Source organism: Chenopodium quinoa, unplaced genomic scaffold (genome assembly GCF_001683475.1).
Source record: "Chenopodium quinoa cultivar QQ74 unplaced genomic scaffold, ASM168347v1, whole genome shotgun sequence".
Lineage (NCBI taxonomy): Eukaryota > Viridiplantae > Streptophyta > Magnoliopsida > Caryophyllales > Amaranthaceae > Chenopodium > Chenopodium quinoa.
Genome location: NW_018742204.1, coordinates 15214271 through 15356935, shown reverse-complemented (window position 1 = coordinate 15356935; position 142665 = coordinate 15214271). Strand labels below are relative to the sequence as shown.

Below are 142665 nucleotides of genomic sequence, written 5' to 3'. Positions count from 1 at the left end.
TGTGTAAATATAGAAATTAAATGTATTATCCGTTAAATGTATTTATTGTAATATATAATTGATGCAGGAATATGGTGGAGACGGAAATGATTACAGTGGGATATTTGGACATGATGGTCCATTCGAAGAAGCTCAACAGGCGATTGATTGGGCAAAACAGGTTGCAATTGCAGCTGGATTTTGCTTGGTAGTAGTAACTCATAAATCTCAACGGGATGGTAGAATGGATCGCATTTTGAGATGTGACCGTTATCGCAAAAGAGAAGAAAGAGATTTTCGTACAGCCACTCGGTTTGATACAAAGCGGAAAGGTTGTGGGTGTGAGTTCAGAGTAAAGGTTCGACAACTACGGAGTCGTGACGGTTGGGAAGTGATTGGTTACTCTAAATGGGGGTATCACAACCATGAGATGATAGTATATGAAGAGGGTCATCGACAACTGAGCGGCTTAAGTCCTGCTGCGAAACTAGTTGTGAAAGAAATGAGTGATGCTCAAGTGAAGCCTGCTAAAATATTAGCATATGTGTTAGAGAAATTTCCAGAAGACCATCCAAACCGAAGACACATCTACAACGTCAGACAGCAACTCAGGTTTGAACGGTCAGAGGGAAGGAACCCTATACAGCAGCTGCTACACCAGGCACAATCACGTGGTTACCTGTTCTGGTTTGATTCTGATGAAGATACAGCGGAGGTGACTCATCTTTTCCTTGTGCATCCTGATTGTGCTGATATGATCAAGTCTTGGCCATTTGTGATTTTGATCGACTCAACGTACAAGACAAACAAGTACAAGTTCCCACTGGTTGAGATGGTTGGGATGGCTCCAACGAACCAGAACTTTCTGATTGGTCATGCAATCATCAAGGATGAGACGGCTCCAAGTTATTATTGGGTGTTGGAGAAGCTGAGAAACTACATCGGGCCTAATGTTCATCCAGCAGCCATCGTCAGCGACTGTGAGGGAGGTCTCTTTGCCCCCATAGCAGAGCTGTTTCCCGAATCGAACCACTTATTGTGCACATGGCACATCAACAACTGCGTGAAAGTGAAAGCCTACAACCTTTTCAAGAAGAATTTGGAAATGGCAGAGAGATTGGTGAATGGTAAGTGGCGGAAGATCCTATAGGCAACCACAGAGGAAGCGTATGAGCGAGCATTGGCTAACTTCAGGGAGTCGTACCAGTGGTGTCCGGCACTGGTGGACTATGTGATGCATCAATGGGTCCCTCACAGGGAAAAGTTTGTCAAATATTGGACAAACCAGGTACTTCATTTTGGGAACACTACAACATGTAGAGTTGAGAGCGCTCATAGAGCTACCAAGGACTGGATTGATTCATCGACCGCTGCTTTGGATACACTGTTCGCTAGACTGAACAAGTCAATTGAAACTCAGAAGAACGACATCAGGAACTCTCTAGAGGACTCCAGACGACGACATGGTACGATGTATAGCCGTTGCAAACATTTACAAATGCGCAGTCATGCATTTCGGCCTGGGAGTGCATAGTCAAGCTTATTATCCTTGTACCACGGTTCTCCCTTGGCGGTCGCGTGAGACTGTCACCACACCGGTCAGAGAGCTAGCTATTGCGTTTCTTGGGTCGTCATACAGACATTTCATCCGACTAGACATGTCAACCGATTTTCCAGTGCCACCGATTATACCTCGGTGGTACAACATTCGCACAGCGAGCGTAGAGGGTTGGGATGCGCTATATCATGACCGGATACACGAATGGAACACCCTAGCTGCATTTTAGTTTTTCATGTTTACATTCTTCCTATGTAATCTTATTTGTACGTTGCTCTTTTAATGAGAACATTAATATTTTATATTGTATTGCTTACTGCATTCTATATGTTGCATGGGTAAGTGGCGTTTGGGACAGGCAAAACATAAATTTAATAAACATAATTTTTAAAAAAAAAGGCAAAAAAAAAAAATTAAAAACTAAGGGCGGCGTCCAAACCAGACGCCAGTGCACTGGTGGTGGCGCCTGGCCTGGACGCCAGTGCACTGGTTGAGGCGCCTGGGCTAGACGCCAGTGCACTGGTTGTGGCGTCTGGCCTGGACGCCAGTGCACTGGTTGTGGCGCCTTGCCTGGACGTCCTTGCCATGGTTCCGGCGTCCAAACTAGGCGCCACCTCGTTTTCCGTCGAAGACGACGTATCTCCGGCGACCCTCGCCTCTCCGGCCTCCCTGGGCAACCCAGTACGACTCCACATTTGTTAGATCGAGATTTGTTCACTTTGGGTACGATTTTAGAAATGGGCAAAATTGTCAAACCATGTCTAATTTGTGGGCTTTATGTGGAGATTTGCGGGCGATGTTTAACAAATCCCTAGGGTAGGGGCGGCGGTGGTCAGAGCTGGTTTTCCGGTGGTGTTGGTAGGTGTGAAGGTGGTGATGTGGTGGTGTGAAGGTGGGTAGGGAAAGGGAATGGGAAAGTTTAGGGGGGTGGGGAATGGAGTTGGAAGGATTTGGGGTAATGAGGAGGGTAAAGGAAATGATTAAAAGTGTAAAACAAACATCAACAAAGGGAATCGAGCCAGTTGATTCCCATTCTCTTTCCTAATTACCACTAATCAAACGGCCCCTAAATGCTTTCCATAAAAGGAAATAGAGCAAATATTTAAAAATGACTGAAAAATGGAACAAATATTTAAAAACGGAGGGAGTATTTACGTAGTAAATTTTTATAATAGCTCAAACTTGAAATCGACCCAACCCAACCTGACTTAACGACCCAAATTGACATCAATCCCACGGCACGTACCAAGCAGACACCTTGCTAAAGAAAAAAACAGACTGTAAAGGGTAATTGAAGCTGAAGAAGCCTGAAAGTTAAAGCAAAACTTAGTTTGATCTCCAAAGTAATCAAAAAAATGGAGATATTTGGTATGGACTTTGGCTGTGTAATTGGATCGCTCCGCCATGGTCAAATTCCAGAAAAAGATTGCTTGCTTCCTCTTATTTCTAAGCTACTTGGTTATTGTATCGTTGCCGCTTCAACCACTGTCAAGATCCCTCAGGTTTTCTATTTCATCTTAATTATATTTTTTTTGTGGGAAATTATGACATTTAAAGCCCTAATTTGTTGTCAATTGATATAATTTGTTCAATTCTTTTGTAATTGTTATCAAATTATTCACTGAATTCCTTTTTTTAGCGGAATTCCGCATTAATGGTCTTCTTCTCCATGATTATGCGGTTGTTTGTTGGTTGTTTAACCTACAAAAAGTATCAATTCTAGTTGTTGTTTTTTCCTTTCTAAATTTAAACTATTTAACCAGTTAGAAGCATTATTTTGTGATGAATGTTGGTATGATTGGTTTTTTTCACCCTAAGTATACATTTTTCCAATGTCGTAATCTGTTTTTGGAGTGTTGAAATGAAATTATCTCTCTTTGTGATCGCAATTGCCGGTTTTGGTGTTTATTGGTGGATTCAAATTGAAGAATTTTCCGTTTAAGTTGAGTTTTGGTTTGGAATTTAATTATGGGCATTGTACATTGATGATTGATGATAGTTTTTGTTACACTTGATAAAGAAATAGTTTAATTAAGGAAATGGTGAGTAATGATCTTGCATATTGCCAAGTTAAAGTTTTTTTCTTGTCTATTTTCTTTACCATTTACAAGTATTACAACCAGTGGTACTAGTATCATCCAGAGATGTAAATATGAGTGATAGTAAAGTCAACAAAGAAAATTCGTACTTGATGCTTCCTCTATCCGTTAAAGTTTTTCCCTCGTCAATTTTCACTGCATTAAGAATTGTTTGAGTGGCTAGGTAGATTGGTTGTTTAGTACGTGCTGTAGTAAATAAGGTAGAGAGGAATTGTTAAGAGCAAGCTAACTAAAATGGGAATGGGGCTATCTATTAGGGACGACCCAATAAGGGAAATGGAGCAATTTTTAAGGACGGAGAGAGTAGTAAAGACAAACTCCCATACACATTCACAGGTTCACAAGTTCCATGTAAATTGAAGAAAAAGTTATTAATCTTGTTATACTTTACTTAGCTTACTTTCTGCTCATAGTATGTCATTGACTTGCCAATAATTTTTCTTTAAAAATTTTCAAGGCATTTCAAAGTTCTCTGGCAGACATGAACACTCTTATTTTACGATGTAATTCTTTCACACTAATTGTTTCCAAAGCTTTAGATTGCTATAAAATTAATTCTATCGAATATGTGGCAGATATTGAAGATCTTGGAACACAAAAGTGTTAGAGGGCTTAGTGTGGCAGCTTTTGAGCTTGAAGTTATTGGTTACACAATTTCTCTAGCATATTGCCTCCATAAAGGCCTCCCCTTTTCAGCCTTTGGGGAATATGCATTTCTATTGGTGCAAGGTACATAATATAACTTCACATAGAATTTTAGAACTCTCCCTTGATCGACTTATCTCCACTTTCTAACCTAAATATAATCATTATTCAGTGAAAGTTGTTTATCCAACTCATGTTCTTACATGTTAAACCCAACCAAAAGATATAATAGTACTAAGATGGGCAATCAACTAGGCAAAATATGATAGTATCAATATATAAATTGTTGGTCTTGTTTTTGCCTCCTCGTAATTCGGGGCTTTTATATTTTGGCTATTTTGGGGGGGGGGTCGGGGGGGCGGGGCGTGGGTGGGTGGGTGGGAGGTTTTTCATATCAATATATGCATGTTTCATGTTTGTGCCCACTTGTTTTTTCCTTGCATCCATTATAGGAAATTTCAGGAAGAACATTAGTTTTAGAGACTAAAGATGCTTACCCTTTGCTGCTTCGGATGACCTTTTATAAGTTATCATTTGACCCACTCTGTTTATGCTGCATCTATAGAGCTCGAGAGAATGTTGGTGCAATTTTTTATTGTTTTTTAATGGTCGTTAGCCAAGTCTCCTAAGACTGTTTTTTTCAGCTTTCATCTACTCCCTCCGTTTTTAAATACTTGCTCCATTTCTCCATGCGTGGAGTTTTAGGAGAAATTGGAGAAAATAATAAAATATAGAGGTGGTGGGGCAGTTGAGAAAATAAAAAATTGTGAAAAGCAAAATTAGTGAAAGAAGAGGAGGAGAGAGAGTATTATGTTGGATCCACCAAGTGTGAGAAATGAATTAAATATTGTAAAAGCTTTCCAAAAAAGGAAATGGAGCAAGTATTTAAAAACGGCCAGAAAAGGAAAGTGGAGCAAGTATTTAAAAACGGAGGGAGTATTTCATAACTAGCATGTTACTAGTCTTACTGCATACAGCTCAAATTCCCCCCCCCCCTTTTTCCCCCCGTTTAAATGTTTAGTATCCATTAAACTTCTGATTAATATATAGATATCTTCTTGCAGCTATAATTCTCGTTGGGGTAATATATTACTTTTCACAGCCTGTGGGGACTTCAAGATGGATGAGGGCACTATTGTATCCTTTGCTTTGTTGTCTGTAGAACATCTTTATCATCTAAAAAAAATCCCTCTTTCTTAACATTATTAATATAGATATTGTGGCTTGGCACCAACAATTCTGGCTGGTAAAATTGATCCCATGCTTTTTGAAGCTTTATATGTGAGTGAAATATTCTTTAATGATTCCACAGTTTGTTTAAGAACTGCTGAATTGGATGTATATTGACAACTATATGGTATTGTTTTGAGCAATATGCCACCTTTTTGTTTGTTACATACATACTCATTCTGGATCCATGTATCACAGGCATCTCAACATGCAATATTTCTCTGTGCAAGGATTCCTCAAATATGGAAAAATTTCAGTGTAAGTTGAACTCTTGAATGTTGATGACTGTTGGATAATGAGGATGACAACTGACAATTGTGTGTGTGTGTGTAGTATTTTCAAACTTGTCAATTTAAAACATTTTAAGGCATATTGAGGCAATTGGCTCTTGAAGCCTAAAAATTTGTGTACAGAATATTGTAGAAGACTTATATTTACCGAAATTAGCTGCACTAAACATTTGATTTATAGAAGTGGACTAAAAAAATTGACTCTTAGCTTCATAAAATACTTACAAGTGCAGTAATTTAGTTGGTGTTGGAAGACTCCCGTTTGCATCTCAAGTGCTTCTAATATATAGGGTGCCTTTATGTGAATTTCATTTGGATTTATGAATATTATGCTACATTTTGCCCCTTGTGGATGTGATTCTCCTGTCTCCACTCTATGATCTTCTGAGCCTAATCAAAGGGATCATAACTGGCTACCAGAGCACATCTACTGTGCCTTAATATACACGGTGTTGAACCAAGAATTTGCTACTTCTTTGGTGAAATAATTAGACCGGAATCGAGCAGGAACTGGAATGCATGGTCAAATATCAACCAAATTGTTGAATTAATTGTGAAGTCAGAATATTCCGGAGAAATTAATTAATATACCCCGATAATCTACCTGCTCATGCATATCTTTTCTTTGATTTCATTGTTTCCGAAACTTTTGAATCCTTTTGGTGACGAGCCGCTGTAGTACCTTTATTTTCCGAATATTAATTCTTGAATTAATATCTAGGTAAATGTTGTTCTTGACTATTCTAGAGACAGGTCTTAATGTAACATTGACTTATGAGCTTATGTTACAAAGCAACCTTTTATGCTGTTTGCTCTTGTTAGTAAGAGTCCATATAATGCTTATATATGGGCTTGACATTTTTGACAACTGTCTTCATAACTTGCAGAATAAATCTACAGGGGAACTCAGCTTTCTAACATGTTTTATGAACTTTGGAGGTTCCATGGGCGAGTAAATACATGATCTCATGCATCTTTTTTTATTTCACATTATTTGAGGTTCATTGTTCCATATCCTGATTACTGTTTGCTGTTTTGTAGTGAGGGTTTTTACCAGTAACCAGGAGAAAGCACCTACAAGTGGTATCCTTGCTCATATTATATTGTTGCATTGTTCTACACTTCTACGTATTTTGATAGTTATCAATTATACATACTTTTCGTCATCATCACCATCACCATCATCAACCCATCATTATTATTATTATTATTTTTATTTACTTTGTTAATGTGTTTGATGAAAATGGCACTTCTTTATGAGTATTTCTTATTCTATCTTTCTCAACTTTGATTTGCATTCTTTTTTAAAAATAATTTTTATACTAATTCCGTTTTTTAAAATTACAACGTGGAGGGATGCACAATATATAAGGAGAGGAAAGAGATAGAGATTAGAGAGAGATAAAAAGGGGGCCCATGTGATGAGGAGAGAAGTAGAGAGAATCGGGCCAAATAAAGTATTGTTGAAATCAATTTGGAACTTTCCAAAAAGGAATAGATTGCAGTTAAAAAGAACAGAGGTAGTATATCACAAGGGTCCTTTGGTTATAACTGTCTTTAGTCTTTTGCAAGTGATTAGGGACAACGCTATAGATGGCTAGACCTAATCAATCACCGTACCTTAGCTAAGCTTGGTGGATATTGGGCAGTTTGTAATGAGTTACAGAGGACTTCAGTCAAAATTACTGTCAAAACTCAAGACCTTTCACATTGTTTTCCCTGTAAATGTGGACTGCTGGGGAACTTTGGCCTAGGTTTTGACCTTTGACCTTTCAATGATTGATTCTTCATTTTGGATACGAAACATGCAAACTTTCCTTTAATTGCAGAGTTTGACACTATCTGGTGTCTAGCTCTCCATATGGTGGAGAACATTTTCATCCACTCGGAATTTCATGATGCTAGCCATAGCTGTTCGTGCAAGGAACACATCACTGTTTATCATAATACTTGGAAACTTTTGAAGGGCTTTATATTCCCATTAAAATGCCATGTACAGAAATCTGGATGTCTCCTTGAAGAACTGCTCTGTTACATTTTAGAGGGTTCTTTCATATTGTTATGGATTTCTTTGGAAGAATTAATTGAACTTTAGTAGAGTTGCTCGGGATTTGGCTGAGTTTGATTAATTCATGTGGAAATGCTATCAAGGATGGCACATATTGGTTTGTGATGCTCATTTGAAATATCAGCAGGGCAGCGGATTATGTGAAGTCATGGTGTGATGGTTCACATTGAATTTTAAGTACTTGTAGCTATCCTACAAATTACTCTAGTGACTATTATTGGTGACTAATGACTATGCCCTTGAACCCTCACATTTTCTTGGATTTCTATCCTTCTCTATATTTTGTGGTTTGACAAGGTGTTACTTTGTGACTAGTTTGTGTTACCCCTGATCAATTGACCAGCCTGGGTTGACTTTCATCTAGTTGTAGATATGGGAGTGGCATAATGTGGGCATGAAGTCACCAAGAAATATGGTGGCATTAGATCAAAGTTAAGGGAATAATGTTTGACTTCAAAGAAGGGGAAGAAGGATAATAGACTTATTTGGTCCATTAATTTTTATTGAGGATCTCCTTTAGAAGAAAAGAAATTTGGTGCGGATGTTTGGAAACCTAAACAACAAAGAGAATGAAGCAAGTGTTTGGGTCCTAGGTTGTTGGTGACCATGTTTCAAGGAAATCCAAGGTTTGGTTGACATTTTGGTTTCCAAGCACTTTTGGGGATAAAATTGGGAGGTTTATTTTATGTTAGGACTTTTTGTTTTTTTCCTATCTGGATGCCATGCTAAGAGAAGGCAAAACCAACTCAAAATTGCCAAACTTCTATCAGGTGCTTAAAGTGAAGGCTTTTGAAATGTGTAATGGAAAGATGGTTCACCAATTATTTTGAGGATGGCACATCAAATTTTGTAAGCTTTGAGAGAGGAGAAAGGTTATGAGGAAGGGGGGAAGAGGAAAAGCAAAAGAGAGATGGTAGCAGTGTGGTGAGGAAGGGGGGGATGGGTGCTTCCCCTGCTTGTTTGTTGTTGCAGGAGAAATGTAGGAAAGCCTTGTGATGCATCAAATATATATAGATGTGAATTCGATTTTACAGATGTAGAATATATCAAGGAAAAATCCAGGGATAGTGTTACGATTGTATAGTTTGTTTTTCCACGGTCTTTGTAAATTTGCAACATACTAGTATAACTGTAACTATGCTGCCTTTTTCATCTGGAAATTTGTTTAATTAATTCCTTGACTCTGTTTTAGTTGTGATGGGCTCTGTCCTTGGTGCTGTAACGAATGGTACCTTGTTAAGCCAGATAATTATATACAAGAAATCTGACAAGAAGAAAGATAAGAAGGTTGAGTAAAGAAAGTCTCTGTTTCTGAGACTGCGTTGCTGTGGCTGTAAATCTCCATGTCACGTTTTATATCCTTTTTTTGTATAATTTTTTCCATGTAGTGTCCAGCAACTAAACGAAAATTATGTTTTGTAAGCAATTCTGGCAGTCTGGAAGTTTCAATCTGTAGATTTTATTGCATTTATACAAACAGCATGGAAGGCAATCTGATACTAGTGACAAAAATGTTACTGATTTAAAAGATGAGCAAGATATACTTTTATTCTGCGATTAACACTGTGTTGATTGTTATTACTGATGAATGCATGCTTTTTCATTGTCTCTATATCACTGAGAACGATCTTACAAATCCTATACCGTAAAAACTAAATGAATAATGAATAAGTTATTGATCATTAATTCATGATAACTGTTTTTCCAGCATTACATATCCGATCATTCAATGATCTTCATACTTCTGTTTCTACTAGACCTTGTTGGTATGCCAGTTTGTCCCACGTGGCACACGCGAGAGGAAAAGGTTAGGGCATAGCAACTTCACAAAGTATATGTAGGAATGCACCAAGAAGTCTTCCATCAATCTCTCAATACTGTTTTACAGTCAGTGTGAGGCTACAGAGGAATCAGAGGGAGGTTACCAAAAAAAAAATAAAAAAAAAATAAAAATTGAAACGTTTTATCAGCGATTCTCAAGGATCATGACTATCATTGATAAATTATTACATCGGAGTTCACTAAAAAATGTATAGAGGAAACCTCAAGGATCTAAACTCTCATCTCAAGTTAATCTCCTAAGCAATCATTCAAGCAGCTCTTCAACTACCTCTTCTTTCAGACAAAGAAGATAAGCGAGCAAGCCAACTACTGGTATGTATGTACCTAGCGTATTTTACAAACGTAAGTCTGTCTTCCGAAACGTTTAGTAGGTTTTCACCGATCAACCAAGGCTGAAAAATCGTATAAAGAACAATATCCCAGCTAAAAGCATAAGCGAGCCTATCGGATCCCAGATAGCTCAACAAGAAATTCAACCTGTCATTTACACTTCCAAAATCACCATCCATTCTTCCAAATAGAGCCCATGGAATGGATATTGCACACACAGCCCCACCAATCAAACCAACTACTGGTGCACCTTTGATCATCACAGTACCCAATTGAGAGGGCTTTCTTGGGTAGTCACTTGCATCAGCTTCATTTAGTCTGATAGCCATGTAGGGTATCATGAATGCTATGAACCAAAAGTAACAATGGTATTCAACAACTCTTGCGTAATATATATACTCCGTATATCTATATATAAAAGCATAGCCACAGAAAAGTAGGAATCCTATAATATATCACAATTAAAAGATGTTTAAACCAGCAAATGAAGATGACTGAATTATACAAGTATAACTTAATGTAAGAAAACTGGAGAAGCAACTTTACAGTAACTTCATCAGGGTGCCTACAGCTATCAGGATATTAAATGTAAGGACAAATTATAGGGTAAATAACCAAGACACATTCTCCAATTGTTGGAAAGGAAGCAAACTACATGGAACAAAGATGAATTGTGAGGATATAGCTAAGAGGAATTATGAGGAACTAAGCCGTCATTATTTATCAACATGAAACATTTTTTAAATTGTGGGTTGATATTTACATATCATACTATGATTACAATTCCAAGGTGAGCGATTTTGTTATATAGCTCCAGATTTTCTAATGTACTTTTTTAATGAACTCTCTCAAGGTTTAACTTCTGACTACCATTAAACAAGAACTTTATTCAACTTCATCAGAACAGCAGAGCAGAATCAGGCAAGATTTTTCAGACTAAGCAAAAGAGTTATCAGTAGAACTTACTGTTTGTCAGGAACATCTGAAGGCCCCATAACGCATCCAGGGATCCCTTGTATCTACCATTCTTAAAATCAGTGTATAGTAGAGGAGCAAACATGAAGGTCCATGCCACAACGAAGTTGCTGAGCCCTTCAGACACCTAAATTGAAATCAGAATTTTCAATCAGAGTAGGCAATAAAGATATTGAATGCATTGGTCTTGAACTTCAGTCACACTACTTACTGGGTGAAGAACTGGGGCTTCTATAGCATGAATACCAACTACTCTGTCAGAAACACACACAATACTGATTAGTACTAGAGCTCTGGTACCTCACAAGGTTAACAGAAGACGAAGCAGAGTATAGGTCAATTACCTGTCTATGCAAAAAAAGGATAAAGGTGGGCATATATTTAAAAATGCAAAAAAATTATATGATGACATCACAAATTAACATATATTATGCTTTAATCATAGTGACAGTCATTTTATGCTTCTGTCATAGACAGCAGAACAATGATTCATGCTATGAAAGTATACAACTTCTAGTATATCATAACTTCAAAATGCCACAGGTGTAAACAACCATATGAAATCAGTAATTGTGTACATATGGAATGTTAGTGAGAGCTCGATTTTGTTGATGTATACAGTCACAGCCCTAATGATAGCAAATTGGCCTATGAACCTCATTCTGTCGTATGTCATAATGTGTAAGAAGACGATTACATCCTCATTTTCATAATGACTAGCCCTACCTGGCTACTTGCAACCATGCACTTCATATTCGCTAGAGTTCACTCTCATATAGCTATCCCCTCCTCATGTCAATCCCATGAGTTTATTCTTCATTCTCTCAACAGAAAAGGAGCAAAAATTGACATCAGTTGTAAAACTCCCAGAACAAAAATTACCTAGCCATTTTGCCAATAATATTTGAAATACTGAGTGCAGGTCTGCTTAGTATTCCTGTGCTCCAAAGAAAGATCATAAGGCGAGAACCTCCTCAACTTGATAATTTCTCCATTATAGGGTTGCACGTAGATGACGTGATAACTTAGGAAATGGTGCTGAATTTAGGTGTCAAATTAAACATGGGCTCACTTATAATAAACCAAACTAGTTGTGTAGGCACACCACAACAAAATGGAATTTTTGAGTGGAAATAAAGAGGATGTCTTAGAATCTATGATTAGTGTTGTGTAACAAACACAACACCGATATAGTAATATAGTACAATCGTATAATCTTAAGTTAAAAACAACCTATGTTACTTGTTGATGTTATGGTAAGTAGTGAATTTGAGTATAATAAAATGATAACCCAATGAAGATGAAGGATTCCCGACACCTTAAAGACTTCGGGAAGCTAAGTTGGTGATATAATTATATAAACAAATAATAATCTCTTGCAGCTCTTCACTAGCAATGCGACAACATAATTCTGAAGTAGCAATGTAGCTAAACCAAACACATTTTTAGGACTTTTATGCACTTATTGGTAGGCTTATTATGGTTCCAAACCAACTTATATGACCTCGGGAAACACCCAACACATTCACTTCAATTTTGAAAAAAATTTCCAAAATTGGCCGAAAGGAAACATGCCAGGGTGCTCATATTGGACAATTTTTGTCTAACCCAAAAAGGAAACATGCCAGGGTGCTCATATTGGCCCACAACACCCTGGGAGCCCATTTGGGTGGTTGGAACCTTTTGTTTACAACTTACGATTCCCTTCATTAATTCAAGGCCACCACTAGACTTTATACGAGATTGCGTAGTAATCATATACGGTTCCAACAAACATCATATGACCCTGGGATGCATATCCCCTACATTATATGACCCAACACATTATTGTTATCGTATTTTTCCTCTCTCACCCTGTAACCAACCAGCTCTCCTTCTCTTTGAATCTAAGAGCCAATTAGTCATGCATAAGCTACACATCCTGCTTGGCTTGAAGTTAGTCATAACTAATATCTTGTTCTTATATAAGGTACAAAAAAAAATTGATCGGTCTTGTCTTAGAAGACTGGTAAAATAGCTTAAGATGCAGCCAATCATATTATTATGGTAGTATATTTACACTTACCAAGAATATAAGACCATCAAAGTGATACTTACCAGCATTTGTTATCGACAAGATAAAGAAGAAATTCAAAAAAAGGCCCACAAGATCATTGATAGTGTCAGAACTGATAGCCCATACAGGATCACCCTGTCATATATGCAAGTTAAACTTCAAAGTTAAAAGGAAAGGTCAAACTTACATAGCACAATGCTAGTAATTGCAGATAATCATATTCTATTTGAGACAATAGAAACAATAAAGTTCAACGTATATGATCACAAGGCAATAGAACGTATAAGAACATGAAAACATCAAACATAGAGCAGGAAATTCTCCATCTCCTTTCTTCACAGGATGGTTTGAGGGGTGGGGTAAGGAGGAGGTGTCACAGTGAGAGAGTTTGTGGCATGATCAACTTTCTATGGACATTTAATTGAATGCATCCCCTCCCCCCACCCCAATCCTCTAATTCAGTCCATTCATATGTTAAAGAAGATGAAGATAACATGAATGACTTTTCCTTATCAGGAGACTACTTTGCTACAGACCTACAGTTCCGAAGCAGATGAAAGCAACTGTGTAGGCTGTCAGTTTGCAGAGATCATATTTTTGTGAGAATCTATAGACTTTGAAGACAGGAAGATGTCATCTCTTGCAGGTATATTGTGTTTTATCTTATGAGATAAAAAAGAGTAAAATACCAGATTGACTGTACATTATAATACAATGATTTTTCATTGGAAAAAAGCCTTTTAGTATGGTTGCGATAGCTAGAAGCCTTATTTACTTCTTTGGTCATCTATAGATAACAATATATGAGGTATACGAGAAGCAAGAGGCACAAATTGTAGCAAGCTGTGATTTTTGCTGTTTTGTGGATGCTTTGGTTGAAGAGGAATGATAAAATTGAATTTACATGATCCTGTCTTCTTCGGCAATGATGTCCTTATGGGATCTCGTGGTATTCAGCTTCTTTTTCAGCTTATGCTCGAGGTGCCTGTCCCTTTCAGATGTACTACGTGATTGGTGTTTGGTGCTCATTTATACTTTTGCTGGAGTTTTGTAGACTTTCAGTCCCCCTCTTTTCGAAACTTCTTTAACTGTTTCAATGAATTTTCTTTTCTTATCTTAAGGCCCTGTTCACTTCTTCAGTAAAAATAATTTCAATTTAGCAAATATAAGATGAAGTGAACTGAATATCAAGGACTCAAGGAGAAAGTTAGATGAAAGACTTCTCTTGATTATTAACCTCTTTGAAACTAATTCAGTCCTATGACGTCTTGCCACAAAAGTAACTCAAGAAACTCTTAAATAAGTAATAGAGTTCAAAATATGTCATACACTCATGTCTCAACTTCAAAGTCAAATGATAAATATCTCCAAAAATGACGTCCATTCCGCCGCAATAACCACAATATCAGCCAATCAGGGGTGTAAAAGATGAGCATCTTACTCTAAACTATCCACTAATACTCCACCTTCAACATCACAAAGATATCATAATTCATTGAAATTTGGAGAATGGACTAATATCTGTGTAATGCACTTGATATTGATGATAACTTTACTCAATAACTTTAAAATGAAAATATTGATGCAAGATTTCCAATTGATCAGTTCTTTTTTAGTTTCTGATAAAGCAAAACACATAAACGACTCAGTAGTTCTCCATAAAATAAATTCTATTGAAATTTCTATTTATTCGAAAATTATTAGGTTTGAAAAACTCACATAAATTCCAAATACTATGAAACAACAGCATCACAATTCACGACAACATAATTCCAATGAATTCAGTCAATTCACACCTTATGCTACATTTCATAAAAAAAAAATAGAATAATAAAAAAAAAAAAAAAAAAAAAAAAAAAAAAAAAAAAAAAACAACAACAACAACAAATATGAGAGAAAATTAGGGGAAAATAGAAGAGCATAAAAAGGAAGAGAGCATACTAACAGGAGCAAAAGGAAGCAAAAAGAGCCAAACAATGTAGACCCCTTCCATAACCCACAACACTGCTTGAGTTAATTTTCTACGAAAAGATTCAGATTCATCTTCAACACCAACTAACCCAGAATTCTTTCTATTCGACGAATTTCGAGTTGCAGAACAAGGAATTGTTAGTTGACAATGGCGATTTGGCGGGAAATTAGGGGTAGTTTTTTGGGGGAATTTGAGTGGAAGATGATGATGATGAGAGAGAGAAAAGCGTCGAGAAATGGAAGGTTTAGGAGGTGGTTGGGAAGTGTGGAAGAGTAGAGCTCGAAATGGAGTGACTGTTGACGACGCCATTGTTGTCATCTTCAAGGTACTGCTGAAAGTTGTGATGAAGAAGAGAGAGAATGGTTATTGGCTTGGTTCTGTGTTTCATGGCAACGTGGCGCCAAATTCATCGTTTCACGGAGTAATTCATAGGACGGGCCGACGGGGTATCCAATTATCCGTGAAAACGGTAAACTCCGTACTTAGGCAATCTGTAATAGTTATGGGTTGGTAAACTAAGGGTCTGTTTAATTTACGTCTAATGATATTGCTAATGATATAAAGCCAAATTTCATTCTTTTAAACTCTTATTATAACGACAACGACGACGACGACAACAACAACAACAACAACAATAATAATAATAATAATAATCAATAAGTAATAAATAATAATAATAATAATCAATAAATAATAATAATAATAACAATAATAATAATTGAAATAATAATAATAATCAATAAATAATAATAATAATCATCAATAAATAATAATAATAATAACAATAATAATAATAATACTAATAATAATAATCAATAAATAATAATAATAATAATAATAATAATAATAATCATCATCAATAATTAATAATAATAATAATAATAATAATAATAATAATAATGAGAGTGGGGTATAGCTCAAGTGGTTAGAGCTTCCCTCCCGATTCCAGGAGATCCTGGAATCGATTCTCACCCTCGCCCTTGTACATATGTATAGTAATAAATAATCAAAGATCTTCAGCTCAGCTCAATTCAGTAAACAGGCCCTAAGATTAGAGAATTAGCCAAAATAATACTCCCTCCGTCCCTAAATTACATGCGGAGGGAGTACCCTTAAGGTATTTACTTTTTTCAAGTTGTGTCCATCCATTTTCAAAATTCCCTTAAGATATTCACTTTTCCAAGCCGTAACCACCCATTTTCAAAATTCCGCGCTGTAACCCCAAGGTACCTTTAGTTTCCCTTCGTGAACTTAATTTAACTTTCTGTTAACTTCAAAATAAAGAACCCCAAAACACCCAACACACCTCTCTCGATCTCCTCCCTACAAGCCACACCATCGCCGAACCTCCGGCCGCACCACTGCCAAACCTCCCGCCGCACCAGCGCACCTCGCTCCTCTCTCCTCGACCCACCACCGCGTGACCCTCCTCTCTCCTTCTCTCTCAACTCTTAATGCCCAGATTTTCGACCATTTTTCGAAAATTTTTGGGCAAACGTCGAACAATTTCAACCAATTGAACCATAATTCCTGCAGATTTTAGTTGGAAAAATCAATTAAAACAAGTTTTGTGTATTTAATCTCAATGTAATTGAACCAAAATTGATGATTTAACAATTAAAAATCAAATTGAGGGAAAAATTAGGGTTTTCTATTGTTTTAAACCAAATTCTTTGATTTCAAAACGAAAACAGCAATTAACAACTTAATTTTGCAATTTGAATCCAATAAAACAAAAGCTCTAAACCAATTTTTCGAAATTTCAATTCGAATTAAACTCCTACATTGCATTCTAACACTTTCTTTGGTGGTGCACTAGGCGGTGGTGGGCCTCCGATGGGTGGTAGTGGGGCTGTGATGGGTGATGGTAGAGGTCGCTGGCAGGGTTCTCGGTCTGCTTGCAGGTGGGGGTTCGGCGGGTGGCCTGGGGTGTGTTGGTGGGTGGTGGGTCGTGAGGGCTGGGTTTTGGTGGCGAGGAAATATAAAACTTACGGCAATAGCAAATGGCAATTTAACAGCAGGGTTACATCTTACACGCTGAAGGTACTTTGGGGTTACAGCGTGGAATTTTGAGACACAGCTTGGAAATTGAATACCTCAGGTATTGTGTAGAAAAACCCAAAATTTATTTATAATTTCGGTAAAATATCAAGTCATGTTTGATTATCAAATTTGTTTTTGGTGTTTAGCGATCCATATGAACGAATGATGAGAATCGATCCTGTGATCCCCTAAAATCAGGGAAAAAGCTATAACCATTTGAGCTATTCTTCACCTTTTGTGTTTAGTTAATTACTGTATCATGTCTATGAAAGTCGTAATAGAGCACAACATCTAAATAAAAGAACAAAAGTGAAGAATACCACCAAAGCGTAAGGTGAGGGATGTCAATGGGGTGGGGCGGGGCGGGGCGGGGCAGATGAATTTGAACCAATTGAACCATAATTCGTGCAGATTTTCGTTGGAAAAATCAAATAAAACAAGTTTTGTGTATTTAATCTCAATCTGTTAACCATAAAAGTTTGTAATATAAAAGGCAAAGAGAAAAATGAAGAAGCAAATTATGTTAATGAAGAAAATGCTCCTTGTCCCAGCTTTGATGTGTCTGATTATTTCATGGATAATGCTGAAATTGGAAATGATTTCATCTTTAAAGAAAATAACAATGCTTAGATTTTCAGATTTCCCATCTACTAATGTAATATATATTATGTTTTTATGTATTTTCTGTTGTGTAATGTATTTTAAATTTCTAGTTATGTACTTTTAATTTCTATCACCAATAAAAGTTTGTATGATGTTATTCTAAACTAATCTCATATTTATTTTAGGTTTTTTAAAAAATGGATTATAACACCGCAAAATCTCAAATTTTTATTATAACACCACATAAAGATACAAAAATTTGATTTCACCACCATTTAACGGATTCTTGGATGGAATCCGTTAGTACGTGGGGCTCACTTTGGACACGTGTCAATGCTTTATTGGTTAAAAAAAATTATATATTTTTTTTAAAAAAAAAAACCAAAACCTAACCCATCCATACTCCTCCACCGTCGGCAGCCCTATCTGCCACCGCCGGCAGCCGAACTCTCTCCACCGCTGCCGAAACCCGCTACTTCACGGGTAGAACCACTCAGCCATGCCCTTCCCTTTCTCCAAATCAACAAACCCTTTCCTAACTCTTTTCCCCCTTCCCGAAAACCATCATAGCAGCCACCTCTACCCCTAAAACAATCGAAATCAACATACCCTAAACCATAATTGTCGATAATTGAACCCAAATTGCTCTCTTGAGTGCACGAGGTTGATGTGGAGGTGTAGTGCACCTGGTGGTTATGTGGGTTGGTGCGGTGCGCAAGGTAGTAGCGTGGGTCAGTGCGGTGCGTGAAGTGTTGCGTGCTTTGCTTTGGTGGGTTGATGTGGTGCGTGAAGTGGTTAGGGGGCTGGGTTGGTTTTCGGGGATGGAGAAGGGGTTGAATTGAGTCGCTGGTTTTGGTGGGGGCAAGGGGTGTGCTGGCGGCTGGGTTTGGGCTGTCGGTGGCGAGGGCAGGTGGTGGGGCTTGGTTGGGTTAAGGTTTTTTCTTTTTTTTTATTATTTTAAACCATTAGATTATTGACACATGTAATTTGAGGGCCCTACTAACGGTTTTCATCCAAAGAACCGTTAAGTGGTGGTGAAATCCATTTTTTGTGTTTTTTTGGTGTTATAATTAAAGTTCTTTTTTTGTTAGTGTTATAATCCATTTTTTGCAAAATTTATGGTGATATTTTCTAAAAAAAACCTTTATTTTATGAAGATACGGATCTGCTTGACGTTAGTTCCGAATATCAATGACTTTTGGACAGTGGAACAACACATACTATCTCGAAGGATAGAAAATATTTTTCACAACTAAAGTTGTTTCAAGTAAATATAAATACTACCTCCGTTACATATTAGTTGCAACTTTTGCCATTTAGGGGTGCTACCTATTAGTTGCAACTTTATATTTCTTTCTTTTTTTTGGTAAATTTTTTCATATAAAATTACTACTTTGCCCTTACTTAAAAAAATCATAATCTCAATTACCTATTATAATCTGATCACCTTAACCATTAACCCAAAGTCATTAAATTAATGATTCTCCAACAACTATTTCTAGGTCAGCAAAATTAATTAAAGGATCTGGAAAGGCTTGTATAATGCTTCCAAATGGGACAAAATTGATAATCAATAATACTTTATATTCGAGTAAATCTCGAAGAAATCTCATAAGCTCAAAAGATGTACGCCAAAATGGCTTTCATTTAAAAACAATGACAACAGATCAAAAGGAGTATATATACTCACGGCAAAAAAACATGGCAAGAAACATATTTATGAGAAATTGTCGGCATATTCTTCGGGGTTATATCGTATAAACATACGACCTGTGAAAATCAATATGATATCTAACAAGAAGTTAGATGACAACATTTGATTATTTTATGGTATGATCGTTTGGGACATTTAGTAACTGGGATGCTGCAAAGAATAATAGCAAATACAGTTGGACATTCAATAAGAAATGTCAAAATTCCTCGATCAGAAGAATTAACATGCCTTGCATGTTCACTTGGCAAATTAATAATAAGGCCATCTAGGAACAAAATTGTTACTGATTCCTAGAAAGAATTCAGGGAGATATATGTGGGCCAATGAATCAGACATGTGGACCATTTCGATATTTCATGGTTTTAATTGATGCTTCTATACGATGGTCACATGTCAGTCTGCTTTCAAGTAGAAATGTTGCCTTTGCAAAATTACTTGCCCAAATTCAAATGAAGAGCACAATTCTCAGATCATACAATAAAGAAAATAAGACTTGACAATGTTGGGGAATTTACATCCCAAACATTTAATAATTATTGCTATGTTACTTGGACTCGGGAACAGGTGTCGAACACAGACACGTGTCCAAGTATCAGATTCGGAAATTTTCAAAATTTTAGGTCACGGGAACACTGTCCGACATTTGGACACATGTGTAGGGACACGTCATTTTTTTTAACAAATAAATCATACAGTATGTAAAATTATGTTAATAAGTGTACTAACAAATTATGTTAACAAGTGTACTAACAAGTCCTTAAAGAGAATGAGGTGTGAGTGGGCCCAAAGAAGTAGATATGAATAAAGGAGAAAATTTCTCCTATCCCTCACGTGATATGATAACTTTTTTTTAAAAACAAATCCGACTTAGAGTTACAGCTGTGACCCACCTACCCCCTATTCCTCCTTTTAGGGGTGAAAGTAATTTGGATAAAAACCGAAAACCGATCCAAACCGAACCGAAATAGCAATTCGGATCGGTTTTTTTCGGTTTTCGGTTTGGATCGGTTTCAAAAAATCAAAACCGAAATATTTCGGTTTGGATTCGGTTTTGGGCTTCCAAAAACCGAAAACCGAAAATCCAAACCGAAATTTATGAAGCCCAAATATCCCAGCCCATTTCTCCTACCCTACATATATATACTAAAGCCCTAAAATACTCCTCTCTTATCCCAGTCTTTTTTTCCCCTCTTCTGCGGCACATTCCTCACCAAACCCTAATCCTCCAAAATTTCCCCATTTTCTCCCTCACCACCCCAGTAGCTCCGACCACCACCTTCCTCAGTCCGCTCACCACATATCCAGTCAACGTCTATCACCATCAGTTCGCTTGTGTTCGTGGCTTCGTGCTCCCGCAGATCTCGTTTCTCACCGCCGCTTGTGTTCGTGGTTTTGTGCTCCCTAAAATTACCACCAGTTCACCGCCGCGGCGCCGCTCGTGTTCGCGTTCCCTCACTATCTCCTCTCACTCAGTCACTCAAGGGTAAGAATTCTCATTTTTTGCTTCTCTTCTTCTTATTAATTTCACTTTCGTTCTGTTAATTTCACTTATCTTTTCCTGCTTCTCTTCTTCTTAGATGTGTACTCATTTCCCACTTCTCTTTGCAAGTTTTCATTCAATAGTTCTGTTCTGTTTGAATTCGTTAATTTGTTGTTCGATCTGTTCGACATTGGCTAATATGATGACATTGATGTGCTATAATGTTTAAATTGGCGACATTGATGTTTTGTTTGTTCGAATTTGATTATATTGATTTCCTTTTCTTTATTTATATATATTATGTAACATGTTTATTTTTTTTATTGTTAGATATCGTTGAGCTTGATTGTTTGAAGCTGCCATGTTGAAGAAATGAAGAAGCTGCTGCCTGCCATGTTGATTCTAGCTGCTGTCAATCTACCATATTGATTTTAGTTGATGTTATTATGGTTTTAGCTGCATGTAGACTCATTGTAGACTGTTATTCCATTTTAAGACTTTTATCGTGTTTGTAATTTTATTCTAATGGCTGGACAATTTTTTTTATTATGATTTTCCCTTAATTTGGCAAATTTTTGGCTTAAAGACCAACTATTGTAATTCACCAATTTAGGCCTACAAAAGGGCCAAAACAAACTTCCGATTAAAAGCCCAATTTTAAGGCCCAAATCAACAGCCCAGAAAAATTCGGTTTGGATTGGATCCATTTTTCAAAACCGAATTATTTCGGTTTGGATTGGATTGGATTGGATTGAATCCAAATTCGGTTTGGATTCGGTTCCAAGAATCAGAAACCGAAATAATTCGGTTTGGATTCGGTTTGGGGTATAATCCAAACCGAATACCGAACTTTCACCCCTACCTCCTTTCTCCTTCCTTTTTTCTTTCACTTTCTTCGTAAAAACATAGCTATATCCTCCATTTATAATTCTACTCATAATTCTCTAAAATCATGGCATAGAACTTCAAATTTCGAGAGGGTTTTCCACGGTTTTGTATCTGAATGGCAAGGTAGGATTTAGTATGGTCTTTTCTTGTATTAAAAAATAAATAAATAAAAAATCAGATATGTATTTTCTCTTCCACTCTCTTCTATGAGATGAAGTGTCCGAGTGCAAAGTGGAGAATCCGACACGAATTTAGTGTCAATATTGGCCGAGTGTGATTAACATATGATTATTGTATGTCAATTGGAATTGTTGTTGAACACCCAGTAGCTCATGTTCATACACAAAATGATTTAGCTGAATCACTAATTAAGATATTACAATTGATTGTAAGACTATTATTAATGAGGTTTAAATTGCCATTATTTGTTTGAGGACATGCTATAATACATGAAGCAACACTAATTAGATTGAGCCCCGGAGCTTATCATAAATTCTCACCACTACAACTTGTTTGTGGTCGTGAATTAAGTATCTCACATCTAAAAATCTTTGGTTGTGCTATATATGTTCCATTGCTCCACCCAAACGAACAAAAATGGGTCCACAAAGAAGGTTGAGAATTTATGTCGGATTTGAATCCCCCTCTATAATTAAATATCTTGAACCATTGACTGATGACTTATTTATGGCTAGATTTGCCGACTGTCACTTTAATGAGGAAAACTCAAGAATTGAAACTCTCACCCTGAGTTGTTCTCCTAATCAATCATTCAAGCAGCTCTTCAACCACCTCTCTTTTTAGACAAAGAAGGTAAGCAAGCAAGCCAATTACTGGTATGAATCTAGCGTATTTTACAAACATAAGTCTGTCTTCCGCAACATTTGGTAGGTTTTCTCCAATCAACCAAGGCTGAAAGATTGTATAAAGAACAATATCCCAGATAAAAGCATAAGCGAGCCTCTCAGATCCCAGATAGCTCAACAAGAAATTCCACCTTTCATTTAAACTTCCAAAATCACCATCCATTCTTCCATATAGAGCCCACAGAATGGATATTGCACACACAGCCCCACCAATCAAACCAACTACTGGAGCACCTTTGATCATCACAATACCCAGTTGAGAGGGCTTTCTTGGGTAGTCACTAGCATCAGCTCCATTTTGTCTGATAGCCATGTAGGGTATCAAGAATGCTATGAACAAAAAATAACAATGGTACTCAACAACTCTTGCGTAAAATATATACTCTGTATATCTATATATAAAAGCATAGTCACAGAAAAATACGAATCCTATAATGTATCCCAATTAAAAGATGTTTAAACCAGGAAATCAAAATAACTGATTTTTACCAGTATAACTTAATGTAAGAAAACTATAAAAGCAACTTTACAGTAACTTCATCAGAGTGCCTGTAGCTATCAGGAATTCAGGATATTAAATGTAAGGACAAATTCTAGGGAAAATAACCAAGACACATTCTCCAATTGTTGGAAAGGAAGCAAACTACATGGAACAAAGATGAATTACGAGGATAAAACTAAGAGGAATTACGAGGAACTAAGTCTTCTTTAGTTATCAACATGAAGAAACATTTTTAAAATGTGGGTTGATGTTTACATGTCGCACAATGTTTACATTTCCAAGGTGAGCGATTTTGTTATATTGCTCTAGATTTTCTAATGTACTATTTATGAATACTCTTTCAAAATTTTACTTATGACTACCATTACATAAAATGAATTTTATTCAACTTCATCAGAACAGCAGAGCAGAATCAGGCAAGATTTTCCATAAGTAAAAGAGTCATCAGTAGAACACTAGAACTTACTGTTTGTCAGGAACATCTGAAGGCCCCATAACGCATCCAGGGATCCCTTGTATCTACTGTTCTTAAAATCAGTGTATAGTAGAGGAGCAAACATGAAGGTCCATGCCACAACAAAGTTGAAGAGCCCTTCAGACATCTAAATTGAAATCAAAATTCTCAATCAGAGTAGGCAATTAAGATATTGATTGCATTGGTCTTGAACTTCAGTCACACTACTTACTGGGTGAAGAACTGGGGCTTCTATAGCATGAATACCAACTACTCTGTCAGAAACATACACAATACGAATGATTAGTACTAGAGCTCTGGTACCTCACAAGGTTAACCGAAGACAAAGCAGAGTATAATTACCTGTCTATGCAAAAGAGGATAAAGGTGGGCATATATTAAAAAATGCAGAAACGTTATATCATAATTTATGCTTTAATCATAGGGACAGAGATTTTATGCTTTTATCATAGACAAAAGAACAAAGCTTCATGCTATGGAAGTATACAGCTTCTAGTATATCATAAATTCAAAATGCCAGAGGTGTAAACTGATAGAGTATAAAACATATTCTTAGGCCTCAACCATCATAGCTTTTGGTTGAGATGGTCCACTATCATGGTATCAGAGCTTAGGTTAAATCTTGGGATTGTTTATATCTTAAATTTTCTCTTCCCCTGCCGGTGGGTTAGAAAATTAAACCCACCGGCGGGATTCACAAACAATTACACAAAACGCACTTTTTTTTTTTCTTTTTGCTTCCGCGTTTTAATTATGGAGTACGATGGTTGACTATCATCGGCAACCCCTCTTGTGATCCAACTAACTCCCACCACACATAGGAGCTTTTGGTTGAGTTGGTTCACTAACACGGTATCGGAGCCAGCATGACACAAAGGTCACGGGTTCGAATCTCATCCACCCCCCCCACTTTCAAGTGGAATATTAAGCACGGGGTATGAGGAGGGCCCATGCTGCATCCACACTTTTGGCCCAACGGGCTCTCGTGTGAGGGGGCGTGATAGAGTATAAAACATATTCTTGGGCCTTAAGCTGATGGTTGAGATGGTCCGCTAATATAAACAACCATATGAAATCAGTAATTGTGTACATATGGAATGTTAGTGAGAGCTCTATTTTGTTGATGTATACAGTCACAGCCCTAATGAAAGCAATTGACCTATGAACCTCATTCCGTCGTAAGTCATAATGTGTAAGATGATAATTACATGATTTACATCTTCCTTCTCATAAAGTCATAATGACTAGCCCTACCTGGCTACTTGCATCTATGTGCTTCAAATTCGCCGGAGTTCACTCTAATATAGCTATCCCCCCTCCCACGTGTCAATCCCATGAGTTTATTCTTCATTCCCTCAACAACAGAAAAGGAGCATAAATTGCCATAAGTTGTTAACTCCCTGAACAAAAATTACCTAGCCATTTTGCCGATAATATTTGAAATACTGAGTGCTGGTCTTCTTATAAAGAAGATGGAGGTATTCATGAGCTCTAAAGAAGGCTCAAGTGTGCTTTTGCCTTGAATTTGCTTTTGCCTTGATAAGAGTGATTCTCAATCCTAAAACATTATAAAGGCGGGAACCTCCTCAACTTGATATTTTCTCCATTGTTATGGTTTCATGTGAATGACGTGATAATTTAGGAAATGGTGCTGAATTTAGGTGTCAAATTAAACATGGACTTCCTTATAATAAACCAAACTAGTTGTGTAGGCACACCACAACAAAATGGGATTGTTGAGTGGAAATAAAGAGGATATCTTGGAATCTATGATTGGTGTTGAGTAACAAACAACATCGATATAGTAAATATAATATTGAAGTTAAAAACAACCTATGTTATTTATTGACGTTATGGTAAGTAGTGAATTTGAGTATAATTAATTGATAACCCAAGGAAGATGAATGAAGGATTCCTGACACCTTAAAGACTTCAGAATGTCAAGTTGGTGATATAAACAGACAATCATCTCTTGCAGCTCTTCACTAGCAGTGCGACACAATTCTGAAGTAGCCACATAGCTAAATCAAGCTCATTTTCAAGACTTTTATACACTTATTGGTAGGCTTGTTATGGTTCCAATCCAACTCATGTGACCCCGGGGAACACCCAACACATTCACTTCAATTTTGGGAAAAATTCCTGCCTGAAAACGTGGATTATAGCCTTTAACTTTGGACAATTTTTGACTTGTCTGGACTCTTAAAGGAAACATGCCAGGTGCTCTCATTTACCCCACAACACCCTGGGAGCCCATTTGGGGGTGGTTGGAACCGTTTGTTTACAACTTATGATTCCCTTCATTAACTCAAGGCCATCATGGGACTTTATATTGGACCGACTAGTGATCATATATGGTTCCAAACGACATCATATGATCCTGGGATGCATTCCCTACATCATTTTACCTCAACCAACACATTATTGCTATTGTTATTTTTTTTCTCTCTTTCACCCAGCAACTATGTTACATGGACTCGGGCACCCATGTCCGACACGGGTATGTGTCCAAGTGTCCGACTCAGCTATTTTGCAAAAAAAAAAAATCCATGGTTTTGAACAAAAAGTGAAGTTCCAAGTGTCGAGGGTCCGACATGGGTGCTTAAGGTGAAATGAAGAGTCAATGTAACATAGGCCAGCAATCAACCTGCTACACATCCTGCTTGGCTTGAAGTTGGTCATAAGTCATAAGCCATAACTAGGATCTAGTTCTAATATAAACATAGAAAGTAAACAATTTGTTTTGATCAGTCTTGTCTAAAAGACTGGTAAAATAGCTTATGATGCAGGCAATCATATTATTTACACTTACCAAGAATATAAGACCATCAAAGTGATACTTACCAGCATTTGTTATCGGCAAGATAAAGAAGAAATTCAAAGAAAGCCCCACAAGATCATTGATAGTGTCCGAACTGATAGCCCATACAGGATCACCCTGTCATATTTGCAAGTTCATGTTTTTATACTTTAAAAGAGAGGTCAAACTTGCAAAGCACAATACTAGTAATTGGCAATAATTCTATATGAATTGTCAATTTCTATTGAATTTTTTTATTTTATTTATTTATTTTTTTTTGAAAATTGTTAGGTTTGACAAATCATTCACATAAACAATGAAAATCCAAATACAATACAAACAACAGCATCACAATCCAAGACAACATTCTTCCAATTAATCTATACCTTATTCTACATTCTATTAAACCAAAAAAAGCAAATATGGCAGAAAATTAGAGGAAAATAGAAGAGCATAAAAAGGAAGAGAGCATACTAACAGGAGCAAAAGGAAGCAAAAATAGCCAAACAATGTAGACCCCTTCCATAACCCACAACACTGCTTGTGTTAATTTTCTTCGAAAAGATTCAGATTCATCTTCAACTTCAACACCAACTAACCCAGAATTCTTTCTATTCGACGAACTTCGAGTTGCAGAACAAGGAATTGTGAGTTGACAATGGCGATATTGCGGGAAATTAGGGTTACTTTTTCGGGGGAATTTGAGTGGAAGATGATGACGATGAGGGAGAGAAAAGCGTCGAGAAATGGAAGGTTTAGGGGGTGGTTGGGAAGTGTGGAAGAGAAAAGCTCGAAGTGGAGTGACTGTTGACGACGCCATTGTTGTCATCTTCAAGGAACTGCTGGAAGTTGTGATGAAGAAGAGAGAGAATGGTTATTGGTTTGGTTCCTGTGTTTCATGGCAACGTGGCGCCAAATTCATCAGAGATTAGTTTCACGGAGTAATTCATAGGACGGGGTATCCAATTATCCGTGAAAACGGTAATACTCCGTACTCTGTAATATTTGCGGGACAATGGGGGTGTTTAGAAACCAGCTTTTCAGCTGGCTTTTGGCTTTTTCAGGTTGGTCAAACAGCCAAAAATATGTTTGGTTAGTGGCTTTTATAACTGGCTGAAAAGTTAACTTTTAAGCCAAAAGCTAGTTGGATTAGCTTATGACTTTTGGCTTATTGACATAATTAACTTTTGATTAATAATAATTAATAATTAATAATTAATAATTAATAATTAATAATTAATAATTAATAATTAATAATTAATAATTAATAATTAATAATTAATAATTAATAATTAATAATTAATAATTAATAATTAATAATTAATAATTAATAATTAATAATTAATAATTAATAATTAATAATTAATAATTAATAATTAATAATTAATAATTAATAATTAATAATTAATAATTAATAATTAATAATTAATAATTAATAATTAATAATTAATAATTAGTAATTAATAATAATATTTAATAATTAATATTTTTTAATTAATAATTAATATTTTTTAATTAATAATTAATATTTTTTTGAAACATAAATTATTATTATTTAATAATTAGTATTTAATAGTTAATAATTAATTATTATTATTCAATAATTAGTTTTAAAATGGATTAATATTATTAATTTATAGTATATTATTATTTATAATTATCAATTTATAACTTATATACAATTATTGTTAATTAATAACCAATAATTAATTAATTTGAATTATAACTAATTATTATAAAATTATTGTAAACTTATTGTAAATAATTAATAATTAATTTACAATTATTATTACCAATAATTTATTATTTTAATTAATATTAAAGTACTATATTAGTTCATTAGTGTTGATATAGTTTAACAACAGCTAGCACCCAACAGCCAATTTACCAAACACTACAACTTTAGTCAAACAACCAACTCAAAAGCCAATCTAAACAGCCAGTCAAACCAGCTAGCTAAAACAGCCGACAGCCAACAACCAACAGCCAATTGCCAAACAGGGCCAATAACTAAGAGCGTGTTCTAATTTACTAAATGAGCTGAAATGAATTGTTTATGAGATAAAGAAATTAGGAACTGAAACATGTCTTAAGATTAGTACATAATTAGCCACAAAAAAAATTATTTATTATTTTAGTAAGATATCAAGTCGTGTTTAATTATCATTTTTTTTTTGTTGTTGTTTATAGAGCCATATGGGCGATATGGGCGAGTGATGAGAATTGGTGAGGTTGTTATATACACCTGGGTGTACCGTACACCCATGAGTATTTGTGCTCATTTTGATGATTGTTTTTTCATTTTATTATCAAATGAAGAGGAAAAACTAACCTTAGGTTAGTTGAGTGTACGGTACACCCGGGTGTAAATAACAAATTCTATGAGAATTGGTCCTAGGATCCTTATAATCGAAAAGAAAGCTTTAATCACTTTAGGTATCCTTTACTCTTTGTGTTTGGTTTATCATCATATGTATGAAAATCGAAATAAAGCATAGCATCTAAATAAAAGAACAAAAGTGAAGAATACCACCAAAGCGTAGGGTATTATGATCTATATACTCAACAAGTACAACTTCAAATGAGGATCCTATTGTTTATGTGGAGACCATACGTGTCCACGTTGACATAGTTTCAGCACAATTCTACGGTGAAAATTCCACCAATATATGTGCATCATGCATATTAATTTCATTAGGTTAATTAGGCGAAAGATAGCCAGTAATTAGATGGTTAAATAAGATATGACCATCAATTAAAAGAAATTAGTGATAAATTAAGTGAATTAGAAATATTAGGTTGTTTTCAAAAAAAAAAAATGCAAAATCGAATTTGTTTGTTTTGCAAATGTTACGAACCGGGTTTTCGTTTGTCAAAAAGCCTTTTAAAAGATTTGTTTTTTCACAAAATAATGCATTTAAAATGGTTTTTTTTTTTTGTTTTTTTTTTAAACAAATTGTCCTAATTTTGGTTTTTAAAAAACTCCATTTCCACTCTTGAGGCTTCACCCCAAATCGTAGGCGGCAAGCTACAATCTAACAAAAGCGCACCATTTTGAACACTTAACACTTAAAAACGGCGACGTATTAGAGAAACGCAACACTGCTGAAACACCATCTCTACTCTCTAGTCTCTACTGCTCCTCCCATAGTTGTCAATTTTCCCGCGCAACATCTGCAACTCAACTTCACTCCGCCTAACTTTCATATTTTCTCTCTCCTCTTCTCTTCTCTTCTCCACCATGGCTCCCAAACCCGACAGCGCTGAAGGTATTTTCTATCTCCTTTACTCATTTTCACCTTCAATCACTCCAATTTGCTGTTTTTTTTAAGGTTTAATCTTCTGAATTTCTGATTATACCTCTCATTTCACTGAATTCGTATAATTTCCTCTTAATTTCACCTTTTTTTTTTTGAATTTTTTCATTGTTAATTTCTCTAACATTGTTGAATTTTTTTGTTGGATGTAATTTGTTCAGGTATAGTACTCAACTTCGTCAACGAGGTAATCCATTTACCTTAAACCCTTGTTTTTATTTTACCGATTTTGTGGCAAAATATTTGATAGTTATGTTCGTCAATTTGTTTATTTTTAGATTCTTGAGATTGAAATTGTGTTCAACATATATGAACTTGTAATTTTAGAGCTCAAGTTGCTTGGAAATTGATTGATTTTTCTGTAAAATAAGTAGAACAAACACAAAGTAGCTTATTTTAGGTTAGGATGTTTAGCTGAAATTTTAAATCAGGACTATTTCCTGCATTTTGATTTTTTTTTTTTTAAAATGAATTCTATAGTCGAAAGTTGCGGTATGAAATGATATTTTTATGAAACTGATTTTCGAGTGTATGATTCATGAGCATCATTTCGAAGTTATTGTGCTAATTTACCTCTGATTCTAGAATTTACAAAAGAATTAAAGTTTATGGACTTGTGAATTATTCTTTCATATGATATCCCTACTAGTTTTGTATGTTTGTAAATCTAAGGGTAAGTACTGGCTTTATTTGCGGATTCAAGTATCATTAGGTCTATTATGAAGTACTTGGATATCATGTTGTGTCTGGTATTTTAAGAGTTTGGAGAAATGTAAGGTTGGGAGTGAAGAACAATAAGTTGAAAAGATTTCAATGAGATAGGTTAACAACCTGATAAAAGACCTGAAATTGCACTTTCATGTTTGTTATTAGACGCGTAATCTGATGATTAAGCGGAAAATAAATAAATGAAATAGAAGTCATTAAATAAATTGCACTTTCATGTTTGCTGTTCTTGTCCAGCAAGATAGGCCTTTAAATGCACAGAATGCTGCTGATGCATTGCAAAAGTTCAATCTCAAAAAGACTGCAGTTCAAAAAGCTCTTGATTCACTCGCTGATAGTGGAAAGATTGCGTTTAAAGAGTATGGCAAGCAGAAGATCTACATTGCACGTCAAGACCAGTTTGAGATTCCAAACAGTGAAGAGCTTAATCAGATGAAGGAACAGAATGCTAAATTACAGGAACAAGTTAGCGAACAGAAGAAAGCAGTTAGCGAGGTTGAGGGAGGTATGCTAAACTTCTAACCTTACAATTTGATAAAGGAAAATTGAATTGGAATTTGGGATGCAATGCCAGTGATCTGTGCTGGCTTTAATTTGATCTCCTTGATAATTTTGTTTTCAGAAATCAAATCCTTACAGTCAAATTTGACACTAGAAGATATGCAAGCCAAGCTGGGAAGGCTTAACACAGAGGTATATTGCATGATTTGCAGGAAGATATTTTTATTATGATATTAACTTGCGTTTTTTTGAAACAAATAGCTGACTTGGGAGAATTTTGAAATTGATGATTTCTCTGTTGACATCTCAACTAGGTTGAGGAAATGGAGGATAAGTTGACTAAATTGCGTGGAGGAGTCACCCTTGTGAAACCAGAGGACAGGAAGGCTATTGAAGATCTTTATGTGAATGCAATTAGTCATTGGAGAAAGCGCAAAAGGATGTTCAAAGACATATGGGATACAATAACTGAAAATTTACCGAGGGATTTAAAAGAGCTTAAGGTCTTTTTCTTCCTCACTTCTATAGTTTTATAGGCCTCCAAAAATATTCCCCTTCACTGATTCAACTCCTTCCATTTATTTCAGGAGGAACTCGGCATTGAATATGATGAAGATGCTGGTCAGAATTTGCAGTCTTTTTGTAATTTGATGCCACAAAGCAAAAAGCGGGGAAGAGGTCAGTAAAGTTCATGCTGCAGTCAATGCTGAAGTTTTACTAGTGGCTTGCGACAAAGTTCGTGGTATATATTTATGCATTTGGGAAGTATTGTACCAGAATAGATCGTTCAGGTACGCTGGATGTTGTTGGTTTTCATCAGGAAGTTTTACTAGAACTATAATTCATAGTTGTAAAAGCAGTTTCACTTATTAGTGTTTATAAGCTTATATATGCTTGATATCTATAGAGTCCTCTATTATGTACAGTGTAATCAACATAACTTAAGTATACTGGATTACTGGTTACTTATTACCTACCTACCCAAGAAACTTTATCTGAACTGCTTGCATTATTTAGTGAAAACAAGATTATCTCAATGATGAGCATTTCTGTACTAATGCATAATGTCTGGAAAGTAGAAATGTTGACTGGCTATCCATGCACAAGAGGAATTACTTCTCAGTTATTGTTTCTGCACTTAATGCAATAGATTTTGAATAGTGGCTAGTTCTGGGACATTGACCGGATAGTAATGAACTGCTTTGAAGCTTACTCGAGCTCAGTAAACAAAATTCTTTTCCAGATTTGCAAAATTTAAGGCTACATTTAGGTTTTTATAATGATAAATACATTTACTATTGCCTCTATATACGTTCTGCAGAGTAGCAATGAAAAAAAAAAGAGGCCAAAAAAAAAAAAAAAAAAAAAAACTCAGACACTCCTCTGGCTCATCTATAGATAACTTCAATAGCATTTTAGGTATCAATGCTATCTTCTGGTCCTCACAGAAACAGGCCTTTTCACTGTATTCAATCTCTGTGAACTCTTCACAGCCATTCCTGCAGAAATGTGTTCCTCGCTTTCTTTCCTGGAGTTAGCTTGAATATTAGTAGCTGTTTGTTTAGGAGAATAGTAAAGCAGCTTGGTTTCTCTTTTTTCCTGTTCATCTTTGTTTCCAACTGAATAGGTCTCACTCTTAACTACATCTTCGTTCATAGTCTCATTGAACTTCAGGTTCTGCTCTGCTCTACCTGAAGAAATGCTTATTGGATCTACTTGCTTGACGTTTATCATCTCGTCGCTTTGACAGATTTCCTCTTCATCAGAACTAAGGCTATAACTGTCGAATGGATGAACTTCTTCATGCCGCAAAACAGAGTCTTTAAGTTCCTGTGAATAACTTTTCTGACTATCAACAGTTCTTGATTTTACTTCACTATTCGAATCCATGACTTGATTTCTCTGTTTATTACTTGGATGATTGAGATCATCTGGTGGTCCCCCAGAAGTCGACCTAGAGAGATCCACAGCAGCTCTTGCTGCAGAAGCTGCATACGCTGCAGACATGAAGGCTTCTTGGGCAGCTTCTGCTACATCTTTATATTGCTTTCCCCTATTCAATGAAAGACTTAAATCCCCAACTCTGCACATTTCTTCAGGGTAGTCCTTCCTATCATCTCCAAAATTAACTCCTGAAGTAGCTGATTGATTTTTAGCACTACGATTGTCCTCTTCTTTATTTACCTGCACAAAGTTAGTGCATACATACACTGATTACTCGCTGTTAAAAGTTATCTGTAGTGTACTCGCTGTTAAAATATACTCCCCTGTCCATCAATCACAAGCTACATACTTTGTATGATCAGAATTCTTATTTAAAATATTTAGTCTGGTAAAGTTTGGACTTTATAACTAGGTGTCTTAACTAGGTGTCTTGGTGTGTTTTTCTTGGATGACTCTAAACAGAAATGTGACATACGAAGTATTATTTAGGAACAGGGGAAGTAACATTTCTGAGAATTTAAGCTGAATAAGGTACCTCTGCTGCTGTTGAAGGAGCCTCCTCTAGCTGCAATTTGATGCCATTTTCATCAGCTATTTCTTTCAGCAACTTCATTCTGCTTTCCAAACTTGGCTGCCTAGTCGATAGTTTCTGGATGATCTGCCCAGAAAAACACCCGTTAAACACACAATTAACATGTATTCTTGATTTCTTGACATGTAAGTGGAAAGCATTTACCTTGAGGTTGACACCACATCTGTTACGTAATTCAGTAGCTCGAAGGGTGAACTCTTTGCCATAACGGGATGAAAAAATATAGCGTATCTCCTGTAGTTCAGGTAATTCTCCGCACCTTGATGCTGCAAAAATCAGGCTTGATATAGCCTCTTGAAGCTCTTCAGGGCAGGTTCTGAAATCAGATGATATTTATTTATTCATGTGTCAAACATGTAGAAGACTGAAACACCACGATAATAGATTAGAACAAAAAGAGAAAAAAAGGAGGCTAACTTTTCATCTTCAATAAGTTTGACCCTCTCGCTCAAAAGAATGCAGTAACTCTCAATCATGGAAAACACATCCAACATATTTTGCTCCTTGATCACTTGTTCAACCTATCAAAAACATGCAAATAAAAGCACAAAACCATGCATCAAAATCTATTTTGTGTCAGATATCATATATTGTGAAGGAAGCAATGGTGGTTACCCTGATGAGAGCACGCTCGTGTTCGGAAATTTGGAGGAGTTGAATGACATCAGAGCGAGCAATGGAACATCGCGCTCGCTTCTGGTTCTTAAGGACAGAAAGCCGAGATATGGCAAGGTTTACAAGGGTTTTGAATTTGGAAGCCTTAAAGCTTCTTCCTAGCAATGCATCCAGCGTTTTTCCCATGCTTAAACTTCTTACTTCCAACGCTAAGAGTGTGTAAGCCCTACAAAGAGATATTCCTAGCGGCAGGTGAATGCAGCAGCCAGCAGCAACAGTCCCAAGACTCCCCAAGCGGCAGGTGCTGCTGCTGCTGCGACTTTGGCTGCAGGGATGAGAACAAGGGATACGGCTGCTTGGCAACTTTGTGTGATGACACAATATGTGTGAAAATATGGACTTTTTTATTTTTTTTTTTCTTTTCTTTTCTTTTTTTTTTTTTTTTTTAAGAATTTTAAACGAACGTGTTTGACGAGGTTTTGATTACTTAGGGTTGAAGAGAACGATATATAGTGGAGCAGCAAAGACCTTGTGGAAGAGCATGAACAGCTGGCTTTTATATTTTGGTAAAAAAATATTTTATTTGGGTTTTTGAGAAAATCGTGGCTAAGAAAATTATAATACTAACGCGGTTGGATTTACTTTAATAAATCTTAATTACCTAACAAGTAACAAATAAAGGAAAAAATTATTTTAATATATGTAGGTTTGTTTTTACATTTTCTAGAAGTTTTGGCCTAGTTTTCATATGTTTATGTACGTATACAAAACATACACTAAAATAGCATCCTAAGGCTTGTGTGGTGAAATTAGCCATTAACTAGTCTTTTGGCCCGTTCGATGCACAGATTTTTACCTAGGTTATTTCATATGTAGGTATGTATTTCAATAGTTGAAACTTTTGATATGAAATACGAAGTAATTGTTTCATTGCTAAAACATAAAAGGAAAAAAAAGAATGAGGGTAGAACTATGGAAAAAGATGATGGAATTTAGTTACGTATATATACATGAAGATTGTAGGATATGAAATGGCATATTAATTTTAAGTTGTTTTAAGTCTAAGAATTGAAAAGACAATTTTTATATACGTAGTAATTCAATTCATATGTCTATGTGATATATATTAGTTGGTTGAACTTTATTTTATTACGATGGAAATGAAACACTACATTTTCTTAATTGAATTTGCAAGTTATAGAATGCATAAAGACTTAAAGAAAAAGATTAAAAGGGGTGACATGTGTCATATGTGGTATTGAGTGATTTGTGATGACATGTGTCATATGAAAAATTATGATTTGTATTTTTAAATACTTAAGTATAGAGTATAGATAGATATAGATGTAAGGATCAAACTTCAAAGTATTTAGTAAATAAGTTCGGGAAACATACTAAAAAAAATACTCATGGCAATTTATATTAACATTATAAGGTTAATCATCAAAATTGGTTATCAAGTTGTTACGGAGTTGTCGGAGTATAGTATTTTGTAAATATATAATAACTATAACAATTGAAAAATAGATTAAAGTCCAATTCTCATGCTTATCTTTCATCTTTAATATCCTACCATGGCCATTATCCTCGTTCCAACCTAAACTGAATATATTTAATCTACAACGATCTTGTGTCAATTTGTGAGTAGTTGTATATTATATTTTATAATGGAAATTTTCATTTTAGAGCAACTCCAATGGTTGTAGTTAGAGACTTGCTTGCAATTTTAAATAGTCCCTAGCTACTAGCTTGACCATTGGAGCAAAAATATGTAATTAGCTTAGTCAAGCAAATTAGCTTTGCCAAAAAAACTTGCCAAAAAATCAACTCCAATGGCAAGCTAATTTGCTTGAAAACTTATGTGGCACGACAAGCTAATTTGACAATTAATAAATTAATAAGCTAATAGCTAGTCATTGGGGATCAAACTAGCTACAAACATAATTTGCTTGAAAACTTATGTGGCAAGACAAGCTAATTTGACAATTAGCTTGCCATTGGAGTTGCTCTTATAAATCCCAACTTTGGGCGTTTTACTTTAAAAAATCCCAATTACGCGTTATCCCTGATAAATCCCAACTTTTAGGGATATTTTCTTTCATAGGACCCAAATGACCGGTTACCTGAAGAAAAAGGTTAACTTTTTTTTTATATAAAAATTGCCACGTGTCATACAGTTAGTGGATCAAAAAATAAAAATAATTGTTTTTAAAAAATCTGATTTATTTAAAATAAAAAAATTAAAAAAAAAAAAAAAAAACAAGTACCCAACCACCCCCCCCCCCACCCCTACCCCCAAACCAGTAGCCCCCCATCCCAGAAAATACCCCACTCCCGCCAGTAATTGCCCTCACCCCTGTAAACACCTCCCACCGCGCCAGGATACGGTGCCCAGCCCTCCCCCGCCCTCGAAACCCACCCTTTCCCTCCCCACCCTCAAAACCCTCTCCCTCTCTCCCCGTATAACCACCCCTCTCCAAACCCCGACCCCACCCTCGAAAACGCCCCTCTCCCTTCCCCCACCCCTGAAATCGACCCGTAAAACCACCCCTCCCCAAATCGACCCAGATTGGGTCATCAATTTTAGGGGTGGTGGAAGAGAGGGGGGCATTTTCGAGAGTGGGGGATTAGAGGAGGGAGGTTTATGGGAAAGATCTAGGGAAGGGGAGGGTTTCGCGACATTGGGGGGTTGTTGTCCGGCAATTAAAGGAGGCGGGGGGGTCGGGGAATGTAGTTCCGAGAGGGGGATTCCGGCCGGGGAGACGTTTTTCCGGGGGAAGGGGGCAAGGGTGGGGGTTGTTGCTTTTTTTATTTTTTTTTTTATTTTTGTGATTTTTTTAATTTTACTTTTTTAGAAATTTTTTTCTGTTTTTTTTTTAATTTTCTGAATTTTTTTTATTTTCTGACTTTCTAAAAAAAAAATCTGATTTTTTTTAATTTTCTGATTTTTTTTTTACCATTAAAGTGTGACACGTGGCCTAGAAACCTGGAGTAACAGGTTTGGTGACCCGCTGGGTCCTCTGAAAGAAAATGGGTATGAAAGTTGGGATTTTTCCAGGCTAACATATAGTTGGGATTTTTTAAAAGTAAACCGCCCAAAGTTGAGATTTATAATATGAATTTTTCCTTTATTAATAGCTATAGAATAGTTAGGTTTAATTTTATGATCGTTATAAAAAAAATATTTTTACTACTCCCTCCGTCTCTTTATTAGAGTTCCTTATTCTTTTTTTGGCAAATCAAAACTAAAGTCCCATTATAATAATCTTTTATAATATTATATAGGAAAAATTAGAAAAAATAATCCCAACTTTTATGGATTTTGCTACAATAATCCCAACTTTGAATTATTCTAGAATAATCCGAACTTTGGTGGTTATTCTTTTTCTTCAATCCCAAATACCGGTTACCGATTGAATGGTTTTTTTTTTGTTAAAGTGACACATGTCACAAATTGAGTGGTTAAAAAAAATTATTAAAAAAAAAGCAAAAGTAAAAAAATAAAAAATTAACCCAGCCAACCCCTCCCAATTCCGACCACCAGCATAATCCAAACAATCACCCCCTTTGCCGCTGATTTCCCCTCCCCCGTCGCCGCTGATTCCCCCTCCCCTCTACGCCGCTGATTCGCCCTCCCCTTTCGCCGCTGATTCCCCCTCCCTTTTTTTTTCGTTTTCTCGTTTTTCGGCGACACTCGAAAACCCTTGAAACCTCTACCTCCACTCGAAACACCCTTAAAACCACCCCCCCCCCCCACACACTCTCTAAAACCACCAAAAACGCCTCCACCACCATTTAAAACCCTAGCTGCAAGGGTTTTGAGGTGGTTGGAGGAACGATCTGGGATTTTTGAAAGTGGGGGAGGGGTTTAATTGGTCGTTTCGTGGGGAATGGGGGTGGAGGTGGGTCGCACGACAGCACCAGGGATTTGGGGGGATAGTGGCGCATTGTTGGGGCAAGGCAAGGGCTGGGTACGCGCGGCAGGCGGTGGTGTTTGGGGTTACGGTGTTCAGGTAGGGGATATAAGGGTTTTCTGTTTTTTTTTTAAAAAATTATTTTTTTTTATTTATCTTTTTTTTGGACCAATTGAAGCTCGACACGTGGCACATAACCTGCTATATATAACAAGTCATTGACTTTCGTTGACCGGTTTGGAATTTAAGAAAAAGAACACCCCCAAAGTTCGGATTATTCCAGAATAAATTAAAGTTGGGATTATTCCACCAAAATTGTTGAAAGTTGGGATTATTTTTTCTAATTTTTCCTATTATATATTATAATAGCTATGATCATTATAGAAAATATTTTTACTACTCTCTCCGTCTCTTTTTTATAGTCCTTTTATCCTTTTTTTTTTATTTGGCAAATTAAAATTAAAGTCTCATTATAATAATATTTCTTCTTTTAGTAAGTGATTTTTTTTTACAATTTTAACCTTATTCTCTTAATTTAATTCCCAAATTATCCTCAAAATTTTCTGATTTTTTGTGCCAAATGTTCCCATCATTTATGACACACTATTTATTCTCTCTCTATTTTTATTCTCTCCCACTAGTTATTTAATGCAAGTAATGTACTTTGGTAATTGTTTAAGAAATCTACCAAAAACTTAAATTCTCGTGAAAAATAAGAAAGGGGACTCCAATAAGAGACAGAGGGAATATATTATAGTTAGTACTCTCTCCGTCCCTAATTACATTCCTATTTCTCTCTATTATGTAGGAAAAATAATAAGTTAATACATATCATTAATAAGAAACATGAACAACTTTATAAAAAAGTGTCAATTAATATAATTGTTTCTTCAGAGTGAGGGATAGATCAAGTGATTAGAACTCCCCCTCCTATTTTAAGAGATCTTGAAATAGATTCAAATCACCCGCCCTTGTAGCTCTCTAAACACCAAAAATATATAATTGTTTTTTTTATACAAGTCTACTTCGACCGCAAAAACATATATTTGACCACTAATGTATCAAATTATATAATGGAGTGGTAGAAATTATAATACAAAAATAATTTAAAAATTAATGCAGTCATTAAGACAAAACAAACAACCATAAGAATATGTTCGCGCAATACCCGGGTTGTTACTTTGAAATCAATTGGGGTATTTTTATTAACAAATTTAAAAGCTAAATTGACAATATTTAATGGTTTTTTTTTTTAAATACTACATCTATTTCTTATTATGTACAACAATTGAATTTCTTATATCTTACATAAAATACTCAATTGTTGCACACAATGTGTAACAAAGGCAGAAATTACATCATGTCGTATATACTTCTGTAAATTTCATTTTCTTACTTATAAGATGTTTGACCATTTCCAATGTCAAAAAAAAAAAAAAGAAGTTTGATCATAGACTAAGATAGTTAAATAGCCAACTTTTTTACAAGTGATTAGGTGTTCAAATCCCATTAACCTTGTAATAAGTAATTCACCCAGCTACATCTTAGCTTCCATCAACAAGATCTTATTGGGGCCTCCAACTAATTTTTTTGCGGTCTAAATTTCAAATTTGATGATTTATAATTTAAATTTAATTATTCTTTCCTCCTACTTAAAGGAACTAGCTCCATCATTAGGATAACTTAATCCTAACTTAATCTCCTATATGTATATCTCGCTGAATTCCCCTGACGACAAAATTCGAGGGAATGATGGAGCTAGTTCCTTTAAGTAGATCAGATTGCAAATAGAAGTCAAGTCCTGTGCTTAATTGAGTTAATGTCTAATTTTATAAAATAGATCAGATTGCAAATAGAAGTCAAGTCCAAAGTTATGCATAGAGCCCTCGAGTCAAATCTTGTAGAACATAAACTTGAAACCATAATTGGGACTTAAAACTCTTAACAAAGTCAGAGTTCAGGATTAAGAACTCAAAAGAATGTAACTTTCATTATTTTCTATAACAATCACTCCAGGAATCCATATGTTTGTATGTTACAATCAGTACTTCTAAAATATACCAAAACCTTCAAGTTATAATAAAAAATGAACAAATGGCCCGAACAAATGGCACAATCAGAAGACACAAAGATATTACCACTTGCTAAAACTCTCACAAGCATCTAGTGTTCAGCCAAGCATGATTGCAGGCCATTGAAGATTGGCAAAGGTAGAAATTTTCAATATAAGTAGAAAATTTAAATATATACGACCATTACTCTAAAACACTACTCTAAAGAAGAGTTTTCTTATCTCTGAAATGACCTGTGCTTAATTGAGTGACAATTTAATAATAAGAAATATTTACAAAAAAAACAATGAAAAAAAAAATCATAAAATCAAATCAATTAATCAAAGCCTTTTATCCCACAAATGGGGTCGGCTACATGATAAAAATTAATTAAATAAAAATAAATATACGAAGAATAAATAAATAGAATATGATATTGTTTCTAAAAAAGAAAAAGAAAAAAAAAGAAAGAAAAAAGATTATGATGGATAATTCCACGAATATAAAATGTGAAACTACTACCTTTTATCAATAAACTTATACTAAAGATGAAACCAGGAATGACACTTGTCATTTCCTGGTCAAAAATTTTCCCGCCTTTTTTTTTCTTTCCTTTTTAATTTTTTTGCCATATTTTAATGACATCTATATATTTTATAACCTATAATAATTGTCATTTCTATTTTGACAACATATTTAATCCAGTATTACTCAATTAATATTTATTTACAAATATTCTCTACATACTAGGAAACTTTTAATTACAAAATACTAACATAGATTTAAAAAAATAAGGTATTGGAATATATATCGTTTTCCAAGATTATTATAATATTATCAATATCAATTTTACAGAAAAATCATTTTGGTAGCATATTTTGTACGGAGTATTAATCTTAAAACTATACATAACGTTTATAAGAACAAAATAATTTTGTTATAGTATACTTTGTACATAATATATATTGGAAAATTAAATCTAATTGTTCTAAACATTTATGTGATTATTTTTTTTATTTAAAAAAAATAACCTACTACTCACTAAAAATATATTTAAAAAGTTGATTACAGAATTCTAATTATCCTAAAGTAAAATGAACTCAAATAAATTTTCATATTATGCCGATCAAAGTGTGTCAAATTTAAGGACAAATGCATATGATTAATACTACTTCCCTTAGGACTAAATATAGCTAATAATTTAATTTTCTTATATAAAACCTTTTATCTTCTAAGTTTCTATTACTATATTTTTTTTATACAATCCAATCTAATAATCTTTACATTTAATTTAAGTTATTTTGTTACAAATAATTTTTTTGGATAAATTATTGTTGAATTAACACCATATTTATTATTTATTTATTGTAAAATTTAATTATGACCGTGCATGGCACGGGACTTAACCTAGTATTCCTCTATAAAGAAATACAGTTTCTCCTTTTACACCACAAGTAACTAATACATCCTTCATTGATAGTTCAAGTTGCTAAAATTGCTGATTATAACTTTTCACTTAATTAAACTAATTATTTACTAATAACAGCTGTATTTCATTGACTGAAATTACTTATATACTTAAATGGATTAATAGAAAATTACTTATCTAATAAATAAATAAATAAAGGCCCAAAGCCCTTAGCAATATTCCTCTAACAGTATGAAAATTAGAACTGAACACAGGACCCCCACCAACTCAGTCAACATGCATCACTGAAAACATTTTTACTACAACCAATTCTAAACATATAGTTCCAGAGCTTCAGTTATTTTCCTTGTTCTACTCTATTTCGTATGGTGGTGCCTTCACAACACCATATGCACAAGTCAATATTCCATATTAGAGCTTGTACACTAAAAACAAAAGATTTCATAGTAGCAGCTGTTCTATGCCAACCACTTCTACAGCACAATACATATTCAAAAGAAGAATCTACAAGCTTAGGTCAGATAAAGATATGTTATACCTTGACTAACATGCTGCCAACTTGGTTTTCTTTTTACCAATAGTCTACTAGAATTCCAGTCTACTAGAATGCTGTAACATTCTGAACACTTGGTTCTATTTTTACAGATCAAAATAATCAAGTTATCCAATTTCATGGAATGCACACATAGACAACAGACAAACACACACACCCAAGATTTTGAAATTAAAAATCTCTTTTGCCTTCAATGGTTAAAAAATATCAACAGTCCAAAACTAATGAACTATGGTATCTAAGTTCAGAATGAAAACTAGCAGGAAGATAGTGGGTCACCAGCTCAAACATAACACACGTCTGACTAAATTATATCATTATCCTCCTTGGCAAAACTCAAAGCATACCAAAACATGGGGCAAAAATATATCTTAACCAAAATTTCAATCCACAATCTAAACCAAGCAAAGAACCCACAAAGTTACTAACAAAAAAAACAACAATCACAAGATATTCAGGGTATTTGCCACAGCAGTGCTTCTCGGCTTCTCCTAGACCCTGCAGAAGTATCATACACGTAGTACAACAAAAAAAAGAAGAAATCCAAAGCCTAGAACGCCCCGGCCTACAGAAGATAAAGATGCACACTATAACCATGCTTTAGCTGAAATATGACAAAGAATTTATCTAAACAGAACCAAATTTCTCCTAAGAGATGGAGAACAATGAACTTTGGCCCAGACAAACATAACCGACAGTAAAACTCAGCGCAAACTTTTAAGATTGAAGCAGGATCCAATTCTTCTGATTGAAAAGTTGTCTCATTTACAAGCATCTAAAATGAATTTAATGTACACGACTTGAGGAATAAAGTTACACAAACTTGTACAAAAATAGAGTGATATTGTACGTCAGTTGTAAAGTTGCCCTAAAAAATCTAAAATGATCAAAAGTTACCCCAAAATATATAAAAGTACCCCCGATAAAGAAGTTATTTACGCTTTATGATTGACTTACTCTTTTCAAAATGAGTAAAAATCAAATCTCAATGGGTAAAACATAGCTACATTATCCTTTTAAAGCTTATTCCATTGCCTTTTTACATTAAAATCACATCAGGTTTGAAATTACACCAAAGAATATTAAAGTTACACCAAATTGGCTAAATGTTACTTACCAGGTGTACACAAAAGTTTTGGATGAAATTAAAAGGTTATTTTAGATTTTAATACCTGTTAAAAACCCGAAAATGGTTTTTAACACCTCCTAAAAAAAATTGATTTTAACACCACCCAAATTTCAAAAAATTGGGTATTACCACCACGTAACTGATTCTGTTTACAAATCTGTTAAGTAAGGCCACATAACGTGTCACTTTATTATTGGCCAAAAAATAAAAAAATAATAAAAAATTAAAAAACAAAAAATAAAAATTTAAAAAACCTAAAACTACCCCCAGCCCCACCACCGCGCCACCAGCATCGTCCCCCAACCCACCCACTGCCAGCGTCCGGCGTCCCAGAGAATCGCCCGGCACCGGCGACCCCACCCCACCCCCACCCCTTTCCTCCACCTATGCACCCCACCCCTTCCCTTTCCCTATTTTCGTTTCCCGACCCACCACCCCAAAACCACCCTAAACGCCCCCTCCCCCGGAAAACGCCCCTCCTCCCCCGGAAACGCCCTCCCTCTCCTTTCCCCCTCCCTTAGTCGATTCCCTACCACCCCAAACGAAACCCTAAAACCCGTTTAGGGTGGTTTCGGGGTTGTGGGTCGGGAAACAAAAATGGGGAAGGGAAGGGGTGGGGTGCGTAGGTGGTGAAAAGGGTGGTGGGGGTGGGGTCGCCGTCGCCGGGCGATTCTCAAGGACGCCAGACGCCGGCGGGGGGTGGGTTTGGGGACGACGGTGTTGGCGCGGTTGGTGGGGCTGGGGTAGTTTTAGGTTTTTTCCTGCTAATTTTTGTTGTTAAGTTATGTTGTATTGTTATATGGGTTTTGCCTTGTTTTTGCTGATTTTTGTTGTTAGTTTTTGTTGTAAATTTTTGTTGTAAATGTGTTTGTATGAATTTTTTAAGTTAATTTCTAGTATCATATGAATTTATAATGCTTATTTCTGTTAATTTTTGTTAATGCATGGTTTTATTCGCTGATAATGTTCTTTTTGTGAGAAGTCGTTTACTTGTTTGATAAATTCTACCTGTTAATTTATCTGCATGTTTGTGAGCAAATTACTTGTGTTTTGGTTTTAATTAATTGTTGTGTTATTATGTAATTGCAGCAAATAGCGGCCACTCAAATCCATTTCATTCAAAAAGGAATAGATTAATTCCACTATGAAAGGATGGGCAAAACAAAGAGTATTAAAGATTGTATTTAAAAATCAGCGTAGCTTTTGAATCCAATTTGTAATTCGTTAATTAGACTTGATTGTAATCCATAAAGTAAATTTATTAGACTATTTTGTTTGAGATTGACTTGTAGTTTGCCTAAAAATTTAAAATGCAATTGAATGAACAAAATCAGGTTGGCCGGGTTGACCTAACCCGAATTTAGCAACCTGGTTTATCCTCAAAACAAAGTTTTGGGTCAAATCAGGTCATTTTCGGGTTAACCCGAACCCGAAAATATTAGGTTCGGGTTCAGCTTTTCAACTCGAAAACTTAAATGAATCGGGTTAGGGTTGGGGTCAGCTGACCCGAACACGAGCCCGACCCGATCTGTTTGACACCTCTAAATACCATACACAAAGTGATTATACGGTTATACCTAAGGATGCCAATGGGTCCAAAACCTGGTCAGATCCATGGACCCCAACCCATTTTTTAGGATAAGCAGATTGCTTTTTTTTTTATTTTTTTTTTAACCCTCCTCACTCATAAAACTTTCAGGCTATTGTAAATAGGGCTATATATAAACTTCATTGCCTCTTTGCGATTGGTTAACTAATTAGCTATACTCTAGTGTTTCACTCTACAAAAAACCATACGACATACATTAATAAAAAAAAAATTAGGATCTAAACTTCAGCTACCTATCTACTCCAAATCGAGACCTTTAATCACCATGATCAAGAGCTCCTGCTATATGTAAACTCCATTGCCTCTTTGACATTGGTTAACTAATTAGCTATACTCTAATATTTCACTCCAAAAAAAACCATACGATATACATTAATAAAAAAAAATTATGATATAAACTTCAGCTACCTATCTACTCCAAACCATGACCTTTAACCACCATGATCAAGAGCTCCAGCTATATCCGGCGAGTAAGCTTCCTTTCTTCATTCTATTATCTTTCTCGGTAATCGAGTTCATTCTCACTTCCAAAATTCTAATTTCTCTAACCTATCATGAAGCGCAAATAAAAAAGTTCGGTGCCGAGGTAAAGTTTAGCATTCCCTTCTTTACCAATTGGCACGACAAATTGATTGCTTCTACACCTAGCCCTTAGGTGCATAGACATACTTCAAAATTATTTCTCCCTGAGAAGTAGAGCTAAGCGATCTATTGAATGAAGGGCAGGCTTGAATAACTTTGTTTTTTTGAAGGCTATGTCATTTACAACCGCGGCGGCTTAAGCTTGGTTTATTTTGTTAGAAAAGAAAAAAAAGTAGGTTTCGAAAGTTCATCGATTAGTACACATTCGGTGCTGTCCCTGTGGATAGGTAAATTTCTATTAAGAGAATTACCTCATGTTAGGATTCAACTCGTTTTTGCTACTTCTTATTCCTGTCTTAATATAACAACAAGATGTTTCTTTTGCCCCTTCCATCTGAGAAGGTAAGGTATACTACCTAATGTAGCAGGACGCGAGGCAAGGCTTATCTGCTCGGGATAGACAGCTTTTTACCCTTGCGCCCTGTCACGAAAGCAACATTGGTCTATTGTGATAATGTGAGTGCGATACATTTCGTAATAATCGCAATAGTAGGGTATGCACAAAGTTTTAGGAAAATTATAGGGTAGGGACCAAAAGAGAATTTTTTATAATACGAAGTATAGTTAATAAGAGAGAGAGAAAATATATATATATATATATATATATATATAAGTGGGTTTAACAAAGGAGAGAAATAATAATATATTGGAGAAAGTGTAGTTAGTAAGAGAGAAAAATAATAAAATAATGGTGGGTCCTTACCAAATAAGATAAGTGTTGCAAATGTTATGAAACGGACATAAAAGGAAAGTGTTGCGATTATTACGAAACAGAGGGAGTAGAACTTACAGCTACAAACCATCAAAATAAAGAAAATCAAGTTTATGCTCATGTAATTCATCCATATGAAAAACATTCATACCAAAGCTTGAAATTAATTTCACCTCTAACAAAAGATTAAAAATTTATTGTTTCAATTGCTACATTACTAGTCTACTAATGATTATTTGATATAATATGACTAAATGCTGTCAGAAAATCATACTTTCTTTTTAGTTGACATGTATTCCTTTTTAGGAAGTTTTTTTTTAGTTGACATGTTTCCTTTTGGGGTAAATTTTTTACCTTGCATTTACAAGTTACCCCACTTGCTTTTTCATTCTCTCTCACCCTCTCTCCTCTCCTTAATATATGTGCCCAAATCAAACGTGTCAACTAAATAGAAACGGAGGAAGTATAAAATTATAAAGCAATGACAAGCTAAGAGCAATTAATCTTTATAGGGTTTTTTTATTCAAAAATAAAAAATAAAAAAAAAAAATTCAAGACATGTATTTTTATGATAATGTTTCCTCTCTTCCTTTAAATCCCTTACCTAGGCAGAGATGAGCCACCACCAAGGAAGGAGTTGTTTGTACACTGCACTAAATTCGAATGACTAAAAAGAACTTATTATTACACAACTACATCGACTATGAATAATTATACCACAATCTCTGTTTATGGCCAATCTTGGTAAAACAATAAAAACCTAGCTTCAAAAGTGACAGCCCAAACAATATAATTTTTAACCAAAGTGCTCACTACAATTTTTCCCGTCGCTCAAAATGCAAAAATATAAGCAATCTCATCTTCCAGAATATGAAAGTCGCAACATTCTCTACATAAGCAGAAATATTTAACACCAGAAGTTGCAACATTCTCTACCTAAGCAGAAAATTATTAACAGGAAGAACTGTGAATATCAGTGGTTACAAAGACTACTTGCATCAACTATTAGGTTTATCACTACATTTGAACCCATTAGACTATTGTAACATGTGATAAGATCAGCAAAGAATATAGGGAAAGGAAGGAACATTTTGCAATTAACCAAGAGACTCACAGCACACAGCCTAATAAGAACCAATAAAACAAGAAGATAGAGAAAGGATACCAACAATAATGAGGAAACTTACAAAGAGTGTTGCAGGAGCAAGGATCATTTCCCTATCACAAAAAAAAAAAAAAACAAAAAAAAAAAAAAAAAAGAAAGAAAAAAGGAGGTCATTTAATGCCTAGAAGATTCAGCATGATCCTGAAAAAAAGCTTATAAACTATGACAAGAACTCACTGCAAAAATTTCCAAGCAGCAGCACCAGACATCTTCAAAGCCAAAGCCTCCATAATGACCAGCCATAAAGCAGATGTAGTACATTCATTAGAACAATACAGACATGAAGAGGGAAAAAAGAATGAAAAAGGAATCATAATCTCGACGAAAATAACAAAGCCAAGAAAATAAAATGCACAATGAAACTTAACAATAGAGAAATCAGATGAGCTATTTTGGGGTGTTAGGCCACTTAAGCAAAACACAAAACTGTCACGAAATAATTTTCATGTAACAAATAAATTCAATCTTCAGGTTTATTAACAAGGGCAATCCATGACTAGCTCATGAGTCAAACTAACAAGGGTATCAAAGTAACGATCCCAGTAAACAACAAAGGTACCTTCTCCATGGTTCCTTCTAGGCATATAAAGATTGGAGGGTTCCCCCAAGAACTGGAAAATCCCTGAATCAAAAGCAAGATTAGACTCTCCAGGCAGAAAGAAAATAGAAATATTCAACTACAAAAACTAGATAAGAGATAAATATAATCAGAAATATTCAGAAAGATAAGTAGTAAAGATTGTAAGAAGAGCAACACCGATGTAAGCATCGTATACTTTCATTCAAGAAACCAAAGTTAAACGCAGAGAGTACATCGGCTTCCAATGGATAACTATCGTGAGCATTTAAGCTCCATGTTTGAGCAACATTCATCCAGTGTGCTTATAAGCAACAGACCAAAATAAAGTACGAGAAGATATACTAAACTCACAAGGCAAATGTTTAGAGAGAAATGTGATAAATGTAATGTACTATTGCACAATAAATTATCAAAAATGATTACAATAAAAGAAAAAACGCCTTTGGCGAGTTGTCTTACAATAGAAACAGAACACATTCCATTGAGAACTGCCAGTACCTCCCAACAGATATCAGCCTTCTGAGTCCAACTTGAATGACGCCAGAATCAATCTCCCCCAATCAGGCCCACAGTAGTGCATAAAAGATAGACAGTAAATTCCCAATGATTAGAGTGTGATATAAACTAAGACCGTAATATACAAAAATCTAGAGCTACAGCATTTGTGGAGTCAGAAAATCAGCATCTGAATTCACTTGCCGTAATAAATGGGTGATTCAAAGCTTGTGAAACAGTTAGCCTTTTATCTGGATCTAGGACAAATATTTTTTCCAGCAGATCCTTGAAGTTGGCTAACATTTTTGGATCTTCACCAGAAAAACCCCTAATGATGTTACCAACATCTTTTGGCTTAATATTAACGATCACCTTCCTAAGAGTCTGCACAAAAACAAACATATAGCTCTAAGTTAAAAAAACAATGCCTGCAGCTTTGTTCATTTGAGATACACTATAATCATTAATCTTACTGCCTTACCTTCTTAGTGACAGGATCTTCTTCTAACGCAAGAAAATTTAAATCCTGGTCAAAATGTTGCTCAATGAAAGCTCCCTGAAAAAGCAGAATACATAAAGACAAGACATATAAGAATAGTTAGATAAATACATAACTATTCTCAAAAGTCAGTGTCCTACATATATCTTAACAAGAATTAGTTTCCCACCTCTTGTAAGAGGGAAACTGCATCTTAGAATCTAATCATAAAAATAAATAAATAAATAATACTACTTAGTTATGCTAAAATGGCATCCATGGTGAGTACCTTGCGAAGCATCTTCTTTGGGAAAGGACCCTTCAATTCCATGTGAAGACGAAGCATATCATTGTTTGAGGGGCCTGGAAAGAGAACCTTTCCAGTATACAACTCATATAAACAGCAACCAACTGACCAAATGTCCATGGGGTGGTCATAGGTCAAGCCGAGAACTGCACCAAGAAAAATTACAAGCATTAAACAATGAGCCAAAACATTGATATGTAAGTGATGATATGTAGTAAATACATTATAACAGTTTTCATCAACAATGTCTTGCAACACAAATTAAAATTAAAGAACTTACTAATCTCAGGTGCACGATAAAAACGGCTCACAAGGTACGGCGTGATTTCATTTTTACCAGCGAACATTGCATTTCCAAAGTCACAAAGCTTCAGCACATTTTTAGATTCATTGACCTAATTGACAGAAGATTTAGATAAATAAGAAACAATTGGACTTGTTTATAAATAATGTGAATCAATAAATTTCAAAAACTTACCAGCATATTATCTGGTTTAATGTCACAATGTAGAACTCCGCAATTTCTAAGATGCTTCAACGCAATAAACAATTGCTTCGCATAGGTCCTCACAGCAGTAAGCTTAAGGCCAATATTACGACCAAACTTCTTTAGAACCTCACGCAGATTCATATGAAGAGATTCAAAAACTATACAGAGATGATTACGGTACTTGAAATTTGAAAGATAACGAACACAATGTCGGCGATCATCGGGATCTGCACCAACTAGCTTCTTCAAAATCACTAGCTCTTCTGTCCCTGCTTTTAACCTTCATAAGAATTGAACAGCAGTAATTAGATTAGGACTTTAGCCAAAATCACAATAACACAAATTCTCAATAATAAAAAGGGTGCAACAAGGGGAGGTACTAACATAGTTTCATTATTTCGAATTATTTTGATAGCCACTTCCTCTGGATCCCCACTTCCAGCTTTAAGATCCTTTGCACGAACAACAGTGGAAAATACACCTTTACCATGTGCTGCCGTGATTTCATAGCGACTATCAAGTACTTCACCAAATCGAAAACCTTTAAGAAGCAAATAGAGAACCAATTAAAAAGAGCAGAAACCTAACAGGAAGAAAAGTGAAGCATTGACATGCCCTAGCCAGGGTAGAAGCATAAAAGGCACTAACTGTAATAAGACTTGATTATTAAGAAGCTAGCAGCCTACATCTCCCAAAAAGTCAATAGATGACAAGTGACAACTACAAGACAGCAATCCCCTGTTCAGTCAGCAGAAATTCTTTTAAAAAATATATATCAGAATCCTCGACTTAAACCTCAGAAACGTCACCCACCAAAAAATGTCAGAATATGACAAACTTGATGGAGTTTTCTTAATATTGCAACACAACAAGAGATTTTTATCACACACAGCTTGTCAACAAAACCTAAATTTTTAGACCATCAACCAAGTTAAACTCCATGTTAAGGGCTCAAGGCAAAATAGATGCTTTTACAAACCCACGCCACCACTTAAGATCTCTGATACATAGACTACAGATCTTAACATCTACAAATGAATTCCAGATACCAAAAGATGCACATAACAAGATTATCTAGCCGCATAAAGCAGTAATTAGGTACAATAACCCCAAATAATAGTGATTAGCTACCACAGCATCCCATTCAAGATGATTATAGATATAAAGCATGGGAGAATCTTGATTTCAATATGCAACAGAAGTCTTCCTATGCACATCCTTTTTAGGTGGTTAATAAGTGAACAATGGAGCATAAAGAAATTAAAGAATAAAATACAATATAAGGAAAAGGGAAAGTAAAAGAATTTCACCTACAGAATTTTATTAAAAGAAAACAAGTAAATGCATATCCTTTATTAATAGACATCCCTCCTACAACCCCAATGTAAATTACGAGAATAATCATACATAAAAGTCAATGCAAAGCAGTTAAACAAGTAAATGCCAAAATCAGAAACAGACTTACTGTAATATCCCTCTGGATCATCCCAATTATCATTAAGACCACTCCTTTCAAGAGGCAGACCATCTCCCTTACCCTGTCAAGTCAATGAAAAATCATGAGACATTGTATATGAAGTACATAAATATTTCAGTAAGTTACAACATGTTAACCAACTCAACATATAAATTTTATACGGTCTAAATTCCCAGTGGACCAAATCTACCCCAATACAAAAAGAATCAGAATATAACACCCCTGGTATATCTACAATCATTCTAGAAAAACTTTAAAAAGGCAGGAAGAAAAATACATTGAGGTAAAAAAATATAAGAACGTTCTTGGTGTATGATATGAATATAACTCTCTCATCTTCCACAGATAACAAAGCTGCCAACCAAATCTAATTTGTTTTACAATAACACCTTCAAGGTTGATGATATTAAACTATTTGTTGGCATGTTGCCAACATCACAATATATAGAATTTATCCCCCGAAGCAAAACTTGCCAAACTTTAAAGTGACAACTAAAATGAAATACAGAGTTGAAAATAATTTTAAATAAGCACACGTACCATTTTACGAACTCCAGCAGGAGAATCTCCAAATATATCATCACAGAACATATCATTTGACCTTTCACTCTGCAAAAAATATCATCCATAAGCTTAAAAAACAACAGAAGAAATGGCACAATAATACATTAAAATGAGTAGATACCATCAACACTGTGCCAGATATTTTAATCACAAAACCGTTAAAGCTATGATAATGCAAACAATTCTAGCCTTGACAAATAGAATATTACAAACACATCAATACAGTGTAATGGCATTGCTAATCTCGAAACCCAAAGACCTTTTCATATGCTATCACACCAAACCAGATTAAAATCAGCTATCATAATAAAGACTAAGCTTGCAGGTTCACATAATTGTACCCTATAAAACATATAAATTACTACTTCAAAGGTTAAATATATCAATCTATCCAAGTATGAACTGGTGGTCTTGTATCAGACGATTAAATAATTTTAAAAGTTACTGCTTCAAAGGTTAAATATATCCAAGTACGAGCTGGTGGTCTTCTATCAGACGATTAAATAACTTTAACCCTTCTTTTCCAATTTTGAAATTATTTTAACATCAAAGGAATGTTACATCATTTTACATAAATCTACAAACATTTACCTATTTTTGGTAACTTATTTAGCTTTTTGTCTAACTGATACATGGTCTGACAATATAGAAGTATAGGACCCGTCAAACCATCTTGTACAAAAATTAGCAAAAACACAACCATAAGCCCCCACAATAGTTCTTTGTTAAATAACTGTCACAGCAGGCGGTATTCAACTGCAATTGGAAGGCAGTAGGTGAGAGAAGACAACATGCCACACGTGCATAGGCATTATACATGGTAAATTCTTCAGGAAACTAAATTGAATTATAAAACAGGAAAAATCCATACCTTAGGAGAACCCTCCCCCAGCATAACAGTATTCCTTTCAGCAGCAGCTGAGTCATTTCCAGGAGCAGATTTCCCCAAGTATAAGGAAGTATCATCTACAGAATTCTTGTTAGCATCACCCTTAGCACCATTATTTTCTTTTTGACCAGTGCTTGCAGAAGACAACTTAAGGGAAGGCTGCTTCGTCAGTTCCTCATCTGATATTGCACATTATAGAAGATAAATATTAAGGCCTTTCAGACAGATAACATTACCAGACGATTAATAGCAGAAAACGAATAACAACAAGAATATAAAGACTAGTTGAAATGGTTAAGTAACAAATAGATGCCTACAGAACAGGGATAAGCTTTAAAAAGTAGTAGGCATTGTGCAAACAACCACTTGTAATTTCAATATCAATTTCAAACAATCTATCACCAAATTTTACCTGATTGCAGGTATAACAAAGAAAATATGCTACAGCTTAATAGACAAGGCAACAACACTGCCTTCTAGAGACACAATGGTGGTGCAACAAAGACATACTTCCATCGACTTTTATCCTTCCAAAAAGGAATTCTCTCTTCAATAAACTTGAGTCCCTAATAGGATGCAATTAAAAAAAAAAAAAAAAGACTGCATTTCATTCCTCTTTATTCCTCTTGATTTGCAGGAGCCATGAATTACTTTAACCAAGAAGCTCTCCCATAAAAGATGATACTACAAGGCTAAATGTGCAAGAAGGAGCTGCACACATATTCTTTCAGAGGGAAAAAATTGTACCAATTACCAAGCACGTGGCAACTGCAACACTACTTCAAATTCCATAAGTCACAATCTTATATACCTAAAGAACATTTGAACACACTATGCAAACCCGCACACAAAAAGAAACACAACTAAATACTAAAATCCCCGAATAAATAAAAAGACAGAGAACACACCTTTAGAGACTTGAGGCACAGCCTGCTGCTGCTGCGATTGTTTAGCTTTATATTTTTGAAGAATGGCTTCTCTTCGCCTTCTACTCTCCTCCTTGATTCTGTCGATATCATCCTCTTCAGGCTCTGCAGGCTTCAACTCTAGCGTATCCTTGTCATCATCATCCCTGACAGGAAAACTAATGAATCAGCATTCAATACAATGCAAATGAGAAACATGGAAACTCAAACAGTAAAGAGAGGCTCTTGAATGAACAAAAATTACCCATTCATTGCATCTTCATTTTCCTTCAGAGAATCATCTTTAGTGGCCTTATCTTCATATGGATCATGCTTCATCTTTCGGTCCTTGAAATATTCTGCTTCATCATAACCACGGCGCCTATCACGATTACTGTATACATCATCACGGTCATCAAATTTATGGTATCTACTGCTCCTATCATCCTCATCATCTCTAGCCTTGTCTCTATGTCTATCGCTGCCACTATATCTGTCTCTTCCCCTATCCATCTCCGACTTTCGAGACCTGTCCCTTTCCTTATCACGTTCTCTCTCAGCATCTCTATCTTTATACATGGATGTGCTATCATCTCTCCTCCTTTCCCTGCCAAGGTCCCTGTCCCGACTCCTTCCACGATCTTTCTCCCTTCTCCTTTCTCTTTCTCTATCCCTTTCTTGGTCCCTGTCCCTGCTCCCACCACGATCTCTATTCCGATCAATATCATTCTTTACCTCTCTATGAATCTCTCTGTCCCTCACAAAATCCCTCTCCCGTTCATAATCTCTGCTCCGGATCCTATCACGATCCCTTTCGCTCCTCTCTTTTATTGGCTCTGGCTCCACTCGTTTCTTATCCCGGTACATCTTCTCCTCTGTCTCATTGTCCTTAGAATCACCATCTTCATGCTTTCCTTCATGCAAACTAGACCTGTGATAGCTGGAACTTCTCTCTCCTCCTTTATCCTTAACCTTTTCTCCACCATTAGATCTGTAATCTTTACCTGCACGACTATCCTTTTCACCATCCATCTCATAACCAACCTTGCCATTATCATATAGCTTTTCATCTCTTTCATTGTGATGCCTTGTTTTTGAATACCTCTCGTGCGCAATGCTCTGCGAACGTTCCCTTTCCTTCTTGCGATCAGGAGATTTAGACCTGCTCCTATCACTAGTCTCTAGATGGTACCTTCCATGAGAAGGGGAGCGATACCTTGCTTCATGGCGGTCATCCCTAACCTTAAGAGAATATGAATCTCTTCTACCTCTAAGATCATCTTCATCCACCTCCATTAATTCCAAGGCATGTTTGCTTTTGGTCCTTACATGGTCCTTCTCCTTGCTTCTTTCTTTTAAAGGAGACTCATGTCCTGTATGTGACCTAGATTCTCCCTTTCTAGACCTGCGAGTAAGATCACCATTAGCCACCCTATCTGACACAGGAAATTCGTCATGATGAGAGTGACTCCCGTCTTCCTTGCCCTCACTACCACTGCGATCACTTCTAGGAGACTTCAAATACTTCTTAGACTTCCCACTTTTATCATTCCGCGTCACATTATGATTGCTTTCAGGATTTTCTAAATCAGTATCAACACTCTGTGGCACAAGGAACAGTAAAAAAGCTTAGCAAACATTACTCAAAAATTCAAATCGAACACAAAAAAAATAATGCAACATCCTACAAAAACTATGCAATAATAACATGTAACTAAGTCTTACAACTTAAATCCGCATTGAAAACCATTGTCTTCTGGATTCATGATTCACCCTAAAAGAAGTCATGCTGTCTTTTACGTAACCGTCTTTAGGATGCCCATTGCCCCATTAATCATATCCAATGTACATACTATATGGTAAAATCTATATCACAAATTCTAAATTTTGTCAGCTCATAAAATAATCCAACAATAAAAGAGTTCAATTTCTTTTCGTATTAATCATATGATTAATCTAATTATCACAATCAAATTAAAAAATCAATCAATTTCGCAAAAAATTAAAAGAGGGGAAATCAGAAACACACCATGTAAGAATCATCACCGGCCTTAAATTCACCTGATTCGACATCGGACCCAACCTTCTTATCGAAAGAATCGACTTCAGCACCAGGAACACCTTCATCATCAACAATCTCACCTTCCTCCATATCATCATAATCAACAAGAGGAGCTGGTTTCGTCACCTCTTCAACTACTTCCTCTCTATTCACAACCTCAATTTCATCTTTCTTCGCATCTCCATGCTTCGAGCTGCTATGGCGGTGGTGGTGGCGATGGCGGCGGTGGTGGCGGTGATGGCGGTGCTTGTGGCGCTTCGATTTCTCCGGCGAATCGTCATTGGAGGAAGAACGGCTGTGCTTTCGATGAGAATCATGGGAATCGCTCGCCATTAATGGAGGAATTTCTAGGGTTTCGATTTGGGTTTGGGAGAATTAGGGTTCGGGACAGATTTCGCAAGTTGAAGGAATGGGGGAAAAGGAATTGTTTGGATTGATTGCGAGATGAATAACAATAGTTAGATACGACTCATACGAGTATATAAATGCCGTGTTTGGGAATATTGATAATTAGAGTTTTTTTTTTTTTTTTTTTTTATTCTTTTTAATTTGGAAAAATAGAAATTAAAAATCCAATCTTTGCACTTTTTTCTCTAAAAAAATTCAACCTTAAGTTTATTCCACAAAAATTCAACCTTTATATACCATCTTAATTTAAAGATCCATTACCTGGTGATCAGTTTTTATAAGTTATATGTCACGTGTTAGCTTTTTATAGGTATATTGCTTTTTATATAATTTTAAAAATCAAAATATAATTAAGGGGGTGTTTGGTAAGTGGGATTAAGAAGATGGGAATGGGAATATATGTACCAACATGACTAATTCCCTTGTTTGTTTTAAGGGAATGGGAAATAAAATCCCAGTGAATTCCCACATTCTTATTACCTAGGGGGGCTGGTAATAGGGGAAGGGAATCGAAAAAGGTATGAAAAGACCAAATTTCCATTAATGAGAAGGGTGAAAAGGAAGGGGAAAAATACGAGTAAGGGCTTTGTTATAATTTCTTAGTAAATATCAACATATCCCTAGCAGCTACCAGACTATGGACTTTTATTCCCTTTCATGAATTCCCAACAACAAATTCCCACCCATAATTCCCCAAATTCCCATTCCCGCGTGCCAAACGCCCCGTAAAAGAAAAAAAACAAAGCCCTAGCCCCCTTTTACGGCCTAAATGACCAACACTTCACCGTCCTCCCAATCGGAACAGCCCACCGCCTTCCCCTCCCCGTCCCCACCTCTCCTTCCCCGAAATCACAACAATAATCGGCTCCAAAATAATCAGATATTTCCTCTGTTTCTCTTGGCTGTTTTTGCTCAAAGTGGAGAATCGAACCTGAGACCTCTCTCTCACCAAGTCACCATGAAAAATTCCAACAAACCAACTAGGCTATCTCTAATATCATGATATGTAGGACAAACATTAGCTATTTATTAGTTATTCTAGGGGGGCATACTAAAAATTACATATATCACCAATTGGGCCACGGGGGGTCGGGCCTCCACCAGCCCCCCCCCCCCCCCCCGTGGCTCCGCCCTTGATCGTGGTTGTGGTTGTTCGTGTTAGGGAAACTTGTGTTTGAACAAGGGTCACAAAAATAGCAAACAAATTAGAACGGAAAATCTTCGAGGCGTGAACGGAATCACTTTTCCAAAAGTATAATTCCGACCCTATACTACAACCGGGTATCACGGAAATTTACTAAGGAGATTCAACGAAGAACAATTGCAATCACAAGTAGGATGATTACAATTCAATGTATAAAAGCTTTTGGATTTATGATGATGATAAATAAAATTGCAAAGGTTTTTAAGAAAATATTCTCCAATTATTTTCTCAAGTATCTCCAACATATGTTTATAGAACATATATATATTAAAGCAAAGACTTTAGCCAAGAGTCCCGAAAATAACTGACAAAATTCAAGCAAAACCGACAAAACCGTCAGTCTCAACTTCCTCTCTGACACGCGCACGATCGGCCTGCTGCCGCCCGATCGGGCTGACTGGAACGTCAGAAACAGTAACCTCTCGCGCCCGATCGGGCGGTGGTGGCCCAATCGGGTGGCAACCCCAAATTCCAGAAATCTAATTTCCGTCAATTATGTTCCCTTCTCGCGCCCGATAGGGCGGCGGCTGCCCGATCAGGCGGCAAAGAAGACGATTTCCAAACCACCCTCGCGCCCGATCGGGCGAGCACCACCACGATCGGGCAGCTGACCGGGCGAAGATCAGGGGCATCGACATTGTCTTCTTGAAGCAGTAGATGATTTTCTCATTTCGTGAACCTTGTTCCTCTTTCAATATATATTATTGCTTAAATATTCTTTATTAATTAATTACAACACTTTTGCCTAAGTAATATAATTAATTAACATGAATTATGTCTCCAATTCTCAAAATTATTCAACAATCCTCCCCCATTTTAAGAATTTAAACTAGACACGTTGCAAAATACATCATCATCACAAAACAATCCTATGCATAAATGAAAGTGTACTGACAAGGTAAAGTCGTATCCCCTAATCAAAAGTAATTCCTAAATCCTCTAACTAATGTAGATAGGGAAGTAGGGTCGAATCCACAGAGAAACGAGTCTTTCTATTCCTAATTAATTAATATAATCTAGATTATAAAGTAACCAAAATATAATAATCGAAGGAAACTAAACTATTAAGAGTAAAAGTGGGAAAGAATAAAAGTAGGAGGAGAAACAATGAATAAAAGGCCTAGGGCATAAGTTCACCAATAAATAATATTCCAAGGTAAAACATAATAATCAATCATCAATGCATACATTAATCAGATCATAAAGGGCTTTCGCTACGTATTACAATCACACAATTAATTTACCGGTATTAAATCTCATCTCTCGAATCTCGACTTAACCATTTATAAATTAACCTGCCTATTGAAACTAGACCTAAACATTAATTCTCATCTGTCGAATCTCGAATCAATATTGTCAAACTCATGCATAAAAGATCTTCGCAAATCTAAGCATTAAATCAATCAATAGGAAATTAATCTAGCATTGACAATTAACAACAATAAATTACCCCTTCATATTATTTTATGGATCGCCATAACCCTAGAATAAAACTACTTGTGCATAATTATAATTAAACTAATCAAAGCGATTAAAGAAAACATATTTAAAACAATAATTAACCAAGCTAAAATAAAACAGAGAATTAACGAAAGTCTAAAGAAATACGAAGAAACAATGAAAACAAACTGATACATGATAAATATCAAAGTTAATGAAAAGCAGTAAACTTAATTAAAGAAAACAAAAACGTAAGGAAAAACTAGGAACCAAAAAGTCAACTTAAACTAATTCTCCAAAAACTAATCTTATGGAAATTAATCAAAACTAAGACTAAAATCAAAAACGAAAATAAGCTGCTCCTAAAAACTAATAATAAAAGCTTGCCTAACTTTCTAACAACCCACTGATTGGGCTTTTATAATTCCCCATTAACCGACCTAAACTGACTTGCGGCATACTCGCCCGATCGGGCATTGGGCCGCCAGATCGGGCCCGCTTCCTTCACACCCAGCAAATCTGATAGTGGGCTGCTTGTATCTTCGTTTGGGCCAACAAACTGGGCCAATAATTTAAGTGTCATTATGGTTCGTGGCCTCGTACTTGGTCCGATATTTCCTTCTTCGTCATATATCTTAGACTCGTAATAATACAAAGTATTGTACTTATGAACCGAACCCTTAATCAACGAACTTGTAAACACCTAAAAATGTCTCCCCAAAACCAAACCCGTTGATGAACACCTTTCACCACCATTATTGGTCGAGTTGATTATTTAATCTTTGGAGTGCTTAAATCCATGTTCTATCCAACATATTTCATGAACCAATCCAATTTCTAGCTCATATCCCTAAACCATAACCTATTTTCTACTTTTCGTGTCCACATCGCAAAACTGAGAGAAACTGATTTTATGGATATACAATTTTGATCCAGTTATTATTTTGTTGGATAGGCCTTTAAATAAGTTTTCCAACCATATATCATAAGCCCAATTCCGAGCTATAACGAAAAAGATATGAGCAAAACACCAAACTCGGCCTAAAACCGACACCCTTACACTAAAACGACCATATCTTAAAATATACATATTATTTTGACTTGATTCTAATTATTTTGGAAAGTAGACTTGATAAAATTTCCAATGATATATTATATGCCTTATTCCGAGTTACGGATCAAAAGTTATGATGGTTTTAAAAACGGGTAAAAACTTGGAATCACCGCGCACAGTGCAATTCCACCGTGTCACGGGAAATTGCACCGTCTGACGGTGGGAATCCCCATGACACGGTGCCCTTGATGTGACGTGGGGCTATTCCGTGTCTTATTTGCGTTCTTCGTACCTAAACAACTCCCGCGTCACGACATTTTCCACCGTGTCACGGGAATTTACACCGTCTGACGGTGGGATTTCCCGTGACACGGAGCTGTTTCCGTGTATTTTCCGCGTCTCTCATACCGTGACACGGTGTACTGTACCGTGTCACAGTGGATACTGCCGTGTCACGGGACATTCCGTGTCTTTTCCGCGTAAACCCTTAACGCGTTTTCCTTCCCGTAACCTAAATATTTCCCGTGTCACGCAATTTTGTACCGTGTCACGGAAAAGTTTCCCATCTGACGGTGGGATTTCCCGTGTCACGGTACACTTTTCCGTGTCGCGGGATACTTTTTTAGGGTTTTTATCATTTTAGGGTTTCGTGTGCTCCTTCAGCACATTTTCTCTATAAATACCCCCCCTTTTCTGCAGTTCGGGGCACCAATAATCATTCTCTCTCACCTTACACCAAAAATCATTCTCTTCTCCCTCTTTAACCTAATTTCTAGCCTCCTTATTCTTTCATAACAATTCCCCTAAGCACTCCAAGGAGTCTATACTTAACCCGAGGTTCCGTCCTTAAACCAAGGCGTGAAAGGTACAAATAACTGAGGGTTTGGGCCAAATCAAATCTAATATTTATTTAATTTAATTTCCATTTACTTTATATTTTTTATTGAAGTTACTAACAGTTTATTCATGATGTAGCAATTTAAAGGAACGCGCGGAATGTGAGTAATTAATTAATTTAATTACTCTTATTTTATTTTCTTATTGCTAGTATCATGATTAGGTTATTTCATATTTAATTTGACTAACGCTATTATTGTTGAATTGCTTCCAATATTAATGTTTATTCTATTAGTTATTATTATGATCACCATATTGCATGTTAAAGGGAATATGTAATTGAAAATCACGCCTAATAAGATAATTTGGACAACCGGTTTAGGTTCCTTTTTAATCTTGTTATTAATTGAAGTGATCACAATATTTTAGAATAATGTGTGCATTAATATTAAACCAATTTAGCATAATAATAGTTTGGAGCAAATTGAATATTTTGTTTGTATGCCTTTGAGATCGCAGGAATCATTTTTCACTATAAGAATCGAGTAGAGGCCAATACGGGCAAATGTGACTCCATGACTCACTTTTATACCATCATCCCCGATCCTCCTTTCGTGGTTCCGAACCATATGGAGTTAGTAATCTCATGGATTATGAATGGGGTGTAACCTTCACGGGTCAATCGTTGTTGCCTTCGTTGTCCCTTTATCGTGGTTGCCTTTATGATCCGTGAACGGTTTACAAGTTCCTTAAAAACTTGTTGGCGGCTCCCTACTTTCCTTGTCCCTAATCGTATTATGTCAATTCCCACTTCCTATGAATGCCAAGCATATTCACCACATGCTTAACGTAGGCGCACTTCAAACGACGCCTATAGAACTAAATTCCTTTAACTCGATCTTGGGCTTTAAATATCCTGTCATAAAATACGATTCGACTCTAATGTCTTCGTAGTGGATCAATAAGCTCAGGAATTATCATAAATCTGCAAATTCCTACAAAATAATACCAACTCTACAAAAACACTAGAAAACGTATATTAGTAATAAAAATAGCTCCAAAGAGCTCAAATAAGCACAAATATGACCATGTGATAGGGAATTCGGAATAAAATATATATAAAATAGACTTATCATGTACAAAGACTTGAACTCCCACTTAGTGCAACATACAATTCAAGAATCTGTATCCATTTGGTATCGTAAAACGTTTGAACCAAAGCAACATATTTTGGAAACTTGAAGATATTACACACAAGATTTATAACTTAAATACATATTAGCTTGACACTATAAGCCATGTGTCCATATCTATTCATAAGTACATTAAAGCTACGCTCCTAATAGCTTCTTGAAGCGGCTAACTTCGTACTTATATAGGTAGACTTCCAACATGCTCCTGTGACCAAAGCACTTTTATCAGGAATTCTATTAAGTTTAAAAACAACCTCTTTACATCACAGTAAACCGGAACTTTACCTTGGATGAATAAACAAGTTCCCAATCATCAATTAAGAGAATTAATCTCATTGAACTTAAGACCCAATGTCATATTGGGCGTTAAGTTGAGATTCTCCTAATTGTGATTATTTAGGTCTCCAATCCTAAACCGATTGCCATCCTATTGTTAACATCTTTAGCCAATGCCTTTGTAAAACAGTCGGCGAGATTAAGATCCGTTCGAACATAATCAATAGTGATCACACTATCCTTGATAAGCCCTTGGATGTAGCTATGCCGCACTCCAATATGCCTTGACTTACCATTATAAACTTGGCTATAAGCCCTTGCCAAGGTAGTATTGTTATCACAATGTATCATTATTGGTGATATCGGTTTTGGCAACAAAGGAATCTCAAACATGAGATCCTTCAACCATTCGGCTTCTTTACCAGCCGAATGCAAAGCAATGAACTCCGATATCATATCATTGTGGAGTCCGCAATGCAAGTTTGTTTCTTTGAAGCCCATGAAATGACACCTCCCCCATATCGGAAAACCCATCCACTTATGGAGGAATGATCTTTGTTAGAGATCAAACTTGCATCCGAATACCCTTCTACAACCGAAGGATATCCGTTATAAGACAAACCAAACTCCTTGGTTTTCTTCAAGTACTTCAACAAGCGTCAAACCGCTTGCCAATGTTGCACACTAGGCTTGCTGGTGTACCTGCTTAGTTGACCAACTGCATATGCAATATCCAGTCTAGTACTTGTCATGGCATACATCAAACAACCTATTACTTTAGCATATTCAAGTTGTGAAACCGCATTACCTTCGTTAGGTATCAACTTTATGCTAGGATCCATAGGTGTTGAATAAAGAGAAGTAATGTCTTCACTCACATTAAATATCTTGAGTACTTTTTCTATGTAATGAGATTGTGACAAGATCAACTTTTCTTTTGCCCTCTTTATCCTTATGCCCAAGATGACATCTGCTTCCCCCATGTCTTTCATGGAAAACTTTGAACTAAGGAATGACTTTGTCTTTTCAACTTGTGACAAATCAGTTCCAAAGATTAACATGCCATCTACATATAGACAAATTATGACACCTTGACCGTTGTCATCAAATTTGCTATAAATACACTTGTCTAAATTGTTCAACTTAAAACCATTAGACAACACAACCTCATCAAATTTTTGATGCCATTTCTTAGGTGCTTGCTTTAGCCCATACAAAGATTTAATCAACTTGCAAACCTTTTCTTCCTGACCTTCCACAATAAACCCTTCCGGTTGTCGCATGTAAACTTCTTCCTCTAGATCTCCATTCAAGAATGCTGTCTTGACATCCATTTGATGGATAACAAGATTGTGGATATTCGCAAGTGCTATCAACAATATTATAGTTAAGATTCTAGCAACAGGTGCATATGTATCGAAATAATCGATACCAGGTTTTTGTGTAAAACCTTGTGCCACTAACCGGTCTTTGAACTTTTCAACCGTTCCATCAATCCTCAATTTCTTTTTGAAGATCCATTTGCACCCAATTGGTTTACATTTTGGTGGTAAAGTAGCTAAAACCCAAGTATTGTTTCCCATGATGGATTCCATCTCATCATTAATAGCTTCCTTCCAAAATGGAGCATCACGAGACCTCATAGCCTCATCATAGGTCAAAGGATCATCTTCCACATTAAAAATGTATGGAAATTGTGTTGAAACAGATTCCCTTGATCCTTCAACTAACTACACATGAAAGTCCGGGCCAAATGATTTTTCTTTCCTTGCCCTCTTACTTCTCCTAGGTTGTGATGATGATGTGGATTCCTCCTCTAAATGAGTTTGATCATCCACCTCTTGATCAATGACAATTTGATCAAGACTTTGAGCATTGGCATTTGGATTTATGTCCTTTGGTCTAGGAATTGAAGAAAATCGATTTTCATCAAACAATGCATCCCTTGACTCAATGGTGATGTGAACCGACCAAAAGTCATTTTGTTCTATTAAATAGAACCTATAGGATTTGCTATGATCCGCATATCCTATAAAAATGCATTCAACTCCTCTTTCTCCTAACTTTTTACGTTTAGGTTCCGACACTTTTACAATTGCCCTACAACCCCAAACTTTGAGATTACTCAAGTTTGGTTTTCTTTTATACCAAAGCTCATATGGGGTTACATCTTTCCCTTTCATGGGAACACAATTTAACACGTAACAAGCCGTTAAAACGGCTTCACCCCAAAATCCATCACTTAAACCTGAATATGACAACATAGAATTTACCATTTCTTCTAGTGTCCTATTCTTCCTTTCCACTACACCATTTTGTTGTGGTGTATATGCCACGGTAGTTTCATGTACTAAACCTAAAGATTGGAAATAACTTGGGTCATAGTGTTCACCTCCTTTATCAGTTCTTAGCTTTTTAATCTTTTTATTGGTTTGCAACTGTAGGGAATAATTTCAAGCGTTAATCCCCTAGCTTGAACCCCACTTTGATCATACACTAAAGTACGGTGACGTCCAAAAGGGAAGAAGATAGAGCAAAAGAATCGCCAACAAGTTTTAGAAACTTGTAAACCGTTCACAGGGTGAAGGTTACACCCCTTAACGATCCATGAGATCGTCAACTCCATAAGGTCTAGAGCCAAATAAGGGTTCGGGGATGAAGGTACAAATCCAACCTAAAAGAGATTGAACCTGCCCTAATATTAGGCCTCTACTTTATTCTGATCGTATTCATGTGCGCTTTCTAATTAACATGCAATCAATAGGATTAACCCTAAACCTGTTTATCTATGTTGGTTGAATATAAATGCACAAATAAAACTATTATTGGCGATCACTTGAATTATAATCAAATTAACCCTAAACAAGATTATTAATTATCTTATTAAGCGTGATTACAAGTACCAAAATTCTCTTTAAACATGCATAAAAGGCGTGATCAAGCAATAACAATAAAATCATCAAGCAACAAAATAATAATCATAATAATAACTGTAATAATAATCATCATAAAATAATCATATTTATCATAATCATGTTCATGTTAATATTAAAGCATAATAAAAATAGCAAGATCCTAGGCAATACTAACAAGATTAATAACAAATCCTAGCATGTTACTAAGCAATAAAAATCAAATCTTTTGCCCTAACATGATACTAGCAATCATAAATATTAGGAAGAACATAGGAAGCATCGTAACAATCATATTTGATATTAAAATTACCCTAGACATGATACTAGGAATATCATAATAACAATTTAAACATGATTTCTACATCATAACATCAATAAAACCATTAAAGTACTTACTTTGATGCCTCGTACCTCTTTCTAATAACAAAATACAGACGTTAGTAACTTCAAGGAAAATAATAAACAAACAATCAAATTAAATAATTGAAAGAGAGATTTGGGACCAAACCCTCAGAAATTAAACCTTTCATGTCTAGGGCGAAGGCAACTTCGAATATGGCTAGGTGTTTCTAGATTTTGTGAAAGCGGAATTTTATATGTAAAAAGCAAGTTTAGAAAAGAGAGAGAGATGGAAAGATGGTGAATGATTAAGGAAAACTTGATGAGGATTAGCGAATGAAAGAATAAGAATTAAAGAGAATGAGAGAGAATTGAAAACTGATTGTAGGTTAATGAAAACGGAGTTTTTACGACGTTATTTATAGAGAAAATCAGCCAAAAAGATAAATTAACAGAACAGAATCCTGGCGCAACTGAAACAGAGCTGGCGCCAACGCTGGCTAACTGGCGCCAGGCGCCAACATTAGCGCCAGGCGCCAGGCCTAGCTCCAGGCGCCAATGCCTGGAGTCAGGCGCCAGGCCTGTTTTTGACGCGTTTTCAAAAATCAGATAAGTTTTGCCGTACAGGAGGATAAAATCGTATCTTTTCCTCGAAAATGCTTTTTCATTTTAATTAAAACTCTGAAAAGTCAACAAAGGTCAATTTATCAATGCTAATTGAATTAGGAATGAAAAGAACCTTCTAGAAGAATCTAGAAGACTAAAACCATTCCTAATTGCATTAGGAATGATAAATCATATTAGGCCCTCCCCTAGATCATTGGGCCGCATATAAAGCTCAAACCGGGCCCAGTTTAGTAAATTGGCCATAACTTCCTCAATATTCATCGGAGTTGGGCTTATAATATATCGTTGGAAAGCTCTTGTCAAGCCCCATCCAACTACACTACTATTGGACCCATATCATGGACCAACCAAACTGGATTGACTGTTTTTCTTAAAATAAGTTTTCAAAAACAGAGAGAAGAGAAAAGAAATTAAAAACTATCCGCAACACTAGAATTTCCACACTTTCGCTTCATTCGATTATGATTCGGCGTGAAAGGTACTCATCACTGGGTTTGGTTTTGGGGAGACACAAATGGGCGTCTATAGAAGCCCCCACTTTGACTGAGTTTGGAGAAACGCGAGTTTCGAAAACAAAAGTCAAAGTATCGATAGGGACGGAGAATGATTCAAAACGTTCTGCGATCCTAAATCACTCTTGTAACGTCGATACCTGCAAACTAGCGTTAGTCAAACAGATAAAAGAGTTAAGAAACGCGTATCTTGCACCGTCGAGCACACGTCTCTGAAAGTAACCGATTGTTGTTGTATCCCTGTTGTTTTGATGACCTCCTGCAAGCTAGAGAATGCCATCCTGCTTGAAAACCGCTACGCCTGTAACTGTTTCCAATTTGGAAGATTGCTTTGCCTGAAACAATCCTCCTCCGCTTTGATAATATTCCACGTCCAAGGGAATACCATCGAAGATTGCTTATCTTGAAACAATCCTCATACGCATTGATAATATTCCACGTCCAAGGGAATACTATTGAAGATTATTTCTCTTGAAATCACCTTCAGTTGCTTTTTGACAACTTTCCACAGTCTATGGAATGTCATCTTGCTGCTTCTTTTGACGATCTCCCGCAATCTAGGGAACACCGTTGATCAATGTTGCTACATCTCGAGCCTTTTCTTGAATCATAGTGACAACCTTTCCAATCATAGAAAAAGTCGTCGAAGACCGCCTCATCATGAAGCGCTCTTCTCATATCTTGGTGACAACATCCACAATCTTAGCGAACGCCGTCGAAGACCGCCCATCTCGGGCTATCTTCTCAAATCTTGGGTGACAACCTCCACAATCTTAGCGAATGCCGTCGAAAACCGCCCATCTCGTGCTATCTCCTCAAATCTTGGATGACAACTTCCACAATCTTAGCGAACGCTGTCGAAGACCGCCCATCTCGTGCTATCTCCTCAAATCTTTAGTGACAACCTCCACAATCTTAGCGAATGCTGTCGAAAATAACTTTACTTGAAGTCATCCTCAGTTGTTGCGATAATATTCCGAAGAAAATTACCGAAGACCCACACTTGTCAATTTTTAAATCTCGCTTGAACTTTGCAATTGCTTCCGCTAAAACCAGTTTGTCGGTGTCTCCGTGATGAGCCAATTCTTAGGAGCTTTAAGCTAAGTGAGACGATCTTTCGTCAGGTCGATCACTTATTTGCGGTTGTAATCAAATCGACTACTCAATCATTTCAAATTGCTTATAGGGGCTAACTGGCGTACCAAGGAACCCGAAATTGCTGTTCTGTCGCTGCTGAGATATCTCTGGCGCCAGAAATTGGAGTAGGGTCTTCCCTATTCTGCTGCACCTGTATTTATTTTGACTATAGAAATTTTCCAATTTCTTCAATTATCTTAGGGTTGACCTAAGGTTTAACGTTGCTAGACTCATCGACTTGACACGACTCAAGGTATAAACTTGACTCGCTGTGATTGACTCGAGGTTGACTCGACTCAAAGTGAAATGACACGTGTGACTCGTGACCCGTGTGTGCATTGTATTATGATTGTGCGACTCGAAAATGCAAAAAAGCAAAAAAAAATTCCGTCATTTTTGTGGAGGGTACCGACTTTCTCCCGAAAAAGAAAGACGCGAAAAAGAATCGAAAGTTTGAAGATGCATGTTGAATGAGCTTAGTCAAATGTCGTTTGATACTATCTCTCAAGGTTCAAGGATTAATCCATCCTAGGCTATCTCAACTGTTGACTCCATGATGAAAGTATTTGGGTAACTTAGGCACGGAGGCTAAGTACTTCATACTTCGTGATGCAATGATGATTATGATTGATGAACGATTTTGATATGACAAGGCATGCTTCAGCGTTGTGTTAAGATTTCATGACAAAGGGTTCCTAAGGGAAGGTATATTTGGTCATGTATCCGTGATGATGTGTGTAATAGTGACACTAAAGTTAGGCTGCAAGAGCTAAGTGTGTGGAAAAATATTATTGAAAAGAGTCAAATGGTGGTGACTCTTAGGCTAGGTAAGCTAATGATGTAGGGATCAAGCCCCCAAGTCTAGCTCTACATGGATAGGTATGAGCATAGGAGATCCCTTGATATGATCATGGTGTAAGTGTGTGAATGTGAATATGAATGCATGTTTATTATGGTCGCACCTCGATGGGAGGTTGCCTACGTATCCGTTAGGAATTAGGCCGAACGTAGCTCTAGCCGAACCTCGCACAAGTGTATGTATACCTCAAAAAGGTCTTTTTAAGGGTTGTAACGTGGTTAGGCTAAAGGATTGAAGAAGAAGGGGATAAAGGCTCAAGACCCTAGATAATCCCCCAAGGTGTGCAACCTTGCTTTTGAATCTTTATATTTTTATACTTGAGTTTTAGCTCTTTTTTAGCTCTTTTTAATCTTTTGCTTTAGCATTTTTTATTTTTGCGAGTGTGGGCAATCCCGATCATGCGGTCTATCACTCACTTGGCATTCATGTTTCTCAGGCACGGTACCGAGCACTCGATAAGAGACGCAATCTGAGACGTGTTCTTATCAAAGATATTTTCATATCAAAGACATTGGAACACTTGCCCTTTTATACACTTTATTTATTTTTTGCTTTTGCTTATTTTTGCTATTTTAATTTTTTGAATCACTCAAGCCCCCCCCCCTTTTTTTTAAGAATTGCATAAGTTACACACCATCCCATCCCAAGGTTAGGTAGATGTGGGTTGAAAAAAGAAAGGTCTATCGTTAGACGAGGCTCAAAGTGGTTTATGAAGAAAGGGTTGTAAATTAGAAAGGTGAAAGGAGATATGATGTGGCTACAAGGGGTGCCTTAAATCATTGGTATAACTTGTGCTTAATTCGACATGGATTTTTTATTTTTTTTATTTTTATTTTTATTATTATTTTTTATTTTTAATGTAATGAAATGATCATATGCAAGGAAATAAATGCTCATTTTTATTAAAGGAAAAGAAATAATGATCCTACAGAATAAATCTAAGGAGAATAAAAAGGTGTCTATGCTAGACTTATTGGGGAAAGGGTAAAAAAGAAATAGAAAAGAGAGGTCACGAAATCTTGTCGTTGAAGCTCGCCTCTTGTCTTGTGTTGTTTCCTTTATCATCACTCGCTCTTCTTGTTAACTGGAGGCATGAGAATCTTGTTATTATCAATCAAATGTTGGATAGCCTCCTTTAACTTCCAACAGCTCTCATTAGCATGACCCCTACCTTGATGGTACTTGCAGTGTTCGTCTGGATTCCAACTAGGCAATCTTTTCTTAAGTGGGGGATCTTGAATAGGTCCAATGGGAGTAATGATTCCCTTTGCATGGAGTCGATCGAAAGCATCATTGTAGCTAATTCCAATAGGAGTAAATTCCCTTTTCGGTTGCTTTCGATTACCCATGGCTAGGATCTCACTAAGGTCGAAAGTACAACCACTATTACTAGAGTAGGTGTTTCCGGAAGAAGAAGGATAGTCGTTATTCTTCCCTTTACAACCACTGTTACTATCGCTACTAATCTTGGCCTTCTTGTCGCGCGGAGGAACATGATGGAGATTTGAATCAATGAGGTCTTGAACACGATCCTTGAGGGCGAGACACTTTTTGATAGTGTGACCGCGACCTCTATGGTATCGACAATAGGAATTTGGATCCCCATTGGGAAAACGTTTTTCAGATGGAGGGTCTTGACTGGGACCAATGGAGTGAATATGACCTTGATCATGTAGACAGTCAAAAGCTTCATTGTAAGTTGTTCCTATTGGTGTGTATTCTTCAATGGTCCGTTTTGCCCGTGGCTTATGAGCATTGAGTTCTTCATTAAACCCTTGACGAGGATTTTGTTCGATGGCCATCACCCGATTTGCTAATCCTTCTACCACATTCAAAAGCATGGCAATGACATCTTGCAGTTTTCGAACATCCTCTTTTAGACTTGACGAGTCTTCCCTGGTATTATCTAAGAAAAGAATTTCATCCTCCTCAATTATGGCCACTTCATCGAGAGAGGTCATATAAGTTGTCTCGATCATGGGCTCTCCTACAGGTGTGATAAGAAGTGATGGATCGAAGGATGCTTGATCTTCTTCAATGGCTAGAATCTTGGAAGTTTCATTGTTATCGATTAGATCTTGAATAGCTTCTTTGAGTTTCCAACACTCCTCAGTGTCATGACCTTTTCCTTGGTGATATTTGCAGTGCTTATTAGGGTCCCACTTAGGTGGCCTGGCTTCTGGAACTGGATCTTTGATGGGCCCTATGGGCATGACTAGTCCTTTGTGGTGTAACTTCTCGAAAGCTGTTTCATAACTCATACCAAGCGGAGTGAACACCCTCTTTGATCTTTGGATTCGTGGTTTAGAGGCGTTCGTGGCATGTACCTCATTAATGGGAGAGGAATAAGAAGGATGGTCGCTCTTCTTTCCTCTCGCACTATTATCTTTCAGAAGGTCATCTTCTATGTCAATGCCTATATTATAGACAGCCTTGAAAGTATTTAAATTGTGTTGGTACTTTAGGTGCCTTGAATACTTCTCTTAGAGATTCTTGATAAACATCCTCACAGATTCTTTTTCGGTAGGAGCCTTGACCATATTAGCAGAAGTTTCCCTCCATTTGTTGAAGAAAGACGTGAACCCTTCGTTTTCTTTTTGTTTTAACATCTCAAGTTGTCTGTGGTCTGTTTCGTCTTGGATGTTGCACTTATATTTATCTATGAAAGCGTTTGTTATCGATTCCCAAGAAGAGGTCTTTTCTTTCTCGAGAGAAAAGAACCATTGTTGACAAACGATTTCGAGAGATAGTGGGAACAGAGAGGGGAAAACCTTCTTATCGATACCCTTAATGCTCATTATAGTTTCAAATGCTCTTAAATGAAAATAAGGGTTATCTGTTGCCTTGAATTTAGGGATGTCAGTGGCGTTGAACTTATGTGGAAGAAGTTCCTTGTCCAGCGAGACCCCTTGTGAACTCATGCCCTGAAATTTATAGTCACTAGATAGCTTTCTCAAACTTTCTTGCATGAGGTCCATATTTTGTTGCTTCACGGGATCATTGATCTTGAGTGTGAGGAGCTTCAGTGTTTCAGTCACGGTAACCAGGAGGTTCCTAAGCTCTTTGACTTCTTCTTGAGTTTCCATTATCTTCTTAGCCTTCCTCTTTTGACGAATCGGTTTATCAAAAAGTAAGACTTGAACAAAGAGATTATCCTTGATTAATCGCCCTTCTCTCCTCGACCAAGTATTGTGGAAAAGGAATTTGGGGATATTCATTGTTAATTATTTGACTCAAACTCTATTCAACATGCAATGGATGGAGGAAGTGAAGAAAGATGGGAATAGAATGTGAAAGAAGATGATGTAGATGGAAGTATATGAAGAATTAGGAGTAGAATGTACCCCCAACTCAAATGACGGAAAAGACCGACTCATGCATGAACCTAAGACATGGTCATAGTGACGTATACTCAAAGTGTGTGCCAAGACTAGTGAGTGTAGGTGATATGTTAAGACCCGTGTCATAACCATGTGGCTAGACTATGGGACTAGACTCAATTAATGACTCGACAAGGTGTTATTGAAGTGAAAATTAACCGAATTAATTAGCAAACTGGTTAATTAGGCACTAGGTGATGACTCGACCAATAATCCGAACTGTCGGCCAAACGACAGGACTGGCGCCGCACTGTGTAGCTTGGCGCCAGACGACAGAGCTGTCTCCAGGCGCCACACTCCACAGGGTGGCGCTACAGCTCAGATTTTGGCGCCAATAGCGGAGCTTCAATCTGAGACTGTTTTCGGTGTTATTAATCAACTGGGGTATGCCTAAAGTCGTAATAGGTCAATTTAGATTAAAATATTAGACTCTATTGACTCAAATTAATTAATTAATTAGGCAAATTTCTTTAAGTCATTAATTTATTTAATCTCAACACAAGTCAAACAAACGGTTAAAAGAAACATAGAATATATGCACAACAAATAATGCACAATTAGTCAAGTAGGCACAATATGATACAATGAGTTCGCAACCTAACCATGGCTCTAGTTCTCTAAAGTTCGGGATATGTTTTAGTCAATAGAGGGTCCATGGTTAATTGTCCGGATGCACTGCGCGGAAGCCTAACCGTGAAGGGTTGGCGCGAGTGGATGGGACACCGCGAGTTTTAGAAAAAACTCGCTTCCATGGTTTGGTGAATTCAACATCTCGGATGTACCCTTTGTTGCACAGAGCGTTCAATCAGGTAGATGGAGCATGAATTCCCAGAGGGTTATGTCCATATGTAGAACACATATGGGTTTCAAAAAAGTGAGAAAAAATTCAATCAGGAAGTAGGATCGAGCAAACAATGCAAAAAAACCGGTCGAAATTAGAACGCATATTTCTGGCTCGGTATTGGGGGAAATTGGCACCAGCAAACAGAGACTAGCGCCAGTTTTTAACTGTAGCGCCTGGCGCCAATGCTGGCGTCTGGCGCTACGGCTAAAAGTCTGGCGCCAAGCTCTGGCCCCTGGCGCTACTTCCCACATGCCTCAGCAGCTTTCAGTGCTCGATAAAATTTTCCAGTTTCGCGCGGTGTTATTTCAGTCCTAGTTGTGAAAAATATTTCTCAAATTTCCTACGTGTAAAATCCTATGTTTTAACTCATTACGGATGGTCTTTCCAATGAGAAATTTTTTATGCATATGACAATAATGTTAATCAAAATTACGCACATGAAATACTTAGAACGTTTCGAGTCTCATCCACTCATTCTAAATCATTGCCGAAACAAATTCAGGAATTAAAATAGAAATCCTCCCCAGTGGAGTCGCCAAAAACTGTAGGGAATAATTTCAAGTGTTAATCCCCTAGCTTTAACCCCATTGTAATCATACACTAAAGTACGGTGGCGTCCAAAAGGGAAGAAGATAAAGCAAAAGAGTCGCCAACAAGTTTTAGGAACTTGTAAACCGTTCACAGGGTGAAGGTTACACCCCTTAACGATCCATGAGATCGTCAACTCCATAAGGTCTAGAACCAAATAAGGGTTCGGGGATGAAGGTACAAATCCAACCTAAAAGAGATTGAACCTGCCCTAATATTAGGCCTCCACTTTATTCTGATCGTATTCATGTGCGCTTTCTAATTAACATGCAATAAATAGGATTAACCCTAAACTTGTTTATCTATGTTGGTTGAATATCAATGCACAAATAAAACTATTGTTGGCGATCACTTGAATTATAATCAAATTAACCCTAAACAAGATTATTAATTATCTTATTAAGCGTGATTACAAGTACCAAAATTCCCTTTAAACATGCATAAAAGGCGTGATCAAGCAATAACAATAAAATCATCAAGCAACAAAATAATAATCATAATAATAACTGTAATAATAATCATCATAAAATAATCATATTAATCATAATCATGTTCATGTTAATATTAAAGCATAATAAAAATAGCAAGATCCTAGGCAATACTAACAAGATTAATAACAAATAATTAAACCTTCACCCTGTGAAAGAGAGATTTGGGACCAAACCCTCAGAAATTAAACCTTTCACGTCTAGGGCGAAGGCAACTTCGAATATGGCTAGGTGTTTCTAGATCTTGTGAATGCGGAATTTTGAATGTAAAAAGCATGTTTAGAAAAGAGAGAGAGATGGAAAGATGGTGAATGATTAAGGAAAACTTGATGAGGATTAGCAAAGAAAGAATAAGAATTAAAGAGAATGAGAGAGAATTGAAAACTGATTGTAGGTGAATGAAAATGGAGTTTTTACGACGTTATTTATAGAGAAAATCAGCCAAAAAGATAAATTAACAGAACAGAATCCTGGCGCAACTGAAACAGAGCTGGCGCCAACATTAGCGCCAGGCGCCAATAGCTGGTGCCAGGCTTAACTCCAGGCGCCAATGCCTAGAGTCAGGCGCTAGGCCTGTTTTTGACGCGTTTTCGAAAATCAGATAAGTTTTGCCGTACGGGAGGATAAAATCGTATCTTTTCCTCGAAAATGCTTTTTCATTTTAATTAAAACTCTGAAAAGTCAACAAAGGTCAATTTATCAATGCTAATTGAATTAGGAATGAAAAGAACCTTCTAGAAAAATCTAGAAGACTAAAACCATTCCTTATGCATTAGGCCCTCCCCTAGATCATTGGGCCGCATATAAAGCTCAAACCGGGCCTAGTTTAGTAAATTGGTCATAACTTCCTCAATATTCATCGGAATTGGGCTTATAATATATCGTTGGAAAGCTCTTGTCAAGCCCCATCCAACTACACTACTATTGGACCCATATCATGGACCAACCAAACTGGATTGGCTATTTTTCTTAAAATAAGTATTCAAAAACAGAGAGAAGAGAAAAGAAATTAAAAACTATCCGCAACACTAGACTTTCCACACTTTCGCTTCATTTGATTATGATTCGGCGTGAAAGGTACTCATCACTGGGTTTGGTTTTGAGGAGACACAAATGGGTGTCTACAGCAACTCTACTTCATTTTTGTAGATTTTAAATTTGTCAAGGGCTTTATCTTTAGAGAACAACAAATAAATGTAACAAAAACTTGAATAGTCATCAATAAAAGTTACCAAATATTTTTTATTCATTAAAGAAGGTGTGTTGTGAAAACCACACAAGTCACTATGCACTAAATCAAGCAATGAAGTATTTTTCTCAACAACTTTAGGAAATGGTTTCCTTGTGATTTTGGTTAACATGCATGTCTTACACTTCTCTATTCTTTGATCAAACATGGGTATCAAATCATGCTTAGACATAAAATATAACTTTTAATAATTAACATGACCAAGTCGCAAATGCCATAGAGAAGAATTATCATTAATAACATACACAACATCATTCAAAGTATTTGAAATACTTAACTTAAACATACCATTACACAAATAACCAAGTCCTACAAATTGACCTCCTTTAGACAGAATAAATTTATCTGACTCAAACACCATCTTAAAACCTAATCGATTCAAGATCGCACCGGATACAAGATTCCTCCTAAGTTCGGGAGAATACAACACATCTCTTAAAATAAGAGACTTTCCCAAACTAAATACTAGCTCCACTTGTCCTTTGCCAAGCACCTTAGTTGTAGAGTCATTGCCCATATAGAGAATTTCTCCATCATCAACCTCCAAAAAGGTCTTGAACAATGATCTATCCTTGCACACGTGCCTCAATGCTCCCGAATCGATATACCACGAACAATCAGCCTGTACACAATTGATTTCAGAAATCATACACATATAATTCATAAACGAATTAAATGAAATTTGTGCACAAGATTTACCTTGTTTGTCTTGGGATTGGCTAGCATTGCCATTCCCATCTTGAGCCTTCTTCTTGCTCATCTTTTTCTTCCAGATTGTGCAATCTTTCTTGAAGTGACCGGGTTTTCCACAAACCCAACAAGCACGTGACTTTGAACCATCACCGCTTAACTTAGGCTTCTTGCCTTTATTTTTGTTTGAGTCATTAATTACCCCTTTTCCTCACATTTTGTTTGGCATCCTCCACTACATTTACCGTAGTAGAACTAGGATTTGCATCCTTATTTCCCTCTTGCACCCGGATTTCTTCCTCAATCCGGATGTGAGAAGCCAAACTCTCAAGGTTAACATCATCCTTCCTATGCTTTAAACCACTTTTAAAGTCTTTCTAAGAAAAAAGTAATTTGTCTATTATAGATGACACTACAAAGGTCTCGTCAAGAATTATGTTATGTTGTCTAAGACTTCCTAATACTCTTTGTATCTCATGAAATTGTTCCATAATTGGCCTACTATCAATAATCTTATAATTATTAAATTTACTAACAAGAAACTTCTTGCTAGAAGCATCTTCAGCCATATATTTAGCCTCTAAATCATCCCATAGAGACTTAGCAAAATCATTAAACTGATAGATATCAAAGAGTTCATCAGACATACCATTGAGAATATGGCCACAACAAATATAATTGTCATTCTCCCACTTGTTGTGTTTCCTTGCTTCATCCAAAGTTTCCTCCTCCTTCTCCTCGGGTTTCGGAGTAGCAAGAACATAAGCCACCCTAACTGTAGTCAAGAAGAAATGCATCTTCCTCTGCCACCTTCGGAAATCAACACCCTCGAATTTGTCCAACTTTTGAATGTTGGTCATCAATTCCTTAACATTTGCCATCTTTGTTGATTATACTTTTGGATTGTTAGGGAAATTTGTGTTTGAACAAGGGTCACAAAAATAGTAAACAAATTAGAACGGAAAATCTTCGAGGCATGAACGGAATCACTTTCCCAAAAGTATAATTCTGACCCTATACTACAACCGGGTATCACGGAAATTTACTAAGGAGATACAACGAAGAACAATTGCAATCACAAGTAGGATGATTACAATTCAATGTATAAAAGCTTTTGGATTTATGATGATGATAAATAAAATTGCAAAGGTTTTTAAGAAAATATTCTCCAATTATTTTCTCAAGTATCTCCAACATATGTTCATAGAACATATATATATTAAAGCAAAGACTTCAGCCAAGAGTCACGAAAATAACTGACAAAATTCAAGCAAAACTGACAAAACCGCCAGTCTCAACTTCCTCTCTGACACACGCCCGATCGGGCTTAATGGAAAGTCAGAAATAGTAACCTCTCGCGCCCGATCGGGAGGTGGTGGCCCGATCGGGCGGCAGCCCCAAATTCCAGAAATCTGATTTCCGTCAATTATGTTCCCTTCTCGCGCCTGATAGGGCGGCGGCTGCCCAATCAGGCGGCGAAGAAGACGATTTCCAAACCACCCTCGCGCCCGATCGGGCGAGCACCACCACGATCGGGCGGCTGACCGGGCGAAGATCAGGGGGAGCGACATTGTCTTCTTGAAGCAGTTGATGATTTTCTCATTTCGTGAACCTTGTTCCTCTTTCAATATATATTATTGCTTAAATATTCTTTATTAATAAATTACAACACCTTTGCCTAAGTAATCTAATTAATTAACATGAATTATGTCTCCAATTCTCAAAATTATTCAACAGTTCGCGGGGCTGGGATTGGTGGTGGGTGGTGAGGTTACTGTTTTGTGGGCGATGAACAGTGTTGGTGTTGACGGTGAGGTGGTGGAGGTGCGAGGTTATTGCTACAGTTTTGATTTGTTAATGTGGGTTGAAGTGGGCTGAATTGATGATAGTTAGTTGGGTATGGGCAGCAAGGAAGGGAAGGAGGGGTTGGTGATGCTAGGGCTTTATGTGGAGCAGGGACGAGCGGTATTAAGGTGGGTGTAGGGAATTATAGGTACTACGCAGCGGAAATAAACATGAATCATATTCATACAGTACCTAATCCCAAGATCTAATGCATAACACATAAAGAACATATAATCGTACCTTTGAAGCGTGATTCCACGTGCGATCGAGCAAGAACAATGGGAGATAAAGAACCTCAAGCGTGATTCCTCTACTTGGTCCACGGGCACAGATTAAGACCTCCACTAATGCTAGTTAGTTGCAATTGAACCCTTCAATTGACCTTCTATGGAGAAGTGCGAGCAACGAACCACCATGAACCACCACGAACCACCACACGCGCCACCAAGGTGGCCGGCCGTACGAACGAGGGGAGGAGAGAGATAGCCGTGAGATAGAGAGAGGAATTAGAGTCTTTGGGATTGGTTGCCTTGATGTCAAAATTCACTGTGTGTGAATTATGACTGCTTGCTTGCAACCCTAGGCATGGATCTTATTTATAGATCTCATCTCTAAATAAGAGCCCATGTCAAAATCCCAAAACCTAATTCTAATCTAACTATGCTAGCCCAATCCATTTCATGATCAGTTAATTGCTCATGAGGCCCATTAATGGGCCTTTAACTTGCTTAACCCAATACCCTTGTGTGTGACCTCATAGGATCCATTCTAGCGGGCTTTGAACTATTTGACTAGCCCAAAGATCATCTCTCATAGTCTAGCAACAGATGATGACGCCCCAAGAGAACGAACTTATTATCTCCATAATAGTGATCCTTGATATATCTAGTAATTGCACTTATCGAAGACACAACTCCTTCAGTGGGTTGGAGGTTTCTTGCTGCTATGTGTTTTGAGGAGGTAGGGGAGTGGGTTGGGGGTTTCGGGGCAACGGGGGGTTGTAGTTAGGGGTTTTAAGGGGGTGGGAGGGTGGCAGCAAAGGGGGGAGGGCAGTTCAGGTGGCAAGGTGTTTTGGGGTGGTGGTTATGGTGGGCATGGAAGGAGGATGGGGAGGTAGGGGATAGGGATGGCAATGGGTCCTAGACCCGACCCAGACCCGGTTGGACCCGACCCATATTTTAGGGTTTGGGTCTTAAATTTTAGACCCGATGGATCTAGGTCGGGTCTAGGTCTGGGTCTACACTTTTTGGACCCAGATTCGACCCATGGACCCGTTTTAATTTTTTTTTAAATAAAAAAATGTATATTAGACATACTATTATTAAAATAAACCACTTAATTAGGGTTCGTTTGGCATTGCTATGGTTTTCTGTTTTTTTGTTGTATAATAATATATGATATATGTCACATAATGAATAAAAAATTATTTAAACTTATTAAAATCATAATAATTTTGAAAACTGACAACAAAAAAGTGGAAACACCTCTTTCTTGTTTCTTGTTTTTGGTTTTTAGTTTTCAAAAAAACAAGAAACTAAAAACCAAAATTGATGCCAAACAAGCCCTTAGATATATTAGATTAGTAATATACTACGTAATTAGAGGTTGAGAAAATAGATTTTAGAGAAAGTACGTCACCAAAACAACAAGCAACCAAGAATCTTATGGAGTAGTTTTTAAGTGTGTGTGTGTGTGTTTTTTTTTTTTTTGTCATGCATTGTCTTTACTTTTTAATGAACAAATCATTTGTGTATAAAAAATATGAACAATTTTTTAATATGCATCTTTTATTATATCAAGTAGTAGTATAGTTATAAATTTATAATATATATAAAAGATTATGAAAAATTATAAAGAATTATAGTTGGACCCATTTTAGACCCGAGACCCACTAGACCCGATGGGTCTGGGTCTCATTTTTTTTTACCCGGTGGGTCAGGGTCGGATCTGGATCCACCTCTAAAATTCCGGGTCCGAGTCTCAGTGGACCCGACCCATTTCCATCCCTAGTAGGGGAGAGTAAAAAAAAAAATAAAAAATAAATAAATAAATAAATTCCATTTTAACATGCTTAACAGGTTTCAGGTCAAATGGATCTGTTAGTGAAGATGGGGTATAAAGGTCGGATTTTTGTGAAATTAACTTAAAGTTGGATTTTTTCCATACCTTATAAAAAGTAGGAGATTGTTCATATGAATAGTGCACGGACCATTATACCCCTCAAAATGTTTGTTTACCTTATTACCCCCATATGAAGTAGAGCTTGGTGACTTTAGATGGATGAATTTGAAAGATCCACAATTAATTATGAATTAAATGGAGAATGGAATAATAATCTTTAAAATTCTTTATATTGAATGGGATTTATGGTATAATTACATAACAACTTTAGTCATTGAACACAAAATGTATTGCATTATGTAGACGTTTTTTTCTTTATTTTGTGAAGGCAAAAAATAACGAGTAACCCATAATTGTGTTTAAAGGAAATTGAGACTAATGAAAATAACCTATGATTGTGTCGAAATAGATATACTAGGAAGTTAGGAAACCAAACTGACTACAATAAAAAGGGGAAGAAAGCAAGAAAGGATTTAAGAAAATTATCAAGGATGGACAAAGAGGTTACAAGTAGAGCTGCATAGAGCTAATGTTACTGCAAAACTAAATTCTTAGAAGCATTTTGTCCATCCAAGTTTATTTTCCAATTATTTGTGAACTTCTGAGTATTGTTAAATCATGTGTATCTGAGTACTAAGTATTATATATTAATGCCACTATTATCTATTATATTGTGATGTACCTTAGACTACTATATGTTGTACCTTGTTGTTTCTAATTAGGTCAATGAGCGCAAAAGATATATAAGCACCGTAAATTCCTATATAAAGTGTTAGCATGTTGCTTTCTAAAATCGTATGTTATATTTATGAAAAGCTACTGGATCGTTTGGATGCTTTCTCTTCCTCACTACTATAGTATTTGGTATTTCTGAGTCAAATATCTTGTCCTTTTCATGTGAAATGCAAACACAAGCCAAGAAAAATTAAACCTAAACAATACATAGATAAATCTGGTCTTACCATCCTTTAGCCATATAAAGTGCAAACACAAGCCAAGAAAAATTAAGCCGAAAGGGCTTATCATCCCGCGCGCAACGCGCACGTTAGCTGCCATAGTAAAGAAAAAAGTGCAAAGGTTGGATTTTTAATTTCAAACTAGTCGTTGGAGCACGCGCTACGCGCGTGCCCTCCCCGACGGTTCGATAAGTAATTTATGCGAATCTGTATGGTCCATGTAGTATTCGTTATTATGTTACGGTTTTGTAATAAAATAGTGGAGACTATTATTGAATATATTTTACAAACTTTTTATTAGAAGTAATTTTATATGTGATTTATTTGCGTTGTAAAAATAGCACGTTGTATATACAATTGACTATAAATGCATTTTTGCTTGAGCTTATTCAGTTGTTTCTAGAGTTACAAACAAAAAGCTAAAAGAGCGGATTTCTACTCATTAACCGACATATTAGGTTTAATCCTTTTGATTTTGATCTTTCATATTATATTTAAGACAATGCAAATAAAGTAAGGTATGCTTTTACAGATAGCATCATCACTACAGATTAGATTTAGAGTTAGAGTTTGATTTGAATAGTATCTTGAACAGATTTGTAATCTATTTCCATTTTTTTGGAAACTTTATACTAAATCATATAATTTTATTAAGTCAGCATACATGATAGAAGAAATTATCAATATTCCCCATATCTCAAATTTATTTAATCACCTATACAACTTTAAAAGTAACTCACAGAATTAGATCAACTCAAAAAAATTTATTTATTAATGATTTTAAATAACTAAATCAAGATTCATTATTAAGTTGCAGATAAACATCAAATATATTAACCTTCCCCTTCCTAAGCTTCAGCACAGCGCCTTCATTAATTTGCACTTCATAATAATCAATCAATTTATCAACACCTTTCTTGATAAAACACTTCACAATTTTATTTTCAATAGTCTGAACCTTCAGCTCAGCCTCAAAATTTGTATCATAAAGACGCAAAAGAACCTTAGTCGTTTCTGTAAGGTTTTGAAAATGCTTTCGGGCAAAATCTACCGGGACTTTCTATATAAAAAAACAAGAGATCAAGAACAATATTAAAATAAGCCCAAAAAATATAATAGACAAATAAAGATATTCTTCATCTAAATAAATCAATATGAATACACTTACTATGATTCCCTGTGAATGATACGATTCAGAGAATACAAATTGAAAATTACGCCTTCCCAATTTTGTTGAAATAGTATTTGCCCAAGAATTTGCTTCGATCATCATTGTTGAACAGCCTTCAATCAAAGGCTTTCGACCACGTTTTTTCCTAACATTACTATCTATATTTGCCATATGTATGAAACTAACTGATACAATGAAAAGATCTCATTCCAAACACTAATTTATAGGCAATAATTCACCTACAATTACTAATTCTACACTTAAGTCAAACATACACTTAATTACAATTACAAGTTTCACAATAATATTTGACTTAGTTAATTACTTAGACCATGAAAAACGCACTAATTTTTTTGGCTGTTCAACAATAATATTTGACTTGATTAATAACTTAGACCATGAGAAAGAATTCGGTTTGTGTACTAATTTTATTTACAGTAATTTAATTTACATATTGTAACGGTTAGTAAAATTATGATATCAGTTAGCAAAGAGAGACTTCCTATTTTCAGACTTTTCAGGTGATGTATTTGTGAAGTTGTACTTTATTGGAAATGTACGTTATAATGATGATAAATGGTTTGATTAGTCAAATCGGGTGTGGGAATTTTAGGTGTTTTTTTACTATTTTCCTTGTTTTGGTTGCCTATTGCTCTGCTATGCTCTTGTTTCTCTGTTTTGTTTTTTTAAAAAAAGTTTAAATAAACATTTTAAAAAGGGGAAGAAATAGTGTGATAGCAATGGCGAGCACTGATAGTACAGCTACCTCTGGGAAAGTTTTCTCGCCACCTGTGTGGATGCCTAAGGGTAACAAATCGCAGGAGGAGAATATTTCGAGTTTCCTGTTGTATTTTGCCGATGTTACAAAGAAGATGAATAGTCATCTGGAGATATTGCGACAGGAGACTGCGAAAACGGAGCAAAAATCAGAAAAAGGAGAACATATTAAGAAAAGAAAGTCAGAGTTTGAAAGTGATGCACATAAGCAAAAAAATCATTTATGTTGAATCTAATAGTAAACAGGAGAAAGGTGAAATTCAGGATGAAGATCAGTCTGAGGAGAGTGTGTCTATGTCTACATCTGTAATTATCGCTTCCTTACTCTTCACATTGCTTCGTGGCCAAGAAAGTTTGGCCCAAGTAGGTAGTTCAGCAGCTGGTGTTGGCGCTTCTGAAATGACAATACCCTTGTTTGTTGGTTGATTTGCAATATCAAAACAATCTGTGTCGAATGTCTGTGAAGCTAATTTGATCTCTTGAAATTGCATTGCTTCAGCAAAAGCTTCATAAAATGCTGCTGCACTGTCTGTGTTGAAAGGAGCATCGTTATCAGGGTCAGCAATAACAGGTGCTTTCCCACGAGCTTTAGCTGTTGACATTAAAGGTGAAGTATGGAATTGTTCTCTATTCACAGTGCAGGTCTCATGCTAGATCCTGAGCCTCTAGTTCATTATCCCCTACATCAATGCCTTTGAGAGTTCACAGCAGCACGCTGTTCATGGCTTCCAAATTCCCCTGCAATATTCAAATATTTAAGGAAAGATAATATGAACGATATTCAAAATAAATCTAGGAAACAACAACAAAGCTGAAATAGTTGAGCAACACTTATAGAAGAATAACAAAGGAGTAAAAGCTGAAGCAGCAGAGAATAAAATACATAATAAGTGCTTGTTACAGCATAAGCATACTTGTGTACTTGTATGGGCAGTGTGCATAGTATATCTTACTACTGTGGTTTATAAAAATAGAATACATTTGATTTGAGCAGAGTTATGAATAACAACAGATTAAAATATTAGGGATTATTCTTACAGTGCTTTTGATATTCCAAATTTCACTTGCTGGTTTTCGGAAAAGCTTTTCCGTGTCATCATTAAATGTCGTAAATGACATTGTTCCACTTTCATCAGCAGCATCAAACTTGAAAGTCACTCTTTACAAATATATGGTAAAGGAGTTAGAATTAGTAGATAAGCTTATTATGGCAAAGTAACATATAAATAAGGTCATTTAAAGTACCTGTAAGCAGCTGTTGTTTCTGCTTTTTTGCAAGAAATGCAAGGGAAGCGGGTTCCAATAGGGAGATGTGTTCGCTTTCCACACCCTAGACAGCCAATGTAAGCATTAACTCTTTGTAGGTCAGGGTCTGGTATAGTGACTCTAATCCATGCTACTTCATCCGGAATAGCATTCGATGCCTGCATTCGTTTAGCCAAACATGTATGTAAAACATGTATATGACAGCATATGCAAAAGTAAGTAAATTGTAAGCAGCTAATTGTGTTTAAATTGAAGCAATAACATGAATTTTAAACCTTTTTGCTGCGAAGTTCTGCTATGGTCACTACTTTTTTCTCAGCACTTGGGTATCTAACATTCAGGATTTTTTCTTGTCTATCAAGAAAAACATGCTGATATAATTTGACCCTGCAATGCACAACAGAATAAGGTAAGTACATTATGTTTCTTCTATATATGATGCATGTACTAATTACCATTCTCGTAGCATATCTGCTCTTTCTCCTTTAGGGTTCATAATGATCCTAGTAGACATAGTAGTGTTCAAAGTGAATCCTGCAATGTAGTTCAAGAATGCTTCAGATTAGATTATATATGTACAGTACAGGCATTCAAGTACAGGAGCTGCTTTTACCTCTTGTATGGCGAGTCTTAAGTGCAGTAAAGCCGACAACATTGAATCTTTCAGCCCAATTACTTATTGCATCACAGGGCTTACCAGTGAGATCATTCCATGCTGAAATTGTCATAGCATGGTCTTGGCTGATTCAATATTTTTAATAGGTTGTTAGGTATTTCAATCAAGTAGCGCATTAAAGGTTAAATATGCCCTAAAAAGCTATAAGGTATATAGTATTGATTACCTTGTGTCAGTTACAGATATTTCACGAACTGGACTGTCGCGCCCACGTATATTAGATATAATTCGAGGTGCATCCTCAACAAACAGAACCACACCAACAATATCTATTTAGGCAAGAAAAAAAAGAAATGTAGCTTCAGATGATATTAATAGTAATATACACTAATCATAGAGAGGAATTTATCTGTAAATAAAATTAAAATATAGCATAAGTATACCAAATCTGCCATTAGGATCAGGCGATCGTGGGAGAGTTGACAGTGGCTGATATTTAGGCTCAATTGGACCAGCTTCTGGATTTAAACGCTGAACGATTGTCTGGTGGCCAATAGTCATCTGATATGGAAGCTCTTCAAGGTTAATCTTGTACTGCTCATCCATATATGTTATAGGAGCTTTTGATATTTCATATTGGCCAGTTGGTTTTAAGACATCTTCATATGCATGGATTTGATCTCCAAAAAGAGCACATCTCATTCTGTTTTTCTGTTAAGACACGTAATATACAGGTCAACAACATGCTTATCTAGAAATACTAAGATTATGTCTTTATAAAAAAGACACCACACTTTAATGAATATGTTAGCTGAACATAAGCAAAAGTACATGCATAAATCTACATAGGCAAACAAAATAAAGAAATCCTATTACTTTTACATCACACAAAGTTCCTTGGTAAGTAAAGGTACATGTTGATAATTATAAAAGTAGCAGTAATAAGATAAGCTTTCAGTTCAAAACAATTGCTAATCACAGTATTGATGAAAAAAAGACATGGGTTTTTGCAAAAAATAAAAAATGAAACATAATTACCTTCTCATCTTCTAAGATAATTGTCTGGAATATGACACCTGGTTTTTTTTGGTGATGGTTGAGCCCTTCCTTTTTCAGCTACAGTCTATTTAACCTTGTAGTCTTTGCTCTAAGTGTTAAGTTCATCTAAGTACACAGGTTCAAGCTTCATCTTTGAAGGTGTATTCATTTTCTGTTAAGAATTATTGAAACAAAGTAAAAATAAGCAATATTAATTTAGGTAGTTAATCTAGACAGAAGATAATTGATGTAAAGTAATAAGCACTTGCAGCCATGTCAGGTATACTATAATGAAAGATAAACTATTGTAAGGAATTTAAATTATAGCATCTACAAATGAATTTATATAAGAATAAATTTATTGTGCGACATTTATAAAAAAATTTCAACCCAAGAATTTAAATGCAATCGCAGCTACAAGTGCAAGGAAAATAAGTAGATATAGTTAAGCAAACATATAAACATTCATTTTCATTATAAAGGTATACGAAACTGATTTTCTGCTAAGGTTTTTTCCCTACAAATAGCAAACACAATATGAAAGATACATTGTGCAAAACATATATACAAAAATTTTAAACCCCCCCCCCCCCAAAAAAAAAGGGTTTCAAAAATACCTACAACAACTATAATAAAATAATATACTAAATATCTAGCAATGTCAAGAAAAATAGAGCTACTTGTATAAATTGCACTCGATATATTTGATCTCGTTTTTTGTTTTGTTTTTATGAAATGTACAATCAAATATAATAAATTTCTAATAAAACTATTAATTTTAATTGCACCACAAGTAGATAATATTTAAAGGAGGTTGAATAATGTATTTATAGGATTTAATTCTTTCAAATTGTAATCTGTTTAGTAAGCTAATAGCTTACTCTTGTGATGGTTAGCTCATAATGCATGAACACAAGCCATGAATTTGTGTGCCAGGAAAATAGAATAAATGAGCTGAAAAGAAGAAGAATATACCTCAAAACAAAATGGAATAGCAGAGAATAAGTAATGAAGAATAAAGAGGGAGGAGGAGGGTATTTATAGCCGATCCTAGGTACTAAAGTTAACCTAATTTTTTTCACCTGAGTACTGTTGAAGGCAGTAAAGCTACAATTGTTTACTCTACTATTCGTACATCTAGAAAGTAGTATGGACTAAGATAGTGGGAAAATACTATTATTTTATGCACTAATCTTAAAAGGATAGTGATTACTTTTTACTTATATAATAAGGAAGTCATATTTTTTTTTTTGTGGCTGAAGTTGTAGTAAAGTACAGCAGCTTAGCTGTCTCATTGGATTTGAAAAAGCTAAAAGTTGAATAGTAAAGTTGACTTGTACTTGCATCTCTTACCCATAAAGCAAAATATACTAACTTAACATATGTGATTAGCTTTTCAAATTTGAATGATGCCATTTTAAATGTGGGCCACATTTTACAAAGCCCATTATATATTTATATATCCAAAAAAAACACACAGCCCAAATCTATATTTAGACAAAAAATTGACAATAACCTCTATTTAAAATCAGTCTTTCTATTTACAAAAATAGCATGCATTTCGTTGTGGATAACTAATCTAGAAAAATATTCGTTTGAAGAATATTCACACTCTAAATCCGAAGCGTTATCTAAATTTGTATACACATTTATTATATATATTGCTATTCATATAATTACTAATAAGGTGCTATACATTTTTTCTAAACAGCTTAACAACAAGGAAATACAGCATAGATTTTGTCACATTTATTGTAAATTATAAGAATGTGTGTAGAAGAATTTCAGAGCACATATAATTCAATGAAACAACAACCTAAGAACAGTAAAGCATAATGCAAATACTCTGGTCAGTTAACCTTAGCTTTTGCTTAGAACATAAACACCGGAAAACACTAATCCAGCACAACACAAGCATAATCTGTATATATTACAGGATAAATTATGTAAGGAACATTAAGAACTTGGAAAAAAGCTCTTACCAAGCTGGATGTGATTTTCCTTTGCATAGACGATGCCTGAATGCTGAAACATGTGTAATGATACTGTAAATGGCATGAGTGTATTCTAAGACGATTTCAATCCTAGAAGAAGGAAACAATACCTCCTTTATAAGCTCATGCATATTCCTGCAAATAGTTTCAAGTATAGGAAAAAAACCCCAGAAATCTTGAGCTATAACCAATTTAGCCATTCATTACAAGATTCTCTATAGATTACAGCAATTAGAATGATTGGCAAATGATCATCAATTATGACCTTTTCAAAAATACATCAGCCTTAATGAGTATGCATGACTTCTTGTGACCACAATTTGAAAATTTCGTTGAAGGCAATGTGCAAGTACCTAGAAAAACTATGACTTCCAACTACATTTCTTATGTCAATCATACAATTTGAAGCATAAATTTTTGAACAAGAAAATAGCTCATATTCAGGTATATTGTTGCATGAATTTGCGTGCCAGGAAAGTAGAATAAATGAACTGTAAAGGGAAAAAATAATGCTCATTTGAATTGTAAATTAACTGAGAAAACTATCTTTGAGAGCCAAGGCACTCTTATTATTTATAGACCTTATTGTACTTAATCAAGTAAGTAATGACTGATAGTTTACAATAGTGCAGCAATGACAGTTTAAAATGCTTGCCATGTGATGTTTATGTTTACCTGGTGCACTAAAGGGTCTTCATATTTAACAATGTATGAATTGTTCAAGCTGTAAATTAGTTCCTATAAATTAAGCAACAAGAGTTAGGGAACTGAAAATTGTTTTTCAAGAGGGAAAGGAAACAATATCAGCAAAATAGCACCATTGCAAAAAGAATGAATGGAACAAAAGCTTAAGCTACCTGTGCAGATGGAATAACAACAGTTGCTATACATTTGTTTCACCCTTCAGCATACACACATACTGAAAACTACTATGCATCATTTTCTAGAATACCGGATAAACGTAAAAGTTCAAAAGACACTACATTAGTAACAGCAACTGTAGAACCCTTCTCTGTAAGTTTTTTGGTAAAGACACAGACATCCTGTGCTTTCTTAGATCGAGATAATGCGACATAAAGCTATCCATGTGAAAAGCATGGACGCGGAAGATAAATCGATACTTGATTTAGAGTTTGTCCTTGGGATTTATTAATTGTCATTGCGAAGCTTAGCTTGATAGGAAATTGTTTTCTTTCAAACTGAAATGGATAGTTAGCACCAGTAGGAGGTCTTAAATTGACTTTGTGTATGAAAACTGTTTCTCCTTTGTAGTGGCCAACAGCTATAGTACATTGGATTACATTTGGAAAAAATCTCTTGCAAATAAGTCTTGTGCCATTGCATAAGCCCGAAGAAGGGAGTAAATTTCTCAACAGTATAACAGGGCAATTTTCCTTAATATCAACTCATGAGGACTCATACCACCAGGGCATAGCTTGTTGATGAATTCTGTTGGATAGATATTACATGTATCATTCAAAATGGCATCAAAGCTCCTGTATCTTACAGTCTGACCAGGGAATTGCTCAATCATGGATGCATTAATTGAATCAACATCATCATTCATAGGCGTTAGAATTGCTTTCTTAGTGAAAACTTGACTATCAACCTGTCCCTGAGCAACTTCTGGAAATGTTTGGACTGTAACAGTTGAGACTAAGTCTGTTAGGTTAGTAGAATGGACAATATCTTGTGGCAACTCGATGGATGCAATTTCTGTCTGCTGTAATTTCCCATCTCCCAAATCAAGCAAAAAAGCAGAGTAAGTAGGATCATCTCTTGCTCTAATATTTTCTGTCAGCCGGAACTTGATAAACTTAGGCCACAAATAAGAAGTAACAATACTTTCTTGAACAACTTCCTTCATAGTTTTCTGAGGGACCACTGGTAACACTTGCCTAAAATCACCCCCGAAAACAACTACCTTGCCTCCAAATGTAAACTTATTATCACATATATCTTGGAGCAAGAGATCCAAAGACTCAATGTTTTGTTTCTTAGCCATTGAAGCCTCGTCCCATATTATAAGGGATGTTTCCTTTAACAGTGCTGCTAAACTACCTTGCTTAGGAACATCACACGCCAAAGAAGATTCACTATCAATTGGTATTTTGAACCTTGAATGAGCAGTTCTACCTGAGGGAATGTTTGCTGCAGCAATTCCGGAAGTAGCTGTAGGTAAAACAATCTTGTTCATGAGCCGCACTTCTGCATATAAAGCATTGTACAAAAAAGTTTTTCCCGTGCCCCCAGGACCATCAATAAAAAAAGCACCACCCTTTTGATGTAGAACATGATCCATAATACACACAAAAGCAGCATTCTGTGCGCAGTTCAACTTAGAGCGACAACCTAAGCATTCTTCTGGGATAGGAGCATCAAGGGCATCTAGAATGTCCTTTGTCCGTCTGAACTCATCATTAACCAGGGAATTTAAATAATCTAGACCAAAAAAAGCAAGTGATTTTCCCATGGCTTCAAGGTTCTGTTCAATAGCTCTTACAGTGAGCTGCTGCACTTTTTGAAGTTGCTGTGGAAATTTGTGAGAGAAGTCTTCACCAAGAAAAGGATAATACTTTTCCCATAAAGCAGCAGTATTACTCGGCTGACAAAATATAAGGACTGTTGCAAATAAGCGTCGCAAGGCAGCAGGCATATGAGTCTCACAAGCTTCAAACAGAGTTAGTTCAGCTGCATCATCATCTTCTATAATTCCAAGTTTTACAGCAGCTTCTTGGAAAGTTGGATAAAGATGGCCATTGACAGTTCTTAAATCCTCAAATGACTTAGGACTTCTTACATGCAGCAATAAAAGTCTTAGGAAAAACCGTTCACCCTCTGCAGGATATACAAATGATAATCTCCCAATTGATAGCTTATTTTGGACCCTTTGTTTCCATGTCTTAGTACTTTGCTCCCATGTGTAGTGCTCACAAAATTCACCATATAAGTATCCCAACCCATCTTCAGAAGCAGAATTCATAGCAAAAAATTCAGTCAACTGAGTTCTAGAGCGTTTAGAATTTGAAACAACAGCTTGTAACCTTTCATGAGGATGAACACAAACGGTCTGCATATTTGGTAAATGAACCTGCAAAGGTAAAACCGGAGGGTGCATCTCGAACAAATCAAAACCGAAGATTCTCCATGCAGCTTCACAAGGAGATACCCATCGGCCTGATTGATACTACTTAATCTCATCCACAACTTCATTATTGCACGACACTACATTATAAGAAATTCTATCATGACCCTTATATACATACTTATATAGGTACTTTACTGCTTTAATTGTAGAACACACCTCAACATTTATATGACAATCAAATAGTAAAGAAAGATAAGGGTTATATGGAATGACCCACTGATTATCAAGCTCTGCATTTCTTATAACTACTTTTTCTCCAGTTTCTCTCCTACGATAAATTGGATAGCCATCTTTACTATTAGTAATTTCATTACAAAACTGTTTTGGATACCTATTCTTGCAACTTAATTTAAGACCACGTGTCCGCATACATGGACATTCTGGGTTCAGTTCGCCACAAGGGCCATGCATCATATGTGCCAAGACAACTCGCCTAAGATCGGCATTAGTCTCAGAAGGTATTTCAGCACAAACAAACCTATCATAATCTGCAGGACATTTCATCTTATATTCAGGTTTTAGAATAATTAAAAAATGAGCATGTGGCAAACCTCTTTTCTGAAATTCAACCACATACACCATTGCAACAACCTCACCAAACACCTTCCTTTCCATGATCTCTTTTTTTAGTGCAATCAATTTTGCTCTAAAAATTCTAGAAACCAAATCAGGTCTGTTCTGTGCCTTTTCACCAGCAGCTAGCTCATCCTTTATTTCAGGCCAGTTAGCATTACATGTAACCGTAACAAACAAATCTGGCTTGCCAAATCTCTGCACTAATGCCATGACATTTAAATACCTCTTCTTCATATCCCGAGGACCCCCAATATAAGTCGGCGGTAATATCACCCTTCGACCAACATTAGAAGCAATAGTTTCTCCGTTATCCAATGAATCCAAAATACCTTTATATAGGTCAGCTCTAATTGTTTCCTGATTGTTTCGAAAATAGTCTAGTCTCGTATTCTCAATCTTCACATACATTTCTACTATATACTGTTGGAAACATCTCCCTGCTCGCAATAGCATGTTCTTAGGTCGAATTTGCAGCTTGTAGGAATAATATTCCCTAGGAGAAATAAACTTATCTGCTCTAGTATTCTTTCTCTTTGCACCTGCATAGAAAGAATCCATAAACTATATCACTGAAAAAGGAAAAATCACAGTGTATGTCTAGCATAGAATGTAAAACACTTAGAGTCTAAATTGTATACGTCTTTCTTCTTGATTCAGCAAATCTTCAGCATCATGAACAACACAAGACATAACAGGATCTGGAAGTAAATCCACTCCTCGTCTACTTGGATGAGATTTTTTTTTAAGACCCTGAGTCCAGCCACATTCTCCTTGAGGAAACAATAATGGATATTGAAGCGGATCATAGCAGCCATAGTTATGATAGATTCGATGAGTTTGATTGGATTTCCCAGTTACCATAATATGAGGACTTGAACTTTGGCTTGATGAAGCATCTTCTGGCCAGATAACAGCTACATCATCAACAGAAGGAGCATTGTAGACACGTTGATCAAGTACAGGACTCTGATTCAAAATAATTTTTGTGTCCTCAGTAACAACTCGTTCTCTTAGAGACCGGAAAAACACAGCATATGGATTTTGCTGGGACACATGCATTAGAATCCGGATCACATCTTCTCTTACTTCTGGAAAAGAACCCAACCTATTTTCAACCTCATGTTGTCCATCATAAAAGTATAGCTGCAGGTATTTAGGATGCTTCTTTTCGGGCAATAAATCTGGGACAAAATGGTATATCTGACCATGCATTTTGAATACATAAATTCCTTTTTTGCTCTTTGAATCAAAATGGCCACCAAGAGAACTGTACGCAAACAAGTTATTATACAATCTAGCATACTTCCGAAAATGAACATCAATTTCATCCTTTGAAGTAAACAAGTAGATGAGCTCGGGAGGATACTCATTTGCTGCTATTTCAATGTCTCCATTGCCACAGCAAAAGTGGAGGGACTCGAACATAAATTTCTTTGCACCACATTCAGGACAGTAAGTAGGTGCAGAAAGTCTCAATGCATCTATCGGCAACACTCGATGTGTAGCAGCGCCAAGAAGATCTGCCAAAACCCAACAAAAAAACCACAATTATTACCATTTATAATATCCACTTCTAAAATGTAAAGCATTACTGAAATTTATTACTTTCTTTGAGTCGATTAGTAGAAGTAGTTGTTGAACAGGTAGCCACGCTTTCTTGCGATACACTGCACAAAAAGCTAGTTTAGTAATATCAGAGATCATATTCCAGTTTTGCAAGTTAATTTTAAGCACCTAAAGCTAATCCAGAACAAAAAACACAGTGACATAAACCAAGTAAATAATCTACCAATATCAAGATATAACAAAACAGTAAACAAGAATACAAGCAAACCCCAAGTCCTTCACTCAGTACCTATCTCCACGTGGATTAGCTAGTGTCTGTATACATTTACGTTTCTATGTTGTACGAATCTGACACAAAATTGCATCCTGATACTGATTATCTGACATAGACGGGCTACAATGTAAACCACTTTCAGTTATATACTTCCAAAGAAGCAATTTATTTAATTAATACAGATAAGAAGCCAAACATTTTTTACCACGCAAATGCTGATTGAGTTTTTCTTTGTGCGGCCTGGTTTAAGCGTTTACAACTCTTGCGTGATAGCTTTGGTAAACCATAACGACAATCTAGCATGCAACACCTTCAATTTATTCTCAAACACAAAAGCTGCATATGATAAATATGTAAAACACAATATGGTAAACGCAACTACAGTTCCTAAAGTACCCATGGTTACAGACGACGGAGTTTGAATTTCTTGTTGTAGCTGCACTGGAACAAATAGTCTGAAGCGTAATAAGCTTTGCTGAAACTGAAAATGCAACCCAAAATAGGAATTATGTGGGAAGACTTTCTCCAAAATAAACCAAACACTTCTATTCTTGTTTGTTTGTAAAAGATTAAATATTCAATTTTTAAACCTTAAATAAAATGAAAACACAGTAAACAATACAACAAGAAACACATATATATAACAGAATTATGTAAATAGCAAAGCATCATATTCAAGAGACTGAAAATATAAGATTCATTACATCAAAAGAAGTACATAGACAATAGAAACAGAAACTACAGCCTAGTCATAAGACAATAGTTACTAATAAGCATAAGGAGCATACTAATACTACTATTACAGATAGTAGCCCTAACAACTTAGTACAAGTCCTTAAATCCAATATCCAAAATAAGCATGCTCTATGACATATAGCTAATCAACCCTAGCACGCTTAAGTACAGATTCTAAATCTAGCAGACCAGTAACAAGGCGCTCTGAAGTCTCTACTTCCATAGCATTCTTAGAACTTCCTTCCACAACGACCCTACATTTAAGCGGACGACTCGGTGGAAGAGCAAGGACTGGTATCTGTGATTCTTCACCAGTCGGTGTCACACAACAATCAATCCCTGAACAATTAGCAAGATCAGATTGTTCAGAGCTCTTTTCCAAACATTCAAGATGACCTTTCAGGATCAGATACTTTTCCCGTATCAAAGAACATTCAGCACTTAGCTTTGCCGCAGAACCATAGTTCGCATCAACAATTTCTAGATGAAACTGAGAAGCTATGAAAAAGGATGCTTTCTTTGCAACTCGTTGCTCAGCTGTAGCTGCTTCAGCACAAGGCTCACTAAAAATACACTCCATGATAATATTACTATGAGGACAGGATACCATAAGCCATGAAATATAACCATGTCCCTGTACCATAGTAGTCTCAATGGCAGTTGCAGTGACACCAGTTTTCCTCACCAAGACACCCAGAAATTGTGCAAAATCAACTGAAATATGGATATCATGAAATACTGCATTCTCCCCTGAAATGCAATTTGATCGTATGCGGTTCAGGTCCTCTCTCTCCTGGACTAATTCAGCGCAACTATTTTTATATAGCTTCACACACAGACGATGCATCTTAAGGCGTTCATGTGTAAAGTCATCTACTCGAACATTAAACCGACCAATCAATGCTTCACAGCCTTGTGAGCTGCTCTTTCGCGAGACTCTTCTGCCGAACTGGCATCTCCACCACAAAAAAGAAACCTTGCACGTGTATTTGGACGGCCAACTCGAACAAAGGCATTGTTCTTAGCAACATCTATAAATCCATAGAATGGAGGTGGAAACTGGAGCCAAGCAACAATCTTTTCCAAAAGAGGCTGGAAAGGGACACAAACTTTGTTCGTTCGTCTAGCCATAACCTGTAATGGCAAAATCCAGGACACAATTCAGACCAGGGAAACCGTGTTTCTTCCAAAAAAACACCGTCATATATAGCGTATCTACAGAGCTAACTAACCTACGTACAAAACTCTAATCAAAGGGCAACCTAATAAACAAAGAAAATATCTCTAAAGGCTATGGACTTTTCTGTAAACAGACCATGCACAACCAAAACAACAACCTTGTAAATAACAAGGCAAAATAAAGCAAAAAATAGAACAAGGCTATAAAAAAAAAATCTAACAAAAGCAACAAAGAATTTTTAAGCACATCATAAGAAATCACTACTACTATTCATAAATATAGCTCTATAATAAATCTATAACCCATAATAAAACAAGTGTAAGGAATTACCTTAGAAATTCTTGCACACTAAATAAAACACACTGACTCTTAAATGCACCAAACCACAAAATAGATTCACCAAACCTGTAATCCAAAAAAAGACACAACTTTAAACATGTAAAATAGACTATTAATTAATAACCATTTCACACGGACCACACCCTTAAAAGATCATCTCAAACTAATCTATCTGATTTAATAAAGAAGATATAGTAGTTGATTTTCAGTGTTTTCGCGAGTATTCGAATAATGATATCCAAGGATTACAAACTTAATCAACGGTAGTAACCCAAAAAAACATTACACCGCAACAAAAAACTATAAACATTATAATGTTAAGATTCGATTTGCCAAGAAGGTCCAATTTGTCAAAAAAATATCATAGCACTATTCAAATCGTTAGAGATTCTTCATTTTTCTCAAAAATACCATTTTCTCAAAAATACCATTTGCAACCAAATAACCACAACCTAGTAAATACCTTTACAAACCAATCTCAAAGCACCATATCCAGAAATACAGAAATGAATACATGAAAAACCCCAGCAGCCTGTACCTCTATTTATAGGCCGCTTAACCGACTATACCCACAAGGGTAACCCTAAATTAACCAATGCAAGTCCTTTTCCGCCCCTCAGAAGTACAATTGAGTAGTCCCCAAGGCATTATTCTGCCTTAAGTTTCTTCAGAAGGCAAATGCACAAATTACTAATGCTACAGAACATCTCAAGAATTAATTGGATCTATTTCCTACCACTTAACAACCCTAAGTATATTCCTAACCTACAAATCAAAAACCAATCAACAAACCAAACATGCAATGCAGTAAATCAGCCCAAACCAACAAATCCAAAATCAAACAAGCTAAAAATACCAGCATACAATCTCATAATCCAACAAAAAGCAATCCAAGTCAACAAATCAAAGGAAATAATGCAAAGAAAAGCGGAAACCATACCAGGCAATCTCAGCCATAGCAGCAATCAAACCGAATTCCCTTCCAAGCCTCATCAGCCACGGAAACACAAAACCCAAACCAAACCAAAAGCAAACCTCGATGACATCCCCTACCCCTATACTAAAAGACAAGACATCAATACCTTAGCTGGCAGCCAAAACACTAACACCTGTAGTCTCCTTTATAGCTGGCAAAAAGAATGCAATGCAAAGACACAAAGGGTAATTCCGGCAATCCATTTAATTCGGGGTTGTTAATGTAATAACTCAAAGAGCTACTGTTGTTAACTAAGACACAAAGGGTAATTCCGGAAATCCATTAAATTCGGGGGTGTAAGTGTAATAACTCAAAGAGTTACTGTTGCTAACTTCCTATTTTTATTATGGGTTAATGATTTTCCTTTTAATTATTTGTACTCCATTTTATTTTTTATTACTTGACTCGCTTTGACTTTTACACTATTCAGCAGCTTTTCTTTTACCGTCTTTTGTGAATAATATGTAAAGGAAAAACATACGTGGAATTTTTTTTAAATTTGTCTTATTAAGTATTATTTTAATATACTTCCTTCGTTTCTTTTTAATTGACACGTGTCTTTAGTCACGTTTGCCAATGCATAAATTCAATTGCCGATATCTTTAATTACCAATAACCAAAAATTATAAAAAGTTGATGTTTTGAAAATATACATTGTGACGAATATAACAAAATCTCACTTGACTACATTTCTTCACATATAAATCACAAAACATGGTCAAAGGGAGATGTGTGAATAGTGCTAAAGTCAAAACGTGACAACTAATAAAAAAACGGAGGTAGTATAGCATAACTTTATAATTTTTACTCATGAAGAAAAATGATGTGTCAAAGCTTTACAATGTTAAGTGTGATAAAATAAACAGATCAAGTAAAAAAAGAACAGGTAAAGTATTATATTTTAGGTAGTCTCAATTTATTTTGAAGTCCTGTAAAAGAATCAAGTCTAAATCTCATATTTTTGGAAAAATTGCGATTATTAAATATTTGTTATACAAGGTGAGTGACTGATATAATGCTTTTGGTACATTCTAATTAAATTAAATAAAATGAGTAATTGTGATTCGATAAGTTTTACATGGTGAGTGGATTATGTATTTTCCATGTGGATACATTGAGGTGATGGTGAGTAACATGGGACGAGGAGTAAGCACATAGGGCACATAATTAAGACTAAGGATGTAGGGTCTGTTTTGATTGACTGAATTGAGCTGAACTGAACTGAATTTATTAGAGTTGAAGTGAACTAAACTTATTACAGTTGAACTGAACTGAACTGAACTAAATATTTTATAAGAGAGGGAAATTAGGAGTTGAACGGAACTGAAATGAATATTTTATAATAGAAAGAAATTAGGAGCTGAACTGAACTAAACTGAACTTATTAGAGTTGAACTCAACATATTAGAGGTGAATTAAACTAACTTGACCTGAATTGAACTAAAAATAATTATATCAGAACAAGCCCTTAGTGTGTATGGGGTTATACAAAATTCGTGCATGTCAAAAACCATCAAAGTTGCAAAGTTTGAATACATTGGTGTTGTTTGGATGTAAAGAAAAAAGATTAAGTTTATAAGATATGAGTGGGCAGCCTGTTTCTTAATTATAACTAATGTGCGGCCCGAGCGTTGTACCGGGTTACTGCTTTGATTAATTTTTTTTTTTTATAAAGAATTTCTTTTATCATCATTTTTTTTCATTTTGTCAAATATGTATTATAGTTGTAGTATTCTAATTGATGAATTAATAAAGCATAGGTTGTTGTATGTTGTGCACAAATGTCAAACATATATAATGTTACTACTTCACGTTGTTAAAAAAATATGTTAATTAATAAAAAGTATAGGAAGACAACTTTTAATTCTCCATTATTTGGGAAATGTTTAATTTTTCTCCAGTTGCATATTTAGTTTTCCTTTTTATTCTGTGTTGCCCTTTATATTTGTATTTATTTATAAAGATGACATGATTTATAATTGGCCAAGATAGTTAGGAGTTTGATCTTGTTTCCCTAAGGTATAGCGTTGGAAACATATGATGTAAACAAGATATGAGGTGTAAGAGAAAAAAGTGAGACGTAATATGTCATTTGAGCTTATGTATGAGACCAAGAGTTTAGTTTAAACTTCTCACCACCATCATTAAAGAATAGTGAGGGCTTTAAAACGAAGATAGGAATTAAAACATCAATTTATGTTCAAGGGGCAAGAATCTTCCAGAATAATAGTAAATCCGATATAACCTTGGATCCAAACTAAAAGAAAATGTTTTCCATTGAATTCAAGGCCTCCACCCCTCCAAGTTATTCGATGTATATATGAAGCAATTCCTCCTCTGTTATGAAGGTTACAAAACACATCTTGAACTTGAACACATGTGTGCTGAATTCACTTTTAAATGCAAGTGCATTATGAAGCAGCATCCATAAGAAAAGTTTCAAATTTGGTTGTGTATGTTAAGAGACCAAAGAATCTTCCAAAAGGTAATAGCGGAGTTAGGTTAAGTAGTAGAAGATAAATTCTCTTCCCGAGCCTAGAGTTTATTAGCTTGAGAGCAATGAACTTTTGTTTTATTTCACAACCTTTAATAAAATACTTGTATGAATTTTTGTGTTCTTTTGTGCCACGATATTATGATGACAAGTTTTTAATTTATTTATTTTGGGGGGTCATCTAATTAATAATCACCGAGTGTCTTATCATATTAAAGACATATGGGATCAATAGCAAATAACAAAAGTCTTCTTTATTAATCGCTAGAGATTCCATAGCAAGAATTATAGTAGTGACATCATGTTGAAAGCAGTTCAATGCCTTGTTAGAATTCTAACAATGTGCCTGATGATGTATGAAGTAACTGATGGTCCAATTCTTATCAATGCTAAGTTAATTTTCTTTTAAACTTAAGTTTGGTAATATGGACCCAATTTGAACTTCGTGCTATTATGGAACATCCATTACCCACTTTCCAAACATAGCCTTTTAATAGAGGTTTGTTCGATCCCCTTAAATCAACCCTCGAAATTTGTAAGAATCATGTCTCGTAGATAGACATTTGAAAGGAATTTTTGTACAAGCATTGAATTTTTTTGAAACAAGCATGTAGTGTGGGATACGTTCTACAAACTTGCTTCATGAGGAGAGCTTTGTTCAAAGTAGATGGACATCTTTTTCCCTATTCGCGAAGAAGATGCATAGTATCCATATTAACACAATGCAATTCTTTGTTATCTTTAGTCGCCCAGAATAAGCGTAAATGTTAGGAATGACAAGCTCAAAGCAAGAAAGTACAAGAGAAGTCATCATTATATGGACAGAGTTAATATGAAAATTAACGTTTGTGTTTTGAGAAAGCTTAGGAGAATTCCAGAATTTAGTTGATGTTAAACTAGAAGTTATCTTTTTATCTTTCCTAAAAAGTCAATGAGAGTACCCAAATGGGTGGTCAAAGACCTTTACATGCTTCATACGAAAGATTAGTTGATTTTAATTCGTTTGGAGCAAATTGATATTGATACTTACAATGAATAGTTAATATTGCTTTAAGCCTTTTTTCTGAAAGAATTGTTTAAATAATCCAGCTACATTCAATTAGTAGCTAGAATGTTTGGTATGTATATATTCACACTTACATAAAACCGACTTTACAACTTATCTGTATTTCTAACATTCCAGGGACTATTAATTTGAATTTTGTTATCCAACATCGAACCGATAACCTTTCAACCAACACTATTTCAGCCAGTATAAACATCTTTGTACTTAGTGTAGGTCAAATGCTGGTTTCATAAAAAAAATTAATATACATTATGCAACATGAGCATGAGAATGACCATTTCCCATAGGTTGATTATCAAGGGGTTGTTCTTGAGGAATTCCTTCATCAAACTCTTGAATTTCCAAAATCTCCACCCTTCGATTCATCCTTTTCCTAATCTTTATGGCCACATCAGATGGCCTGAATCTCCCGCATACGCTTACTCTGTTGTATTGTCTTTCTATCACATGTGTTTCCAACTCTTCCAATACCAAAAAAAAAAAAAAAAAAAAAAAAACGATGAGGTAATTATAATTTAATAAGAAGCTAAAAAAATAAAATAATAGGAAAAAATTAACATTAAGGGTAATGCTATACCTAGCCCTTAGGGCTATATATAAGCATTGAATTTACTCTTGAAAAATGTATAAAGTTAGGAATTCATGATAAAAACACGCGCAGATCGGTGTAATTAGTGTGTTTTTGTCATGATTTTCACGTGATTTTGTCATGAATTCTCAACTTAATTCCATTTTAGGAAGTATATTTAATGATATATGTAGCCCTATTTAGCTTATTTAGCTTATTTAGAATGACTAGTAACCTATTATCCGTGATTTTAAACTCTTTATTTATCAAAAAAGTTTACAAAGTTGCATCCCAAAAGCCAACAACAAACCAATAATCATGTAACTAAAACAATCCGTTATGAACTCAATTCGACCTCACCTTTCATATTGAGAAGAGTTCGTCTTAGTTTTTTGTAACACCCTTTGCAGTCAATTGAGATTCTCATTAACATGCAACAATACTGCAACAACATAATCTCACATAAAAATTTTAAGATAATGGAGTAAAAAAAAATAAAAAAAATAAAATCCAAGAACAAAAAATAAAAATAAAAAAAAATGGTTTGAGGTTCAACTTGCCTTTGTTGACATAGACATTTCATGAGGGTTGGACCAAATAACTGGAGCAACTTGCCCTGTAACTTTTGTTTTATTATTAGGATTTGAGCAGGAGAAATTTAAGAATTTACTGAAGAAATTCTGTTTTACTTTTTGGGGTTTCATTTTGGAATCTGATTCTTCTTCTATTTGATAGAGATTATTAACATGAAATTATGTGCTGCATATATATATGGTCTAGGTATTTTGTGTCATATCATAGTGTATTGGTAAGTAATTAGAATATCCTCCTAGATGGGCTAAGGTTTTCTTAAGTATTCCTTTATGTTTCTTGGTCCATAAACTTGGCCTCCTGTACAAAACCTATAACAAAATTTTGAGTTTGGTTATTCCTAAGAATCTGGCTTGCCTAGCCTAATCATTCTCGAGACTGCATGTCTGCATGTAGCGCGTTACATTGGCATCTACCTTGAGGCTAGCGCCTGTATTTTTCCGTGTTACAATAGCACAAAAGATGTAAAGATTGTACAAATTTGGTTTCGGAAGTAAGTTTCAGACACCCCCTTAGCTAAGAGGTCCGAAAATACCAAAGAGACGTGATATCCAGCATAAGAATAACAATTGAAACAAAGAATTGACATCTGAAATTGATCAATTTTTTAACACTGAAGTAACAAACCTTCACACAGTACACCCAAAAAGAAGAAAATGAGAGATGCTTATACAAATAAGTTTTGAAAGATAAGAAAAGGAAGAGTTTTCACTATACAGGTACCCTGCTCTACTCCAATCTGTCTACTTACATTACTACTGTATGACGGCGCTTCATGGATGATTCAGACAAGAAAATTTAAGTCCTTGAAGATCCAAATATTCGCTTAATCAAAGCAACCTTGCCAAAGGTAATCTTTTGACGGGCAATAATTTGTTTCTTTGAGCCTTTGATGTACTTACAAGTGATAGCCACTTTCTTTTCTGACAAATTCACCACCACAGATTCTGTTTCTGTATTAAGAAAAACAACGAACATGCATATATTCACCCTGTACTGTCAAGAGCTACTACGACAACTACAAGTCTACAACAACATCGAATTCAGACTAAAAGAAAGAACTCACCATCAAAACGAGAGATCATGTCGAGAATCCTCTTCTGACAGTCTGAGCATCTCACGTCTGCTGATATAACAACCTCCTGAACCTGTTAGCAAAATGAAAGCTGATATAACTGTCATTTAGAAAACTGAATGCATTTACAGAAAAAAATCAGTACAGGTTTCGCCGACTAACATCAGGCATGGTTAGGGACTCCATAAACCCAAGGCTAGTTTGAGGAAAAAGAACAGCAGACTGATCACTTCTGATAACCTCTGTCGCCTCCGTTGCAGATTCATAATCAACATCAAATGCCTTCATTCTTTCTATTACAATATAACGAAAGTTACCTAACAAACACTATGCCTGCTGGCCCTCCACAGTTTTTATAATACGCGTAATTAAGACCGAAAATTCATACTTACGTTAACAAATCTCAATCCCACAAGCTGATAAAAAAAACTGAAAAGGAACTAATAGCAGATTATCCTACATTGAAAGAGGAGTACCATCTTTTTTTTTCCTACCTAAAATTCAGAAATAATACATAATTTGATGAAGCAGAAAAGTCAGTATCTAATATGATTAGACAGACGAAAGTAATAGGAGCGTAGGAAAGTGTACTTTATATATAATACGGAGTATACATTATTTTACAATATGCTTAAGTGCATAGTTGATATATAGATGCTTTGAAAAAGAGTGGTAAAATGACCCCACAAAACTATGTATAATTGGTTGTTTGGTAAATTTCATAAGGCCAACGTCTTGATTTTAGTCTTCGTCATTATTTGTTTTACACAACAGAAATAAATGCCCTACAGCTGCAAATTTGGGGTATTAAGCTGATTCTAGACGATTTTACAGATTTAAGATAGTACTGAGAATAATTTTAAGTTTAAACATTGGTTCCGAAATCAATTGTCATGCTCGAAATGAAGAATGAAGAATTTTAAGTTAAGACAATCTTTTTAGAAACGGAAAATAGTTATTAAGATTATAATACCGCCACTAAAATGGAATGATGAATAGAAGAATGAAGAATTTTTTTATATTATACTCATAATTATTTTTATATAAACAAGGATACAATCTTTGATCATGAAGGATGGGGTTGGGACCCAAAAGTCAAAATAGAAAATGCACCCTTCCACTATTATAAAGAATTAAAGAGTAAAGCAAAAGCTGGAGCATCTTAGCCTATGCTTTAATTGAGGTAATCAAAGCAATTATCTTGCATGAGCACTTTCTTTTCAGCACTGTTCTGTACCTCAGCCATATAAATCACCACCTGATTATACTGGTCATCTTTGGTTCTATCAGACCCCAGTATTCTTCGCCCCAGAGCTACCAGTCCATGGACCACAACTGTTAAAATCATTAAAATTGTAGAATCCCTGCTCGAAACCCACTTAGATGAGACAGGAAAGACTGAGATTTCAAGTGAAGGTGTGAAATCTGCAGTATCCAGAGACTTATCTCGTTGGATTGCTAGCCATTGCAGCTCGAGTTTCTTAATGGTCCTCAAATCCTCAATGACCAGCTTGCTCAAATTCAGAAAAATGAGATCGTTCTCATAGGAGATAACCATCCCGTTTAAGGCAAGTCCTACAGCATGGTACAAATCTATCAAGAAGGCAACTGTTTAACCACCTGCTCTTCGAAGAGCTGTTTGTTCAATTGAGGGGTCTCTCTTGGAAGCAAGCAAGCGAATCCCACTAATCGGTCTCAACATAGTAGGATGATATGAAAGCCATTTATGCTTACGCCCAACGTAATCTTCCAAAATAAGAGATGTCAAGTTAGACAAATCTTACCAATATTGCTCAATAACTGGCCCACAGAAATAGTGTCAGATCTGCATCCTCCCTTTGCTGCACAGGCATAAAAGACCTAGGAGCACGAGGATAGGGACAATTAGAACTGTAATTACTCCAAAATATTCAATAGCATGAGCATGATTAGTCAATTACTCAATAGCTATAACAAACAGCGCATTTTTAATAATATAAAGAATTCATGTCCATGATTAACACACAAATACACCATCAGTCAGATCACTAAAATGCCATATATCTTCATTTCAGTGAGGACAATACAAACGATACAAGCTGTGAGATCTTTATTACTTAACGGTAATATACAAAACTAACAGAATCCTAGGCAAAGTAAAAAGTTACGCCTTCAGAGGTTAAAGACTGCATAATTAAGCAAAAAAGAGATAAGAAAACCTAGCATCCTAACCTAAATAAATACTCCTACTTGTTATTCTAAATCTTACTCAAAACTACTTCCCAACAGTTTCAAAATCAATTCGCACCTGTGGGTCCTTGTTAAATATGAGTTGATACACATCTTTGCTCTATCACCACGCCCTTGTCTAGGATGACAATCCTATTTCCCCACCAGTTTTGTAGCAAGGAGAACGGAGATGGTTATCTTCACATGGATGAGCACAAAAGAAAATACTGCCATGACCTAAATGCCTTGTTAAAGATAGATTCACAAGCATAGAAAATAAACTATCTGGACATAACAAGACTGGTTAAAGACGGCACTACAGATGGGCTGAAAATAGCATCAGTTATGTACTTGCAGTTGTCACGGTCAACTTTAACAGACTTGCGATGCTCTTTTTCAGCTTTTAAGGTGGAAGGTACACGGAACACCTCACGATTGTCACGTCTTCTTTCAGGGGTAAACCCATAGCTCCTACGAGGATGCAGCTTCTGAACAAGTCCACTGCGCTTTCTCTTACATGATGACTCCCACTTCAAGTGTGAAAGGTAATCATCTTTCAAAAGATCAGTCACAGCTGTACTGTTTTCCTTCTTGTACATTGTACTTATACGGAAAGTATTAGAAAAATCTTGAGACCCACGCTCATCTTTACCGATATCACACTCAGGATGTTTGGAAACACAAGCTTGCAAATGCTTTTCGGGGCCATGCTTCAGACCTTTTCCCACTTTCAGGTCAGACACTATGGACATTGCAATATCTGCCCTTGCGCTAAATTCTTTCCAAGCACCCTTTACCCACTCTTGGGAATGTCTCAAATCACTTCGAGAGAAGACAGCTTCTCGCTTTTCACCTAATATGAGAGTTATCCTTCGTTAGTTTATAATTTAGATATAGTTATAATAATTTAAATAAATATACAGAGAAACCGAATACCAAGATATCACAAGAATGCTTCTTACCTGGAAAATAAACTAAGAGTTTCTCATTAGCTTCTTTCCTGATAACAATACCCTCCCACCAGCCATCATGCCACCAAGCATCAACAATGGTGCCGACGTTGATGGCCCACATGACTTTGCCATCACTTATCGGAGAAGGCCTGATAGTTGTCCTACCTTCAAGTCGAAGGCCCATTGCATCACTAACAGCAATTCTAGATGCTAATACCCATTCCTGAAAATATAATCAATTCCTTAGTTAATTGAAAACACATAATATATACTTGTATGTGACAAAGAAAACAAAAACTAAGACACAAATCGGTTGTCATATAAGAGGGGAACAATTACAATTACAAAAGCTGACAGGAATAATTTTACCTTTTCCCTCCCACCAAAATTCTACATTATTTATTTTAATACAAGTACAAATGTACAATATCAATATGATAAAGGCTACCAAATGTGGTTTCACAACCAAAATTAAGCACAAATAATTCACCTAAGAAATTTTGTGAAAAGGACAGACTGATAAACAAAAAATTCTAAAATTTCATAGATAACAGTACTCCACAAAAATGAGATTTATTCAAACATAAAAAATGCAAGCAAATATCTCAATATAAAAGAGTTGCAGTCTATTCCCAATTTATTTATCAGTTTTCCCAGACAAATATTGGTCTAGATGCTGAAAATTACCTCAAGGCATTTAGCTTCATCCTCTGCATCCTTGATGTCATGATAACGTAGCTTTACTTTGTTCTTGTGCTTCTTAATGATGGTTGCTCTAAACCAACAACCAAACATCCCACTATCCTGCGACAAATTCTCAACCACTGAACCCACAGCTGTGTGTTGCGCTACAACTTCAACATTCTCTTTTCTATATACAGTGAAGCCAGAACCCTGCGCTACACCGGCACTGGTATGACCTGTTGCGGGAACAGTGTCCAAAGAACCTCTTACAGTAGCACATTGCATGTCCTCTTTGAACTCTCTTGATAAACGCAGTCTCTTCCTTGGTTTACTACCATTGAAAGCACTGATATCTTCCTTTTTCCAGGAATCCTCAGGCAGACAAGTATTCTCAATAACCCTTGCTGAAGGAAGAGAAGCTATGTATCTGACAGCATCCTGCTCCCAGTAACCTTTCACTTGAGTTATGTCCAAAGGCTTGAGATCATCACTGTCATATTGCTGACAGCACATATATGGTCGAAGCATAGCATGCTGGGCTTCAGACACAAACTTGGAATAGTGCCGGGGACTTAGAACCATGGCAAATCCGTCAATGCATTCAACACTGAGATCTTGAAGGCAAAGAGAAAACAAAATCTCTCTGTCATTAAAATTGGGAGGCAAATCAATACCAACCTCGTCAATTTTATGAAACCACCGTACCACAACCATCCTGTTTCCTTTCACATCTTCATACATATCATCCAAGTAGGCTACAAGTCTTTTGTTCTCCTCAGCCAATACACGAACAAACTGATTAACCTATTAATAAAGATTATAGAATAATGTTAAACTTGCAGAATCGCACAATATTTCAGATGAATACAAACAAGAATGTGAAATATCCAAGCAGATAACATAACTAAATCTCACCATGACTTTAACTCCATTACGATGGAAAGCTTTATAGTGCTTTCTCTTCTTTTTGCATGTCCATTGGGAGCCTAACCATTGAAACTCTTTGGTATGATGACCTAGCTTCTTTAGTTGGATGGCCTTGACAATTAAAAAATATATATATATATAAGAAATCATAAACCCTAGTAAAAAACATCCAAACATTAAATCACTTTCGACATCACAAGTAAATAAAAAGTCTCAAGATAGGTACCTTAATTGTTTCTATATCTAATACATCAGGTTCACTTCCTTCAGAAGATCCACCACTTAACTGGGGAGTGACAGGAGTTTGTGATTCTGTAATCAATCATCAGATAAATTACAATTAGCATTGATTTCAATAAGACATCATTCACAATAGTTAAAAGAGAAGAGAAAACATCACACCACGCCAATTAAAGCTACACTATCCTAACAAGTGATTACTGAAACACAGCATTCATCTGAGAACTACATACCAAAAACAAGAGGCTATAGTTAACAGCAAAATACACAAATGCGGTTTTGATGTAGGAGGAGAGGCAGCAGAAAAAGAACATTTAGATCATAACCTATAAATGATGAGGGCATGAGGATGCCAATGCTCTCAACCAGCTCTTAATCCTGCAGCCCAGATCATAATAAGCTATTATTAAGCGCAAGGCAAGGGCTTACATAATAAGGAAGCAATTTTTAAAGAACAACTTAAAACGGCAACACAAAAGGAAATGGAAACATCCGGGGAGAGAATTACTGAACAAATTTAAAATAACACATAAAACCATCCTTAAACCTGTAATAACTTAACTGCAATACCAGATCACAAGCAAAAAGAACCTGAACCTCCTAAAAACTAGCTCTAAACTTCAAAGCAAATATTAACAGGATTTCCAATTCAATCAACTCAATAAGCAATCATACAACTCAAAGGAATAGAAACAACAGGATTTTTAATCAATTAACTCAATATGTGACAAGCCAATTAAAAGAATAGAACCAACAGGAATCCACGTCAATCAAGCCGAGATAAAGTATCCCAATTTAAAAGAATAGAATAAATAAGTTTCCAATGCAAATAACTTGAGAGTGCAACCATTCAAAAGAATAAACCACCAGGAATCATAAAAACTGAACTCAATAAGCAATCAACAAAATCATAAAAATAAAAAATTAAGATAAAAAAAACCCAAAGATTACAATCTAAAAAAAAACCCAAAAACACCCTAATCACATATACCCACCAACAAACATACAACCATTTAAACAATGAAAATAATACTCTGTATAGTATCACAAAAATAATAACAGATCAATTGGAGTAATTATCGCATATAATTCAATTCAATTCTAATAAATGCTCCTGACAAACGTTATAACTATAAGATCTGATACCTCATCCCCAAAATATATCTATTCCTTAAAAAAAAAAAAATCACTCCTAATTCTTAATTCTTAAATCAGATGTTTATTCTCTGAGGAAAATGTAATACTTCTTTTTTTTTTTTTTTTTTTGAGGCAATAATAAGGGAAATCTTAGAGATAAGATAGGGGCCAAAAAAATAAAGGATTCAATACCTCGGCATAAAACATTCAACACGGAAATCCCTTTATTCAGCTCACCTCTCTAGTCCAAAATCAAGGCAAAAGATTCAATCTTTTCCATTAAGAACACTATTCACGCCACATATTTCAAACTTATAATAATTCTATAAATTATGTAGGAAAAAATGAGCGGAAAAATAGAATTTCAGATCTAGAACGCTTCTTATAAAAAAATATAATTAAATTTGCCTCAAACATCTCAATCCTCATCATGGCTCAATTTGTAGAAAAAAGAAAAGAAATCCATGATTCTCAAAATTTGATGAAGAACGCAGGAAAACCGCACAAATTTCAAATTTTGCAACTTAAACCGAAAAATCTCAAAATTCCAATTATTTCACAAATTTGGAGAAAACCTCCAAATCTCTCAAAATATAGAGTAAAAAAAAACAGAATATCAGATCTGAACATGACCTAGAACAATTGACTCAAATTCATCCTAAACCACCTCCCAAATCCCAGAAAAAACAAATATTACATTGATAATAACAATAAAATAAAAAATAAAATCTTTCCAATAAACATTGTAATCCTCATAAAGGCTGAATTTATTTTTTATAAAAAAAATGATTTTCAAATTTAAATGAAAAAGGCAAAGGAGGAAGAAAAATTAGCTGAAAATGCAAAATTTTGCAACTTTCAAAAACAATCAACAAACAAATTAACAAACCCAAAAAACAAAGTTGAAGAAAATAAAGCTCCGTAAAATTAACCAACCCTAAATTCCCATTATCCTCTACAAAATTGGAAAAAAAAAAAAAAAAAAAAACTCAAATCTCCCAAAAATTAGACTAAAAACCACTAAATCAGATCTAAAATTAACCTCGAACAAATTAAACCACCTCCCTAACCCAGAAAAAATCAATCAAAAACAACACCATGAATTAACCCCAAACCCAATCCCAGAAAAAAAAAATCAATAAAAACCTAAAACAACAACAAAATCAAAATAAAAAAATACCTGGAATAAAGGAATTCAGCCAATCAACAACTTCTTTCTTCGATTTAGGCTTAACAAAAGATGAATAATCCAGCAAAAATCGATAAGTCATATGCCTCAAACTCTTCTCTTTAGCAATAACAGCAAGATCAGAACCTCCATCTTTTCTCTTCAGCACATAATGAATCTCTCTCCTCCCTTTCTCCCTACACACATACACCTCTTCCCACCCCACATACACCACCTCCTTCGTCGCCGTCTTCGCCGTCGCCGGCAATTTCTCCATTTTCACCAAAAATTAAATTAAATTAAATTAATTTTTATATTTTAATTGAAGAAGAAGAATCCAGAAGCTCTTCTCGCTTTATCTTTTACTTTAATTTTTTATTTATTTTCTTTTTTTATTTTTTTGGGTGTGAAGAAAAAAAGGGGGAGAGTAGGAAGAGAGTAATGTGAGTTATATATGTAGGAGAGAGAAAAAGGAGGAGAGAGAAAGAGCGGAAAATTGAAATTAGGGTTTTTTTTCAAATCAACGGTTGTGATTGATTTGGATAGAGACGGTTGAGATTGAGTTTGTCCTACTCGATGACACGTAAGAAACTCTGTAGGAAATTGCGGGTTAACTTTGAATTTTTGTAAGGGAAATTACGATTTTATCCTTGGATATTATTTTGATTATTTAAAAATGAGAAATTTTATAATTGTATTGTATCTTATCTGCAATTGGAAGTAAATTATTTGTGTATCAGAATTTATTTTGTGAGATTTGATATAATTTTATTTTTGGGAAGAAATTAAATTAAAATAAAGGATGGGTATTACTGGAATAAAGTCAAGGTCACCAAAGTTGACTAAAATTAGTGGTAAGTTGGCGCGGAGTTTTTTGGTTTAAAGGTTTGGTTAAAATTTTAAATGTTAGTTACCTCCTACTTGCTTAGATATTTTATGGCCAACTTGGACGTGTGTTTAACTTTCGAGGAAGTTACAATATGTACTGAACTGAGAAATTATTGAAACTTGAAAGTTGCAGTTTCATAACAACTCAATGGGCATAACCGCATAAGCGTGCTCTCGAAGCCCAAATGTGATGCTAGTGTGTCTTGTATTCAGGTGGATCGCGTTTAAAATAGATCATGAGAAAAGTCATATTGAGCTCGTGTAGTTCATAGAATCATAGGGTTTGTTTTGATTTACTGAAATGAATATCTTATGAGAGAAAAAAATTAGAAACTGAACTAAATTGATTGGAGCTGAATTAAACTGAAATTAAAATAAAGAGAATAGGCTCATAGTATACACCACTTATTTACAATCCATGCGTACCTTGTCCCAGTGGCGGATCTTGAAATCTTTTCTTTCGGGGGCCAATAATATCTAGCATAAGTATACGTCTAAAACAATAATAACAAGGAGTATAAGAATACTAAATATAATAAATATTACCAAACAATTAAAAAAAATGCAAGTGTCACAATCTAATTATTTCTCATACAAATGTCACAATTTATTTCTTCAGCACACTATTAAAGTAAGGCTCGTCTTTCTTTTAATAATTTGAAATCATCAATTATTGACTTAGTACTAAATGACTTAGAAATCTTCCTTTCAATGGAAATAACTAAACTATCTGCCAAAAACTCATCCTCCATCTTGTTACGTAGTCTTGTTTTCATGATCTTCATTGCTGAAAATGCTCTTTCAGTGGTAGCTGTGGAGACAGGAAGGGTCAAAACTAGACGTATTAGTCTATCAAATAAAAAGTATACATTTGATTTTCCTGTTTGTGCCAAGTGTTCGCAAAATTCCTCCAAGGTAGAATGATGAGTCAAACTAGGATCAGTTTTTGCTTCACAAAAAAAGTGTTGCAATTGATACCTCAAATTGTAACTTTCTTGCTCCGTAAAATCCATGGGGTAAAACTTTTCTGCAATCAAGCAAACCTTCTCAAGATCAAAATTTTTAAATCCGTCTTTGGGCTCTAACAATGATGATAAAGTTAAGAGCTCTAAAGCGTCATCATTAAATCTGCAATTTAGCTCTTGTAATTGTTTGTCAATTGCACCTAAAAATATTTCAACTCGATAAAAATGATTCATTGTAACTCGATCTTGTTGATGACGAGCTGGACCCCTACGAGCTATATAAGGAGAATTCATATCAGGTATTAAAATATCATGTTGGTGACAAAATAATACCACCGACTCTAAAAAACTTTCCCATCCATTTTCTCTTATTTCCTGAATTAGTGCATGATTTGTAGACACTAATTTCACAGCACTGACAATATTTTGGGACTTTTGTTGTAACGCTTGACATAGAACATTAGCAATTCCCAAAATTTCTTCCATTAAACGGGCAATGAACACAAAATCAAAGGAAATCATTAGATCTAAAGCAGCATCAGCATCCCCACGTTGAGAAGAATTACAAGACTTATCATTCGAGATGTGTTCAAGTACTAACACTGTTGCATCAAACATTTTCATCAAGCTACGAATAGAGTAAAGATGTGAACCCCAACGTGTATCTCCAGCTTTTTTTAAAGTACTAGTCTGATTAGCTCCTCTACCACTGTCTATTTCACCAATAGATAATAGCCTTTTTATTTCATCAGATTTGATGGATTGCAATTGGTCAACACGTTTAGGAGATGAAACAATGACATTGATAATGAAAGTCAAATTTGAAAAAAACTGATGTATTACTCTAACATCTCTAGATGCGGCAACCAATGCTAATTGTAAACGATGAGCAAAACAATGGACATAATAAGCATATGGACAATCAGAAAGAAATAATGCTTGCAAACCATTCCACTCACCTCTCATGTTACTAGCACCATCTGATTAGGGGATTTTGCTCCCACCAATCGGAATGCGCCACGTGGGCCAATCAGGTCCTGCCAAGTGTCCCCCAGTTGGAACTGTCAGGGCTTGCCACGTGGCACACGCTTATTCATCCACCTCGGACCTGTTATGTCATGACACGTGGCATACTCCATGCCTAATGGAGAAACCGGCCACCCAGGCCCAACTTCCGAGGGAAGCCCAATCAGCCCTAGGTTAACCTAAACCTAGGATTGACACGTTTCCCAAGGTTATAAATACCTCCCTTAATCCTCATTAAGGGGGGATTACAGAGATTACACATACATTAATTACACAGATAACAGGCTGATCACGCTAACAAAGAACATTATCTACATTAAACACTCTCACCTAGAGAGACCCAATCACTTTAAATTTCCGCATTAATTACTCCTTAATCAAGTACTAACTTGACCGTCGGAGGCGGAACTCCCATCACCAGGAGTCTCCGTTATTTTGCAGGTACAGGCGTCCGGTTCCAGTCTCGGAATTGTAACTCTCCCGCAGGACATCAGAAAACCCCGAAACATTTGGCGCCGTCTGTGGGGAGAGTACTTCTGAGATGGCATCCAAGTCTGTACCGACTCCTGAAGAGAGGCGTCCCCTAGACGACCCTCAAGTTCAGTCGGACCACGATACTGAGAGTGAATTTGAAGTTGAAGCTCACACAGCTTCAGACGGGACCCTAAGGGCCCGACGTACCCGTCATACCGAAAGGAGGGAACGGGAACATCTTCATACAGGAAGCGAGCCAGCAGGCGCACCGCCTGTTCGGCAACAGCCGACTGATGGGTCTGCTCCCATCACAAGGAACGAACTCATGACCTTCATGAGGGACTTCAAGGGAGAGATTCAAGAGTTGATCAACAAGAAGCCGCCTGCTCTGGTCAAGGAGCAGTCGGCTAAGAAACCCTCCACTTCACTGAAGAGGAAGCCAGTTCAAGGGCGAGAGGCGACTCCTCATCCTAAATCTAGGAAGCGGGAGCCACCTGCCCTTGATTTCACAAAATTCCGTTTTCCTACAGGAAATAGGAAACATGTTCGTCATATTCAGGCGGACGGGTCGAAGAAATCATACACAGACGCTCGGCTACTGCTAGAGCAGAAGAAGAGTGACCGATTGTCAGAGTCGGCCTCTACTTCAAACTTCCAAGACAGTCTGCAAAATACCTCAATGAGGCATACGCAGTCGTATCATGAGAGTCAGTCAGGCGGTACCTCCCGTCAGTCCGGCTTTCATAGCGACCAGGCGGTACTAAACTTACCGTTTGTACCGCAACAACAGTATTTTTTACAGCCACCTCCGTTTGGTGGACATGCAGCAAAAAATGTCCAACCTATGGACTGGAAGCTACGGTTGCTTAGACTTGGTGAACAGCCGTTGGCCTTCTCCAAGGAAATTACTGAAACCGCTCAGCCGGCCAAAGTGAAAAATGTATTAGTAGGCGCCTATGACGGCACTACTAACCCAGAAGACCATCTGATGGCATTCACCAACCTGATGTACCTTCAAGGGTTGGATGATCCCATTTGGTGCAAGTGTTTCCCAGCGACTCTCAAAGGAATCGCACAACAATGGTTCGGCAACCTGCCGACTGGTTGTATAAATAGCTTCAGGACGCTTGCTTACTTATTCACCTCCAACTTCTCCATGAACATCCCTGCGAAGAAAACGACCCTTGATTTAGGAACAATTCAGCAGGGCGAGAAGGAGGGGCTTCGTTCTTACATCAGGCAGTTTAACCTGATGAGAATACAGATTCAAGGGTTACCGGATGAGGTAGCCTATACTGACTTTTTCAGAGGTCTCAAAGACGGGTCTACCTTCAAATTTGATTTGGTTCGAAAGAGGGTGGCGACTCTTCAAGAGGCCTTGATTGAAGCGGAAGCCTATATACAGGCAACTGATCTTTGTACGGTAAAACAGTCGGACGGGAAAAGGTTCGACAAAAGAGAAGGACGACAGAAACAGTCGTCAAACAAAGATGAGAAGAGAAAAGAGGTCTGGGCGGCTGATTCCTCTAAACATCCGGCCCAGAAAAAGAAAAAAGAATTCAAACCATACTCCCCAAAGTATGCGTTTAACAAGGATAACCAGTTTATCCTAAAAGAAATCAAGGGACGGATCTCAATTGAGAAGTCGGTCCCCATGAAGGGTTCTGCAAACAATCAAAACCAAGATAAATTCTGTGCTTATCATGATGATGTTGGTCATCACACCAATGACTGCATCAGTCTCATGCGGTATCTGGACCGCCTGGCTGAGCAAGGTGATCTTGACACTTATGTCAAGAAATTTACGGGGAACACTTCCTCAAAAAAGCAGTCGGCCAAAAAGAATCAACAGGCCGACAGCTCCGATACAGATGATGCAGTCGTCTACACCATTGCAGGCGGCTTCTCAGGAGGCGGCCCCACTATTAGGGGCAACAAAGACAATATCAGGCGGTTAGATGTAAATTCCGTTCACCAAGAACGGCCGTCCAAATATTCATTTCCTGAGATTGTCATCACTGAAGAAGATCTAGGAGGGGTAAGAGGGCCGCATGACGACCCTATCGTTATTGAATGTAAAGTGGCCAACCAGAGAGTTGGCCGAATCCTCATAGATACCGGAAGCTCCTCAAATCTCATCAGTAGCAAATGTTTGTCGAAACTAAAATATCAGACTGATTGCATACATCCGGCCTCCCACCCTTTAGTAGGGTTTGGAGGAGGAGTCGTCCACCCACTGGGACGAGTGGATTTACCCATCGGCCTGGGCGAAAAAGGGGAAGGACGACACATGGTAGTCCGGTTCCTGGTAGTAGAAGAACTCTCGGCCTACAACATGATTCTGGGACGACCAACCCTGAATAATTCCAAGGCTTTTATAATCCCATCTCTTATGTTGCTCAAGTTTAAGAGGGATAATGGAACAGTCGGGTCCCTAAGGGGAGATCAGAAGATGGCCCGAGAGTGCTATCTCTCGGATGTCAAGCCCACTGTTATGGCCACTGGGTCAAGTGGTGGAAAAACAGACCTTGACAATGTCAAGGAGATTGCGCCTGTCCAAGAAGCAGGCGGCAAGAAGAGAAAGGCATCCCAGACAGAGGCCGCAAGAAAAGAAAGAAAATAGCAATCATTGGCAGAGGAGCGGTCGGATGAGTTCCGCCCTCAGCCGGCTGGTGAGCATACGGACCTGATCTTAGACGACTCGCGTCCTGATCGAACAGTCAAAGTTGGGACGACTGCTCTGAGAGACCTTGGTGACAACTTTCATAAACTATTGAAAGAATACAAGGACATCTTTGCATTCGAAGTCCATGAAATGCCAGACATTAGTCCTGATCTGGCGGTACATAAACTGGCCGTGGATCCGAAAAAGAAGCCGGTACGGCAGAAGAAGCGGAACCATGGCGACAAAAGAAGTCAGGCGGCAGCTGCCGAAGTTAAAAAATTACTTGATGAAGGGTTCATTCGGCAATGTTACTTCCCAGACTGGGTTGCAAATGTGGTGCTTGTTAAAAAGCCAAATGGCACCTGGCGAATGTGTGTAGACTACACAGACTTAAACAAGGCGTGCCCCAAAGACAGTTACCCTCTGCCTAAAATTGATAATCTGGTCGACTCAACAGCCGGCCATGCTTTGATGAGCTTTATGGACGCCTACTCTGGTTTCCATCAAATTCCTTTGTGGAAGAAAGATCAGGAGAAGACGGCCTTCATCACTGATCAAGGGTTATACTGTTACACGGTCATGCCGTTTGGTCTTAAGAATGCCCCGGCTACCTTCCAGCGAATGATAAACACTGTGTTCTTTGATCAGATTGGGAGAAATGTCGAGGCATACATTGATGATATGATTGTCAAGACTAAACTTCAGAAAGATCATCTGTCGGACCTCCGAGAAACTTTCGCCACACTCAGGCGGCACCATGTCATGCTCAATCCCAAGAAATGTGTATTTGGGGTTGAGTCTGGGAAATTTCTCGGATTCCTTATCAATCAGAGAGGAATAGAGGCGAACCCTGAGAAGGTGCAGGCGGTCATTGACATGAAGTCACCTCGTACCATTCGAGAGGTTCAGAAGTTAACAATTCTGCCCCGAGAAAGATCATCTGTCGGACCTCCGAGAAACTTTTGCCACACTCAGGCGGCACCATGTCATGCTCAATCCTAAGAAATGTGTATTTGGGGTTGAGTGTGGGAAATTTCTTGGATTCCTTATCAATCAGAGAGGAATAGAGGCGAACCCTGAGAAGGTGCAGGCGGTCATTGACATGCAGTCGCCTCGTACCATCCGAGAGGTTCAGAAGTTAACAGGCTGTCTGGCGGCCTTGGGAAGATTTCTAAGCCGATCAGGCGACAAATGCTTATACTTTTTCCAGGCAATTAAGAAAAAGGCAAGGTTTGAATGGGGGCCGGATGCTGAGGCCGCCTTCTAGAAATTGAAAGTTCACTTGCATTCCTTGCCGAGGCTGGTCAGCCCTTTGCCCAAAGAAGTACTCTACATGTACCTAGCCGTCTCTGATCATGCGTTAAGCGCTGTTCTCCTTGCTGAAAGAGACGGTTGTCAGCTCCCGGTCTACTTTGTCAGTCATGTACTGAAAAATGCCGAGTTGAGGTATCCCCTAGTGGAGAAATTTGGTCTTGCACTCTTCATGGCTGTTAAAAAATTGAAGCCCTACTTTTTGGCACATGCAGTCGTCGTGTATACAGACCAACCTATCAAGCTCAAAATTAGCATCATCCGCCTCCTCTGATACTCCTCGAACTGTTTTTTGGGAAGTAATGGAGAAGAGAAGCATCGAGGAAGATCCTATTGGAATCCTAGACAGAAGCTCAACCTGGATGGATCCAATCAGGGCATATCTGACAAACGGTACACTGCCGGATGATCATTAACAGGCGGCAGCACTGAAAAACGAGCCACCAGTTTTGAAATAATAAAGGGAGAACTTCACAAAAAGGGGTACCTTCAACCCTTCTTAAAGTGTGTTACTCCAGAAAAGGGACGAGAGATACTAGACGATCTTCACTCTGGTTACTGTGCTTCTCATATAGGCGGTAGGACGCTTGGTCAACGGGCAAGGCGGCAGGGCTACTTTTGGCCTACTTTAGAAGCAGATGCAATGGAGATGGTGAAAAAATGTGACAAGTGCCAAAGGTTTGGCAAGCTAATTCACCGTCCGGCTACTGACCTCACTACCATTCATAGCCCACTACCGTTTGCTAAGTGGGGCATGGACATTCTGGGTCCATATACGCCTGCTACAGGCGGAAGGAGGTACATACTTGTTGTCGTCGACTACTTCACTAAATGGGTAGAGGCGGAGGCTGTAAAGGGAATCAAGACGAAGGATGTAATTTCATTCATTTGGAAAAATGTCGTCACTCGGTTCGGGGTTCCCATGTCTATGGTTTTTGATAATGGTCCCCAATTTGAGACGTCTGTTCTCAAAAGTTGGTTAGGTGACCAAGGAATTGCAAACTACTTTGCATCTGTCGGCCGTCCACAAGCAAACGGCCAGGTAGAAGCCTTTAATAAAATCATCTCAGACGGTCTCAAGAAAAAGATTGAACGAGCAGGCGGCCTATGGGCGGATGAATTACCACATGTTCTCTGGGCCATTAGGACGACTGAAAAAGGGGCGACTGGAGAAACTCCATTCCTCCTAACTTATGGTGCGGAAGCTGTTCTTCCAATAGAACACTACGAGCCGACTCTTCGAGTAATGCTATATGACGAAGAGGCAAACTGGGAAGCCATGCGCCTGGCATTAGACTCACTTCCTGAAAGGAGGGGCAATGCTGTCTTGCGCCATGAAATCTACCGCCTGAGAATGACTAGATCATACAACAAAAAAGTACACAGACGTCCACTCAAAGCGGGGGACTTTGTACTTAGAAAAATGGAAGCAGTTGGTAGGGCTAATGAATCTGGCAAACTAACTCCCAACTGGGAAGGACCCTACCGAATCTGTGAAGAGGTCAGGGACGGTACCTACCGTCTGGAAACACCAGACGGACGACCGTTGCCTCGAACTTGGAATGTAGACAATCTTAAGAAATATTTCTTTTGAATGATGTAAATAGTCAAGGGCTACTTAATAAAAGTTTGCACTTAATGATCAATTTTGTACTAAGAGGGGCATGCCTGCTGAAAAACAGTCGGCTACTCTCCATGTTTAATTTTTATTTAAGAGGGGCATGCCGTCTGTATCTTTACAGTCGGCTACTCTCCATTGAGTATTTCACTCTATCTTCAGAGGGGCATGCCGTCTGTACCTTTACAGTCGGCTACTCTCCATTGAGTATTTTATTATCTTCAAAGGGGCATGCCGTCTGTACCTTTACAGTCGGCTACTCTCCATTGAGTATTTTACTCACAATAGGGGCATGTCGTCTGGACATATAGTCGGCTACTTTCCATAAGAAGATGGCCGACTAGTTCCAAACACATAGCCACCCCCCTAATACTTAGCTAAAAAGATTAGGGCCTGGCCGACCCTGTGCCTAACAGGCGGCTACCCTCCTTTTACTTAGCACCTTCGTTCACAAAGAACAAACCAAGGCCACAGGCCGAATGATCAGACCAGGCGCCAAGCCAACTGATCCAATCTTCAAAACTAATACGACCTGTCCCAACATCATAGCAGGCGTCCGGCGGCATCCCTCCGGATGAAATTCGTCGCAGAGAGCAGCTCCCTTTTGGGTGGAACATTGCTCTATAAACTAATTACACGGCACCTATACGACTGCCCCCAAGGGCAACCACGTAGCCGTTTCTGAGACAAGGATAACTCTATCACTAACCAAACCAGTGGTAGCAGTTGACATCTGAGTCAGATGACCGCCTGTATTACTTGGGATAAATGCAGGGGGTACCTCTTGAGTTAATAGCCAACAAACATTGGCGAATCAAGGGGTCTAGCCGGCCTCCGCCGCCTGGTACCTCTACTTCTCAAACAAGAGTGACGGCGACTGAGTAACACCAACGTTAACTCATAGTCACTCCCACAAACTTGGTTAGAACTTAAAAGGTTTGAGTAGACCGCCTGTTTTTTGGCAAACAGCGGCACTCAAACCCCTATTCCTACTAGGTAACCTCTTGAGTTAATAGCCAACAAACATTGGCGAATCAAGGGGTCTAGCCGGCCTCCGCCGCCTGGTACCTCTACTACTCAAGCAAGAGTGACGGCGACTGAGTAACACCAACGTTAACTCATAGTCACTCCCTCAAACTTGGTATGGAACTTAAAAGGTTTGAGTAGACCGCCTGTTTTTTGGCAAACAGTGGCACTCAAACCCCTATTCCTACTAGGTAACCTCATAGCCAACAAACATTGGCGAATCAAAAGGATCAGCCGGCCTCCGCCGCCTGGTACCTTTACTACTCAAGCAGGAGTGACGGCGATTGAGTAACTCCAAAGTTAACTTATAGTCACTCCCTCAAACTTAGTATGGAGCCTAAAAGGTATGAGTCGTCCGCCTGTTTTTTTTTTTTTTTTGCAAACAGGGGCTCTCAACCACTACTCCTGCTAGGTTAACAACTTATGAGTTAAAAGCTAACAAACATTAGCGAATAAAGGGGAACAACCGGTACCCATCGCTTGATACCTCTACTATGTTCCTTGGCAACTAAGTAACAATCATGTTCACTTGGTCAGACCCCTTTCCTACTTGGTTAAATTTACAAATGACAGGACCGCCTGCCTAAAAAGGATCCAGTCTTTAAAATAGTTCGAATACCGATTGGATAAATGGCCGACTGATCGTCTATCCTGGAAACAGACAACCAGTCGTCCAGGGGCATAGGCGGCGTGACTAACTATTCGTACCTGTCTGCAACTATCGGCCATGTAAAACAGTCGGTCTAGTGAACAATTGGATATTAGAATATTCAATACTTGGACAAATTTGAAGCAAAACAAAAATTCATTAAAAAGAAGTCGGTCATTAAAGACCGGCAAAATATTCAAAGCCCCGGCCCCCTGGCCGGGTAAATACAAAACAAACGGCACGCAGGCCGTGGAAAGAATACATAAATTTTAAGAAAGGGGCAGATCTTCAATATTAGCAGCTGCCGCCTGGTCAGCACTCTTCTTGCTGGACTCGGCTTCAGCTGCATCCTTTTTTGATGCATTACCCCCAAGCGGCACAAGCGCCACTACCGGCTCCTCCTCCTCCAACGCTTCCTCCAACGCCTCTTCCTCAGCAGCCGCCAGGATCTCTTGATTATATGTATCAGAACACTGGCGGTACATTTTTTCCCATGAGGCAAAGTCGGCATTGGGGAAGAGGCGGCCCCAAGTCATGCGCTGGATTTGAGCGGAGTCTTCCATCATCTCCCGGACCAGCTCTTTCTTCTCTTGCTCGGCCTTTTCCGAGAGCTCCTGAGTAAGACTCTTCTCCTAGGTCACCAGGCGTTCCTTTACGTTGGCCAAGGATTTCTCCAAGGCTTCGTACGAGTACATCTTTAGGCGAAAAGGTTTCAGCTCGGCCTTGAGATTGGTGATGGTCGCCTCCAGCTCGCCATTCCTCTTCTGGGCCGCCTCTAACTGAGCCCGAACAGCGGTGGTAGCCTGCGCCTGATAATAAAGAATATCAATGGTCAGAACTTCATTTTGGGCAATTTGAAACATTGCCTTATCACAGTCAGAGGCGGCCATAGCTTTTGCAGCCTTTACCTCTTTGTTATTCCGGTCAAGCGGCTTGCGAAGGCCGTTCACTCGAAGCAGGGCCTAAGTACAAAGGAACAGGCGTCAGTTTCCAAACAAAAAGAAAACAGGCGTCCTGGAATTCAAATACTCAAAAATATGCTAAGTATACCTCAGCAAGGACCCCTGAAATCCCGTCTAGGTCAAGGGTGCCGACACCCCTGACGGCCTCCCTTTCAGCTGGAGGAACGGCCCTGATCATAGACTTGGCCACCTCTACCAAGTCAGGCTCCTGAGGGCCGGCTGCATCAAGCATAAACAAAAGGATTAGACCTAGTAAAAAAGGGAGCAAGTCTAAAATTTACAAGGACAACTTCATACTTCTAGGCGGCCCAGTTGGAGTTTTAGAAGAAGTGGTCGGCTGTTGGGAACCAGGAGAACCAGGAGAGCTCGCAACAGTCGTCCTCCGGGCCTTGGGGTCCGGCTGTTGGGAAGATGAAGCTCTTGGAGCACCCGTCTAAAAAAGAAGAAAAAAGTCAGTATATGCATAAACACAACTCCAAAAAGAGGGTGAAAGGTTCGGAGCTCACCAAGGGTGCCCCCTTCTTGGGGGAGTCGGTTGAAGCTTGTTGCATGATGGAGGCTCGCAACATGGCCGCCGCAGTCTTGGAGGCGGTAATTTTGCTCATGGCGTCAGCTGCAAAAACAAACAGCAAAGTTAATAAAAGTCATAACAAGAAATGAATGGAACAACAGAGTATTCGACAGGCCGACTACCTCTTGAGCACCGACTGCTGAGGCCACAGGCGGCCAAAAAGTACTCGTCGTAGAGCCATTTGAAGCTCGGGACGCAGTGCAGGGGTACTTGCTCTCGTACTCCTGAAGTAGAGTCGACCCTCGACTCTACTTTAAAGAGTCCTTTATCAAGGATCTCTTTCTTAGCCTTGGGGGGAACAGGCGGCATGCTACGGCTGCCTACAAGAAGGGGCGGATTCTTGTTCCACCTATTGAAGCGCTTGTTCAGCTCAGTGTCTGAACTCTCAATGATGAGGAAGGTGCTCCGCCAGTCCTTCTACTTGTTTGCTTTACCTCTCGTCATGAGGTAGCCCCTGTGGCTTGTCAATTGATACCAGCCGGTACCGCCTGCCTTAGGGGTCCGGCTGAGATAGTTCATATGGGCGAAAGCCTCGAAGCTCGGCTCCACCCCGTGCAGTTCGCACCCGGCCACATAGCCGAGTACGTTGACCCAGGAGTTTGGGGCTAACTGCCATAACCCCAACTCATACCCATCCAAGATCCGCTGAACAGCCGGATGTAATGGGAAGCGCAGCCCAGCCTTGATGGCCGCCTCGTAGCAGCCAAAGCAGGCGCTATCATAACTGGTACCAGCCGGCCAGACGACTGTGTCTTCTGGATCCGGCACAAACACTAAAAAGTCGGGGCTCATTGTGTGGTTTGCGATAAAGCTCTCCACTTTCTCTTGCATGACTGTGATCCGGCCCCGAGGTACCGTGCAGTAGTAGGGGGTATTTTGCTCTCGGTAAGAGGCGGATGGCTCCGCCCAATTGTCCCCCTTCTTAACTGCGTGAGAAAGCCTCGCCTCTTGCAGGCGGCTGTTTTTCTCCTCTGTGTCCAGAGAAGCATGGCCAGAAGAGCTAGACTCGGAATCACCCTCTGACGAGTCCGAAGAGGACGACTCCTCCCCTCTCCCGGAGGGGCCCGCCTCCTCTCTTTGAAAAGGAGCAGAATTGTTAACTGTAAAATGGGAAGGGGTCACTATGACTCCTCCCTCAGAATTGCCGGCTTTCAGGCCGCCTTGTTTCACTTCCACATCTGGCGCCTGGTCAGATGTTTCACTAATCGGCACCCTGTGGGAGGAGCCGTCTGAATTTGAGATCCTAGCAGTCTTTTTTGTTCTGGCCATCCTGCTCTGCATAGACACAGATACAGTCGGACTTTGTATAAAGGGCAAAGATGGGTCCGGAAAAGGGCAGGCGGCACTCCTAGTCCTAGATTCAGCCGTCCCCGGTGACCGGCTGATCACTAACCTAGGTCGTGTCGTGTGCTTCCGTGGTGCCATTTCAAAAAAGAATAAAAAGAAAATTAAGAGTAAGAGAACCGACAGTTACCTGAACGAGTGACGGTTGATGAAGTTCTGAAAATCCTTTGCAGGCGGCTTGTCAGAACAAGCGGTAGGCAGAAAGGGTCCAAAATGTCAGAGCAAGTTCAGGGGTCCGAATGTTCTCAAAAAGTTCTCAAGTGTGAAAATGACTGAAGTCAACACTCCCTTATATAGGCAAAGTGAGAAGGCGAAGGGTCACTTTGAGAATTCAAAATTTGGGCGGGAAAATCTCTCGGCCTTTCGCCGACTGACACCTGTAGCAGGCCGTCGCCTGTTACAGTGCGGCACCTGTCACAGGTAACACGTGACCAGACACGTGCCACCTGTGAGGGGCAAATGATTAGGGGATTTTGCTCCCACCAATCGGAATGCGCCACGTGGGCCAATCAGGTCCTGCCAAGTGTCCCCCAGTTGGAACTGTCAGGGCTTGCCACGTGGCAACGCTTATTCGTCCACCTTGGACCTGTTATGTCATGACACGTGGCATACTCCATGCCTAATGGAGAAACCGGCCACCCAGGCCCAACTTCCGAGGGAAGCCCAATCAGCCCTAGGTTAACCTAAACCTAGGATTGGCACGTTTCCCAAGGTTATAAATACCTCCCTTAATCCTCATTAAGGGGGGATTACAGAGATTACACATACATTAATTACACAGATAAAAAGCTGATCACGCTAACAAAGCAGATTACCTACGTTAAACACTCTCACCTAGAGAGACCTAATCACTTTAAATTTCCGCATTAATTACTCCTTAATCAAGTACTAACTTGACCGTCGGAGGCGGAGCTCCCATCACCAGGAGTCTCCGTTATTTTGCAGGTACAGGCGTCCGGTTCCAGTCTCGGAATTGTAACTCTCCCGCAGGACATCAGAAAACCCCGAAACACCATCATATCCTTGCCCTCGAATATTTTCAACAAATAAATTATGTCGAGCAGGAACTGAACACAATTCTCTTTTAAGTGTTGCTGCCGTGGTATCGGAAACTCGTATAAGGTCAAAAAATCGCTCCCTAATTGTTCCATATTTGTCAACAAACCTTAAAACAAGACCCATTTGCTCTCTTTTAGATTCATCTCGAGCCTCATCAACTATAATACAAAATTTAGAGTTACCAATTTCTTCTCTAATATAGTTGCGAACCATATTTGAAATAATATGGAGAATCTCTTTTTGAATCGAGGGAGCAGTATATTTGGCATTATAAGGAGCTTGTCGTATAGCTTTGGAAACATCTTTATTATATGCAGCCAACACCTTTCTGAATTCAAGATAGTTTCCTTGATTCTCAGAATTATTTGTTTCATTGTGACCTCTTAAAGGACAAGATTGTGTAGTCAACAAGCGGAGGACATCGATAGAGGCCTTTAAACGTAATCGATTTTGCTTGATTTGCATTTCACTTTGTTTGTATAAAACATTACGAATCTTTGCTTTTTGCTTTGGAAGAGTCCTGTATAATTGAACCGCATTTCGATGAGTTGTACATGGACCTTCTCCAATATGAGCAAGGAACCCACAACGTTTCCCGTCATTGACTTTTTTCCAATTTTTGAATCCGGTCAAAGTAAACGATTTTACCCGAGAATTTGGTGTTTCGGTAAACAGATAACAAGTTAGACAAAATGCAGCATCTTTAGAAGGTGAATATTCCAACCAATCTGGGAACTTAGCAAACCAAGTAGATTGAAATCGGCGACGATGCTTTGTAGGCCCTGAAAATGGATATTCTGCCAATTGAGGTTGATAAGGCCCCAATTTAATATAAGCACGTCTTATTTCATTTCGTTTTCCAATTGGATAAGCCCATATTGGAGGACGTAACCCTGGATCACGTTCTAAAGAATTAATATCCACATTGTCAATATCAATAATCGATGGACCTTCTTCATGATTATGTGTCCGGGTAGGGGTATCTTCATTCACTGGATTATTTTCGTCGGGTGTTGTGTCATTTTCTGGCTCTTTTCATTTGAAAAAGGAGGTAATAGATTTTTGTTTGTTCATATTTGTTTACCTGAAATTAATTATATGTTAAATTTATTTTAGAAATGTCAACAATTATGTTTTAATTAATTATTTAATTCTAACAAGTAGCAACCAATCAAAGAAAACAATATGAAAGAAAACAAGAAACTAACTTTAAGCAATCAAGCTTACATTCATAAGCGACTAATTTGTTAATCATCAATGCAATACAATTCACAAATCACAAATATAAATCAAAAGTTAAAAATAACTTATCAATCGATAAATATTAATAGAGAAATAAAGAACGACGTACCGAAGGCAAAACATGCTCTATACTTTGAACTAAGTAATTAATTAACTTTGATAACGTCTTGTCACCTAAAATTATCAATTTGTTTATTAATGCTCAAATTAATCATTAGTACATAGTATAATAACATAAAAAAAAATTAATTGCAAAAAGTAAAAAAAATTAATCGAAAACAAAAACTTAAAAACAAAAAATTGAGAAAGTAGTCGAGTATATACCTGATATAGTGATATTGTAAATTTGTAATTTGTTCTTGGAATCTTTGAAGTTGTAATTGAATTGGAACAAAAAAGTAAATTGTTTAATGGAATATTTACTATGTAATACGGAGGAGTTAAAGGAGGGGAAAGACCAATGGTTTGTCAATTGTTGGGAATTGGGAATTGGGAAGGAATCTTCCTTTTCTTTGATTTAACTGCCGCCTAGAAGATAGAAAGCATCAGTTTTGTTTTTTTTTTTCTTTTTTTTTTAATTTTTAAATGGGCTTTAAAAAAATTTCTTCAAAAGTTATTAGTGGCCAGGCCCCGTTTCGCCCCTATTAAGGTCCGCCATTGCCTTGTCCCATGTCATGCTGGGAAAGTAATATGCCACTAATGTTTAAAGTCCACTAGAACTCTAATAACATGACGTTGGTATTAAATTGTGTTTAGATGGTATCATTTAAATACCAAAAATTCATTAGTGAATGCAAAAAAACTTTGTTGGTATCAATATAATTCCTTGATGGTATTTAGATAATACGTATCATCCAAACGTAAATTAATACCGACACGATGTATCCAACCACATATGAAAATTTGTCTTCACATTTTATATTACTCCGTAAAATATTAAAAGATATACTACGTTAAACGAATAAAATAACAAAATTTATCACATAAATACTAAAAATATTTATTTTAAGAAAATACAAGCAAATCGTGCATCGCACGGACTAAAAATAAAAGCGGTCAATTAGAGCTAAATATCGTGCTCGTGTTTGGTTTTGTACTAACTTTCAAAAATGATTTGATAGCTATTATTATGAATATAATTCTTCCGTTCACTTTTAGTTGCAACAATTAGAAATTAACACTATTCACATTCTCACAATTGACTTTCGTTTTTTATTTATATGTTGAGCAAAATATAGTCATATGAGATCTTGTTAGATACGTCTAAATTTATACTTTCATGGAATCTAATTTTATAATTTTACCTATCTACAATTAGTGATATGGAGAGTTAAAAATTATGCATTGACAAACGTAAAAGTCAAAATGTTACAATTAAAAGTAGATGAAAGATGTTTTCTTAGAGCATTAACACTCGTGGTATAATTTTATAACACGGTGTAAACATTCATCCAAAAGTTGCAAATTTTTACTACATTGGTGGCATAAAACTATACCATCAAATGTTTGTTCCACGTGAAACATGAACCAATTAAGTCACGCCATGTGGCCTGGTTGTCATACATCTTTTATTTATTTATTTTCAATTGCATTTTAAGAAAAAATTATAAAGTAAAAAATTATAAAAAAAATTACCATTGTTCATAATTTTTCAAGACATACACATAAACACCCATATTGATATAGTTTTATATATTTTTGAAATTCACTTTTTTCTACCTAAATTGCTTATTTTTATTTAATTAACTTTATAAATAGTAATTAGTTATTTTCAACATCAAACAAAATATAATTATAATTTAATTAAGTGTATAATTCATACATATAGGAGAGAGAAAGTGTGTTGGTAAACTTTTTTTATACCATGGGTGGGGTGATTTTTGAAGAAAGTATATTGTATTGTGGTATAGATGATGTGGAGGAGTGAGAAAGTGGTAGAGAGAGAGGGGTGGTATAAATTTTTATACCATGAGTGATGATGGTCTTAAGAGTTGTGCTTCCATAATACTCCCTGTGAAGTAAAAGATTAGGTTACAAAATATCATACACTCTGTATGCCAACCTTATTTGGCTAAGGTTTCATAAGGGATTTGAGAACTTTGTTATGTAAAATCCCTTATAAAATTAATCACTAAATGCAATGTGTGATGTTTCTTTAAGGTGCTCTTATTTTATAAGATAGATTTTTTTTCTTCTTTTTTGACAAGAGTGAAATTAAGGGTGTGTTCACACTAGGTGAAAAAATGAAATTGGCACCGCCCTAAGGCCACTGGTTCTTAAGAACCGGTGGGGAAAAAAGTGGGAAAAAACGAGGGAAGAGAATTGCCATCGGTTCACTTTGAACCGGTGGATAAAATATTAAACCCACCGGTTCAAAACCGGCGGCTTGATTATTTTTTTTAAAAAAAACCCCCATATAAACCCTAACTCACCACTCTCTCCTCAGCCGCTCCACTTCTCTTTCTTTCTCCCTTTCTCTCTTCTCTGTTCATCTCATTCTTTCTCCTTGTTTCCTTCGATCTCATCTCCTTCTCTCTCTCTCTCTCTCTCTCTCTCTCTCTTTCTCTTTCTCTTTCGTTCTTCCCCGATTCACGTCCCCTTCTCTTTCGTTTCCACCACCACGAAAACCACCAAAAGCCACCACCGAAGACCAACACCCAAGACCACCAAGAACACTACCGAAGACATCAACATACAACACCGAATTTAATCGAGGTGGCTTTAATTTTTCTAGGTTTGATTTTTGGTTTAATTAATCGATTTTTCTGGGTACATGCATGTGTTTTTTGGGTTCATCTTTTTTTTTTTTTTTGAGAATTCTGGGTTTAATTAATCGAGTTTTGAGTTTAATTGGATTTTTCTGGGTTTAATTAATCGATTAAAATCGATTTTTGGATTTTAATTCTTTTTTTCTGGGTTCGGATTTTATTTTGCTTTTTCTTGGTTAATTTTCGATTAAAATAATTGTTTTTTTGGGTTAGTTAATCGAGTTCTGGATTAATTTTCGATTTTTCTTGGTTAATTAATCGAGTTCTAGTTATGGCTAGCATTTATATTTTTCTTGGTTAATTTTCGATTAAAATAATCGTTTTTTTTGGTCCATGCATGCGTTTTTGGGGTTGGTTTTTTTTTTTTTTAATTTTCAGTTTTCTGGTTTTTTGGGTTTTTTTTGGGGGGGTTTTCTGGGTTCGTACGTTTTATTAATTTTTTTTGTTTTAATTGATGCAGGTATATTTCAAGAAGCAAGAATATAAATCGAAGAATAAGATGTTGTATAGGGTTTTTTCATTTTGATGTTGTAATTTTTTTTTTATATTGTAATTTTTTTTTATTATACCGCTGTAATTGTTTGATTATATTGATTTGTATTGTCATTTTTTTTATTAAATGTTGTAATGAATGAAATAGTTCGATTTATATTTGATGTTGGAAAATTTTTTTTAGTTAATTGCTTTCGATTATATTTAAAGTGAAAAATACAAAAAATAAAAAATAAAAAAAATTATATACATGTTATTGCCACTGGTTAACCGGTGGCATTTATGTTAAATATTAAAAAAAAAATTATGGCTAGCATTTTTGCCACCGGTTAACCGGTGGCAATTCTTGTTTTTGCCACTGGTTTTGAACCAGTGGATTTTTAGTGGAATATTGCCACCCCCCAATTAGGCACCGGTGGGTTATGGGGGGTTTGAGCTGGTGCCTAATTCGATTTTTCTACTAGTGTCACTTTAGCTTAATTTCAGTTCAGTTCAGTTCAGCTCCAATTAGTTCAGTTTAATTCAGCTCCTAATTTTCTTCTCTCTTAAAATATTCATTCATTTCAGCTCTATTTAGTCAATACAGTTCAGTTCAACTTCAATCATTTCAATTCAGCTCAATTCAGTAAATTTGAACAAACCCATTTTCTGAAGTGTATAGATTTTTTTACTTATAACACCAAAAAAAAAAAATTGACTAAAACTTTTTTTTTTTAGTAAATTCAAGTTACTCAATTTGAGTAACAAATAAGAGCATGTTGGTAATTTGCACTAGCATTAGGAAGGGTATTTTTGACTTTTGCATAATAACCATTCAACTTTCTCTCTCCTCACTCCTCTTCTACCTCGACCATCCAACCACCACCATATGACTTCTATTCAGTCCATTTTCTACCTTTCTTGTAAAATCACTTTTTTATTTTTCATAGGTCAATGTTGGGTAATATTAGGTGTCTAAGGCTAAAAATCACATCAATATAGCATTTCATTAAGTTTAACAACGCATTTTAATCAAAATGGCCCAAATGACTTCTATGTAGCCCATTTCCTACATTACTTATCAAATGAACTATTTCTTTCTCATAACATGTCAATGTCACCTAGTTTTATGTGTCTAAGCCCTAAAATTGAATCAAAAGAGCATTTTATTAAGGTTTAAGACGCTTTTTACTCAAAATGGCCCGAATATGGCCTATATGACTTTGCTTTGCCCATTTCCTACATTTCTTATTAAATGAACTTTATTTACCTCATAACATGTCAATATTATCTAGTTATAGGTGTATAAGAAAAGAAATCACATCAAAAGAGCATATTAACACAAAATGGCCCAAATATGGCTCATATGACTTCTATTCAGCCCATTTTCTACCTTTCTTGTCAAATCACCTTTTTAGTTCTCATAACATGTCAATGTTGGGTAATATTAGGTGTCTAAGGCTAAAAATCACATCAATAAGCATTTCATTAATTTTAACAACGCATTTTACTCAAAATGACCCAAATATGGCCTATATGACTTCTATGTAGCCCATTTCCTACATTACTTATCAAATGAACTATTTCTTTCTCATAACATGTCAATGTCACCTAGTTTTATGTGTCTAAGCCCTAAAAATGAATCAAAAGAGCATTTTATTAAGGTTTAAGACGCTTTTTACTCAAAATGGCCCGAATATGGCCTATATGACTTTACTTTGCCCATTTCCTACATTTCTTATTAAATGAACTTTATTTATCTCATAACATGTCAATATTATCTAGTTATAGGTGTATAAGAAAAGAAATCACATCAAAAGAGCATATTAACACAAAATGGCCCAAATATGGCCCATATGACTTCTATTCAACCCATTTCCTACCTTTCTTGTCAAATGACCTTTTATTTCTCATAACATGTCAATATTGGGTAATATTAGGTGTCTAAGGCTAGAAATCACATCAATATAGCATTTCATTAAGTTTTAGGACTTACCTCATCAAGCTGTTGAGTGTCCGTACAATGAGTCACAATGTCAAGCATGAATCTCATCACATACAAAGCACAATCAAGTCCATTTTCTTATTGTGCGCACTAGCATATGACAAATAAATCACATCAGTGAAACATGCAAAGGAAATTAGCAAATATTTACTAACATAGATTTTGAGGATAATCACAATATCATGTAAATTACCAACGGTGACTTCCATGTTGGACCCTTTGGAGCACGACAATGTAGCTTCTTCATAACACTGTAGTAAATAAAGTACATTCAAATTTGATTAGTTGTATGACTACTAAATTAGTTATTATTAGCAATAATCATCATTAGGTAGCTATATATATTTACTTTTGCAATATAGACTTCACGAGCCACTTCTCCGATGATCGAGCTGAATTAAGGTGATAAATTGTGTTATTGGAATTACAAAACACCATGAGGCTCCAATGCTCCCTACATAAGTTCACAATAGACACGCAAGTAATATTTAGGAGTCAACATATAATTGAATTTGACATGGTTAGACCTACTCTTTATAACATGGGGCGAATATGAACTTGTCTCCCGCACACACTGATTCCCTGATACTTTGCTCAACATAGTAAAACACGTCATGGGGGTTGCCTATGATTCTAGTAGTGGATAACTGCTCGGGGCATAACCACCCAACTTTACAAGGAGAATCAGTTTCAGTTAAGTGCTCCTGTAGTGCTCTGCGTGCATGAACATTGAATAATTAATCACATGTAGGATAATCACCATAAATTTGAATAACTTGAAAAAAGTGTAGATTATGTGGGCATTGAAGTACCTCATGAATGTATGAATGAGGGAAATGTTAAGCTTTGCACCACGTAGAAATTCCTTCACATCTTCTTTGCTGATCCATGCAACTGCATCCTCATCATAGTGGAACATTGCCTTAGGAAGTGCAACTTCCATGGATCGACCAAATGACAAGCACGGTTGTGAAGAAAGGTCATGTCAGTAGAGAGCGATTGAAGAACAATGTCTTCAACTAGTGGAGTAGGTTGCATGGGTGAACCTTTCGAAGAGTGCAACTTCGACGCTTGTTCACTCTTGGACCTTTGTTCACTTAGCTTCTTCTTAGGTTGATCAATGCTTTTAGGCTTCTTCACCGTCTTTATCTTTGAAGTTTTTCTTCCATGCGAAATCTGAAATAGTTTGAGAAAGAATAAGTTTATTAGTTAAGAAATGAAGAAAATAGGCATATTATAAGTTAATTCGGCTCAAAATGGCTTTATTTTGATGAAATGGGCCCAAAAACTTAGAACTTTGCTTCTTTTATGTAATTTCAACTCACAATAACTTATAAATATGTAATTATGAGATGGTTTGAGAATGAATAAGTTTATAAGTTGAGAAATGAAGAAAATAGGCAAGTGATAAGCCATTTCGGCTCAAAATGGCTTTATTTTGATGAAATGGGCCCAAAAACTTATAGAATTTTGCTTCTTTTACGTAATTTCAACTCATAATCACTTATAAATATGTAATTATGAGATGGTTTGAGATTGAATAAGTTTATAAGTTGAGAAATGAAGAAAATAGGCAAGTGAGAAGCCATTTCGGCTAAAAATGGCTTTATTGTGATGAAATAGGCCCAAAAACTTAGAACTTTGCTTCTTTTATGTAATTTCAACTCACAATCACTTATAAATATGTAATTATGATATGGTTTGAGAATGAATACGTTTATAAGTTGAGAAATGAAGAAAATAGGCAAGTGAGTAGCCATTTCGGCTCAAAATGGCTTTATTCACTAGTACAAAACTAACCTCAAGTAACACCCAAAAGGTGTTACATAAAGTGGTAAAAGTGTTATTATAGATAATAGGTAACACTTTATTGGGTGATACTTCCGCCCATGTTACCTAAGGCCTTATGTAACACTTTGGGTATTGTATGGTAACACTTTCAAAAGTGTTACAATAAGCCCTCTTATGTAACACTTTTTATATTATTAGTATCATTTTTAAAGTGTTACTTTTTAATTCTTATATAACACTTACTTATCCTTAGTAACATTTTTCAATCATATAGTATCTTTTTATCCGACATTATGTATCACTTTTTCGAATAAATGTAACACTTTGTTGATTATTAGGTAACATTTCTCAATCATCTTTTGACATACAGAGCACTTTATTTGACATTATGTATCACTTTTTACAAACTAATGTAACACTCTATTAATTAATAGGTAACATTTATTATTATTATTATTATTATTATTATTATTATTATTATTATTATTATTATTGAATATTTACAACTACTATGAATGAGAAATTAACATACAAGTATATGATAATATAAACAACAATTTGGATTGAAATAATTTCATAATTCTTACAAAAAAAAAAAAAATCCATACACACCAATTTTAATGTTTGGCTAAACAATATAATAACTCAAACAAAAAGAAAATCAACTTTGATCTTTAGCTTGGAAAAGTAAGGAAAAGAAAAACTTCTGAATTTCAAAAAAAAAAAAGTCGGCGATAGCAGTAAACAAGAACAACATCAGCATTAACAAAAGCTACCAACAGTAGTATGTAGCAGCAATCAACAGTAGCAGACACCAGTGGCAGCAACCAACAGTAGGACAAGCAGTGGCAGCATACAGCAGTAGCAGGAGTCAGCATCAGACAACAGTAGTAGCAAAAAAACAGCAGTAACAGCAAAAAACAACAGTAGCTGACACCAATGGCAGCAACCAATAGTAGGACAAGCAGTGGCAGCATACAGTAATAGCAGGAGTCAGCACCAGCACCAGACTACAGTAGCAGCAAAAATACAACATTAACAGCAAAAAACAGCAGTAGTAGTAGCCTGCTCCTATTTTTGCTGGCTGATGCAGTTTGTGGTGTAGTGGTAGGAGAGGTCGTTCCTAGGGAGGTGCACACCCTCTCTGATTTCTCTTGTCTTCCTCAATTTGCTTTGCTAGCTTGTTAAATCTTCTTATACCTACAAGCATAAACACAAACACACACAAAAGAGGCGGCAATGCCAAAATACAACTTCTATATATACAAAAGGAATTAGAGAGAGGAGAAAAGTAGAAGAAATGATTATAAAAGCTGGTTAAGATTACTACAATCAGTGGACAAATAAACCACTTAGCAATCATGAACCAGACCATGTTTAGATTTCTAATCAAACATAAGAGAGGTATCTGCCCAAGTAAATTGAAGACATTTAGAGGAACAAATGCTCAATAGTCAGCTTATAATATATTAACCAAATGGAATACAAACCTAAATTAAATAAAGCAACCTTGTCATCAAACTGCATAAACAAGAACACTTTTAAGAAACTAAGAATTAAATCCCTGCACCAATAAAAGGAAAGGGAAAGCAAAACTACCATAATTCCTACACGTTCTCTACTGAGCATTGATTAAAACTTCACTACCCACATTGTTGAATTGAAATAGTAATATCATCCAAGAATATTAATCAATAAAAAGATCCAAGAATCAAATTGAGATTGACCATGCTAGGAAGGTTTGAGAAATCAAGCGGAATGCAATTACGGATACTTTAGGGGAGGGGGTGATTCAACAATAACCACACAACTTACCTAAAGGTGAATGATCCTTCGTTGCAGACAAAAAAGAAGGTTAAAGTTATGCAACTATCAATATCAACTACGTTTTAATATAATGATAGATAAGCATATACTTAATTTCCCTGCCACATTGTACTTTCTCATTTGCAATACCAATGGTGGATAATCAGGTTTTATAGTAATTTTTTTATAAAAAATGGAAACAAATATAAAAAATACAAAAAAAGAAAGTAAGAATATGACACAAAATTGGTGGAAGAACAAAAAGATTTCCCAGTCACCATAGCAAACCCAATAATTTCTTTCATAACAAACTAAGCTACAGAAGACGTGTTAGAGTAAGGCCTAGAGATTACATCAGAAAGCTAGCATCTATCACCAATTCATAGATAATTTAGATGGTAACAGAGTAAAACTTGGCTCTATGGCTAGATCCCATACTTCTGCAACAGACTCAATTTGGTGCTCTTGTGGTTCATGAAAATCAATGGTTATTGAACCCACAACACATAATATACAACCAAGTACCTCGAACATATGAAGTCTCTCTCTCAAAATAATATGTGTAAGGGTAGAACTAAAGCAATAACATAAGAAAAACACTTCAGTAAAAAAAATCAACATATACCTGAAAATTAAGCCTTCAAGAACACATCGAATCCAACTACTTACTTTATAATGATAAAAACTTGCACCAAGTGGAGTCACCAAAATAGCTGGTGCAAAAGCATAGGATGCAAATTAGCAATTTCCCCAACAACCACTGCAAAAAAGTCATTTACATCACATATCTTGGAAGGCAAGGCCTTGATGAACAAATTACAAATTCAAGTCATTATGTGGGATGCACATGTCACTTGATCATATCTATAAATGTCCATGCCTAGACAAAATACAAGTAAGCAATAAAACTACTATGAATTATACTAATTAAGTTAAGACTAATACTATTTAACCAATAAAACTACTAAATAAGACTACTCTGAATTCAACAAGAATAAAACTACTTTGAATTCTACAAGTAAGCAATAAAACTACGAAGTACTAATTAAGATAAGAATATTACTATATAACCAATGTTTTAGTTAATTAGTAGTCTTGATATGCTAACAAGCAGCAACATACAAGCAATGAGTAAAAAAAAAAAAAAGAAAAAAGAAATAATTGTCAATTATATAGTCGGGCACCCGAACAGTTGAGCATAGATATAAAACTCTCATTCCAATTATATACCTCTTTAAATAGACATTTTATACACAATCAAGTTTCAAAATGCATCAACAATAATTGTCACAACCAAGTATTTGCCTAAACCTTCCAATTATCAAGCATATAAGAGTATAGTGCATTGACAATTATATAAACTATTAAATTTAATATTGGTTGATACCTCCTTTGAGCTCTTTGTCAATGCCTTTGCAAAAGTTTGCCTGAAAATACTCTTTGTCAGTATTATAGAAATATAACTCAAAAGTTAATTTACTACTCCCAGCAAACTAATCTATAACCCTTAATAAAAGTGGGAACTTAGTAACAGTAACTTGTGGCGTTTATTACACTAACACCCCCGAAATTAATGGAATTCCGAAAATGCCCTTTATTCTAATTGGTTGATGCTTCATGCTTGACAGCTTGAGTGCTTTCTCACGCCGACTTCCCTTACCTACTCCCTTAGCTCTCTTTCTTCTCATCTCAGAAAAAAGCTCAGAGTTTTTATGGAAACAAGGAGAGAGAAAGCTAGAGAGAGAAAATATGTCTTCCTTCAACAACAATGGCGATGAGCTCAAAACCACCAATCATCCCTTCGATGATGGTTATGGGAGCTTGTGGAAGATGATTCTTGATGTCGTTTGCTCCGATCTTCAGGTATAATTCTACTCCTTTCTTAATATTAAACTACCAACTAATATAACAAAAACCCCATTTGTAATTCAATTTTCTTAAAAAAAATATACGGAATCATTTCTGGTAGAATTCGGTTTAATAGAAGGTCGTGATTTGGGAATTGAGCTATCAGCTATGGGAATTAAGTTTTGCAAATTAAGCTAATGGAATTATGTGAAAATTGATGCGTGACAAGCTGAATTAATGTGGTATGATCTAATGACTTCTTCTTTGTTATCAGGTTTCGCGGGGGAGGTGATATTTTGAATCAATTATACTATGAATCAATTTTTATATCATTTTTTCCAACCTAGATCCAATAAGGTACGGCCCATTTCCTTGGATTTTTTTTTTTCAATACTTCTACTAATTTATGATTAGTGTATATAATTTATGGTTTGGGTATCTGTTGATTTTATTGTATTTTGATTATTCAATTGTTAATTGCTGGTTTCGATGTTATTAATGTCATAGTTGGGTGGTTTTGAGTGGATCGGTGTAGCACTGTAGCTTGCTTTATTGTTGGAATTTAGTTTTCTAAACCGTGGTTTTGAATGTTATAGAAATTACTGTTAATTGAGCTATCTGATATAATTTGTAATTACATGATAAGATTTATGATTGATGCTGCAAAAGTGTGCATGCAATTTTTGTTTTGAATTGTTTTTTGGGTGATTATTAGTGTGTTTTATAGTGTAAAATTTAGTTGTTATGGGCTTTCTCCAATTTTGTGAAAGTACTCAAAGTAGTAGTATAATGCGATAAAGATAATGTTTGTAGGTCTACTAGGGTGTTTGAATGATGCTAATTTAAGTTTATTTGCTATAATTGAAACAAGATTATTGATTACAGACTTACGGTTGTGGAAGATGAGTTTCCGATCTTCAGGTATAATTATCTCTCTTTTCTCTTTCTTGTTCTAATAATTGATCCAATTTTCATCTCTTCTCTTCAATTAGATTTTACCTTTTATATATGAATGTTGACTGTTTTTTTTGTTTTTTGGTTAATTTCTCCTCTTTTTTCGCCCTTTTTTTTTTTCTTCTCGTCCTCCTGTTTCTCTATTTTCTCTCTAAAATAGGCAAAAGGAGAAGATGGAACCAGGTTTGGTGGACTTGAGTTTGAGGTGAATATATTGAGGTATTATTGGATGTTCAGTCTGTTAATTTTAGAATACTTATCTGATGTTGTTGATGTTTGTTTGTGTTTTGTGGAATTGATGGAATTTTACTTTGATTGATTGAGAAATTTGAACCGTGAAATTTGAACTGTTTTGAGTAAATTGGCAAGTGAATTGGTGAGAGTTTTGAGTGGTTATATTACACATTAAAGAAGTATTTTGTTGTTAAAGAGTTTTGGGTAATGCTTAAATTAGGGTTTATTTGCACCGTTATTGTTTAATTCGGTTTGGAATTTTGTTTATTATTACGTGTTCTTTTGTTAAACCCACTGAAGTAACTTCTGAACTTCCCTCTTTATTGAAGCAGCTTGAGAGGTAATTTGTTGATTCTCCAATGCTGTTATCTCTGATCTCCAGGTATAATTTTGTCTCCTTTCACTTTCGTGTTCTAATTGGTTTAATATTTAGCTCTTTGATTAGATTTTTCCTTTTGTTTGAATGTTGACTGATTTAATTTTTGTTAATTTCTGATTTTTTTCCACAAATGGATTTTCTGGTTCTTTTTCTATTTCTTTTTTCTAAAAAAAAAAAAAAAAAAAAAATTGCTTCTGAGTTTCATTCAGTTTTTTGCTGAGTGTCAATTTCCTCCTCCATAGAAGCAGCTTCTTGATATAAGATCTGTATCCTTCTTATAATCATCTAATATGAATTTGACAATATAGGGTATAGCTTTTGTATCGAATTGTCTATCTATGCCCATATTACTTTACTTCCATAAAAAGAGGAAAGACTGTTTGATTACTAATAATTTAAGTATTTGTGTAGTGAGTATTGAAGGGTTTATTTTTTGATGATGTTTATACAGATTTGTGGATTATGGGTTGTTTGTATTTGTATCGTTCATTATTGATTTTGTTGTGATTATGACTAATTTTATAGTTGTAATAAGATTGAGTTAGTGATGCTTGTGTTATTTTAGAATTTCTGAATTACATTCATTAGTATTGATAATTAGTGACCTGTTTTAAATTTGGTTGAAAATTTGCTATTTAATTTATTACCTTTTGTTCTGCTAAGATAATTGGGGTACTGTTCTAGAAAATAGGAATACATATGTCAATGAATAAGTGAAATGTTAAAGTTTGAATATATTTGATTGTTCTATTTGTAGGATTTTGTGTAGGTTGTATGCAAATGGCTTTTAAATCCTTTATGCAGAGTTGCTCAAATCTGTCAGCTAGCCCTGATACAACTAAGTTGTAGTTCTCGCTTGCTCGCCCTGCTTTGTTGAGTTACAGGGGAAAAGAGGAGGAGATCGAGGAGATCGAGAAGATCGAAGATAATCTCAGAGAAGTTCTCAAGCATTCCGCTCAAATGCTTTCTGAACTCTGAACTTCATAAGTATCTTGAACTCTGTGAGTGACTTCTTGCTTTTATGCAAAATAGTAATGTTACTGGGAACCTAATTCTAATAATTGTGATTCCCGCCTAGACGATTGTCTGGCTAATCAATGTTTTTGAGATCCAATATATTGATCATTCTTTATATTGAGTTGTGGTTGTTGGATTAATGTTAATTTGTAACCTATTGTGCAGCTTAACGTTGATAAGAGCCCTTTTCAATGAACAATTGTGAATCAGGTACCTTTTTAATGCCTAGGCAGCATTTCTGTTTTTGCCTATGTACTTTAGAAGGCTTCTTTTAAGTAATGCTCAAACGGCTAAGCTTATGAAAAGATGCAAGAAGCAAGGAGCTGTCTACTTGGGGGGACATTTCCTTTTAAGCTTATTATAGGCATTGATAGTTGAAAATGAATACAAATTTATGCTCAATTGTGGCTATGTGTTACATAGTATGTTTATATACCCTTGTTTAATGAAACTCCTTTATCATATTTACTTATTTATTTCTTATTTTGAAGAAAAGATGAATAGGATAACAAGGTATAGTGCTGAGAGGACCATTCCAAATTTTCACTGGCTAGGCCTATAGCAAAAAGAACCCCATATTTTAACGATTGTGATGTGTATTTGATTAAGAAATCTAATCCTAGAGTAAAAAAGAAAATATTTTATTTCTATTTTATTTAATGTATTTGTATAAATATCTTATAGAATAAGGACTATCTTTTTTTTTTTTTTTTTTTTTTTTAATAAGATAGAATAAGGACTATCCTCATATCAGTGTTAGTTTCCTAGAATTTTCTTGATATGTCTGCTATATGCATGCCTTGAGAGGCTGAGATCCATACCCTATGACTGACTAACATAGATTTCGAGCTACTGCTATAGGTGAAGTGATGTGCAGAGATGTCAAGAAATTAGAGGTTTTTCAAAGATCAAATCAGCAAAGCTGGCTTGTTAGTTTCTGGTCATCCTGGGATGCAATCTGATGGTCTTGATCTTGAGTTAGAGGTTAACCATATATCTTTAAAATAATTTACAATTCACAAATATTAGTGATGCTAGAAACTGTTAATTGCTGCTTTGTCTTCAACAACATTTCATTAGTTAAATCTTCTGTTATTTTAGCTTTATTTGAATTTTTCTTGTCTTAATTAGAAAGATAGGCAAAATGAGGTTAGATGTAATGTTACTTCATTCCTAGATAAGTCGCACAATCACACTTGGTTTGGAGATTAATTAAGGACAATTTATTTTTCATGAATTAAATTTTTAGAAATGGGTGTAGACTATAGAAACAAACGAAAGGGATAAAGCACATAGAAGGCATTTGGTGGAAAACATTTTCATCATTTGTCTGCACTATATTAGGCTTACTACCTGAGTTGTGGTTTTATCGTGATAGTTAAGTATATTGATAAAAGGCTCAAATTTTGTATGAGCAACATCAACTTTGAATTGAATTAGCAAAAAGAGAGAAACAAGATAATGAAGTGGCAGCTGCACAACAAAGACAACAACAACAAGTCTCAGAGTTTAGGGAAGATACAAAAAATGAATTTAGTTGTGCAATTTAATCCAAAATGCTCATAGTTAAATAGATAACATTATTCTTTTGTGAAGTAATTTGGTAAATCTGTTTAATTACATTGTAATTTATTTAGTTTATTAATATAGCCTCCATTGTGGATCGTTGAGTCCATTCTCGTGTGTTGATGTATTTTTCTTTAGAGGGAAAATAAGTAGGAGCTGAGTGGCACATGATTTCTTATAAATTGTTTCACAGATGCATTTTTAGAATATACCTTACTATAAAATTATGATATTTAATTTAATGTCTCAATAATTTTTATGAAGGAATAGGAAGCTGAATGCAAGTAAAGGTTGGTCATGAAAAAAGTTGTGAGTCTATTTTACGAAGACTTAGGGGAAAGAAATTTGATATAGCTCATGAAGCAGCTCAAATCAAAGTAATACACATCATTCAATAGAGTATTAGAGAACTTAAACTACTTGAATTTGTCTTATTATTCAACCTACAAACTAAACTTAATCATTTAGAAATTACATGACCTGATGTTAACATATACGGAGTATTATAACTTCAAAATTGATCTAACCCAAATAAAAAATCATTGTGACATATACTCGGTTTCATGATTACTACAGATCTACCCAGGAGGAATGGGAGGGATACCATTTGTTATAATGTCAGAGGTAGACTTTCTTCTCTTCTTGGTTTCTTCAGTTTCCTAAATTTGTTTCTTAAATTTATTGCAACAGAATACTAATAAGTGGTGTTATTTTCATCACAATATTAGTACTTATATCCAATTGTCTTAGGGACATTGGGTTCTTTATGGTATAAGTGGTTGTGTCTTTCTAGGTTAGTGAATTGTATTGATTGATGAGTGATATTATATGTATGGAAAGGCACTACCGCCACCAATGCTGGAATGTCCAATTTGGCAATTTTGCATTATTAGTGATGGGGGCAGGTGTGAGGGTGACCTGGTTGATGCTATTTGAGTGTGACCATATATGTTGTTTATGTTTAGTTGATGCTGCTTAATGAATTTGATTCAAATTTAGCATCTTTCCTTAACTATATGTACCCTTTTAAAGAATTTAGAAGAAAGAATGTTAGAGATGAGTCATAGTCTTTGTATATTCAATGGAATATAGCTATTTTAGCTTTGCCTTATTTGCTATTCAATTGTTTTGTATCTGTAGTGGGGCTCTGTATGGACATGATATTGAATGTTGTTATATTTGTCTATTTTGGTTGATATATGAATGTGTAAGGTAATGTTGTATTTGTATTTTTACTGAAATCTGTTGCTATGTCTTATAAACATACTGTATGCTGAATTTACTGTAATGTGGGTGGTTTTGCAGATGCATGCATAAAGTTTGCTTAGATTTTTTTATTTTTTTGGGTTTAGTGAGCCGTTGATTGTTTATGCAGGTAAGCCATGGTAATGCATAATAATGTTGTGTGTGCCTAATGCCCGTTTCTAGAAGAACTAACAAAAGACTAACAAAACTATGTCAAGACTTGGTTCAATCAGCCTGCTCGTAAAACTAGAAGAGTGCGTAAGTTTACTTGCATGTAAGTGTGACATATTGTGTATGTGATCTGTGTGACTGTGTCTCATTCCTGCTCCCCTTCCAGTGAAAGGATTAATAATCAATGTGTTATGTTTGTATTTTTCAGCTCATTAGAAGAAGGTCGAGGTCTGGGGTATCTGCTTATGGAAACAATTGATTGGTTTTGTTGGGTTTTAATAATAAATTATGGGTACCGGATAATTTTTGCCAGACTGTTAATTTTTTTTTTCTTTTTTTGGTGAAGATAAGTAGGTAATCCATTTCAGTGTTTTAGTTTAAGATAGCTTTAAAATGTCCTTGAATAGTTTCTTACATTTGATGTTACTCAGATGGATATTTTGAGAATTTAAGATTAATCATAATTAGTGGCTTTGTTCTTCCATTTGTATGAATGTTACATATCACGTTATGTATACAATTTCAATTTTATTATGTGCGGACGCATTTTTCTATATAGCAACAGGTGAATTGCACAAATAACATAAATAAAACAAGCCAACAAACAAGCTAAATAACCATACAAACCATGTAACTTCAATTTTTTTTAATTGTTCATTGTTTTGTTGGATGAATATCAACGTGTGTATGCTGAGAACATTATGTAGAAGAGTATCATAATCAAGGGTCATTGTACTACTTTCGGCTTCTTATTGATGTATAAGAGTTCTTACAAGTTATTTCGGTATTCGTTCACTTTTCCTTGGGGCAATTATAACCGATTGGGTGTTTAATGAAAGCATGTAGTTGCAAAATTGTTACTTTTTCTCAATAACAAGTAGAATAAGGAGTTGAAAACTTAAACAAAATTTAGGGTTGGAGTAAGGGATACCCAAGATACCAATAAGAACGTAGAACTGTAGATGAGAGGATAGAGGTGAAAACACCAAAAAATAACCCATTGAAAAGGGGAGAGAGAGAAGAGGGAGAGAGCGAGTGACCTATAAGTTATGAGTCCATTTAAAAGGAGCAAAAAGAAAAGAGAGAGAGCGAGTTTTGGGAATTAAAGGAATAAGGAGATGACACTACTTTTTTAAATAGTCAAAATTACAAAAGATGAGTGAAATATCGAGGAAGCTAATGGGAGGGAATAAAGAGATAGCAAGATAGGGGGACTAGATTTTGACAACTAGATTTGGACACGCTTCTTTTAATAATTAGTAAAGGTTACTTCCTCAGTCTCCAAATGATAGTCCCCTATTGTCTATTTTTAGTCTCAAA

The 142665-nt window shown here is 36.2% G+C and overlaps 13 protein-coding genes, 2 long non-coding RNA genes and 1 pseudogene across 39 annotated transcripts; 3 read left to right on the top strand and 13 right to left on the bottom strand.

The window, feature by feature from the left end:
* Positions 1-2764: 2764 nt before the first annotated feature.
* On the top strand, positions 2765-9397 carry LOC110719653 (mannose-P-dolichol utilization defect 1 protein homolog 2-like). The gene is made up of 8 exons (XM_021898635.1): positions 2765-3039; positions 4212-4365; positions 5346-5418; positions 5496-5562; positions 5710-5769; positions 6689-6753; positions 6843-6884; positions 9062-9397. The coding sequence occupies exons 1-7, from the start codon at positions 2893-2895 to the stop codon at positions 6859-6861; spliced, it is 585 nt and encodes a 194-aa protein (XP_021754327.1). The 5' UTR covers positions 2765-2892; the 3' UTR covers positions 6862-6884; positions 9062-9397.
* A 122-nt stretch (positions 9398-9519) lies between these two features.
* Positions 9520-15505, bottom strand: LOC110719643 (annotated as a pseudogene).
* Positions 15506-22146: 6641 nt separating this feature from the next.
* Positions 22147-27399, bottom strand: LOC110719634. The gene is made up of 5 exons (XM_021898613.1): positions 26894-27399; positions 26460-26553; positions 23827-23864; positions 23607-23742; positions 22147-22968 (listed from the first exon to the last, which is right to left on the bottom strand). Exons 1-5 carry the CDS (start codon positions 27242-27244, stop codon positions 22541-22543), a joined length of 1047 nt encoding a protein of 348 aa, XP_021754305.1. The 5' UTR covers positions 27245-27399; the 3' UTR covers positions 22147-22540.
* Positions 27400-29397: 1998 nt separating this feature from the next.
* On the top strand, positions 29398-32002 carry LOC110719625 (homologous-pairing protein 2 homolog). The gene is made up of 6 exons (XM_021898602.1): positions 29398-29684; positions 29894-29919; positions 30696-30963; positions 31081-31151; positions 31274-31462; positions 31547-32002. Exons 1-6 carry the CDS (start codon positions 29657-29659, stop codon positions 31643-31645), a joined length of 681 nt encoding a protein of 226 aa, XP_021754294.1. The 5' UTR covers positions 29398-29656; the 3' UTR covers positions 31646-32002.
* Positions 32003-32087: 85 nt separating this feature from the next.
* Positions 32088-36374, bottom strand: LOC110719615. Its single transcript, XM_021898593.1, has 5 exons — positions 34111-36374; positions 33913-34016; positions 33640-33811; positions 33439-33561; positions 32088-33143 (listed from the first exon to the last, which is right to left on the bottom strand). Exons 1-5 carry the CDS (start codon positions 34294-34296, stop codon positions 32388-32390), a joined length of 1341 nt encoding a protein of 446 aa, XP_021754285.1. The 5' UTR covers positions 34297-36374; the 3' UTR covers positions 32088-32387.
* Positions 36375-39980: 3606 nt separating this feature from the next.
* LOC110719601 (serine/threonine-protein kinase prpf4B-like) lies at positions 39981-56266 on the bottom strand. Of its 3 annotated transcripts, XR_002511143.1 has the most exons (16): positions 55529-56266; positions 53765-55101; positions 53503-53666; positions 52577-52773; positions 51682-51750; positions 51130-51202; positions 50049-50205; positions 49653-49944; positions 49455-49569; positions 49157-49320; positions 48871-48945; positions 48354-48773; positions 47874-47936; positions 47492-47538; positions 47337-47367; positions 39981-42622 (listed from the first exon to the last, which is right to left on the bottom strand). XR_002511143.1 is itself a non-coding variant. In XM_021898575.1 (12 exons), the coding sequence occupies exons 1-12, from the start codon at positions 55892-55894 to the stop codon at positions 48573-48575; spliced, it is 3210 nt and encodes a 1069-aa protein (XP_021754267.1). In that variant the 5' UTR covers positions 55895-56266; the 3' UTR covers positions 48134-48572. The 3 variants fall into 3 exon arrangements, 1 of the variants encoding a protein (XP_021754267.1); XR_002511142.1 differs by having other exon boundaries at positions 47492-47936; XM_021898575.1 differs by lacking the exons at positions 39981-42622; positions 47337-47367; positions 47492-47538; positions 47874-47936 and having other exon boundaries at positions 48134-48773.
* A 24951-nt stretch (positions 56267-81217) lies between these two features.
* LOC110693546 lies at positions 81218-81982 on the bottom strand. The gene is made up of 2 exons (XM_021870701.1): positions 81692-81982; positions 81218-81583 (listed from the first exon to the last, which is right to left on the bottom strand). Exons 1-2 carry the CDS (start codon positions 81863-81865, stop codon positions 81317-81319), a joined length of 441 nt encoding a protein of 146 aa, XP_021726393.1. The 5' UTR covers positions 81866-81982; the 3' UTR covers positions 81218-81316.
* Positions 81983-83703: 1721 nt separating this feature from the next.
* On the bottom strand, positions 83704-85592 carry LOC110733320. The gene is made up of 7 exons (XM_021913381.1): positions 85392-85592; positions 84797-85064; positions 84580-84682; positions 84351-84478; positions 84193-84271; positions 84013-84124; positions 83704-83895 (listed from the first exon to the last, which is right to left on the bottom strand). Exons 2-7 carry the CDS (start codon positions 85053-85055, stop codon positions 83704-83706), a joined length of 873 nt encoding a protein of 290 aa, XP_021769073.1. The 5' UTR covers positions 85056-85064; positions 85392-85592.
* A 3162-nt stretch (positions 85593-88754) lies between these two features.
* On the bottom strand, positions 88755-90503 carry LOC110733236. The gene has a single exon (XM_021913272.1). The coding sequence runs from the start codon at positions 90501-90503 to the stop codon at positions 88755-88757; it is 1749 nt and encodes a 582-aa protein (XP_021768964.1).
* Positions 90504-90572: 69 nt separating this feature from the next.
* Positions 90573-93349, bottom strand: LOC110733168. Its single transcript, XM_021913207.1, has 4 exons — positions 93234-93349; positions 92715-92776; positions 91748-92629; positions 90573-91648 (listed from the first exon to the last, which is right to left on the bottom strand). Exons 1-4 carry the CDS (start codon positions 93347-93349, stop codon positions 90573-90575), a joined length of 2136 nt encoding a protein of 711 aa, XP_021768899.1.
* A 249-nt stretch (positions 93350-93598) lies between these two features.
* Positions 93599-96574, bottom strand: LOC110719583. Of its 3 annotated transcripts, none has more exons than XM_021898549.1 (3): positions 96144-96573; positions 95195-95269; positions 93599-94818 (listed from the first exon to the last, which is right to left on the bottom strand). In XM_021898549.1, the coding sequence occupies exon 3, from the start codon at positions 94529-94531 to the stop codon at positions 93827-93829; it is 705 nt and encodes a 234-aa protein (XP_021754241.1). In that variant the 5' UTR covers positions 94532-94818; positions 95195-95269; positions 96144-96573; the 3' UTR covers positions 93599-93826. The 3 variants fall into 3 exon arrangements, with proteins under 3 accessions (XP_021754241.1, XP_021754247.1, XP_021754256.1); XM_021898555.1 differs by lacking the exon at positions 96144-96573 and adding an exon at positions 95742-96137; XM_021898564.1 differs by lacking the exon at positions 95195-95269 and having other exon boundaries at positions 96144-96574.
* A 3171-nt stretch (positions 96575-99745) lies between these two features.
* LOC110719576 lies at positions 99746-100755 on the bottom strand. Its single transcript, XR_002511139.1, has 2 exons — positions 100668-100755; positions 99746-100200 (listed from the first exon to the last, which is right to left on the bottom strand). It is a non-coding gene; the product is annotated as an uncharacterized LOC110719576 (long non-coding RNA).
* A 712-nt stretch (positions 100756-101467) lies between these two features.
* Positions 101468-102600, bottom strand: LOC110719566. Its single transcript, XM_021898532.1, has 3 exons — positions 102136-102600; positions 101965-102046; positions 101468-101851 (listed from the first exon to the last, which is right to left on the bottom strand). The coding sequence occupies exons 1-3, from the start codon at positions 102259-102261 to the stop codon at positions 101697-101699; spliced, it is 363 nt and encodes a 120-aa protein (XP_021754224.1). The 5' UTR covers positions 102262-102600; the 3' UTR covers positions 101468-101696.
* A 371-nt stretch (positions 102601-102971) lies between these two features.
* LOC110719555 lies at positions 102972-109698 on the bottom strand. 3 transcript variants are annotated; one of them, XR_002511136.1, is made up of 8 exons: positions 109303-109430; positions 107312-107363; positions 106972-107057; positions 106734-106856; positions 105822-106622; positions 105144-105357; positions 104261-105034; positions 102972-103833 (listed from the first exon to the last, which is right to left on the bottom strand). XR_002511136.1 is itself a non-coding variant. In XM_021898518.1 (6 exons), the coding sequence occupies exons 1-6, from the start codon at positions 109565-109567 to the stop codon at positions 104463-104465; spliced, it is 2061 nt and encodes a 686-aa protein (XP_021754210.1). In that variant the 5' UTR covers positions 109568-109698; the 3' UTR covers positions 103970-104462. The 3 variants fall into 3 exon arrangements, 1 of the variants encoding a protein (XP_021754210.1); XR_002511132.1 differs by lacking the exon at positions 107312-107363 and having other exon boundaries at positions 109303-109698; XM_021898518.1 differs by lacking the exons at positions 102972-103833; positions 107312-107363 and having other exon boundaries at positions 103970-105034; positions 109303-109698.
* Positions 109699-110804: 1106 nt separating this feature from the next.
* LOC110733079 lies at positions 110805-112109 on the bottom strand. The gene has a single exon (XM_021913127.1). The coding sequence runs from the start codon at positions 112107-112109 to the stop codon at positions 110805-110807; it is 1305 nt and encodes a 434-aa protein (XP_021768819.1).
* A 23486-nt stretch (positions 112110-135595) lies between these two features.
* On the top strand, positions 135596-141879 carry LOC110719495. 19 transcript variants are annotated; one of them, XR_002511117.1, is made up of 11 exons: positions 135596-135794; positions 136054-136136; positions 136651-136700; positions 136894-136952; positions 137300-138347; positions 138529-138573; positions 139225-139347; positions 140194-140306; positions 140506-140553; positions 141305-141448; positions 141554-141879. It is a non-coding gene; the product is annotated as an uncharacterized LOC110719495 (long non-coding RNA). The 19 variants fall into 19 exon arrangements; XR_002511130.1 differs by lacking the exon at positions 140194-140306 and having other exon boundaries at positions 135602-135794; positions 136894-136938; positions 137300-137349; positions 138151-138347; XR_002511123.1 differs by lacking the exon at positions 140194-140306 and having other exon boundaries at positions 135602-135794; positions 136894-136938; positions 137300-137349; positions 138104-138347.
* The last annotated feature ends 786 nt before the right edge of the window (positions 141880-142665 follow it).

Bases quoted from the DNA above. Each gene is read 5' to 3' on its own strand.
- LOC110719653 (XM_021898635.1), top strand. From the start codon at position 2,893: ATGGAGATATTTGGTATGGACTTTGGCTGTGTAATTGGATCGCTCCGC. The intron at 5,419-5,495 runs GTATCCTTTGCT...TTATTAATATAG, and splicing joins AGATGGATGAGGGCACTATT to ATATTGTGGCTTGGCACCAA. The intron at 5,770-6,688 runs GTAAGTTGAACT...CATAACTTGCAG, and splicing joins AAATATGGAAAAATTTCAGT to AATAAATCTACAGGGGAACT.
- LOC110719634 (XM_021898613.1), bottom strand. From the start codon at position 27,244: ATGACAACAATGGCGTCGTCAACAGTCACTCCACTTCGAGCTTTTCTC. The intron at 26,554-26,893 runs GTTAGTATGCTC...CAAATATGACAG, and splicing joins TTTTGCTTCCTTTTGCTCCT to GGTGATCCTGTATGGGCTAT. The intron at 23,865-26,459 runs GTAAGTATCACT...CTGACAGAGTAG, and splicing joins CTTGCCGATAACAAATGCTG to TTGGTATTCATGCTATAGAA.
- LOC110719625 (XM_021898602.1), top strand. From the start codon at position 29,657: ATGGCTCCCAAACCCGACAGCGCTGAAG. The intron at 29,685-29,893 runs GTATTTTCTATC...TAATTTGTTCAG, and splicing joins CAAACCCGACAGCGCTGAAG to GTATAGTACTCAACTTCGTC. The intron at 31,152-31,273 runs GTATATTGCATG...CATCTCAACTAG, and splicing joins TGGGAAGGCTTAACACAGAG to GTTGAGGAAATGGAGGATAA.
- LOC110719615 (XM_021898593.1), bottom strand. From the start codon at position 34,296: ATGGGAAAAACGCTGGATGCATTGCTAGGAAGAAGCTTTAAGGCTTCC. The intron at 34,017-34,110 runs GTAACCACCATT...TGTTTTTGATAG, and splicing joins ACGAGCGTGCTCTCATCAGG to GTTGAACAAGTGATCAAGGA. The intron at 33,144-33,438 runs GTACCTTATTCA...AACTTTGTGCAG, and splicing joins CTCCTTCAACAGCAGCAGAG to GTAAATAAAGAAGAGGACAA.
- LOC110719601 (XM_021898575.1), bottom strand. From the start codon at position 55,894: ATGGCGAGCGATTCCCATGATTCTCATCGAAAGCACAGCCGTTCTTCC. The intron at 52,774-53,502 runs GTGTGTTCTCTG...GTGCAATATCAG, and splicing joins TGTGCCTCAAGTCTCTAAAG to ATGAGGAACTGACGAAGCAG. The intron at 48,946-49,156 runs GTACTCACCATG...CTGCTTTTTCAG, and splicing joins CAAAGAAGATGCTTCGCAAG to GGAGCTTTCATTGAGCAACA.
- LOC110693546 (XM_021870701.1), bottom strand. From the start codon at position 81,865: ATGGCAAATATAGATAGTAATGTTAGGAAAAAACGTGGTCGAAAGCCT. The intron at 81,584-81,691 runs GTAAGTGTATTC...TTTTTTATATAG, and splicing joins ATCATTCACAGGGAATCATA to AAAGTCCCGGTAGATTTTGC.
- LOC110733320 (XM_021913381.1), bottom strand. From the start codon at position 85,055: ATGAGATGTGCTCTTTTTGGAGATCAAATCCATGCATATGAAGATGTC. The intron at 84,683-84,796 runs GTATACTTATGC...TTGCCTAAATAG, and splicing joins TGATCCTAATGGCAGATTTG to ATATTGTTGGTGTGGTTCTG. The intron at 84,125-84,192 runs GTAATTAGTACA...TGTGCATTGCAG, and splicing joins GCAGATATGCTACGAGAATG to GGTCAAATTATATCAGCATG.
- LOC110733236 (XM_021913272.1), bottom strand. From the start codon at position 90,503: ATGCACCCTCCGGTTTTACCTTTGCAGGTTCATTTACCAAATATGCAG.
- LOC110733168 (XM_021913207.1), bottom strand. From the start codon at position 93,349: ATGGGTACTTTAGGAACTGTAGTTGCGTTTACCATATTGTGTTTTACA. The intron at 92,630-92,714 runs GTAATAAATTTC...GGGTTTTGGCAG, and splicing joins TACTAATCGACTCAAAGAAA to ATCTTCTTGGCGCTGCTACA. The intron at 91,649-91,747 runs GTATACAATTTA...CTTTCTATGCAG, and splicing joins GCTGAATCAAGAAGAAAGAC to GTGCAAAGAGAAAGAATACT.
- LOC110719583 (XM_021898564.1), bottom strand. From the start codon at position 94,531: ATGCATCGTCTGTGTGTGAAGCTATATAAAAATAGTTGCGCTGAATTA.
- LOC110719566 (XM_021898532.1), bottom strand. From the start codon at position 102,261: ATGAAGGCATTTGATGTTGATTATGAATCTGCAACGGAGGCGACAGAG. The intron at 102,047-102,135 runs GTTAGTCGGCGA...TTTTGCTAACAG, and splicing joins AGTCCCTAACCATGCCTGAT to GTTCAGGAGGTTGTTATATC. The intron at 101,852-101,964 runs GTGAGTTCTTTC...TTCTTAATACAG, and splicing joins CATGATCTCTCGTTTTGATG to AAACAGAATCTGTGGTGGTG.
- LOC110719555 (XM_021898518.1), bottom strand. From the start codon at position 109,567: ATGGAGAAATTGCCGGCGACGGCGAAGACGGCGACGAAGGAGGTGGTG. The intron at 107,058-109,302 runs GTATTTTTTTAT...GATTGATTACAG, and splicing joins GCTGAATTCCTTTATTCCAG to AATCACAAACTCCTGTCACT. The intron at 105,035-105,143 runs GTAAGAAGCATT...CTCTCATATTAG, and splicing joins ACTCTTAGTTTATTTTCCAG to GTGAAAAGCGAGAAGCTGTC.
- LOC110733079 (XM_021913127.1), bottom strand. From the start codon at position 112,109: ATGAGAGGTGAGTGGAATGGTTTGCAAGCATTATTTCTTTCTGATTGT.